Source organism: Fundulus heteroclitus, unplaced genomic scaffold (genome assembly GCF_011125445.2).
Source record: "Fundulus heteroclitus isolate FHET01 unplaced genomic scaffold, MU-UCD_Fhet_4.1 scaffold_47, whole genome shotgun sequence".
Classification (NCBI taxonomy): domain Eukaryota; kingdom Metazoa; phylum Chordata; class Actinopteri; order Cyprinodontiformes; family Fundulidae; genus Fundulus; species Fundulus heteroclitus.
In genome coordinates this window covers 1,136,905-1,281,083 of record NW_023396890.1, presented here as the reverse complement: position 1 = coordinate 1,281,083, position 144,179 = coordinate 1,136,905, and the positions used below count along the sequence as shown (strand labels likewise).

Sequence of the window (144,179 nt, the reverse complement as noted above, 5' to 3'; positions counted from 1 at the left end):
CAGAACCTCATGCCTGGTGGTGGTAGTGTGATGGTCTGGGCTTGATGTGCCGCTTCAGGACCGTGATGACCCGCTATGGTAGAAAATCCCATCAGAATGTGATTTCAGGACAGAGGCTCTCAAATATTTTTTGTTGCGCCTCCCTTTGAGTAAGGACCCCCCCCCATCCCAACAAAAAAAATGCAACTTTCATCATTTTCTGTTTTAAAGCATCAAAGCTCTGGTTCTGCCGATTACCCAGAATCTCTTTTAAAATGTATAACCTGTATATGGGTTCATTTATAACACATAACAATGGTTTCTAACAACTAGAATAATTCAACATTGCCATACTTTTTAAACTATATAATATATTAACAACAGTATAAAAGACTTTTGGCTGGACTCGTACCTGCAGTCAACCTTTAACTAGCAAAAAACCTCATATGGGAAAAATCACATCAATCCATTAAACATTAAAGACAAACTTCAGATGCATTAAGTTTTGTACATTTTTAGTAGTTTAGTAATAGTTTAATTATACTACTGAGACCAAACAGCAGGGGGCGCTGCTGTCACATTTAGAATGATTTAGAAGGCCTGTATTTCTGGACAAAAAAGGCCGAGGCTGTTCTTGTGACGATCCAAAGCTCTGCAGCAAGTCCACCTCTAAATAACTAAAAATAAAAGAACAAACTATGGGTTTGGATTGTCCTAGTCAAAGTCTTGACTTATATGTGATTGAGATGCTGAAGTATGGGCCTAAACCAGTGGTCCATGAGGACCAGTGTCCTGCAAGTCTATGTTTGAGACCACTAACTTAAAGAATTAAACCAATTCTGCAACAAAGAATGCTTCAAAATTCCTCCAAAGTGACTTTAAAGAGAATGTTGAGGAAGATGGAACTACTTTTTCACACAGGACCAGGTTGGTTTTGAGAGATTTATTTGTCCTTAATGGATAAATGCATCATTTGACTTTTTATTTTGTATTTACCCAGGTTATCGTCGTCTGATATTGGAACTGGTTGGATGATCAGAAACAATTAAATAAGCAGAAAGCGAGGCATGCATGCACACGTGCTTGTCTCTGTAGAGCGGCGGAATGAAAAGGTTTTCTGCTCTTCCTGAAGCAGACCGACAGTCCCAGGCTGATCTGAGAGCTCAGCGGTTCTCTCGTCATCTTTAATTTAGGCCCCGTTAGATGCATATTTGATGCTTGTCAGAGAGGAGGCAGACTAAGGTCAGAGCTTCACAGGAAAAACCAGGAAGGAGAGAAGCTGTTGGTCTACACTGCAAAAACATAACCAAAAATAAGTAAAGATTTCTTGAAATTAGTGCATTTGTCCTTGATTTGAGCAGGTAAATCAAATTATCTGCCAATAGGATGAGTATTTTCACCCCTAAAAAAAGATAATTAGATATAATGCACTTGAAATAAGATGATGGAGATGAATTGCTCCTGTTTTAAGTGCAAAAATCTTATTCCATTGGCAAAGCATCTTATTTACCTGCTCAAATCAAGGAAAAATACACTCATTTTAAGAACATTTTAGTTATTTTTATTTCCGTTTTTGCAGTGTAGTCTCTCCTGCAGTAGCCACACCTTTCCCATTGCGTTCTGCAGGTCTATCAGGAGATAAACGTTCACAACGCAAAACCCCAAAATATACTAACAAACAAGGTAAAGCCTGTTGTGCAGGCGCCAGTAAGACCCAGGTGAGGGAGGCTAACACCTGAGCTGATCCTGTCACGTTAAGGCTTGAAATCGCCACTCAAACTGTCAGCAAACGTCTGGCATCTAGATCCAGACGCCTCTTTTTTCCACAAACACTTCAGAACAAAATTCGGGAAAAATCGTGAGAGCTTGCCTATCGTTAAAGCAGAGGTCTTTCATTTAAAGTTGTTGAGCTGAAATGGAAAATGATGTGTGGCAGTCATGATCACAGGTGGGAATTCTCTCTTCGGACTCTTTCCTGCAGAGCTCTAGAGAAGAAACAGGAAAATGGTGAAACCATCGAGCTGTCGGCCGAGGGCCGGCCCGAGCTGGTGCAGGAGAAGGAGATGCCGGTGGTGGACTGCACGTGCTTCGGCCTGCCCAGGCGCTACATCATCGCCATCCTCTCCGGTATCGGCTTCTGCATCTCCTTCGGCATCAGGTGTAACCTGGGCGTGGCCATCGTCAGCATGGTCAACAGCCACACCGTCTTCAGGGACAACAAGGAGGTCATAGTGGTGAGTGAGAAGAATAGCTCACTGATGGGTCCCCCCACGGCTCCTCTGTGCTCCTTTTTCTGTGCTACTTCCTGCTTTTCCTCAAAACATTCAGGATTAGCTTTTGTTGTTGTTTTGTCTTTTATTAGCAGAGTGTTCCTGAGAGCTGGCTAAAGACAAACCTTCAGGATCAGAGCACGTCTGCTATAAACTAAAGCGCACCCCTCCTGTTAAATATCTGCCAAAACCATCCTGATCAGCAAAAATCAGGAAATACATAAAAAACCTGCAAACATCACCAGGTCCTGCATCTGCATGCTGCGCCGCGGTGCTAGTGCTAACTCTTACATACAGAGCAGAGATTCAGTTCCTGCTGTTTTACTTTTATATTTCTCCTTCCTTCATTCACACTGAGCCTAAACGGTCAGCATAGATAATTCTTAGTAAATGTCATTTTTATTATATTATGTTTCAAGTTTCAAGTGATAATTTGGATTTTTTTTAAATAGAGGATCTGTGACGTTCTCAGTAATTTCACTTTAGCTGAAGTAGAAATGGCAAAACGACCCGCAGAGCAGGAGGCTAACAGCTACCCTGTTTCAGCTGCTTTTAGCAATATAACACAACACAAAGAAAAAATGTTCACGTTCAGGTGGGGCACAATGCTCTATAAAAGAAGATTGTGGCTTAATTGGAAAACTTTCTGGAAGAGGGCAGCTAACATCTCTGCAGACCCCACACATCCTGGACACAAACTGTTCAGACTTTTACCACCAGGGCGGCGCTACAGAGCGCTGTCTGCTGAAACCAGTCACCACAGAGTGAGTCTTTCCCAGATTGTTTCTCCGATGAACCCAACAAACTCCAGCATGAGCACTCAGCTACACGGCTGTGAAACAAAATCAGTATGATACGTTCACAATTCACAGCCTTTCCGTTTATTTCTTTTCTTTACACATTAAAAAGGAGAAATTAACATACCGTGTTTAAATATCTATAGCTAATATCTGCAGGCTGTGAGCGCTGTAACCAAATCCCTTCCTCTGATTTTGCTCAATCATGGCCGAATAAATATGATTCTGACTTGCAGCTGTTAGCCTCGGCTAACGTAGCTTCAGCGCAGAAACACAGATGGTGTTTGGCTGAAAATACAGCAGCAAAGTTAACAAGAATCTTTTAAAAGTTTGCAGGTTTAATATCTTAGACTAGATGTAATGATTTTCAGTTTAAGTTGCTTTAAAAAACAAAAATCAGCTACAATAGACCTGTGCGACCAGCTGTTAGCCTTTATTCCACTTTTCCACAAACTCCCTGCAGTGTGACGTTTGCCTCCAAGAGGTAAGAGAGCTAATACTGATAATAAATAAACACTTCAAATATCTAAACTATCCCTTTAAACCGCTTGTGTCCAAAGACTTTGTAACACGGCTCACAATCAGCAAACATTATACATTTTTCAAATATATAATGTGCAAAAATCATTTTATTGTAAATTGTTTTCTTTTAAACTGTTTTTTAATGCACCCAAAGTATATACATTACTTAGATCCCAAACGGGCTCAGACATTTGTAATAATAAAAAAAGATGTTACTGCTTAGAAAATATATGAGTCAAAGGTTTTCTATTATTTATTATCATCCATCCATCCGTCCGTCCGTCCGTCCGTCCGTCCATCCATCCATCTGTCCATACATCCATCCGTCCATCCATCCGTCCATCCATCCACCCATCATTCTTCCATCCATCCATCCATCCATTATTTCTTCCTTCCATCCATCCATCCATCCATCCATCCATCCATCCATCCATCCATCCATCCATCCATTATTCCTTCCTTCCATCCATCCATCCATCCATCCATCCATCCATCCATCCATCCATCCATTATTCCTTCCTTCCATCCATCCGTCCATCCATCCATCCATCCATCCATCCATCCATCCATCCATCCATTATTCCTTCCATCTGTTCATCCATCCATCCATCCATCCATCCATCCATCCATCCATCCATCCATCCATTATTCCTTCCATCCATCCGTCCATCCATCCATCTGTTCATCCATCCATCCATCTGTTCATCCATCCATCCATCCATCCATCCATCCATCCATCATCCATCCATTATTCCTTCCATCCATCCATCCATCCATCCATTATTCATTCCATCCATTATTCCTTCCATCCATCGATCCATCCATCCATCCATCCATCCATCCATCCATCCATCCATCCATCCATCCATCCATCCATCCATCTGTTCATCCATCCATCCATCCATCCATCTGTTCATCCATCCATCCATCCATCCATCCATCCATCCATCCATCCATCCATCCATCCATCCATCCATCCATCCATCCATCCATCCATCCATCCATTCATTCAATACCGGTATGTTACAAACAGACCAGTAGATGAAGAGCTTAGTTGTTTTGGCTCAACTGTTTCACCACAGACCGGAGTAGTGCCTGGGTTACTGCAGACTAACCCCAGATCTGTTTGTCCAGCATCACATCACCCATGAAATGAGCTAAAACAACATTTTCCATTTAATAAGATATCGTTTTTTAAATTAAATATCTAATCCTAAAAACCTTCATGAAGTGTCCATCTGTATCTGATCAGTAGTGACCGTCACAAGACAGAGACAAGATGGAGGAGAAAAAAAATGACCAAAAAAAAAAAGGAAAAGATAAGGAGGAGCATAACTTTTTCAATGAACTAATGATCAGCAGTAAAGTTTATGAATGTTTCAAGCAGTAAAACTAAGAGAATCCAGTGAAAAATAACTCAAGCATTGACGACGATAAAACAAAAGATATTCAACAGCAACATGCAGAAGATAAGATGCAGTACTGTTGAATTTACGGTAGGTGTCACTGTTGGCTGCTTTGTTTCTCTGAGCTGCTGCGGACTTCAGTCCCCTGGGATCCAGCTCTGTTAGTGGGGCGCTATGAGACATGAAATCATATCTTTCTGCATGACAGGGACAGTTAAATATAACAACATATGTGTTTCTGTCTCCACAGAACGCCCAGTTCAACTGGGATCCAGAAACAGTGGGAATGATCCACGGCTCCTTCTTCTGGGGGTACATAGTAACCCAGATCCCTGGAGGGTTCATCTGTCAAAAGTTTGCAGCAAACCGGTCAGTAAATCCTCCTTGATATTAAAGTTTTAAGAGGAACTCGGGTGTTTTTAAAATGACCGTCCTCTGCTCCGTGTCTCCTGCAGAGTGTTTGGCTTTGCAATAGTTGCCACATCATGCCTGAATATGCTCATCCCCACAGCAGCACGGATGCACTTTGGCTGCGTGATCATAGTCAGGATATGTCAAGGACTGGTGGAGGTATACAACTCTCTTACTAATTAAAGGAAAATGGCTGCACTTCTGCATTGCAAAAGTACTCACACCTCTTAAAATTCATTCACATTTTGTGACATTACACGATCAAACTTTAATGCAATTTATTAGGATTTTCCACGATAGACGTAAACATAGTAAGGCATGACTGCTGGACCACCACCATGAAAATCCAACTAGTGATATCACTGGATGGTTTAGATCAGGGGTCTGCAACGTTTACAGTCTAAAGAGCCGTTTTGTCTACAGTCCACTTGAATTAAACTCGTTCAGAGCCGCAAATGTTGTGTAATTTGTGATAAAGATCTACTGTAGGAAATATGTTGTCATCGTTAAAGAAACGCCATTTTATGTCTGTTTTGAGGTTTGAAAAAATAGGATGGGTGGGATGTTGATGTTTGTGGATGATGATGTAAAAAAATAAAAATAAATAAAATCATAGTTTCCAACATAATGAAAAAAATATTGATTTAAAATTAAATATTACTCGCACTTTTAGCATCATTCTGTTGTGAAAATTAAAAGCAATTAGTCCAAGAAAAAGTTGCTAAATCCTGTATTTATTATAATTACTACATTTAAATACCATAATGAAAATATAATTTGTAGCCAAAGTTATTAAGAGCCACTGTGGAAGGTCCAAAGAGCCACAGGTTGCAGACCCCTGGTTTAGATCAAAGCAGATTCATGGGTTAGAATGGCCTAGTCAAAGTTCAGACCTGAAACCAATCAACATTCTGTGGAAAAACATGAACTGATGAGTTTAAATTTAAAGATTAGGCTAAAACCAGAAAAGACTTGAGGTCAGTTTATGATTTATTTATGTTCATCGAAAAACTTGCAGCTGTAGTTTTGGCAAAACTTGTAAATTCAGCAAGTTTGAATATCAACGCATGCCAAATTAACTATTTATTCATAAAACAAAAAATTCTCAGCCGTGTTTACTTGTCCTTCCACTGGACGGTTCTGTGAAGCTTCGTTTTTCCGTCTCTCACAGAACATCACAGTTATGATCAGCAAAATGTAAAAACATTTAAGAGGTATGAATACTTTCACACGGTTCTGCGTGTAGTTCAGGTGGTCTGTCCAGCTGACAGCACCCGTCTTATCTGGCAGGGGGTTTCATATCCGGCCTGTCACGGTATCTGGGCAAAATGGGCGCCTCCTCTGGAGAGAAGTCGCTTGGCCACAACAGCCTTCTGTGGTGAGTTCAGGGCCGCTGCCTAATGAGGCCACGGACCAGACCGCCTGCTGGCACCAAGTGACCCAGGAAGTGCTACATTACCCAGAATGCAACGCAGCTGATTGACATTTTATGGGTTAAAAATGATGTACGATTGAATTGTGCACTAAGCTGAAGGTTTCTTCTTTCCCAGGCTCCTATGCAGGTGCTGTGATCGCCATGCCTTTAGCTGGAATCCTTGTCCAGTACTCAGGATGGTCCTCGGTCTTCTACGTGTACGGTAAAAGAGCTTTGCATCCTTGCGTGTTCTCAGAAAACCAACCGTGGAGGGGTCACAGTCTGATCCCCTGCAGGCTGCAAAGTCAGAAAGTGGAAGCTGATGCGTTATGAAACTCTGTGGACAGGAAAACCCCGGCCAGTCATGTCTCTAGATGTAGCCGTCCACATAATGAGACGTTAATATGCAGTATGCGATGCAGGAAGTTATTAACGTGTAATAAAACGCGTGGTGTTCATGCATAAATATGACCCAGAATCCTAAATCTAAATTTCTGGGCATGCGGGTCTGAGCTGACTGAAGGCTTTCTTTTCTTTTTTTTCCCTCTCTCCTAACAGGAAGCTTTGGCGTTATGTGGTACTGCTTCTGGATCCTGGTTTCCTACGAGAGTCCGGCGGCTCACCCCACCATCACAGAGGAGGAGAGGATCTATATAGAGGAGAGCATCGGCGAGTCGGCCCAGTTTACAGTGACGGTCAGTGCGGGTGCAGCGCCAGCGGCTCTCAGGCCTGTAGCTGAGGCCTTTCTGATAAATATCCAAACACATTCATGCACCATGACATCGTGCAGATGAAAGCAGGTCCAAACTACACAATCAGACAATGAGTCACTTCAAACCACAGCAGCCATCTACAGATTTAGAAACTCTTTGGTCATCTCTGGTGTCTGCATTCGGCCAGAAAGTTTCCACTTCCTCACTCTCTAACGGATCGCCCTCCTCTAGTTACTCTTGGTCCATTTCCCGCCTTGTTATAACATTTGAATATGTCAATAGTTAAAAGTATTAGGAATGCAATGTGAAAGCACTAAAAGCCTTTTTGCGTTGCAGAAGTTCAACACGCCGTGGAGAGCCTTCTTCACCTCCATGCCGGTGTACGCCATCATTGTGGCTAATTTCTGCAGGAGCTGGACTTTCTATCTGCTCCTCATCAGCCAGCCTGCGTACTTCGAGGAGGTGTTTGGGTTTGAAATCAGCAAGGTGATCCAACTCAAACGCACAGTGCATCGCTATAGTATTCACACCACAGATTTCATGAGAAAAATCAACACAAAGTGGTGGAGAGAAACGCTTTTCTTCCTGCGTTTCTGACAAATGGAACCAGAATAAAACGCCTTTTATCGCAGTTACAGACACAGACACGTTCGCTCGTTCTTTGCAGAACAACTCAAGCTCAGTCAGGCTGGATGGAGAACATCTATAAACATCAATCTTCAAGTCTGACCAGTTTCCCAATTGGATTTAGGTGTGGACTTTGACTACGCCATTTCAAACTAAACCAGCTCTGATGCTCATCATTCAGTTTTTATCTTTTATCTGTACAGCACTTTGGTCAACCCCGGTTGTTTTCAATGTGCTTTATAAATAAAGTTTGAGTTGAGTTGAGTTTATAACGCCCTGACACGTACATAGTGCAGCATACAGGAACAGAGAGGATAAAAGTAGAACCACCTTTAAAAGCAACAGATGACTTGCATTTCCTTTAATGTTGGTTGAACTGTATTTACACCATGGCTTCAGTTTATTAGCTGTAAGCATTAATTTATGCACAGATCCACACTTTTGTTGCGGTTGTTGCATCTTCTTTAGTATTTTTGCTGCTCTGCTTGTTTTCCGTTTTGAACTCTGGAGTTTCAGTCAAGCTTCGGCTGTTGGACAGATGGCCTCATATTTAACTTAACGCTTAGATCTGCTCTGATCTAAACCATCCCATAATATCTCAGGCTGGATGTTCAGGCTGGTTCTCCTGATGGAAGGAGAACCTCCACCTCAGTCTCAGGTTCTCCTGCAGCCTCTAACAGGTTCTCCTGCAGGATGCTCCTGATTTATCTCCATCAGCTCTGATCTGCTTCCCACAGCATGATGCTGCCTCCACCGTGCTTCAGTGAATGGTGTGTTCAGGGTGAGGAGAAGAGTTAGTTTGTCTCATCTCACCAGAACATCTTCTTCTACATGTTTGCTGTCTCTAAATGGTTTGTGGTAAAATGCAAACAGGACTCCTCATGGCTTTCTTTTTTCACTGAGCTAAATTTGTGTGGTCCATCCTCTCTCCAGGTTCAGATGCTGATCAGAGCTCTGGATGTTGTTGTAGAACCTGACCCTGCTGTAACTGGATCAGAACCATCCCTGGTCTCCATGGTCCTGGTTGTTCTGATGTTCTCTATGAAGAACGCCTGAGGGCTTTGCAGAAAACAAATAAATAAAGCAGCAACTCCAAAACAAAACAACAAAAGAAAAGAAAGAAATCAGTCCACCGCATTTCTTCCGCTGCACATTTATGCATAATTTTAGGTTTGGTCTGTCAAACAAAACCACAATTAAACTTAACAAAGCATTTGGTTGTAATGTGACACAATGTGAAAAAGTTTTGAAGGCAACAGAGCTGCAAAAACTCGTTCACCGCACACAGATGGCAGTTTTCAGTCGACTGGCTGTTGTTCCTCGCTGATGATGCATTTACTTTCTCACATTCAGGTGGGCATAGTGTCTGCTCTTCCTCACCTGGTGATGACCATCATCGTGCCCATCGGTGGACAGATCGCTGACTATCTGCGCTCCAACCAGATCATGACCACCACGAATGTCAGAAAGATAATGAACTGCGGAGGTAAGAGAGAACGAAACCAAGAAGCTCCATCAGAGAGTTTAACCTGTCAGGAGATCAGTGCACACACACACAATGAAAATGATTTTGGAGATTTTTATTCATTTACGCTGACGGATTTCCTCTGTGTTTTTTCTTGGTAAGAGAATTTGGTTTCACCGAGTGCTGATCAGGAAGTTTTCTGTTGATCCCCTGCTTTGACGCTGGCCTCAGATGACTTTTATCTTTTAGTGACTTTTCAGAGCACACACCCATCAGTCAGGAGATTCAGCCTAATTACAGAGCGGAGCCGCGTGAGCGCTGGTGTGAAAACACCAAGGCACACACGAGGCAAACGATGACTAAGTGTTGTGCCCAACAAGCTCTGCCTCCATCAGCTATTTCTGAGCTGCAGAACGAAGTTTGATGCTGGAGTGAAATGAGGAAGCAGACGTTCATATCATGATACACCATGAGATAACGGCCTAATTAAGACAGAGACAGCAGTTTTTGCTCGTTGCCTGACTCTGTCCTCTGCTCTGCTTCAGGCTTTGGGATGGAGGCCACCCTCCTGCTGGTGGTTGGCTTCTCGCACACGAAGGGCGTCGCCATCACCTTCCTGGTGCTGGCCGTGGGCTTCTCTGGTTTCGCCATTTCAGGTGAAACACAGCTTCCATGTGCAGATAACAGAGATGTGCATGGCTCTGACGCCGTGATGACGGTCGTTTTCTCCTCCCTCATAAGGTTTCAACGTCAACCACCTGGACATTGCACCACGGTATGCCAGCATCCTCATGGGCATATCCAACGGCGTGGGCACGCTGTCCGGCATGGTCTGCCCGCTGATAGTTGGCGCCATGACAAAGCATAAGGTGAGGGCTGATCCTGGATCTGTTTGAGTTCTGCTGAATGTCAGTGTGAAGTTGGAACGGAAATATGTCCAGTTATTAATTACCGCCATTCAACATGGGAACAAACTTCATGTTCATTTTGGGCCTTTAGTCAAACATTGGAATAAATCTTTTTCCAAGCTGAACTGATAATCCAACAAATAGCTACAGTTATTACAAAAAAAGAAAGACACAGTGCATAACCTTAATTTGTTATTCTTTAATCCTCACAGGGTCAGAATTATACCATCACCTCCTCTAATGTTAGCATGAATGTCCCCGGATGTTGCACCCTGACTTTTTGCAGCATTTCTGGCAACATTACTCAGCAAAGATGGTAGAGCTAATTTAAAATGGCACAAGTTTTTTTTTCTTTTTCAGATCTTAATCCTAACATTTGCAGAGTGTTGAGTTTGGGCCACTCAGCGGGCCAAATGTTTGCCCATTTGTCCGTCCCCAAACCCGTTCTGATGAAAGAAAGTACATCTTATTTATGTAGCACCTTTCACAGATAAAAATCTAGACGTACTTCACAGAGACATATGCAAAATAAAACATGATTAAAAAGGAAAACAGAAAATAAACCAAATGATTCATGCGACTAAAAACAAATGCAGAATAATATTTGGAAAGATCTTGAGTAAAAACTCACATGCTTTCAGGATCACTGTCCTGCTGAATTCCCCAGTTGTGTCAAGTTTCAAGCATCTAGCTGCTGATTGGAGTTCATGAATTGGTCAATTCCTCCATCCACTTTGTAAAATGCAGCAGCACCACAGCATGATGCTGCCCCCGCCGTGCTTAACAGTTCGTACAACATGCCTGTGCAAATTCTCAGTTATCCGGGTCATCACAACAGCAACCGGACTTTCGTTCAGTTCTTTCTGACGAAAGTCCAGTTGCCTCCGATTTAAGCCTGTTTGCTGTTGGTACAACATTCTTAGGTTTTAAGGCCTTTCCTTGGTTCCTCACTTCATAATGCGGTCTTTCCACCATCTGATCATAAAACCCGTCTCAGGATTTTCCATGTGAGGAGCTGCAGATGTTCGTGAAAAAACAGACTTACACTGAAAAGTCTCCAAATCTTGAGCCTATTTGAAAGTTATGGACAATATTTAGAATCAGTGTCTGAAATTAACTTCCTGATTCACCGGCCAAGTTGGCCGGTAGATCTAAGGATCAACTGGCCAAGCATATTTTTTACCGGCCAAAGTAATTCTGACTGACTCCTGCTAAATGTCTCCACATAATCCGGCTACGTAATTAGCCTGAGCTACATGCTAGCTGTTAGCAAACGGCTAACAGCTAGCGTGTAGGTCATATGAGCTGAAAGCAGAGGAACATAAAGACACATCCACCCAGATGACTGAAAAACACGACTTCTCTGGTGCAAACATGTACTCGCCATGTGGCAGCTAGCTCTCTGAAATTTACTCGCCAAACGGAAAAATTTACTCGCATTTGGCGTCTGGTGAGTGTTAATTACGGAATCCAGACGTGTTTCAGGAAAACAACCAGTTTCAATCAGCTCTACCAGTAGAACAAAGGACTGACCCTGAATTGGAGAAAAGTGATGCACAAGCAGGTGTGAGTGTGTGTGCATGGTCGTTTGTGCTGTGCTGCCCTGATAAATATATATTATATATATATATATATATATATATATATATATATATATATATATATATATATATATATATATATATATATATAATATGTGTAAGTCACACCCAGGCTCTAAAATCAGTGCATATGTATGGAAAAAGGTTAAAAGAAATGATTTTAAAACCCAAAGTGAGGAAAATCCAGGACCTCTGTAATTTTTTGTAAACTGGAACTGCTTTTCTCTCTGACATTTCCTGTCATTATCTTGTAGTAAAGATTAATGCAGCAGAAAGGCTTGTGTTTTTTCTATATAATTTATATAAGCTACGCAAGGTTGAAACTCAGAAGAACCTTCAGTTTATTCGGGAAGGAGAAAGTAGCGGATGTGCAACAAGGTGGACTTGTGTTCAGTTTTAAAACTAAATGTGCAAACGTCTGGTTTTATAACTGTGGCTTGTGTTAATTTTCTCCTCTCCTCATTCAGACGCGGGAGGAGTGGCAGGGTGTGTTTCTGATCGCCTCTCTCGTTCATTATGGAGGCGTTATTTTCTACGGTAGGTAAAGCTACTCAGCATTCAAGTTTTTTCTAAGTCCTCTTTTATTGGGATCAATTCAGGAAAACATTTTCTGTTTGTGTCAGCGCTGTTTCTGGCCGTAACTGAGCCTCATCATTGATTAACTGACTGAATGCGCCCTCCAGGTCTCTTCGCCTCGGGAGAGAAGCAGTCCTGGGCCGAGCCGGAGGAGCTCAGCACCGAGAAGTGTGGCATCCTGGACGAGGACGAGCTGGCGAACGAGACAGAGGAACTTTATCGAACGAGTGGCGGAGTTGGTTATGGAGCCACCAACCAGGCGTCAGACCCCAACGGAGGAGGCGGGGGCTGGGTCTCCGACTGGGACAAGACTGAGGAGTACGTCCAGCCGGCCGGGACCAACAATTACCTTTACGGAGGCGAGGGCGACCGAGAGTTTACATAAAACCAGCAGATGTTCTCGTCTAATCAGAGAAGCACAAACAGTTTATCACCAACGTGGATCTCACTGTGAAGGACGTTGGACAGCATGGAGTTGGACTCTTCAGGAAGTTCGACCACTGAACTTATTTCAAAAAAGACATTTAAAGCAGGACAGTAGTTAACATAAAACGTGTGTTTGTGTGAGAAAACGGCAGCCTTTTTGAAAAGTTTCCCTGGAAACAGGCTTTTCTTTAGGCCTGATGAGGCTTCCATCTTTAAACAGTAGACAGGTTTATATTTTATGACTCCGTGTTTACGGTTTGACTCTCATTCAAATTTGAATTCTCATAAATTAGATATTTTCATGTCATTTAATGTCACATTCTCACTTTATAAAAGTGCTCGTTTAGAAACAACACAATTTGCGTTATTCTGCTAACCCAGAGCTGCGTGAAAATGGACGGATCCAGATCTGGGTTGATTTTTATACAACAAGGCTGGATTATGGGTTTGACCCCATGTGAAGGATTAGGTTTTTAACCTTAAATATTGTTTTAGGCCCAGCAGTGAAGGGAAAATGCGTTGGTTATACTGTGGACGGTTTACCAGCCTATCACAGGGAGCAAATAATCATGCACAGGCAGACCTGGAGAGACTAATTCTCCTAACATTCAATTTATTTGGAGTGAAGCATACCTGTAAACAATCTATGTATGTTTGGGAGAAAATGGAAACTCTTTTTCAGAAAGACCCAGGCTGGGATTTTTAGTAAAAACAGACAACAACCTCCTAAGGTCAAATCTGGGCCAATTCTTCCCTTTTCTTTACCATATTTAATTTATACCTGTGTACCTTATTGAATATGAGTTTTTCAAGATGTAGGGAGATAAATGGCTCAATTCACGTTGTATTATTTCTCTCTATTCACCATAGCATTTGTCTTAAGTAGAAAATAGAAAATAAGGCAGGGGTTCCAAAACTTTCAGCCAGAGACCCCCAAGATAAGAGCGCCAGACTGGCGAGCCCTTGCAGGGGAAGGGAGTCTTTTTTTTTATTTTTATTACATAAATGAAGTTTTATTTTAATGAAAACTCTTGCAAAGTGCAGTCTACCCCCTTTGTTAAAAAGAGGAATGTAGAGCATCTTATAAAGTTATACTATGGTACCATATTCATAAATAGGGAAATGCTAAAACATTTTAGCACCTCCACATCAAATTATTAGTATCAGGACTTTCAAGCAATTGTCCAAAAAACTGTCTGGCTTTATTCTCCGAATATTACAGCTTTGTTTTGATAATATTATAACATTGTTATTTCCAAAAAGAAAATCGAAATGGGGCCATTATAGATTAAACAAAATAAATGATTGGCCACGGACAAGTACATTTCCACAAAAACCCAGAAATATTAGATACATTTCACATGTTTGTGAGGAAATAATTGGATTTTCCCTGGGAATTTTTGAGGACAAAATTATAATTTTCCACGATAAGGCATACTTTTGCTATATTAAAACTAGGATATTATCTCCCATTGCAAAGATAGAAATCTGAAGGGTATTCCACAAACTGAATCATCTCGCGACCCCCCCCCCCCCCCCACACTACGGCAACCCCAGGTCTAAGGGGTACAAAATGTGCCACTATAAACGGCACCATATTGCAAAAAAAGAAGCAACTAAAACCACAAAGCCAGTGAAGGAGTAAAATAACCAAAATTTCATAACGTATGATGAGACTTTTATTGACCAAACAATTCATTGTGGATGACATAAGTTAACAGAAACTTTTTGATCCATTCTTTGGTCAAATTCTTATCGTTGAACACAGCTAGCACTAGCTTGCTCTAACTAATTAGCAGGGAAAAGGCTAATTTTAGCGGAATTATCCAATGCAAACTAAACCGCTAACATCAACATGATTACACAGCAGTTTTACCATTTTACCACCTCCTACATCATCCTGCTGGAAGAGTTTAAGTGAATTTTCATGTTGGATGGTTCAAAGTGCTCTGTGAAGAATGACGGGAATCTTCCCACACCCTTTTAGGTTCTCATCATTTCACCCCTTTTCTGTTGTCTCTCTTTCCTTTTTGGTCATCAGGTTTCAGCGGTTTGGTCCACAGTAGGCGATGCATCAATTTTTATTCATCATGGGGGATTTGATTTTGTGGCCAGATAAATAATACAAAGCAACAGGAGGTCATAAAACAATTTTTGGTCTGATCAGGGGTCCAAACACCAATTTTTATGAGTCCACTGTCCCAGTGGTCATATGAAAATAGAGTAAAATGTAAAGTTTTCAGATAATAATGGCCAATTGAAATAAATTATACCTGAGATTTGAGTATTTTTAGGACCATTTATATCCTCAACACATGGAAATGATTTATAGCAAAGCAAACTAAATGCAACTGTTTAAGTACATAGGTACAAAATGGCTTGTCAATGGTACAGAATGCTAACACATATAGCCCACAACACCTAAAAAGACTTTTACTGACAACCAGCTAAATTTAGGCTGCAAAATTCATACTCACTGTATAAGACTGTATTAAATACAGCCTGTTTATACTGATTTCTGCCCAATTTATTGGTCAACGTGGGGATGTTGACTATAGCTAGCATTAGCTTATGCTAACCACTTAGCACCTAGAGGGTTAGCGTTAGCTTTGATGAATAAACCTGTTCTGTTGTGTATCATGAGCATGACCCACTGACATTATTATACAGCAAAGTCTTACTTTATTGTTCTTATTTCATCATGAAGAAAAGGTTAATCAAAGTCTGATCAGGTGATTGTAGGCCTGAAGTTCTAAATGGACGTCTTCTGGTCTCTTCTCCAACCCAAGAATTTGGGTTACAGTGTTTGACCCGGTGCCTGTTAATAAAAAAAAAAAAAGAAAAAAGAAAATTGTCCCAACAGCATAAATCCAATGGGTTAAAAATATAATCCAGCAGCTTTTATGTGTGCACATTTCTCCTGACGACTGATCTTTCAAAATCTGATGTTTTTGCAACATTCACAAGTTTAAGCAATTCCTCTGAAATTTTAGCAGACTATTTTTTTGCTAAATACAGTGTTAAACTGTTGTCCTATAAGAAAAAACATTGTGCCAATACAACAAAATTATGATATATTCTGTAGTATTGGTTTACGTATTCTGTAAGGAAGTGACCAGCGGTTTGTATGTTCTGTTTTCAGTGATATAGATTGAAATACAAAAAATATATGTAGATCTCTGGCCTTTTGCCTGCTAATAAAACAAAATTATAGGAAAATTATTATTAAGCAAAATAATATCATGTTGATGAACTAGTTTCTAAGTTTAGGAGTGTTGTTTTCCATAAAATACAGTATTTGAATTTGTTTCATTTGTTTTATATGTGGTATGTTGTTGTTTTTGATTATATTTTCAGCAGCTTTGTCCTGTGTTAGCATGAGCAGAACTACCCACCACCAAAGATCTGATCACAACCCACACTCCCCTTTGTCTTAGAGGAAAGTAACAAACAGCACTGAGCACATTCATTGTTAGAGCCATATTTGGTCCCTTTCATTTATTTAAACAAGCCAATAACAATTCAAATAACAGGGCGATTATATACTATTGTACATGAGCACATAGTTCTATTTCTATTAGCATGTACAGCAACACACTTATATTTAGATCCCAGAATGGGTTATTAAAATCCAAAATGTAATTCACTTAGGTCACAGGATGATACCGTTTCACTGAGTGGTATAAAAGAAAAAAAAAGATAGAATTTTAATTGTTTTTTTTTGTTTTTTCATTGATTTATCGCAACTGATTTAACTGTCAAATTGAACTGTTTAAAAAAATCCTGTACATGTGGAAATATTGTACAATAAAATGTAGAAGTGTTGACTTTTGCACAGCTATCACAATTTTTTTTGTTTGCTTATGCTGAATAATTGCTGTCAGCTGTTGGGGTTTTTGATAAAACTCGCTTCCATTAAATACGCCTTCATAGCCACTGTTACTAATTTAAAGAGGAAGTAAGTATTTCAAAGTAATAAAGTTAGTAAAAAGAGGAAGAAAACCAAAGAAATGACAAAAGAAATGACAAGGAAGAAGGAAAATGTGCACTGATTTAGAACCAGGGCTTTAAATACCTCTGACTACAGCATTCATCCAGAAGCAGCTAACTGGTCTAACTTCACCGTTCACGTGGTTTTAATACCTTTGAATGAGAAAGTACTAGAAACCACCTTTCTACCTGTATGGAGCACAGACCTGTGCTGTGCACTACTGGTCAGCTGCCTGAAAGAAGGCCCCTGAACCTTCTCTCATTTAAAAGCATTTTTGTTCCATGGAGCGCTAGAACAGCCTCCAGAGACATTTCTATTAAGCTGCTAGTTTTAAGCTGATGTTAACAGGTTAGCAGATAACCTGACTAACCTGTTAACATCAACTTTTTATAGCTGCAGTGGTGGCTTGCCAGTAGGGGCCGAAAACACACCAGTCCTATCAAAATTGCAGTGAAATGCATAGATACAGTAAACGTAAATTAGGAAATAAGAAATTATATTTGTCATTAAATGTGTAATTTTTTTTTATTTTTCATCATTCCTATTCAAATTTAGGTTTATGTTTTGTGTAAGTCGTATTCTTTATCAAGACTAGGCTTAAAACGTTCCTTTGTGACAAAGCTTCTAGTCAGAGTGGCTCATGTTACCCTGAGCTACCTCTATAGTTATGCTGCTATAGGCTTAGGCTGCTGGAGGACATCAGGGTCTATTTCTCTCACTCTGCTGAGTTCTCCTACTGCTCTCCAATCTGCATTGTTTGTTGTTTCAGCTTTTAACTTTTTGGTCATTTTTCTCTTCATAGAAGGTACACCTGGTCTGGCGTTCTGTTAGCTGAGACATCATAAGGGGATGCAGATCATCCTCTATTACCATCTAACATAGAAAGTACTCCTGGGTCAATGTGAGCTTCTGTGCTTTCTGTGTCTCTGCTCTGTCTTCTCTAAGCCCCAGTGGGTGGAGGCAGATGAGCGTTCACACTGAGCCTGGTTCTGGTTCTGCTGGAGGTTCTCCTCCCTGTTAAAGGGGAGTTTTCCTCTCCACTGTCGCTTCATGCATGCTCAGTATGAGGGATTGCTGCAAAGCCATCAACAATGCAGACGACTGTCCACTGTGGCTCTACGCTCTTTCAGGAGGAGTGAATGCTGCTTGGACAGACTTGATGCAACCTGCTGGGTTCTGTCATGATTTGTCTTTGGATGAACCCGGACACAGCACGCACACACAGAGCTAGTTCTTAGAAGTGAGTTTATTGAACAGAATGGAGGGTTATGACGAGAGGAACCAGAGTCTTTATGGACGGAGATGAAGGTTGCAGAAGCTGGCTGACAGGAGGAGTAATGGGTGACTTACTGGGAGGAAACTCTGGAGCGGAGGACTTGAAACCGTGGAAACAGCTGCAGAACTTGAGAACGTGGAACAGCAGCAGGAACTTGAGAACGTGGAAACAGCTGCAGAACTTGAGAACGTGGTGCAGTTGCGGACTTGACCGTCGAGCAGCTGCAGAACTTGAGACCGTGGAAACAGCTGCAGAACTTGAGAACGTGGAGCAGCTGTGGGAACCTGAGAACGTCCAATGGAGCAGAGCTGAGCAGAGTCTTAGGGAAATGACTTGAACAAAAAACCAGGTTGAAGCAACGTCTTCAGGCTGACTGCAACAAAAACTGAGCTGACACAGGATACTGGCAGAGACTGAGCAGGAGTGAACACTACAGAACGGCGACGAGAGCAGAATGAGGTGAGTTTATAAAGAAGAGAACACAGGTGGCAACCAGATCAGAGGTAATTGCAGCCTGACAGGTGGAACCAATCAGGCTGCGCAGGAAAGAGAGAGAGGGGAAGGGAGGCTCAGCATGCAGCCTACAAGCTGCATCCTGACAGGTTCCCTCAGAGAGGAAACTTTCTGACCAACCTGGAGGATCTGATGGAGTCTGACTTTGGAAAGAGCCTTGAGATGACATGTTGTTAATTGGAGTTATATAAATTTAATTGACTTGAATCATCAGCCGGGGTGCCAGACAGATGAGTGTGTATGTATCTTCATAAACTTTTGACTTCCATATGACTTCATACTGGTCTCTAATTGGTTACTTAAAGAATCTCATGGGGGCAATCAGCGCTTCTTTTTAATAATACATTTTATTTAAAAGCACCTTTCGGAGCATTTAAGGACACTGTACAGAAGAAGCAGCATAATAACAATAAAGATAAATCAACAAACCATAAAAGTTTGTCATTCTTCATCCAGTCAGATTATTGATACTTGCATTGGGAGTGAGCCAATAGATGTGTACAGATCCTCACATATGATAATCCAGAATAAAGGAAATAGATTCAGTTCAGTCTCTTGCTTCAACATGAGTTTATGGAAAAAAAAATCTGGGATATCTGAAAATGTTCACATGTTTGAGTCTGTAAACCTTTGTTAGCAAAACAAAACAAATTCATATGAGCTATTTTTTAACAACAAGTTTATGTTTTATTTACCCTTTAATTTAATATGTGGAAGTTTTAAGCTACTTACACATTTTTACCTTCGGTGCATTGAGAGTAGACACAAGATATGAGCTTTTTAGGCTAATAAAGGACCTCACTGAGGTGTGACACTATTATTTTGTCAAGTATACTTTCAGAAAAATTAAAAAACTACTTGCTGCCATTTAAAAATGATTAAATTCACATAAATGCTTGTACTTGATAAAACAAAGGTGGAGTTTTACCAGCACTGTCTTCTTCTGTAAACGAACCTTTAGTAAAAAGGGAATTAGTTTATAAAATACTGTGCACTTACATAAAACGATACTGAAATGAAAATACAATGAGACGAAGCAGCTATTGAACTGGCCTAGAAACAGGAAGAAAACAGCAGCGTTTTCATGTCTTGTTTTTGCGTTGAGGTCTAATCTTGGGGGTGTTTCACAGAACGCAAATACTAAATAAAATCAAAGGACTTTTCAGACCTTATCAACGTGTCAGGGCAGAAACTTTCCTGCATTTCTTTTGCACAACGTTGCTTGTAAATTATAATAAACTTAATCTCTCACTCTGAGAGGTGACCTGAAGATTTTAAATATTAGTATGAACCTAGAAGTGTTTAGATAAATGGTGTGTGTCATGGTTTTTAAGGCTTTCGCCCACATGCAGAGCACACTCAGGAGGGTTAGGGTTAGGGTTTTCAGGGAGGAGGCAGAGAGTGGATCCAGCAGATTAGCGAACGGGAGAGAGAAAGCTTTTATCTGACAGTGGCCAACTGAGGTGTACCACACTAGGTTAACACTCCGGTGTCTTTCTGCTGGCAGCCTTCCACTTAAATGCCTCCCATCATCAGCATGCAACGAGAATCAGCTGCGTGCCCCGGCCCTCCTGCCAATTACTGACCACCTGTAAGAGAGGAGAGAAAGAGGCCGCAGCGGCCTGACAGGTGCCACTCACTGGACATGTTTCTACTTTTATTTTGATGATTTGTCTATGAAGGTGGAAGGCCCCCATGTCATCACCCTAATTTATGGCTTCCATCACAGATTCTCCATGAGATTAAACTCAGGACTGTGGCTGGGTTGCTCCAAAACATCCATTTTACTTCCAGTAAAAATAACCACATTGGTCTAATTCAAAGACCACTTTAAACATAGATATTCTAGGCGCATGAATAATATTTTAGGATAAGCATAAAATTGAGCACATGTGCTAATTTTCTTGAAACAAAGTTATGCTTGGGATTGGAGGTTCTGGATACTTTAACCAAAACACAAACTGAGCTTTTCCCCTCTGGTGATTTAAACGTGATCCTGTTTTCCAGTAATTAGGCAATAAACCTAAGTTTACAGCATTTTACAGGCAACAGCAGTTTACAGGACACTATGATAGTAACTCGAGGGAGGCTCTAGAGTGGTTTAAATACTATCTCTTTGGAAGATCTTTTAGTGTTTTTGGAAACCAGTTCATGTCTGACTTAAAATACCTGCTAGGTCAGGTACTACAGGGCTCTGTCTTGGGATCTATTATTTTTCTTCTATGTGTTTTCACTCTTGGCCAGATAATCAGACAGTTCCCTGTTGTGTCATATCATTTCTATGCTGATGACATTGAGCTCTATTGTTCTTTCAAGCCTACTGAATATTTTAAGTTGTTCTGCTTGATAAGCTGTGTAAATGATATTAAACAATGGCTCTGTGACAACTACTTGCAGATAAACTCTGATAAGACGGAAACGCTCATCATTGCCCCTGAGAACCAAATAACGTCATTTAAGAAATTTCTGGCCTCCTCTGTCAAACTAAGGTCAGAAACCTTGGCATAATTTTGGATTCTGTCGTGTCACTAGAGCATCATTCCTGCAGATTATTCAAAAACTGCTTCTTTGAGCTAAGAAATATTTCCAAGCTTCAAACCTTAGTGTCAAAGCCTGAATTAGAGATGATTATTCATGCTTTTATTTAATCTCGTTTTGACTATTGTAACAGCCTTTTTATACATTTGACTAAGAAAGACCTTGGCCGTCTGCAGTTAGTGCAGAATGCTGCTGCAAGACTTTTAACCAACACAAGAAAGAGACAGGAAATTACGTCAGTTTTAACCTCTTTACATCGCCTACTGGTACATTTTAGAGTTCATTTTAACATTTTAGTCTTTACTTTCAGTGGCCAGGCTCCAGTTTATATCACCAACTTTTTACAACCATATTCTGCTCCTTGTAGTTTGAGATCCTGGAGCCAAAGTTAAAGGTTCCAGGAACTAATTTCAGGACCAGAGGGGTTCGGTCTGTTAAAGCTGAGGCTCCCAGACAGAGGAAGGCGTTGCCTTCATCTTTACGCTGTTTGGACTCTGTTTGTTATTTTAAGAAGCAACTGAAGACCCACTTGTTCCGACTGGCTTTTAACTAGTTTTATGCTATTATGTTGTATTTAAGCTGTTTTGTCTTTTTTTATTTTGTTTTGTTTTATGGTTGTTTTTGTTCTTAAGCACTTTGTGTTTTTTATCCAGTGAAAGGTGCTACATAAAAAGGTTTACTTACTTACTAAACTCCACAACATTTAAATAACGGTTAAACTGTTTATGATAATGTAAAAATAAATAATAAAATAACCCAAAAGTCGGAAATATAGGGGTTCAGTCTATTTTATTGTTTTTTTTATCAACAACTTATTTTAAACTTGTACCATCTCATTTGTGCTGAAATATTTATTGTGTTTGTGATACATCCTCAAAATGACTGGTGGTTTTAGCTGGATGGACATAAAAAAACATCTAATGACTTGTTACCATCATCATTTATTATCACTCTAAAATAAAACACCAAGAAGGTAAAACAAAACAGATTTATTCAATTTTTATTACATCAGACTTGTGTATGAAGATGTACATCTGCATTAAGAAATGTGAAGTTTTCTGTTTCCAAAATGCTAAAACAGCAGAAATCTGCAACAATGATACCAAACCATGTAATAATGCATTCTGACTGCTAAATCTGAATGTTTTACTCATAAATGTTATTTTCTTACTTTGAAGCTGTGTATAAGTCTTGAAACATGATACCGAAGTTATCATCAGAAGTAAAAGTATTACATATTTGCATCTGGTTTATCTATTTTAGCAAGCTGAACAAATAACATGTAATGCAATGATTTATGGAATATGAAAGTAAGCAATGAAAACAAATGTTATTTAGCTTGATGCAAAATTACTTTAACAGGAAGAAAAGTGGAGAGCCTGCTTCCACGTATGTTAACATTCTGTTAACATTCTTAAATGTCTATCTCCTAAAATGTATATTTTACTACTTTTGTAACTTGTAATTGATGTTTGTCATTTTTTAAATAATTCAATTAATCAAATTAATAAATATAAATACTAGAAGTGAATTTCTCTCCTTAATTACAAAAAAACCCATAAAAATGTTTGATCTTCCTATGTTTTATATTATTATTATGTTTAATTACACACTGACATTAACAAAATTTTCTCTTAACTCTGAATTCCCTTTGAATCAGACAGCTGATTGAGGAAGAGGTTGATAGTATAGTTACGTTTACTTTTGAAAAAAAAAAAAAAAAACAGCAGTAGTTTAACTGCACTGTAAAATAATTTTGCATATTTAAAATTCCAATGACATTCAAAAATATTTTGTTAATACCAAAGGAAAACTGAAGTAAAATTTCCGGGTTTCTCCACTGACTTGGAGTTCCTTCACTCAATGATGAACAAGAATATTTTAACCCAAAATGCATCAGATGCACCGAAATCAGTAATTTATGCTAAAGTGAGACCTGTTTTTGTATTTTCTATCTGCTCAGTCTGCTGTGTCATTTGAAAGGTCAAAGAAATAGACGATAAACAGCATGTATTGTCAGTGGAAGTACTCTGTTCAATAAAAAATTGACAGGAAAATGTATGTTTCTTCTGTCTAAATTTGTTATTTCATTGTAATGTTATCAATTTTACACATTTTTATTTTTCAAAATACCAGAATTTGAAGATAACTTTATGTTTTTCTCTGTCTGATTCCATAATTCTGTACAAATTAAATCAGCTGTTTGAATTGTTATTTGGTAGCTGAGTAGCTAAAAAAAAAAAAAAAAAAAAAATGCATTCTGACTGCTAAATCTGAATGTTTTACTCATAAATGTTATTTTCTTACTTTGAAGCTGTGCATAAGTCTTGAAACATGATACCGAAGTTATCATCAGAACTAAAAGTATTACATATTTGCATCTGGTTTATCTGTTTTAGCAAGCTGAATAAATAATGTGTAATGCAGAGATTTATGGAATATGAAAGTAAGCAATGAAAACAAATGTTATTTAGCTTGATGCAAAATTACTTTAACTGTAAGAAAAGTGGAGAGCCTGCTTCCACGTATGTTTTGTCTGTTAACATTCTTGAATGTCTATTTCCTAAAATGTATATTTTACTACTTTTGTAACTCGTAATTGATGTTTGTCAATTTTTTAAATAATTAAATTAATCAAATTAATAAATATAAATATTAGAAGTGAATTTTTCTCCTTAATGACAAAATATACATAAAAATGTTTGATCTTCCTATGTTTCATATTATTATTATTATTATTATTATTATTATTATTATTATTATTATTATTATTATAAATAATAATCATATTATTATGTTTAATTACACACTGGCACTGAATTCCTTTTTAATTAGTCAGCTAATTGAGGAAGAAGTGGATGGTATAGTTACATTTACCTTTGAAAAAAAACTTACTTTTATTTGTTTATTTATATTTGTTTTTTTCTTTTTTCTTTATTGTTTTATTTAAAAAATATTTAATAAAAAAAAACAACAACAACTCACTTTTAACAATAGTTTAACTGCACTGTAAAATTATCGATCAAAACTATTTTATTAATACCAAAGAAAAAGGGAAGAAAATATTTCTGGTTTCTCCACTGACTTGGAGTTCCTGCACTGAATGATGAACAAGAATATTTTAACCCAAAATGCATCAGATGCACCGAAATCAGTAATTTATGCTGAAGTGAGACCTGTTTTTGTATTTTCTGTCTGCTCAGCCTGCTGTGTCATTTGGAAGGTCAAAGAAATAAGACGATAAACAGCATGTATTGTCAGTGGAAGTACTCAAAAAAAAAAGAACAAGAAATGTGTGTTTCTTCTGTCTAAATTTGTTATTTCATTATAATTTTATCAATTCTACACATTCTACAGAATTTGCAGATGACTTTGTGTTTTTCTCTGTCTGATTACATAATGTTGTCCAAATTAAATCAGCTGTTTGAATTGTTACTTGGCAGCTGAGTAGCCTTCATGCTAAATCCTGTTTTTTTTTCATTGACATTGAAATTACTTTTTACTTGTAATTGAGTAAATGTGTTGAAGTAATGCTACTCTTACTTGAATAAAGTATTTGGCTAATCTGCCCGCCTCTGGGTGGAATTAAACCCGCCATTCTTTGTCTTGGAGCCTCGCTCTTGTTTATCTCAATTATCTCCTCCACTTTCTCCAACTAACTTTCTGCGCCTGGTTTCTTCTCTGCTTCCTTGGTTTTAAGGGTGTCATATTCGTCCTTTTGCATTCCTTCTCTCTTCAGGGCCTCGTATCCTCCCTCACTTTTTGCACCTGCATTGTCCTCCGCTTGCTTGGTTTTAAGGGTGTCGTATTCATCCTTTTGCATTCCTTCTCTCTTCAGGGCTTCATAACCCCCATCACCTCCCTCACTTTCTGCATCTGGTTTCTTCTCCGCTTCCTTGGTTTTAAGGGTGTCGTATTCATCCTTTTGCATTCCTTCTCTCTTTAGAGCTTCATAACCTCCTTCTCCTGATCCCGACGGCGCGTTATCTCCCAGAGTGTGGTAAACCTCCTCCTTGGTGCCTTGTTTCTTCAGCGGTTGGTATTCGCCACCTGTCTTCTCTCTGCCCTCTGCTCCAGACTGAAGCGTGTCGTATTCGCCCTCTTTCACTTGCGCCACATTCAGAGCATCATAATGTCGTTCCTCTGGTGACCTCATTGGCACTTCCTGGTAAATGTCCGCTAAAATGGAGAGAGATGTGATGGAGAGGGTGAGCTGAATGCAGTCAAAAAGTGCGAAACTAGAGGATTGGTACTGACCTTGAGCTTTTCTCTTGTTATTCCACTTCAAAAAGCACAACAAAAAGCAGATGAGTAGGAGAGCAACCAAGATCCCCATCACTATACCCAACACCGGAGATGGACCGGGGCCACTTGAACCTGAAACATGGAACATAAAACAGTGAAATAATAGAAACTGGTGGTGGTGTAGCACGATCTCATGAAGTCAGGATATTCATGCTCTAACTCTAAGATTTTGCCAAAAAACTGGGAATCCGATATTCGAGCCAGGCACGGGGTTAAACTTGAAAGGTTTATTGTTAAAAGAGATATGATGACAGGCAAAATGGTAAATGGCTTGTACAGCGCTTTAACTAGTCATGTCGACCTCCAAAGCGCTTCACACTACAGTTCAGTCATTCACTGATTCACACCCTGACGGTGGTGAGCTATTACCTGACTCCGCCTGATAGATTTGCTCCGCATATCCATCTGGAAACCTTCCGTTGAAGTAATTTTGGGAAGGGGCGAAAATACTGGTTAGCTGATTGGCCTATGTTGGTGATAGACGGGCCAAATAAACCAATCAGATCAACGAAGCATATGACGTACTCGTCAACATGCTTCGTCGTCGCTCGTAACAGAGCGACGACGAAAACACAACCACAAGCCAAGCTACTCTTGCTGCTGCAGGTAAAGGCTCGTTAGCTCAGCAAAGAAATACTCTGTAATTCCGATAAAACTTGCTCGATAGCCACGCTAACGCTAGTTTCATCTGCTGAAGCCGCCATGTTCTTTAGACTGAACTGTCGCGCTTCCCGTTGCGTCACACCTCAACCCGCCTCAAAGCCAACGCTGATTGGACGTTCGTTTGGTGAACGGCTCCAAATTTTCTTTAACGGAGAGTAGCCACACTGATCTGCGAGTGAAACCTTGAAGGCTCGCGAGATCAGGATGGTCTCACGAGGCTAGGTGAGCTATGCTAGTAGCTACAGCTGCCCTGGGGTAAGCTGACAGAGGCGAGGCTGCCATGCACCGGCGCCACCAGCAGGCAATGCGGGTGAAGCGTCTTACCCAAAGACACAACGGAGACAGTCAGAGTGGGGGATTGAACCGGCAACCCGCCAATTGCAGGAAGAACTCCCTAACCTCTGCGCCTCTGATGGCAAGTGATGATGACTAAGAATCCAAAACCAGACACAAAACAACCCAGAAAGGGCAAACCAAGAGTTCAGGGGAGTGGACTGGACGTGGCAGGATGTCTGGAGGTCATCCTGTGTAAAACAGGACCCCTGGCGGGTGGCTCAGAGGACCTCCTGGTATAGCAGGAACTCTGGAGGTCATCCTCAGCGAAGCAGGATTTCTGGTAGGCATCCCTGAGACCGTCAAAGGTGATGTGGGACTCTACACCACAGACAGAGCAAAGCTCTTGGAGGCCATTGATGATGGAGCAAGACTCCGGGAGGCCATCAGTGATGGACCAGGACTCTTAGCATGCATTGGCCACGGTGCAGGGCTCTTGGAGGCCATCTCGAGCTTGGTGCACATGAATTCCGGTAGCAACCCTCGCAGCAGCTCTGGAAACAGGATCTCATTAAACAGTTCAGGAAATGGGATCCCTTGACGTAGTTCAGGCAATTAGATCCCACTCAACGACTCTGGCAGTAGGACCATTGGGTCCTTGTAATAACTGTGGGGCCCTGGATGATTGCCGTTTTGACGAGGCCCCTGATGACAAGGTTGTTGGGTAAGCTCTCGGCGAACATCATCAACAGCCGGCAAGCCCACCTGGGCGGTCTTGTAGACCATCTTGGAAATGAAGACTGAGAACGGAACCACCTGGAACCCCCCCAACCTCTTTCTTGACCATGTCTGGTGTACAGGCTGGAGACGGATCTACCTGAAACACCTCATCGATTAACTGAGAAACGGGAAAAAGCTCTGAGGCGTCCTCTACACCCTCCATCTCAGACACAAAAAGCCTGATTTAATAAAAAATACAGCTTTCAAATGATGATTTAATTTATTAAGTGAATATCCTGCACTTGTACGGTGCTTTAAATAGTCCAATGACTAGCGCTTCACACTACAGTCATTCACACCCTGATGGTGGTGAGCTATGTTAGCAGCTACAGCAGCTATTCGGGTGAAATGCCTTGCCCAAGGACACAACGACTGAGCCGGTTGGAGCAGAGGATTGAACCTGCAACTCATTGGTTACAGGATGAACTCCTTAGTTCTTGCAACACTGAGTAAAAAGTCCCCCAAAAAGCTTTTCAAACCAAGCTGGGCAAATGTGAATGCTAGTTCCTACTATGTTTGCTAGGATTGTCCACGTTTCATGGTCCAGTGCTGCTTATTACTAAAATCAAGTGTAAGTAGTGAGTAGTTGTCGAAGTAGGAACCCCTTCCCAGACTGGACTGACAGATGTTGGTGACTTTCTGTCCAATCTGCTTTTGGATTTCATTTGGGACTTGATGTGTTGCTTTTCAAGATCTTCTGGTCTACTTCATTGGGTCAGACAGGTTCTATTTAATGACATTCTTGATTCTAGAGAGGTGGCAGTAAAACAGGTCTGGTTGTGGTGAGTAAAACTGAACTCAACTTTTTAAAAAAAAATAAAGTTTTTTTTTTAGTGAAGACATCTTTTTGTTAACAAAACAAGGAAATTATGATGAGGGTAAATATTTCTCTCACATCACTGCCTCAAACTAAAAATGGGAAGTTTCAATTTCAACTTCAGATGAAAACTTCACAACTTTTTTGTGGATGTTTTGATCAATAAGACATTGTCCTGAATTGCACCAATTATAATATTCTCTAATGAACCCTTTGTAATTTACTTTAAAATGCTAAGTTATTGCTCATGTGGCTACAGTCAACACCACTGTGTTTAGAAGGAAAGGTCACAGACTGCAGGGTGGAAAGACTTGCTTTACTTTGAGTGCAATCTTTTAGTTGGAGTGAGACAGAAAGAGTGAGGAACAGATTTAGTCTCACCCCGTCAGAGTGAGAGTTGGGAACCCTGAGCAGAAGCTGAGGATAAACATCTGGTGGAGCAATATAAAGATCCACAGCTACACATTTTGAATTGAACCCGCTCAGTTCATGGCTACATCCTTTAAAATTCAAAGTACTTTTAGAAAGAAATGCATCCAAAGCTGTAACTTTTGCTGCAGAGCTGAAAGACCGTGGCTGTTAAAGGAAGATGGTTTAGAAACAGGTACTCACGCTCAGAGTTGCTGGGCAAAGTCCTCATGTAGTCCAGAACAAATCTGCAGTGGTAGATGCCGTAGCTGCTGGGTTTCTCATTCAGGGGGAGTGGTCTCCAGAAACGATCGGTTTGCTCATAAAACCTGTATGACATGTTGCCGTAACATGACGGACAGGAGCACTCCATGTCATTGGAGAGTTGAGGTCTGACAGGACGAGCTGAAACAAGAATGAAGCAAGACACATAATTACTGCTGCGGCAAAATTATCCAGCTTTTGCAAAACTTAAATGGCGCTTGAATATTTTTTTGGGGGGCCTCCAACTCCAATCCTCAGGTGCCGCTGTTTTGCAACTGTTGGATGCATTTCTGCTCCAACACACCTGAACCTAAAAGCTAAATTACCTGACTGGCATGTCAGCAGGTTTAGCAAAGACCTAATTATTAACTGATTTATATGGTTCAGGTGTGTTGGAGCAGGGTTGCTTTTTAAAAGGTTGCAGGACGGTGACACCGGAGGACTGGAGTTGCAGACCTCTGGTATAAATAGTTATATTACATTTATTTGACAAGGCTTTTATCCGAATTCAACATAAAGTCCTATTTTTAATGCAACCACTGCAGTGTCAAAATTATTTTGAATTTGTTAATAAGGTTCCATGTTTGCAAACCCAGGTGTGACATAAGGTACAGCTGATGAACTGAGGTTTTAGTTTCCACAGTGAGGCAAATAGTGAACGCTGATGGGCTCCATGCCAGAAAAACATCTACACCACTACTGATCCGAAAACACAAGAAAGTCAGCTTGGATTTGTTTATTGTGTTAGGGAAATATATAATCAGTTTTTTGTATTAATCATGTATTTTATAAAGCAGTAAGAGTTACATAAGTTGTAACTACTATTGTTAAACTATTGTTAAAATTATTAAACGTGGCCTAGAGTGCACATAGTATGGAATTTGGGTCACTAACAGGCTATAAATTCACCCAACCTTCTCATGGGATAGCAGGGAGAGTAAGGCTCACATGATGTTTTATGATTGGTAAGCTTCACGAAGGTTTACGGTTTAAAGGTGTTACATTGTTTTGGAATGTTTATCTTGGTAGACTCCTAGAAACATCTGGCAAATTTATCAAGAAGCCAACTCCTTATTTGACACTGGAATGCGGATCTGTTTGTGGGCAGACTCTGTGTTTTACTACACGAGGCTTTAGGATAGGGTTGTAAGTGCGTGTCTCCCCTTGAAATTCCAACTGTAATAAATATATATATATTCCAAGTGTTTTGTCTCTGATAATTGTTGTCTTCCTTTGCTGTCGAAATTTACGAACCATGTGAGGCGGACCTTAGTGAATGAGACAGGAAGATCGAGAGGCAAACAGCTGCTAGCTTGCTGCCAGTAGTAGTTTATTCAGTCTGCATAATACGCAGCAAAATATAAACAGGATCATAGACCTTGTAATGACTGAAAGGGTGCAGTAAACAGATGCTTATAATGCCTAATCCTATTACACAATTTTAAACATAATTCCAAGAAAAGCAAACCAAATCTACAACAGTTATCTTACAGTGTCACAGTATATAACTGGACAGGACAGAAATCTAACGAAAAGTGCATAGAGCTTTGTTACTAGCGTTGTAACTTTCATTGAATAAAGATTCATTGAATATACCTTCTTTTAAAGGCTTCTACCATTTTGGGTATTTTAAAATTCCTCATCAAACCTATTCCATATACTAACCCCTCTAACAGAAACTTAAAACCTTTTTTTATTTGTTCTAGTTTTATTTTTTTATATATATACCCGTTCCTCTAAGGTTATACTAACTTTCTCTCCTCAAAGAGTTCCTGGACACAGGAGGGGGGCATAATATGATTATATGATTATATGCCTTGTACATCACCACAGCTGTGTTCAATTCTACAAGATCAAGACATTTCACTTCTTTTTGCTTGATAAAAAGAGGATTTGATGATGCAATATCATTTCATTTATTTGCTACTCTGATGGCCGTTTTTTGTTGCAAGTAGATATATTTAATGTTGGATTTATAAGTGTTTCCCCATATTACTACACAGTAGTTTAAATATGGAAGTAAAACTAATTAGCAGAGGTGGTGAACAGTAAATTGTAAATGGGCGATAGCATTGTAAATGCATTATAGTAGAAGTCAGAGTGCGTTCTTACCGTGGAACAACATGTCCTGGACATCAGAGTCGTATGTATGAGAAGTTCTGATGGTCTGGGCCTTGTGTCTGTAGGTGGCTTCACACTTATATCTTCCCACATCAGATTCAGTAACGCTTCTGATTTTATACGTCGGTCCGCTAACATCCTGATACATTCGGTTGTCTTTGTAGAAAACAGACTTGCTAATTTCATCCGTTCCCCACACAAGACATTTCAGGGTCAGGCCCTCTCCTGCGATTGCTGGGAACGGATACATTTCCAGAGTCACTTCGTTTTCTGAAAGACATTAAAAACCAAATTTATGGAATGGTTTCAATTATTTAAACTTTATTATGATTGCAAATTAATTTCTTTTAAAATGCATGAATTAAGCTATTTATTCTCAAACTAGAAGATTTGATTAATCCGTTTTTGTTACAAAATATAACATGGAGTCAGTCAGAATGAACCATCTTGTTTCTAAACCTAGTAAAGTAAAGCATAGGTGTTGATGCAAAAAGGGTTTAAAATGAATAATAGCCTACCAGTGGTCCTGAGTATGACCTGGTTACTTCTGTAGTTTTCATCCTGCTCACACCAATAAATGGTCTCAGGGACTCTGAGTGCAGTGGTTTCGAAGACGAACGATGTTAGATTTCTATTCTTCATCCGTAACTGGAACGTCCGGGTTTCCTCTCCCCGGTTGACCTTGCAGAACCATCCGTGCAGTCCATTGTCATGCATAAGCCGCAACAGAACTTTGTCATTCTTGCGCATCACCGGCTGGCCTGTTCTGATGCTGAGCGATGCGATGGGAACGTATTCTGTGTCGGACACAAGCGCATTAATAATAACAACAAAAAGGGAACATTTCTTTGTACCTTTAGGAGTTTTAGCTTTTACCATAAACTTTGATGGAGAGCTCATCGCTCATTTGGCCGCTGATCTCACATCTGTAGCGTCCTGAGTCCTTGGAGGTGGCGACTATCTTCAGGGTTTTATTCTTGCCTTTATCCTGCCTTTTATCATTAAAATACCAAGTTGCATCGCCACCGCTCTGACCATCCTTACAGTGCAAGTGCAACAAGTCTCCGGTGAAGATCTGCGTCAGGTTGGGGGACATGGACACTGAGGATGCAGAAGAACGAACAAACGAGGCATTAGTGTGCATTTCTGACTGGAAGCATGAGAAAATCCTGGAGAAAACTTCCAGGATCAGTCGGCAACAAGAGAGGCGGGTTCTGATTACCTGTTGGTTTCTGCTGACATCTCACCAGGAGAGGGATCACTGCCACGTTGTTGATAAAAAATAAAGTAACAGATTTATTATTTGTTCTCAGTGAAAGAACACAGTTATGATCAATTTAGAAACACTTACTCAAACTTAATTGTTCAAATGTCCGATAAACAGACCAACGGTGAAAAAACGTTTTATTCTGCATGTCATCTAATTATCATAATTGAAAATAATTTGTGTTAGAAATGTGAACAAGTGGTACATTTTAAAATATTTTAAAAACCTCTATTACTTTTCGTTTTTCTATGTAGAGATCATGCTCTCCCTCAGAAACAATCAGCAAAATGTAAAAATCTGGCATTCTGGCCGGACCGATGCAGCAGCAAGACCCGCCGGTTACCCGGTGGAAGGGGCTCGACTCAGAGTTGAACCGGCAGCCAATGGATGCACATGATGAACACAAATAAGCTGCATTTAAACGCAGCGCTCCCGGGGGCTGTGTTCTGCTCTCTAATCTGCATTGTTTGTTGTTATTTTATTCTTCATACAGGTACACCTGGTCTGGCTTCTTGTTAGCTGTGCCTCATCAGGGAGGCAAGATCTGTCACTATTACCTCTAAGCATAGAAAAGTACTCCTAGGGTCAATGTGAGCTTCTGAGCTTTCGGTGGCTCTGCTCTGTCGTCTCTACCATAGAAAGTACTCCTGGGTCAATGTGAGCTTCTGAGCTTTCTGTGTCTCTGCTCTGTCTTCTCTAAGCCCCAGTGGGTGGAGGCAGATGAGCGTTCACACTGAGCCTGGTTCTGGTTCTGCTGGAGGTTCTCCTCCCTGTTAAAGGGGAGTTTTCCTCTCCACTGTCGCTTCATGCATGCTCAGTATGAGGGATTGCTGCAAAGCCATCAACAATGCAGACGACTGTCCACTGTGGCTCTACGCTCTTTCAGGAGGAGTGAATGCTGCTTGGAGAGACTTGATGCAACCTGCTGGGTTTCCTTAGAGAGGAAACTTTCTCACCAACCTGGAGGATCTGATGGGAAAGCGCTTTACACATTACACTTTTTAATCTCAGACACAAAAAGCCTGATTTAATGAAAAAAAAAAAAAGTTTTCAAATGACGATTTGATATATTAAGTGAATGTCCTGTACTTGTACAGTGCTTAAATAGTCCAGTGACTAGCGCTTCACACTACAGTCATTCACACCCTGACGGTGGTGAGCTATGCTTGCAGCCACAGCTGCCCTGGAGCAGACTGACGGAGGCCAGGCTGTCATACATCGGCGCCACCGGGCCCTCTGACCACCGCCAGCAGGCCATGCAGGTGAAGTGTCCAAGCACACAACGACTGAGGCGGCCGGAGCGAGGGATCCAACCAGCAACCAGATCCCTAATGCCACTGCTGCTCATTGGAAACGTTGTATTTAATTAATGATGAACGCAGCTCCTGTGTGCTCAGCACCTGGGCCTGACACACCTGGTGATGCTGGAAATATCTGTTGTCTTAATCTGGGAGAGACTTATAGATGTTTATAGTTCAGTGCAACAAAATCAATGTGAAGTTTAAAAAGTTATTATTTCTCTATGCAGGGGAGAATTTGTTCTTCGGAGAAACAAAATGCAAGGTAAGCCTCTACTTCCCTCTACTAGATGCATCTATTAATGACATTTGCTGTCTTAAACTGTTAACTACCTTTTTACATGAAGCTTTCCATGCAGCTCGACCGTTTGGGCTTTCTCAAAAAAGTCCTCTCTGAATGAAGTTGATGTTAATTGTTAAAATTTTAATTAACATTTGACCTAACTTGCCTCTCTTTTCTATCCACCCATCATCTATAACCCGCTTATTGGGGCAGGGTCATGGGTGTCGGCCCTGGACAGGTCACCAGTCCATCCAGGACAAACAACCATGCACACACACACCTAAGAGCGGTTTAGAGAGATCAATTAACCAAACAGTCGTGTTTTTGGATTGTTTTTGGAGTACCCAGAGAGAATCCATGCATGCTCAGGGAGAACATGCAAAATGCATCCAGAAAGGCTGCATGATTTATTTCTGTATTTTCTTTCTAAATAGGTGAAAAATTTGAAATAATGTAGAAAGAGAGAACAATCAGACAGAACTAATAGGGTGGAGCCAGATTCCTATCACTAAATGGGAAAGATCACAAATTTCTGCTTAAATAATTTTCTTTTTAAACTTTCTATTCCTTATTTTATTTTTCTGTAAATACCTGCTTTATTATTATAAAACTCTTTTAGTGCAGCCTCTGTTTTATCTGCCCTAACAGATGTCAGGGCAATGATCAAACATAGTTACATCTTTATTTCAGACACACAAGTATACAATAAATTACAATTGTAACATTAAAAAAAAGTCTAAAAAAGGGTGTATTCGCAGACGCAATAAGCTCCAAACCAATTTACATTGACCTAGAAGAGAAAAAAGAGATGGCTTCCTTTTATAATAAATACCAAAATACGATTTTAGAAAAGAAAAAAAATTATTCTACAATAACAACATCTAGAAAAAAAGTTAATACACCCAATATCTTACTGCTATTAATTACATTCACATGATTCATATTGTTTAATCACATTATTCTTAAATGTTTTTAAACCTTATTAATGTTGTACGGTCTTTTAGCTCCTCATCTAGTTTGTTCCATATATCGACCCCAACATAAGAAATACAATGTTTTATATTTGTTCTTGCTTTTGGTTTTCTGAACATTTTATACCCGCTAAGATCATAAGCACTGTCCCTGATCGAAAACAGACCCTGAATGTGTGCTGACAGCAAATTATTCTTTACTTTGTACATGAATTGAGCAGTTTTAAAGTCAACCAAATCTTAAAATTATAATGTTTTTAAGTTAACAAAAAAAGTTGGTTTGTAGGCTCTCTATAATCTGCTTTATTTACAATGCAAATAGCTCTCTTTTGAATTATGAGCGTTGGTCTTAAATTAGTTTTATAGGCGTTTCCCCACACTTCATTACAGTACATCAGGTAATGCAAAACTGTTTATTGATTTAAAATGTCTTTAAATTTTTATAACACTGACAATATTTTAGACAACTTTGATCTGATATATTCAATATGTGGTTTCCAACTTAACTTTTTTTCTATTGTTACCCCAAGAGAAAATAAATTAAGTTGGAAACCACATATTGACCCATTAAACTATAATTTATCTATGTAGTCATTGCTTTATTTTTCTTTCATTTTCATTATGTTTAATCTGGGCCAGACCATAAGGCAAAAGTTGGTGATGGAGTTCGATCTGGTGTGTGGCGTGAGATAAGGAAGGTAGGAGCCGTGTTTATTTACTTTAGAAGAGATTTTAATCTGTCAACCCGTCCATTTAAACTTGACAGAAATTATATTTCACCATAGCTCTCAGTTGAACATCACAAAAGACCAAAGAGTTATGCTGTGAGGGCAGAGATACAGGTGGCAGGTAATCTCTCTTTTAGCCAATCAGCATCCAGGGCCAGCAGGTGGAGTCTACCTTGGGACAGAAATTGACACCCAGCTATATTTTAAAGAGCTCACAAAACATTTCCACCTGCCGAGAAAACTTTTAACTTTAATATTTTTTAATATTAAGAACCACATCTGTCATCACCTTCAAGATTTTATCCTGGCACAACTTTCTCGCCATGAAACACAAAATTAAACGTTCCTGGATCGTAAACCAGGGCAGCAAACTAACCGCTTCACCTCAAACTAAGACGCACAACTGCTCTGTGATCAGGAAGGCCTCCTTCATCACAGATCCTTCCCCTCCATCACTCCTTCCAGCTGCTCCCCTGGTGCAGAAAGCTATTTACAAAAAGTATTTTAATCTGCACATTAATCTGAACATTTTAAAATAAGCCGCATTTTTAACAGTCCGCTGTTATGTGCTTCTATATCTGCATCTTGAAGTGATTGCTTAGACTCAGATTCATCTGTACAGTCATTCAGATTTCACCAAACACATATCTGGATGAGATTTTGTTGCAATTGCTCAAGAAAGTCGCAGAAACACAAACAGCAGTATGACTTTGAGTAGAAAATTAGCAGAATTGCAATTAAAATAACCCTAAAAAAAAACAGTAGAAGGAAAAATGTGGGAAAAGTGCAGGAAAGTTGTTGTTGGAGTGTGGTTAAAGCAACATTTCTGCCATATCTGGGAAAAACCATGAAGTTTTTCTATTCTATGCCGCCACCACACCCAGAAATTAACATGATAACGAGGACCGTATCGCACCCAAACAGCGTTTCCAGGGCGGTTCCTCCTTCTAAGCAAGCCAGAAGACTTTAATAAATATTTAAATGTTTTTTTCTAAAACATTAAATTCTTTAATTATCTCTGTGAAAAGTTGTTTTTATTAAACACATAATGACTTCAATTTAAACCATCTACTTATTTCTTATGATTTTAATCCATCAGGTTAGCTTAATTATATATTTTTTTACATATTTGACTAATGTTTACTCGGTTTTCTTAGCTCTCTGTGTTTTTATTGAAAGTTTATCCTGAGCTGTGGCTCCTCCCAGTTTTCCACTCATTCGACCCATCAGCAAAAACCATCTGTTTCTTTATTACGTCTGATTTCTGTGCAGCCTCCTGCTTATCTCTGACATTATTTTGTATTTTTTAAACTTTCTGTTTCATATTAAAATGTATACAAGCCAGCCTCCTACATGTGAAAGACCCTGCATTTTAGTCCCTACATCTCAATCTATGAAACAAAAAAAACTTAAACTAAACTGAAATTAGAAATTAAGAAGCTTCTAAATGAAGAAATAATATCTTGATCTTCAATGACTTTGGGGTGATTAAAAAATATTTATCTAATCTTCTTCCTATGTCCGTCAATTGTTCTTTGTTCTGCTGCGGCTGTTCCTGCAATTATCATTTAGGAAATGTTTTTAAGGGAAACATTGAGTCACTAAATTACTAAAAATGAAAGTGAAGACTTTAATCAGCTTCATTCTCAGGTCATGCCAAATTCATTCTGAAAGGAAACCAGTAAAGTGCTTTAAATAAAACACTTACTTATCTGGTAAATTCCTCACAGATAAACTTTTATCTATCTGACAGTAAACGAGCTCAGGCCTCACTGGAGCTTCCTTACCTGCCAGGAGCAGCAGCTCTCGTCCACCTGTCATCGTTGCGAGTGATTGAGATGAGAAGACGACGCATCAGCTGGCCACTGACTGGTGACCGCCGGCGAAGCTGGTGAGTCAAATATTCATTCCTGTTGAGGAAGTTGCGTGGTATAAAGTCGGTTGGGGAGGGTTGGAACAAACACAGAAATGCTGCAGAAGGGAAAGACTTTCTGCGAACCCAACTTCCCTTATTAAAAAGCTTTTCACGTTGAATTTGTGCCAAGAAATTCAACCTGCAGCCTGAATATTCAGCTCATAATACTAAGGAAGGAACAATTTAAGGATCCTATAATCCTATAATAATAATAATAATAATAATAATAATAATAATAAATGTGCCTAAGAGTCTGCACCCTCCAAAATTATCTGCATCCTTATAAAGATGTTTAAACCTCAAAACACCCCAGTAATGAGTTCCTGGCGTTTTAATATGGCATGTCAGAGTCAATTCGCTCTTCAAAATGGGAAAGGTAAGAGTACATCCTGTTTAAGTAACCCTAGCCATGTTCCCATGCACAAAATGTCACAATATGATTAAAACTATTAAATGCAAAATATTCCGATTGGCTCGTTTACTTGACACATTTTTACTCTGATGACTTTTGTCCGTGTAAACGTAGCTACTGCTCCATAAGGCGCTGTAACACTCAGAAGTGAATGTTTCTGTGTTCATTTGTTAAGGTGGCTCAGGTGTTCAGATTCTTCCTACAACTCAGGTTGATTACATATCGTGGGTTTGCACCTGTTAATAATGGAGTTATTAAAAGTTGAGCTGTTAAAATCAGCTCTTATCTATCTTCTTCAAAACATGTAAGCAGCTGTAGTCCGGGAGAGGAAGGTTTCTCTCTACCGGGTTAATGAAGGTCAATGCTGGCCTGTTTTCTGTGTGAGACTGTAAATGTTTGGCTCCGGTCAGCCGATATTAGCTCTGCTCTGGTTTTTAATAAAGTGATGGAACTTGATGTAATCACCCTTTCCTTTTATTAAATAAGTAACTGAGGAATCATTTATCTTTATTTCCCACAGCATTTGGTTAGCCAGGCCTGATTCTCCGATCCAGAGTGGCTTGGCCGGCCTGGGAAGAAAGTCTTCCAGCTTAAAGGGACGAGAGGAGGGCTTCTGGTCTGGGAAGCTTCTGGAACGTCGGAGCGAGATCCGAACCAAACTTCTTTCCTGAGACGGTGAGAAAATCTTTTTTCAGCGCGGTGAAATTAAACAGGGTTAAGGTTACGACAAATGACAGAAATAGTAATAAGTACAGGCAATGAGAATTGTGAATTGCATTTTAAAATCATAATATTACACATTAAAATTGAACTACATGGGAAAACAGGAGTAATAATCCAAATTAGGCTCAGACAGCTTGGGTTTTATATCCAGTACTTAAGGCAAAATAAAATAGGATATACAACCACAAAATAATGAGTAAGACATTAAGTTGGAATTTATTTCCAGCTGAAATCTGACAAGACGAGGGGCGGTCCAGTATTTGGTGCTGGAAGAAAAAATAAAAGAACAAGAGAATAAATTGGAAGCAAAGAAGGAAGACGGGTCTGAGGAAAATATTACATTATATTTATAAGTGACTGGATGCTAACAAGAGAAAAAAACAGGGAATGAAGGGTTGAAGAGAATCAAAGTTGTTTGAGTTTCATCAGAAGAAAATTGTCTAATGAGAAAGAAAACCAGACCTTAAAGTAACCTTTGGGTTTTGCCTAACAGTAACAAGAGTTTTTAAATACCTGACCACTGCTTTGAATTATATAAATATTATAATACTGAATAATATTGGGGAATATTAATGCAACTGAACTCTCTCTCTCTCTCTTTCTCTCTCTCTCTCTCTCTCTCCTATCTTGAAAGGTGAGGCCTAATACACACCTGTATGCAGGCGGAGCAAAAATACACATTAGTTTATTTTCTGGGTGAGGGGAAGAAGTGTGGCAGTGACTGCATGAAGTGATGCTTCTGGATAAAAGAAGGAACAGCAACTACAGAATTAATGGTTCATTCTCTCATTTTGTATTTCTACTGTTTTCTGAGAACCTCGCTCCCGGTGGCCTGACTTCATGCCCGGCTGTTTGCCTCCATAACAGCAGCAGCGAGAACGATCCCAGTGCGATTTTCTGCTGACATCATCATCAGTGGCCCGGGAACCGAGACAGAACTGTTTGAACTGATGATGAGGAGGAGGAGGAAGACGGGACAGGAAGGGAGGGAGATGGGACCAGGACCACTTCCAGGCGACAAAATAAGATATGTCTTACAAACGCAGCATATTTTAACATAATGGAAAGAAAAGCTTGTAAAGTTTTTCTAAACCTCTTTGATCTTTTTGCAGCAGAACTGACAGCTGGACCTGACAGACATGAAATCGGGTCACGACTGATGAAGCAGCCGTGGTTTCACTGGGCGGTAACAAACGATCTGAAGAAAACTTTATTTATTCTCTGGGTGTTTGGTTTGGGCCGGCAGAATCTTTCACAGTAAACTTAGGAGCAATTTTAAAATCAATTCATTAAAAATGTATTATTAAAGCACATTCATTTTAACATCTAAAACTAAAAGCCTAAGAGTGTAAGCTTAAAATTAAACTGAGAATAAATCTAAGCAAAACAATTTCAATGATAAATGCATAACTGCTTTTATCATTGCTGGAAAAAAAGTTAGAAAAAAGTTGAATACAAACAAGTTAGCTCTGCATTAATTATAAATACGGACATAATTTCAAATTACCGGTATTAGTAAACAGGTTAAATGACAGAAGGGGTCTGGGGAATAATCTACCCTAAATAAACTTTAATAAACCTGACTTAAATAATGCTGTCTAAGTATAAAACAAGTGTGCATGCGTGCAGAATCCAGGAAGCTGCTCAATGGGAATAAAACTTTTAATTTGGTCATAAAATCCCCGTTTGAACATGAGTGTGGTGGAGTGAATCTGATCAGTGTGGATGAAGCGTGTGAGATGAAAGCTGAATAAATGTGCTGTTAAATGCTGAACCAGACACCACAAAGTTCTGTGTTTACTGGTTGCCTATAACACCAGCTTGTCTGCGTGAATTAATTATGTTCTATTATTGTTGTTAGAATGATCGACGCCACAAACTTAAACTTTTCAAGGTCATCTTGCAGAGCATCTGAGAGATTTAGATAAAGTTTTAAACTAGGCAGCGCCAGAACAATTTAACATCTTAAAAAGAGGAGACTTGATTAACTCACAATTCCTCAGATTTGCAAAAGTACCGAGGATAATAATAGAGTGGATTTAAATTAGTTATTAGACAGAGAGCATTTGGTTCTTGAAGGTTTTTAACCCAGTCTGTTTAAAATAAGACAAATGAAGGTTTTGGCAGCCAATACATGGATAAAAAAAACAGCTTTATGGGTTTCACCGGTAAACCTATTTCTTTTTAATGTTTGTCAACAACACAAGTAAATTAAAGAATTACTGTACCTTTAATGTAGATTGTTTGAAATTGTTTTATTTACATTTTGTTTGGATAATGAAAAGATGGACAATATTTAATTAGACAATGTGACATCTTTGTTTTGGCAAAGATACTTGGAGACAGAAAAGAGACGGAGAAGACGGAGAGATGGAGCATCAGCCATCACCGCACTCCTTCCCTTTTGCCACCAAAGATGAGTGCAGCAAACACACTCCAGCGGTCATTTCAGGAGAACAATAATGTCTTACATGTGAGACTATGTTGTGGAGACGACTTGTTGGGTTCTGAACAATGGACTGTGGGTCATCGGCGCCATGACACCCCCGAACAGAACCGCCCAGGAGTACATCTAGACCAAAGAGACTGTTAAAGGCATACTATGCAACATTTTTCAGTTAATTAATGTGCTCCATACCGTTTTGGATGATTAAATGAGTCATTTCAGGTGGAACAAAGGTTTTCTCGGCCGCCCTGGTGGTCTGTGGGGGAAATACCGTTCTTGCAATTGCAGGAGCCCTCGGCCCGCACCCACAGGCTCAGAAGTCTGTGCATCGTGAGAGTCGGTCTTGCTTTACGGTGAGAACTGCTACACGCCCCCAGTGAAAGGTGTGCTCGTTGCTAGCGCAGTGGCGATATTTGTGCAGTTATCATGGCGGAACCAGCGAGAAAACAGCGAAAGCCCATGTTGGAGCAGGCAAGAAAGAGGAAAAGGGCTCTGGACAGAGAGAGGAGTCGTACACGGGTGAACATCGGGCAAGCTTTTTCCAAATGGCGAGAGCTAAAAGAAAAAGAAGGCTGCAAGGCTGACGCGGACCTCACGTTTCTACTGATGAGATTGTAAGTAACATTGGAATGGTTTCTCTCTCTCTCTGTGTGCATGTTCATATTTTCACTGTGTTAATCATTGTTTGTACTGCCGTTTTTTCCACTTTTCGTTGCGTTCGCCTGTCTGCTAAGCTCAAAACAACCGCGCCTGGCTTGACGGAGAAACCAGAACAGCTGAGCATCTTTATGACAGTGCACTTTTAATTTCGCCCTCTGGGGGGAGCCTCGCTGGAAAATCAACCCCGGTTGCATAGTATACCTTTAATTAATTCAATTCAATTCAATTCAATTTTATTTATATAGCGCCAAATCATGAAACATGTCATCTCAAGGCACTTTACAAAGTCAAGTTCAATCATATTATACAGATTGGGTAAGATTATACAGATTGGTCAAAAATGTCCTATATAAGGAAACCAGTTGATTGCATCAAAGTCCCGACAAGCAGCATTCACTCCTGGGGAACCGTAGAGCCACAGGAAGAGTCGTCTGCATTGTACATGGCTTTGCTGCAATCCCTCATACTGAGCAAGCATGAAGCATGAAATTAATCTGATTAATTTACAAACATGATTAATCTGATTCAGAGTAGAGACACTAGGAGAATCCAGAGCCAGCTACCTGATGTCCATTATTTGCCATTTGCTGTGACTACGGCTAAAAGGTTTATGTTGCATCCTTGACCTATTACCATGTTGTTAAATTAACTATTGCGTTATTTCATTTTAACTTTTCCAATTGATTTACATCTGACCCAGACCGGGCCTAGGAGGATGGGGTCCATGTCCTTAAACTACAGGCTGCTATATGAGAGCCTCCAGAACTGACTAAGGCTCCTGGATAGGTGTGGAAACGTTTCCAGAAAGAACTGAAGGAAAGTCCGTTTGCTGTTGCGACGACCCAGATAACTGAGAATTTGCACAGGCATGTAATGAACATGTTTGTTACAGCCCACAGACCTATTCTAAATGTTTAAAGGGAAGCATAATGGGTCACTTTTAATGTTGCAAACTCCATCTGTTGTGTTTGGTTAGGAAATGAGTCAAATGCAGACCAGAACTAGAGTCAGGCTGAGTGTTTAACTGGTAAACAACAACATTCGCATATTTGCACATTTTGCATCATTGCATCTCCGTCTAGCATTACAAATGCTGCCGAACTCTTAGTTTTTAAATGCATTCTTGCACAAATGCCCTTTGCACAATCAAATTCTGTACACATAAATGGTTTTAAAAATACTCACCTGTACACTGTGACTTCTCCTGCATTGTCTACATTTAAATTGTTTACTTCAAATCACTGCTGCACCTTATACTGTAATTTAATTTTTACTGCAATTTACAAGCGGTATGCAACAAACTTTGATTCTGTACGCACTCTGTGCATACAAAATGAAAAATTAAGTTGTCTAAGTCTAAGTCTAAAAATGAAGACAGCTTATAAGACATGTACTGCTCAAGGAACTAAAACAGGATGCACAAGAACTTGACTGGACAAAAATAAAATAGTTGCCAAACAGACAAACAAAGAACAAAGACCGGAAACAGTGGAGCAATGAGGAACGTGACGTCAACAGAAGCAAGCAGCAAAGACCTCAGGAAACCAGAGAGCTTAATGCCATGGACTGCAGGTGTGTCTGCAGGCCGTACCTGGAGAAGTGAGAAGGAAGGGCACTGTTGGGTATTATTAGAGACATGACCTTTGATATTAACTGAGGCAGTGACTCCTGGGCTCCTCAGGGTGAGTCCATAGCTCTCTTTTTGTAGGCTCTCCTGAGAAGGTTCTCCTGCTCCAGGACCTCTCTGTGTGTGGATCATGATTCTCTCTCTGGTTTTCTGGAGTCCTAGATCCTTAGAAATGGAGCTACAACCCTTCCCAGACTGATAGATGTTAAAAACTCACCTGCTCTTGAATTTCTTCACTGCAAAAAGGCAACTACACTGTGTCTGTCCTTGATTTGAGCAGCAAGTTTAAATGATCTGCCAATGGAGTAATATTTTTTCCCTTTAAAATAAGAACAACTCATCTCCATCATCTTATTTCAAGCTCATTATATTTAATTATATTAATTAAGGGGTCAAATACTCATTCCATTGGGAGATAATCTTCTTTACCTGCTCAAATTAAGGACAAATAAACCAAATTCAAGAAAATATTCCTTTTTACACATTAAGATCAAAGCATCTTCATGTGTAAGACTGGCCTAGTCAAAGTCCAGACCTGAATGCAATTGAAAATGTGCGGCAATCTTTCACTGTTTTGTGTTGGTCCAGCAAATATTAACCTTTCTGAAGGTTGAGGTTGTAGTGAGTAAAACGGTTCAAGGTGCAGGAATGAAATCCTGAAGGATTGAGCAGCAAAGATGAGAGTGGGAGCGACTGAGTGAGGGAATATTTCAAACATTACACGTGTTATTTAAATTGTTTTACTCTGTCTCCAGGTTCCTGGCAGCATTAATGTCTGGTGGCTTCACATTTCTCACATCAGATTCAGTAACCCTGCTGATTTTATACGTAGGTCCTGATGGATTGAATTTGACTTTGGAGAGAGCCTTGAGATGACGTGTGTTGTGATTTGGCGCTATATAAATAAATATATATATATATATGTATATATATGAGCCTGGACTTGCTATTCACTGCATGAAAAGACGGACGATCTCTCCCAGTTTACGATGGCAGATATTTCCAGCGTCACCAGGTGTGTCAGGCCAGGTGCTGAGCACACAGGAGCTGCTCTCATTATTTATAGAATATAAAGTTTCCACGGAGGAACATGCCTGCATATGAACACCTGCCCTGCTCTCCTGTAGCCTCTTACTGCTGTTAGTACACAATAATTGTTTTAGTTTATTGGATTTGACTATAAACCTTTGGTACATGATCCAGCTATTTAAAGTACTGTAACTAATTAGTGTTTTCTGTCTTGATGGCAAAGGCTGGGAGAGCTTTATCAGCAGTAATACGGATTATCTTTTGTTCTGCAGTTGGCCCTTAGGGGGGAAATTAAATTTGGTTTCATATTTCTCTGCCTATATAGTTTTAAAGAGTTGACTTAGGCCTAAATCCTACAAGCAGCTTTCAGCTAGAAGACCTGGGACAGAACAACGGGTTCTGTTATAAAAAGGACTAATAGTTCAGAATCTGGGTTTGTTATGAATTAAATCTAAAATAACTATTATTGAAGTTTTGACTGAAACAAACTTTAGGGTCTGCTTAGTTGTAAGCAGTCATTTGTTGCACAAGATAACATTAGGAGCATTTTTGCTGGTTTAGTTGATCATTCTCTGAGGTAGACGTTGTAAAATGACTAATTACTGTGTTAATAACTCTGTTAGACCTCACAACCTTATCTTTATTTTCAGAGAAAGCTTGACATTTTTTTTTACCTTTGCAAAAAACCTATTTCAGTAGAATGGTTAAAGCACATATTGAAGTTTCTACTATTTATACCAGGACTTTTGTTCTTGCAAGAAATCTTAGTTTTTAAAAAAAATAAATAAAATACTTTGTGGGAAAGTAAACTGCAGATTAATCCCTTTAAAGCTTCTCCTCATCTTCAAATTTCCTTGATCCTCAGCGAGTTCTGAGCAACAACAGCTAACCTTTTTATTTTAGCATCAAATGTTGTAGGAAAGAAAGCAGCCTAAAACCTGCAAAGTTCAAAAAGAAAGTCAACCTCCACAGAACCACAAATCTTTCCTTTAGACCTTTTTTACAAAGTATTTTCAAGCTGTAAGAAATATTGCAAAAATAAGTTTACCAGGATCCTAACGAGAACGTGACAAGATTTCATTTTTATGCGTTAGAGGACATAACAAGCAGCAGCTTTGCCTCTTTTTTCATCACTTGAGCATTTTTACTGGTTGGCATCTGTAAACTTAGAGGACTACTTTCCAAATGTTGGTCTGTTTTCTATTCTGCTTTGTTTTATGAGTATTTATGACCAGTGTGGTGTCTGAAGTTTACATACATGATGCAACAGACTCAATTAGTGTTTACAACACGATAATAGTTGCACTGGATTGGATCTGATCAGGAATCGTCTCTCAGATGCTAAGGTACACCTGCACACCCTTTAGCTACGCCAAGATGCTGCTGTAATATTATGCATATTGTATATTTTATTATACCATTGTGTAAATAGTCTAATTAACTTGAATATTTTAACTTTTTTTTTTACCTGGGTATGCTGTATTATCAATAATTGTGAACTAATTACAATGGTATTTACTTTTTTTCTTACATTTATTTTGAATTTTGGTTATTTTGGCCTTTCTGATAAGCTTTAGAAATAACTTTAGATCAGACCAGCTTATTTTGTTATTACTATAAATTGTGTGCAACTCTGTCTATGTCATTCCCCCATTGTGGGACAATAAAGGCATTTCTTATCTTATTGTACTGACACATATTTCCTCCCCTTTTCTATTCATTCTAAGTTTAGCCCAGTTGGTAGATGTGTAGTTTGTGCTTGTAGAAAAACTGCAGGTGCTGCGACTGGGAGAGAGATATCTCTCTGTTTTCTTTGAGGTAACATCCTGGAAATAAGGTTGAGCATGAGCTTCTTGGGTCAGAACGTTCTTCTGAAGAATATCAGGAACCACACAAAGTCCACTTTTCATTGTTTGTGTGTGTTGTCTTTAAGTATTGACAGAGCTGTTGATAATTCTGTATTGGGCAAGACTTTTCCCGGATCTACGCATTTATCTGTGATGTTGATATGAGCCAGGCTGAAATAAAAGCTGGGTAGGATGGTCTGCACATGTGCAGTTCATTCATAAAGTGACTCGGGCGCTTCTTGCCTTTATTTATTGAGAAATCGTTCACTATAACTTTAAGTTCTAATCTGACAGAAATAGTTTTATTTCTGGGTTTTTACAGCACTAGTGGCTCATTTTTCTAAGGTAGGGAGACAGGAAAGGGGGTTAGAGAGAGGGGTAAGACATGAACTCAGGAATTTAACCAGTGTTAGCCGCATCAAGGACTAAGGCTTCTGAATATGCTCCCTGTGCCAGTGGAGCTTTATGCAGCGACCACATGCAATGCAGCTGTTAATCAGTAATTTGTAAAGTAAAACTTCCCCTGCAAATTAATTACTATATTTCGCTGAACTGTGGGGTTCTGTGATAATATCACTGATTCCACGAGAATAGACAATTATCTCTAGCTTTGTCAAAAGTTGTTTTTTTCCAGCACATAGTGACTTAAATTTAAATTGTCTACTTATTTCTTGTGATTTTATTCCATCCGGTTAGCTTTAATTGTATTTTTTTTTACATGTTTGACTGAAGTTTACGTGGTTTTCTTAGCTCTCTGTGTTTTTATTGAAAGTTTATCCTGAGCTGTGGCTCCTCCCAGTTTTCCACTCATTCGACCCATCAGCAAAAACCATCTGTTTTCTTTATTACGTCTGATTTCTGTGCAGCCTCCTGCTTATCTCTGACATAATTTTGTATTTTTCAAACTTTCTGTTTCATATTAAAATGTATACAAGCCAGCCTCCTACATGTGAAGGACCCTGCATTTGAGTCCCTACATCTCAATCTATCAAACAAAAAAAAAAAAATTACTAACCTGAAATTGGAGATTAAGAAGCTTCTAAATTAAGAAATGGTATCTTGATCTTCAATGACTTTGGCTGGTTCAAAAATATTTATTCAATTCAATTCAATAAAATGTTATTTATATAGCGCCAATTCATGAAACATGTCATCTCAAGGCTCTTTACAAAGTCAAATTAAATCATATTATACAAATTGGTCAAAAATGTCCTTTATAAGGAAACCAGTTGATTGCTTCAAAGTCCCGACAAGCAGCATTCACTCCTGGAGAAGCGTAGAGCCACAGGGAGAGTCTAATCTAATTTCTAATCTATCTAATTTACTTCCTATGCCCCTCAATTAGGACTCTCGATGAGGCCCTGGGACACAGACCGGAGGTGGATCCACCTGGACCTCCTCCTCACAGGACTCCGGAGTGAAGACTAGAGCAGAGGCAGCCGGACCCTTGGTGGCAGGAACAGGTTCTGAGGCGTCCTCTTTGACACTGTCAATAGGTGGAGCAGTAGCAGAACACGAGCTTGATTCTGCACCAGACCTGCAGGAAAAGAATCTGGATCCGGGACCAAAACGCTGCGAGGAGCAGGTGCTGGAGTCCTCAGGTGAGTCACTGACATGGTTGTGAGCACTGAGCGAGGCACTGGCTTCACAAATTATGGCTCTTCCCAAATGTAAACACTGTGTCGACCACAGGTTTGAGTCTCGGCCAAAACGTTATGTTATGAATTACTGCAGGTGAACCCGATAATCAGCTGGACACAGAGGAACGTTTAAAAGGTTTATTGAAAGGATGAATAATGGAGGATGAGGCAGGCAAGTCGTAACTGTCTTGGCGGATGAGTCTTGGGTGAATGAGCAGGCAGGCAGGGATGAGCAGGAGACCAGAACAGGCGGTGTATGCCAGGAAAGACCAGAACCAGCAGAGCAAGCGGCGGGAACTCATGGGGAAAAAGGCAGAACTGCAACATGCCACACAGGCGACCTTTGCAGACGAGTCCAGCTGGCTGAGCACACATAAGCTGGTAGAACAAGGGACCATCACACTAAGGTGATTCAAGGAGAGAGTGAGACGTTCTGGCAAGGATGACTAAGCAGAGGCAGGTATAGTCCATGCATTTGTTACTTCAAGGCTGGACTATTGTAATTCTTTACTATCAGGAAGTCCACAAAATGCAGTTCAAAGCCTTCAGCTGATCCAAAATGCTGCAGCAAGAGTTCTGATGAAAATCAACCAGAGGGATCATATTTCTCCAATTTTAGCTTCCCTTCATTGGCTTCCTGTTAAATCAAGAATAGAATTTAAAATTCTCCTTCTAACGTATAAAGCCCTTAATAATCAAGCTCCATCATATATCAGAGCTCTGATTACCCCGTATGTTCCTAACAGAGCACTTCGCTCTCAGACTGCAGGTCTGCTGGTGGTTCCTAGAGTCTCTAAAAGTAGAATGGGAGGCAGATCCTTTAGCTATCAGGCTCCTCTCCTGTGGAACCAACTCCCAGTTTTGGTCCGTGAGGCAGACACCCCGTCTACTTTTAAGACTAATGTTAAAACTGTCCTTTGTGACAAAGCTTCTAGTCAGAGTGGCTCATGTTACCCTGAGCTATCTCTATAGTTATGCTGCTATAGGCTTAGGCTGCTGGAGGACATCAGGGTCTATTTCTCTCTCTCTGCTGAGTTCTCCTACTGCTCTCCAATCTGCATTGTTTGTTGTTATTTCAGCTTTTAACTTTTTGTTCTCTGTCATTTATCTCTTCATAGAAGGTACACCTGGTCTGGTGTTCTGTTAGCTGTGACATCATCAGGGGAGGCAGATCATCCTCTATTACCATCTAGCATAGAAAGTACTCCTGGGTCAATGTGAGCTTCTGAGCTTTCTGTGTCTCTGCTCTGTCTTCTCTAACATAGAAAGTACTCCTGGGTCAATGTGAGCTTCTCTCTTTCTGTGTCTCTGCTCTGTCTTCTCTAACATAGAAAGTACTCCTGGGTCAATGTGAGCTTCTGTGCTTTCTGTGTCTCTGCTCTGTCTTCTCTAATATAGAAAGTACTCCTGGGTCATTGTGAGCTTCTCTGCTTTCTGTGTCTCTGCTCTGTCTTCTCTAACATAGAAAGTACTCCTGGGTCAATGTGAGCTTCTGAGCTTTCTGTGTCTCTGCTCTGTCTTCTCTAAGCCCCAGTGGGTGGAGGCAGATGAGCGTTCACACTGAGCCTGGTTCTGGTTCTGCTGGAGGTTCTCCTCCCTGTTAAAGGGGAGTTTTCCTCTCCACTGTCGCTTCATGCATGCTCAGTATGAGGGATTGCTGCAAAGCCATCAACAATGCAGACGACTGTCCACTGTGGCTCTACGCTCTTTCAGGAGGAGTGAATGCTGCTTGGAGAGACTTGATGCAACCTGCTGGGTTTCTTTAGAGAGGAAATTTTTGACCAATCTGTATAATATGATTGAATTTGACTTTATAAAGTGCCTTGAGATGACATGTTTCATGAATTGGCGCTATATAAATAAAATTGAATTGAAAATTGAATGCAGTGAGCTAAACTGTGAAGTTCAGTCCTGCGTAGTAACAGAGTAATCCTGCTGTTTATTTAAGATATCCTGTTTTAAATGGGAAGTTCTTCTCCTGTTTAGCGGCATTGGATTGTCATTTTTTTTAGATAATTGATTTTGATTTTTAGCCGGAGGGGTGTATTCATAGCCACGTGAGACCATCCTGATCTCGCGAGCTTTCAAGGTTTCACTCGCAGATCAGTCTGGCTACTTTCCGTTAAAGAAAATTTGGAGCAGTTCACCAAACGAACGTCCAATCAGCGTTGGCTTTGAGGCGGGTTGAGGTGTGACGCAACCAGAAGCAGACAACAAAAATCTCAGCGTAGATGTCCGTCACGGGATAGGCAAGGCAGGTAAGTTGCTGAAGATGTGGTCAGAATGTGAGATCAGGCAGGAGAAACTGCTGGACATCTGCTGATGGTGGAGAATCAGTACAGAGAGGCAGGAGAACAGGAGAGGGGAATGGACTTGATTGGGTTTCTTTGGGAAGCGGCTCACAGGTGCATCAGATGATCCTGATTGCAGGGTTGCAGGATGAATGTGGGCGAGTTTGCAGACAGCCGGACCAGAACCTGACAGCTACGACCAGTTTAGTCTGCAGGTCAGCAACCTTTACAGTCCAAAGAGCCTTTTACCCTGCTTCCTGCTAAATAAAACTTATTTAGAGCCACTAATGTTACATGGATCTTTCACAAAAAGACAACTTGCATGTCGTTTATGATTAATATCTGTTGTATTTTTAGGTTTTAAAATAAAAAATACATTTTATTCAGTGGGATGTTTAATTTATTTAAAACAGAATATCTGGTTTCCAACCTGATGACAAGAAAAAGAGTTGTACAATAAATATTACTGGTACTTTTAGCATCGTTCTGTTGTCGGAATTTAATGCAATCTTTTCCTGAAAATACAGAAAAAAAATTGCTAAAACAAGCATTTAAAAAAAAAAAATTGTATCTATATTTAAAAGCATCCGTTGGTTCTTTTAACCTTTGCGGTCAAAGTCCAGAGTCACTGTGGCTCTGGAGCTGCCGGCTGCAGACCATGTTATCATGAGGTACAGAAAACATGAGTAAATACACATTTCCAGCAATATTAAGAGATAAGTGCCATGCTGACACACTGGCCATCTTATTAAATCATGAATTTGTTTTGGGTCAGGTTTTTAGCCACACCTACAGCCTTACTGGAACTTGAGCTTCAATCTTCCTCATTCATGGTCTCACGCTTCATGAGTGCCTGCTTGGCCGCATTTTAGCCAGCAACATCAAGAAGGACCGAAAATTTAACCATAAAAGGAAGTTCTATATTCTGTGAAAAAATTGTGTGCCAACTTCTTCATTTAAGCATGGGAGCTCATGCTAAAGAGAACCACAGATAATATCGGGTCCCTCGCTGCACATCAAACCTCCTGCTGCTTTCTAAGCCGTGGTTTGATTTCTCTGATGTATTATTTATACGGGCTTTCTATTTAATACTTCTCATGTATTCTTTCTGAAGGGAAATGAAAGCCTAAATCTACCGAGGTTGTGGCCTCAATGTGATATTCTAAGGATATACGAGATAAAATCAGTTAGAAATGGTCTGAAGGTCCCTGTTTCAGAAACAAAGCTGAGAAACATCCCATATCTGAGCTGCACAGATGCAACCTGCAGCCGGAGCCACTTTATTTCTAAAGCACAAAACAGCTAGAGGTTACCACAGAGGAGCTCCAGAACATTGAAAAGCTCAGCTGCACACAAAAGGTAAAAGATTGAGACACAGAGACCAGCTTACTCTGGGTTAAAAGCAACAGAGGAAAAACTGTGTTTTTTAAATGAGTTTAAAAAGCAGCAAACGATGTAGCCGTCCTGACCTGCAGTGGCAGCTCATTCCACCTGCAAAACAAAAAAAAACAAACCTGCAACTTCTCTCCTCCGGATTTATACAATGTCTGCAGGAAGCCTCTGGTCAGCCCAGAGCCCACAGTGGCATGTAAGGGTGAAGCAGTTTGGACAAATGAGAAGGGGCCGGACCGTTAAGAGACTTAAAAGCAAAGAAAGTAGTTTTAAAATGGATCTGAACAGGAAGCCAGTGAAGAGACAGTAAAACTATGTGCTTTCTTTTGCTTAAGATCCTGGATCAGGGTCTCTAGGTGTCATCCAGACAGGAGAGAGATAATTCTTCACTGCTGACAGAAGGAGGAGTTAAACACAGCCATTTATCCAGGGTTCACACCTAAATCAGTGATGCTGGGTTTTTAATGAGGAGCCGAAGAGGAAAAGGAAGCGACAGAGCAGCAGCCATTGGTTTAAACATGACCTCAGTCTTTACTTCAGTGGATGCCCCTCAGTACCTCATCATGCAATGAGCAGTCACAGATAACACTGTTAAGAAGTGATAATATTTCAATATGCAAACACTTTGGGGACTTCTTTTTAGTAATTTTCCCCTCTTTTTCACAGTTTTGCCCACCTGACAGGCCTTTCACAAACATCTACTAGCCCTCAGTCTTACCCTCATGTTTGCTCTTGATCGTTTTTACCACTGGGGTCAGTGTTTAACATTTAGCTATACTGTAATCTCACAATATGTTAAAACTGGCCAGAGCTGAGATTAGCAACTGCAGAAAGTTCCCCCGGAGTCTCTGGTTGGCTCTCTGTGATGCATTCGATCTGTTGATTCTTTGGAGAAACTTTGTTGCGTCTAAGAAAAGCCTCCCATGTTTAATGTTTTATTAACCATCTTAGTCATCACAACCAAGAGGGGGGGTGAATCACTGGAACATGTGTTTCAATGAGCAAAATATTTTAGACATTTTCCATTCTGGTTTTAAAACTTTACACAGCACCGCATCGGCTCTTTTAAGGATTTTAACAATATTTTTCTAGCTACAGATTCTGGAACTTGTGTGATTCTTGTTCTTGTTCTGAAAGCAGGCTCTCACTGACAAAGTGGGGGGCGGGGGGGCGCTCAACACAGCAGCTCAACAAGTACACCCTGGTCTCCTTAAAATCTCCTTATAGACAAATAAAAGTTTTCATGCACTTTTCCTCAAATATGACAAATTTTACCCTTACTTCAGACAATGCGAATTTTAAGAGAAGAACAAAGATACAGCAAACAAACTCAGTTCCATACATGCGTTTTAGTCAAACAGAGCTCTCATATTGACTCACAAATAGACGTCTCATGCACACGCATCTCAAACACTCTCTCCTGATCGCTCATTTCTGAATCATTTCTCTCACCTCACTTCCTTGGGAAACTAGTGACTTTCCTGATGGTCCAGATGTCCAATTCTCTTATTTTATATGTGTGCGCACAGTGAATTTTGGCTTGTAATTTTAATGGACCCATAATACAAGGATAAAAACAATAGTAAAAAAAAAAAAAAAAAGTTCATACTGCACGTGCTTCAGAACAGGCCTGCTTTTTCAAATTTTAGGAGGTTTTCACCTCGTTACCTAAACCAGAGTACTCAAAACCAGACTGCAGTTAAGGCCACACAGATGATCTAAGAGAAACCTCATTTCTCTTTCTCCAAGCGCTTACAACTACTCGCCCAACAAAATCTGCATGCATTTCTACGTCAAATTTGATAGGAGGTTTTTCTCACCTCAAAGCCTAAACCGGAGATCTCAGCTTCACAAAACAACTGCAGTTCACTAATGGCCCGATCTTTCCAATACTCGCACGTACAAACGGGTGCGAGCTAGAGAGAACGGCTCTACGCTTAAGACTCCGACCAGCCCATGTTTCTAAAATCACCCTCTCACGATGATTTTTTGATTCTAAAAAGTTATATATGTTAGAAAAACTTCAGCATGACCCGCATGGCCCGATCCATTTTCTATACGTCGTCGCTTCTAACGTCATCATTTGACGGGACATCCGATAAAAGCGGCTGGGAGTACACAAATCACTTCCTTAAGATTGTCGGTTTATCAATTGTGTTGGAATCCACGCGTTCCTCATCTTTTGTATTTTGTGACAATCCATTTTCCGCGGAAAATTACAACTGGTGGTCACAAAAAGAAGCAGCAATGCCTGACTTGTCTCGCCTTTAAAATCAATACACTTTTTCCAAAGCAGAACCTCTGTGTGGCAAATCTTATGTTAAAAAAGGAAAAAGAGAGAGAGGTATGCTTAACTTACCTCCTCTTTTCTGTTTCTCAATGGGCCCCGTTTTGCCACTGGAGGTACGTGCTGTGGAAAGCCTTTTTTCCTCTCCCTTGTCCTGTCCCATCTGGGGTGCCAATTATGTGGGAGAGGATTTAACTTTAAAAAACAGTCAGACGAGACCAGACACCACAACTTCTCTTCAGTGACCAGCAGGGGGATTCGTTTATTCTGGACTTGCAATCATCTTCATTTCACAGCAGTCCCAACAATCCCAACAATATGGGGTAACTTTCAGCCTTTATAGGGATACAGTATGACGTAAATAGGAACATGATATCTTACTGTGTACAGGCATTGCTCTGGACCAAAAGCCCTCCCTCCCTAGTTGGAGGGGTGTGTGTGTAAAAAATGGTGTGTGTGCTGCTCTTCCATTTCTAGGAAGTCTTATAAACAGATCTTTGGAAAAAGATAGTAGGAGCCAAGAGTAGTTCAACTAAAGTTCCTTTGGCCTTACTTTACCTTGTTGTGATTCAGTGAAACATTCTAGAACTAATCATTCTTTGGGCAGTGATTGCAGTTATTAAGACAAACAGGGTTCCACCTTGACAATATTAAAAGATGAAATCCTCCATAACGTAACTGCTGCTTTTGATACAGTAGACCATCAAATTTTAGTCTCGCATTTGGCACAGTGGTTTGGCATCATGCATACTCTGATGGTTTATTTTAGATCGTACGTAGAAAACCGAACTTTCTGTGTTCCCCTTGGCGATCATATGTCATCCTCTGCTTCTTTGTCATGGGGGGGGGGGGGGCACAGGGCTCAGTTTTAGGGCCTCTTCTTTTTTCCCTTTATCTGTTTCTGCTTGGCTCCACAAAGAGGAAGCATTGAGTTTGTTTTTGCTGTTATGCTGATGACAGCCAAATTTATATTCCACTCCAGAAGAAAGATGGTAAATCTACTTACTTGCTAAAATGTAAGGCTTGGATGGCCCTCAGTTCCTTAAAGTTCAATGAGAGTAAGACTGAGGTTATGGTCTTTAGTGGCTGAGACCCCCCCCTCATTGAGCTAGGTTAACCAGCCCAGTACAAGAGCTCTAGTTGTAAAGACAAGCATTTTTCATTTAAGGCAGTCGGCCAGAAAAAGCCCATTCTTTCCTAAGAACATCTAGAGACAGTAATCCATGCCTTTATCACTACTCAGCTGGATTACTATAATGCACTTTATCTGGGTGTTAGTGGTTCCTGTGTTGCCCAACTCCAGAGGTTGCAAAAATGCTGCGGCACGTCTTTTGTCGGACACTCGCAGACATGAGCACATTAACCCTATGTTAGCCTCACTCCACAGGCTCCCTGCACATTTTAGGATTCATTTTGAAGATCTTTTATTTGTTTTTAAGTCTCTTCGTGGTTGTCAGGTCTAAATACATAAAACATCATACAACACAGGGAAAGAAAGACACAAAGACAATTACTTTGGTTTGGCTCACGAGGAGAGTAGGAAGAGACCGTACAGTTACAATCTCCAACCCACTCAGCCGGTCTCAGCGTTCTCCTCGGTTTTATTAAGTTTGGGGCGTTTCCCTAGTTACAGTACTGAGGCTGTACTGAAGGGTGGGGGAACAGATAGTTTACAGCCTCAGCTGTCAACAAAGATACACAGCTGAGCAATCACGTTCAGTCAGCACATAATCTCGTAGCTGAGTCTTCTTGTTTCAGAAAGCAAAGAAACAGAGTGTCTTCTGTTTCTTTGCACTGACATGATTAAGCTATCATCTGAGTAATATGATTATATCAGAAGCTTACATTACTACATCATAACAAGATAAATGAAGTATAAACATTAATCCCAAAAGTGGTCTTGTTTCTTCTTATCTTTCCATGCTGCTGCACCGTTATGCACCCTCCCGTTCTCTCAGGTCAGCTCACCAAGTTTCTCCCAAAACTAAACGTAAGCTCGGAGAGATTGAGTTTTTTCTGTGGCTGCTAAAAAACGTGGAACAACCTTCTATTGTGCATTAAAGAGGCTACGTCTCTCTCTGATTTTAAATCGCTTCTTAAAATTAACTTCATGGCTTTGGCTTTTGACACTATGTGAGATGTTGATTTTAGTCTGTGAGGTTAAGTTATTTTTATTACAGTCTCTTGAAGTTCATATTCTTGTTGTTTTATCTATGAGTCTGCGTGTGTTTGTTTTTCATTATTTTTACCGTGTTGTTTATTGTGCAGCACTTTGGTTCCTGGGGAATTTTAAAGTGCTTTATAAATAAATATGGATTGGATTGGAATGACAAATAAAGATAACTATGATGTTCATGTTTTTCATTGCAGCATAAAAGACGTGAATAGAATAGAAAGCTCTTCATTGTCCCACATTGGGGACATTTAGGAGTATCAGCAGCAAAGTGAAAGGAAAATGAAAACATGGGGAGTCCTAAAAAAAAAAAAAGCATATACAGCATAAAATAAATACTGTGCAGGTATTAAAAATAGCATTCTCAGATTCAAAGAAATGTGCAACCGATTTAACAACCGATTAAATATATGTGCAAAGAATTAAAAAAAACCTGCAAGAATGTAAAAAACTGCAATGGCAGCCTTGATGTAAACACTTGAGTGTATGCTGGGGTCTACCAGCTGCTGGGAGGAAGGATCTGTGATAACGCTCCTCTGTGCAACGAGGATGCAGCAGTTTGACGTTGAAGGAGCTCTGCAACAGCTTCATGCATGGGGGGGGGGGGGGGGGGGGGGGGGTTATAACATTGATCTTATTGTTTCCAGAGTCCTCCTGTCTCCCACCACCTGCTCTGGGTCCAGGGGGCATTCAAGGTCACAGCCAGCCTCCTTAACTTCGTGATTTGCTGTTTATGCGTTTCTCACTTAAAGGCACTGTTGGGTTTTTGGTGTCAGTTAAAGTTTTTATTTATATGACTAAGCATGAATCCATCTGGTCAGCAGCTTCTGCTTTTTCATGTAATAAAGCAGAACTGTTATTCTAAGAATACCAGGCAGAAATGATTGTGAAGAAACACGCTTGAGTTTCAGTTTCTCTATTTTGTTTCTACGAATCTGAACAAACAGACAAGGAGCAAAAAAACGACAGAAAACTGTTTAAAATTGAGAAACAAGAACTTTTATTTTGTTTTACGCAGAATTTCTGAGAAATGTCTGGGTCAATTTAGGTGAGTTGGAACATCCCCAAGAGTCCAACGCACGCACGCACGCACACACACACACACACACACACGTCCAATTGAGGACCATGTCTTGACTTCCGTTAATTTTCAACCCTTTCTACGGTCTTACCCTAACCCTAAACCAAACCATTACCAGTAAATATCTAACCCTAATTCACACCTTAGTCACCTAAGCATAGCCCACAAAGAGAGGAATAACAAAAAGATTCTCACTCTACATCAAAGTCCTCACTTTTCTAGAAGAATTACCCAAAAGTTCCCCCTCAGCTGTAATTACAAGCACACACAAACACACTCATTTATATAGTGCCTTGCAAAAGTTATCACCCCCTTGGCATTTTTCATGTTTTGTTACCTCACAACCTTGAATTAAATGGATTGTCTGACAGTTTGCACCATACAGCACCTGCTGACAAATTTAAAGACAGATTTAATTCTTTAAATTTAATTGAATTTAATTAAATTTTAATTATTTTAATGGTGAAGCAAGCCACAAAAGGACAAACTTTAGCATGCATATATATATATATATATATATATATATATATATATATATATATATATATATATATATATATATATATATATATTTATATTCACATTAATTAAGAATAAAACAACATGTAACTCGGGTATTTATAGACCCCCTGTTCAGGAGGTGAGAAGATGCTCAAAGGAAGCTGAAGAAGCTGTGAAGGATCATTCTGAGGCCACAGACTGGGACGCCCTCTAGCGGCCACACGGATATTACATCAGTGTCCTGAATACCACCAGCCCTGTATCAGCAGTGACCTGAAGGACCTTTACTCTCTACTATGCACCCATGAGAGGGTATTATAAGAGGTATAACCCACAATGTGGGTTACCTTTCAGTACATTATACACTACACAGCCCCTTTTAAAGGCTTTCCACTGTGGATACCTGACAGAGTGACCAGCTGGTAATACAATATTCTACATGAGAATAAATCTGACCTAGCTGCATTCTCTAATGAGCAATTTCTGATATGCATGATGTTTTTTTCTTGAGAAACCCTTATCAATGTTAGCTAATGTTTTTATCAATAATCTTGCAGAACTTGGTATTTCTTGACGTAGCACTCGTTAGAAAAAAGTTCCAGAACCACTCATTCCAATTGCTTCACTGCAAAAAGAAACTAAAAGTAAGTAATTTTTTCTTGAAATGAGTGTATTTTGACCTTGATTTGAGGAACTTTGATTATTTGTCAATGGAATGGTAATTTGACCTCTAATGTAAGATATTTAGATATACTGCACTTGAAATAACATGAAAAATCTTATTCCATTGGCAGAGAATCTTATATACCTGCTCAAATCAAGGACAAATACATTTATTTTAAGAAGATTTTACTTACTTTTAGTTCCCCTTTTGCAGTGTTATCAGGGATTTGTTGCTTCAGGTTCATAAGTCAAATCTTCTTTTTTTTTGGGCTCTGCTTTAACTGCAGCAAAGCAGTCAGACTCACTGAAACATCATTTAACAGAAAGTAAATAAAAACCCTGCCGATTCTTTCTGCTGCGTGCACCCCGGCTGCTCGTGACCCAGTTTTCTCTCCTTGCGTTCGGCACAATGTGGGTTAACAAGGCGAGGCGGGATGGGAGCACATTTCCCCTGGAAAAAGGGACAGCGGGCCGTGAACCCACAGCAAGAACAGAAATGGGATGACAGCAAGTCAAACACGCACCAAGCTAGCGGCGCAACCATTAAAGAAGAGCAGCTACAAGAGCTCCCGTCAAGTGTTGGAGTGCAGGTTTCATGGCGTCCTTAAGAGGCTGGATGTGGTAGGACTCATCTGCACCTCCTCTCAAAGGGCAGCAGAGTGCTCTGCTCTGCACATTAATGTGTTTAAGCCAGCTTTTTACCTCCTAAACGCAAGGATAAGAGCATAAACGCTGTTCACTGCAGTGGAGTTATTACATAAACCGTAGCAGTGAGGTCACATGGATTCATAACTTCGCTAAACGCTTAAAGACATAAATGGTTTGTTGATTATCTCACTGTTGACGCACTTAACTTTTAGCTTCGAGGTTTTAAATGGTGAAGGTGAGAAGCGTTAATGTGGGGCGATGCTGGTACGTATGCATGTGCCACTCATAGAGACTAAAGCCGAAGTTTTACCCAGGGGGCCACAGATGGTGAAGCAGTGAGACGTTGAGCTTGTCACAAACAAACAGGAATTATCAGGATCCGTGCAGACGCGACTGCCAAGGCTTTCAGCTGCAGCCCAAACTCTGTAAACCTCTCTAAAATTTGGTCTGAATTCAACATTTGTTAGAAAAAAAATTTATTTATCATCGTTACATATAAAAATGAACCACTTTAAAAAAAAAAGAAGAGGAAATTAATATTAATTCAATAGCAGCAGGAGACTGTCTGTTCTATGATTTTCCTTTCAATGACTGAAAAAAGTCAGAGAAGGATCTATTTTTTATTTTTCTTATTCTCAGCAGGAAACAATCAGTTTGATCCTGAGTGACCAGCCGGGTAGGTTAACTGTACTTCGGTCAGATCTGCAAGTTTCAATTTACTTTTTTGTGCAAAAAGATCATTTGCTGCACATTTGGCTACACAACATTTTATTTAGAGCAAACAGAGCAGAATACAAAGGCCTGCCCACTTTTCAGCATTTTAATGCATGAAGTTTAGAAAAAAACACATTGTTTGTGTTGGTTTCTGAGGCACCAACCTCACTAATGTTTAACCAATCAGCAGTGGTCCTTTGAGAGATGGAGAGGCTGCAGCATTGCAGCAGAGATGTTACACTTATTATACTTGATGCCTTATTTCCTGCAGATCCAAAGGAATGCTCCTGGTATTCATCTGCACGGTCCAATTTCTCTAATACTTGTTTTGTTTCTAGATATTTTTATGAAATTAATTATTTCCTAGTATTGAACCATATTCCCATGGCACTAAATATTGTGCTTCCTATTTACATTTTGCAGCAAACAGCTTTAGTTTATTTCTAGGACTCCCAGCAACCCAAGCCTGCAGAGACAGCTGCTGTGCTTCCAGCTCTTGAGGATCCATCTTTGTTTTAATACTGCAAAACAAGCACCCGTGAAATATGGAAATTAAACATAGTCAGTGGTTTACATGTAATTCACAAGGTTTAGATTTAAGTTGTTTTGTTTTTTTACAGTATTATAGAAAGTCAGTGAACATCACTGCTTCAAGCTGACATGAGAAACGACTAAAATTGAACAAACTCAACAGTTTTAATGTTGGTTTTAAGATATTTTTAAAAACTAATAAATCAAGTAATCACTACTAAAATAAAAAAATATGACATAACACTTATTGTTTAATGTTTACAAAGAAACTAACAAGAACTTCTCTATGATGTCTTAATTGTTTTTTTCCCTGTGGACCCAACTGGATCAAGGGGGAAACAGTTTAGCCTTTGGCAAAAACAAACACCTTTTTCTGTTTAATTATTTTTATTATTGGTTACAGAATAAATGTAATATCACAAAAAATAAATACTGCTTCACAATCACCTTTTATTTCTTGTTAATGTAGAAACCTTTGAAGGTTGGCTCCCTGTGGTGAACTGGATCAAGTTCACCTCCAACCACCCCTAAATGGGGTAATTGTGCCTGTTGTTGCATTTTCGACACGTACCAGTGATTGCTCTGGAAGCACCAGAGCAATCACTGCCGCCATCTAGTGATCCAAAATAGCCCAGTTCTCCCCAATTTGGCTATTTTGCAGACTAAAGACCTATAGAGCTTTTGTAAATGCAATAAGAATGAAATACTTGCTTTAGGTTCTACTGATGACAAAAAGTAAATAAATAAACAACCAGCTACAATGGATGAATAATAATTCCTGGGGTGTCCTTTTAAGGTTCACTCATTACAAAATCGTTACTCTTCGGATCATACAGAGCATTTCATTAATTTGTCCCTTTAAAAATAAAAGCATATTTAGCCCCACCGTGCAGCAGATTTGGACATCATGATGGGCTGCATGTTTCTCAACAGCTCAAGCAAATGGCAAGAAAAACACCTGACAGATTCTTCAACACAAAAACATTTTTTTTTTATTTAATCTTAATGCTGGGAATCTGCTGCTGGGAAAGAATTTGGGTTGAATTTGGTCAAAAATGAAAGAAGAGACCAGATGTTGAGGTTGGCAACCATCTGATGAGACGTCACTGAACCTCACCCAAAGGATGACATAAACATATTTTGATGTTGAAACTATGCTTCATAATCTTAAAATCCATTGACTGTATTAATGACTTTAGTTCAGCCTAGAGAACCAGTTTGTTCAAGTTAAGGTTAACTTTTTACCTGCTGAGTAGTTAGCACTAGCGAGTGCTAGCCTTGTTTAGCGTTCAGTCTTTGAGACAGAATATCAATATATAATATAGATAGATAGATAGATAGATAGATAGATAGATAGATAGATAGCTAGATAGATAGATAGATAGATAGATAGATAGATAGATAGATAGATAGATAGATAGATAGATAGATAGATAGATAGATAGATAGATAGATAGATAGATAGATAGAGAACAGTAGTATGTAAAAACAAATACCTCTAATCGTTTAGATGCCGTACGGCACTATATTTAGTGTTAGTCAGTATCATAATGATCTTGTTGTTGGATGTATGCAATCGGCAGCCACAGAAGACTGGGATCTGGTGAAATTGTTGAGCCAAAAGTTGTGTTTAACTTCCAAAATTAGTTGAAACTTAAAGACTAATCATATGTGCTCCCTCATGAAAGATACATTTACAGTAAATGTAAAATTTGTCTGCTATACTGACGACAAGGGAAAATTGATTCCTTCTTCTGCTGGATAAGATTCTCACTACATAACCTGTATTTTCTTTCTCTGTAATGTTTGCTTTGTGTGTGCTGAAACATTGGAATTCTATATGCTACTTTATATATTATTCTGTGTGTTTATTCACAGCTTTTGCTGTGGGGCAGCTCTATGTGGGAGCCATTGGGTGTATAACTTCTGCACTGTGGAAAAACATGGACACCTTTAGTTGAGAAGATTTCTGTTTATTTATGGACTATTTTTCAATAAAAAAATGAAAAGTATCATTGTGTGAATGGTCTTGTATTCAGAATAAATTACTGTTATTCATTGTATTGACGGGTCTACACCCTGCAGCTTAGGGTCCTTGTATGACCGGTTATATCAGGAAAAACCTACTGGTCAGGAAGGATACCTGGCTAGTACCTCTAAATGTATATATATATATATATATATATATATATATATATATATATATATATATATATATATATATATATATATATATATACACTCAAAAATAAACGTAGAAACCTTTGTAAAACCGTCACAAGATGTTGTGGAGCTGTATTTGTATTGTATTTTTGTGGAGTTTGCATAGCCATGCACGTTCTCCCACCCTACAAAATCAGGTGGGTTAGGTTCTGGTCCGTCTAAATTACCCTCAGGTCCTGAGTGTCTGCATGTTAATCTGGCATGCACTGGTGTTTGCTTCTTCTGCCAAGTGATTGCATCAGAATGGCCAACTCCTGCATAAAGAAAGTAGCTATTAGCAGTCCTAACAGAAGTCCCTAAATGATGTCATTGTCTAATTTTCATGTAATTGCAGAATAAAGTTGGTCTGAAGCCCTGTGGTCCACTGAGGTGCCTGTGGTAGCCCAAACCCAGCCCTGCTTCATTCCTGCTCAGTTCACTTTATGCCTGGGCATGAAGGGTGAACATCTGCTGCTGTGACTGCAGCTGGGAGGGACTGCTGATTCTGTGAGTGTCTGTGGATGGGAATGAAGGCCCAGGGCACCCGGTTCTCATGCAGAAGATTAAAAACGGTGAATGTTTTTACGCAGCAGGTTGCATCAAGTCTCTCCAAGCAGCATTCACTCCTCCTGAAAGAGCGTAGAGCCACAGTGGACAGTCGTCTGCATTGTTGATGGCTTTGCAGCAATCCCTCATACTGAGCATGCATGAAGCAACAGTGGAGAGGAAAACTCCCCTTTAACAGGGAGGAGAACCTCCAGCAGAACCAGAACCAGGCTCAGTGTGAACGCTCATCTGCCTCCACCCACTGGGGCTTAGAGAAGATAGAGCAGAGACACAGAAAGCAGAGAAGCTCACATTGACCCAGGAGTACTTTCTATGTTAGAGAAGACAGAGCAGAGACACAGAAAGCTCAGAAGCTCACATTGACCCAGGAGTACTTTCTATGGTAGAGAAGACAGAGCAGAGACACAGAAAGCACAGAAGCTCACATTGACCCAGGAGTACTTTCTATGGTAGAGAAGACAGAGCAGAGACACAGAAAGCACAGAGGCTCACATTGACCCAGGAGTACTTTCTATGGTAGAGAAGACAGAGCAGAGACACAGAAAGCACAGAAGCTCACATTGACCTAGGAGTACTTTCTATGTTAGATGGTAATAGAGGATGATCTGCCTCCCCTGATGATGTCACAGCTAACAGAACGCCAGACCAGGTGTACCTTCTATTAAGAGAGAAATGACAGAGAATAAATAGTTAAAAGATGAAATAACAAGGAGGACACAAAAGGTAAGCAAGAACAGCAAAAAGAGCGCAACAAATAACAGACGCTTGATCACCACCCTGAGAGAAAGAGAATCTGCCATCTGCCTCCGAGGATCCACTCCTCTTTGTGCTCCCCCTGATTGGTTACAACGAGCTCCAGCTGCGAGGTCACCTGTCTCACCCTGCAATCAGACACGTGAGACATCCACACAGAAACAAACCTGCGTACAGCCACCGTGGAAATCACAGTGACCTGAACGCCTCAGAAAACCCCAAAGTGGTCAGTTCTTTGACTCGAATGAACAGGAAGCAGGAAACACATGACAGGACAAGAGTAACTGATTGATGGAGTGGCTCAATTAACGAGCGAGGGAATGTGGCGGGAGGACGGACAGAAAGAACGAGGCAGAGTGACGGGGAGAAGGGGAGACGAGGAGATCATGGGGGCAAGAAACAGAAACGCAGGATGGAAACTGATGGAGAGCCCATAAACGAAGAGCAGAAAGAGTGACGGAGAGGGATGAATCCTGCTGGAGGATGGAGAGAGAGAGAGAGAGAGAGAGAGAGAGAGAGAGAGAGAGAGAGAGAGAGAGAGAGAGAGAGCAGCTCCAGCAGAGCAGAGAGGAGTTGAAAGAGTGTGTGAAGGAAACAGTACAGTAGCTCAGGACGGCTCACTAGGACAGGAGAAAATGTGATTTTTGAACCAGTTTGTTGTTTTTTGTTTCAATTTTCTCCATCTCTGAAATTCTGGTCGTGTTTTTTTATTTATTTTTTTACTCTTTTTTTTTATGGTTCATCAAGACAAACACTGAGGATACAAGAAGGAGCACCACAACCAGACTGAAAGGTATTTCACTTTATTTCTGCTCGCTTGCAACCTCTGTAACACAAACAGACTGATGCAAACCAAAAGATTAAAGAAAATTCACTTTAAAGAAAGCAGAGAGCCATGAAATGAGCAGAAGCAGGAGAACGAGCAACAAGAAGAAGCGGGAGCGGCTGAAACTGTGCAGGGAGTGGGGGGTTGCACGCGTCCTGCGGGGGTCTCCTTCACATGTTTAATGTAGGTGTGGGGGAAGAACAATGTGGGGCAGAAGGGGCGTCAGAAATCTGCCTTATTGTTGCGTTTTACTCCACAGCAGCCTGACCGCTGAGCAAAACTAACAGGATGTTCTACTGGAGCTGGTGGGCGGCGTCACTGGGGGGGGGGGGGTAACCAACAAAGAAACAAGCCTTTAATGCTGGATTTAACTTAATATTCATAATATATTCCCTTGTGACTAGTTAGAAGTTCACATCCTGTAGGTCCATGTTCACTACGAATCATAATTGAACCTTTTTTACTAATTGCCGACACAAAGTGGGTTATGACCTGACACGGATGCGAGGAAAGTGGGAAAAAGGAATATGGAAGCTAGTCCTCTCTATTCTTTCACTTAGACGCTCCTCTGATGCTTCGGCCATCTTCACTTCTTGCTTTCAGCAAAAAAAGGCCAAAGACGAAGTTGTTGGAAAATGTTTAAAAGTCCCTTTATTTTATGTGGAAGTTCATGTTGGCCAAAGCGTTCCTGCTCTAGTTGCATCTAATCACAACACTTACAAGCCTTCAACAACATCACGTTTTGAAATAATGAGAAACATACTTGTGAAAAATAGGAGAAAATATTTATCTAGGTAAATAAATAAACCTGGGGGCGTTTCTAGCCAAAAGGCCTGACGGCTGAGCCAGAGAACCACATGTTTGACTCTGTTTGGGAGTTTATGCACAGGACAAAAAGCTGATATAATCCTCGTTTTCATATTTGCACCAAAGCGGCGTTGCTGTGCAGGAAAAGGTGAGAGGAACCAAACAGGCAGCTCATCAACACTCACATTTCGCACGCTGAAATTGTTGCCTGCATGCAGTTTGCAGGATGTCAGCTGGTGGAAAGGTGGAAACGTCTCTCACGTCCCCAGAGACCAGTCTCGTGCACATTCAGCTGCACACAACAATCCGGTTTATCCCAGGCCCGGCAGAACCGGGAGGGTTACGGCTTTACCCGGAGCTGAGCAGCAGCTTCTCTGCACTCGTTCATCCTGTTATACATAATTGACTGCGCTTCTTAGGAGCCACCGCACACGTTTTAACGCAACACCAGCAACGCTCGACTTTAAAAGCCTATTCTCTGCTGGAGAATTGGACCGCGGGGAATTAATTTGGAAAAAGTGGCCAATTTGGAGCAGAGTGAGCAGAGAAAGATTAATGACTTCCTCACAACACAGAACAATTGATCATAACGGAGCAAACAGAGCCAGCGTCATCTATGGAGGAGGGGCTGGCTGATTATACGTGATGTTGACCAGAACTCCCAGCATAAATCTGGGTTGTTTGCACCACAGCTGCCTTCTTCTGTGCCCTGCAGTCGGCTGCGTCTCCCGCTGAGCGCTCTGGCCGCCCGGGCCTGTTCTGTCCTCTGCAATCGCTGCAGGAAGCCTGGGAGTCAATAATCAGGCCGGGCAGGAGCAGCAGATGTGACGGCGCCGTGTGCTCCTGCAGTCCTCCGGGGGTTTGGTGGAGATATTACAGTTGGACACAACCCCATCAAACCGATGGATTATTTCCTGTGACAGCTCAGTGCTGTAGGTCTATCAGCTGCACACTGCAACTGTATTTCTACAGAAAACCTGCAAAAATAATCCTAAATCAGGTCCACCTAGGAAGCTGTACCCAAAACCAGATCATTAAGCATAAAATATGTTATGCATTAGGTTGTGATTTATGGAAAAACACCACAAAATATACACAAAGGGGAAAAAAACACATTTTTCATGTGATTGAACACTGCAGTGTAAATAAAAGTAAATGTTTTCTTGTTTTAATGAGCTTCGTTGTTTGTAAAGGTGCTTCTTTATGAGCGAGGACGCGTTTCTCCTGACTCTGCACGCTTTACGTTATTATGGAAAGGGTTTCCCCCGGAGGGCAGAGCTGAAGCAACGCTGGAAGCCGTTAAAACAGAAGTCAGCAAACTGTGAAGAAGCCGGTTAAACGTGAACGTAACCTCAGATTAATAAATCTGGCTGAGCGCTTCACCAGGAAACACACCTGGAAGGCGGTCGATCGTGTTTCAGCTCGGCAGACTCCATTTTCTCAGCTTCCTGCTTCAAGCTGTCTTAGAAAAGTATTAGCACCCCTAAAACCTTTTGACATTTTGACACGATTATTGGGATTTTATGTGACGGACCCAGACAACGGCGTGCATCTCTCTTCACGCCCTTTACTCTGATGCATTTAAATCGGTTAGTGAACATCCAGCATCATGGAGGCCCAGCAGACGGATCAGGGAGGAAGTTCTGGTCCAGTTTCATTAAAACAACAACATCCCAGAGCTCTGATCAATTTACAGCAACCAACAGACTCATGGTAACACTGGAGGAGCTGCAGAGATCCACAGCTCGGGTAGGAGGATGTGCAGACAGGATAACAGCTGGCTGCACTCTCCACACATCTGGCCTTTATAGAGTGACAAAAATCAGAATCAGAAACACTTTATTTGCCAAGTCTAGGCCATATTAGGACATTTCTGTGGTAAATGCCGCAAAAAAAAACAAAATCAAAAGGTGAAAAGAGGTATTTATATAGTTTACAGGCTATTTGCATATGTAAACTTATAAATAAATAAATGTTTAGGTAGTGGGGTGAGGGTGTCATTTGGGAGAGTTCGGGCTATTTTTCAGCAGACTGGCTTCCCTGCAGCAGCCCTCTTGGCAACTGAACCTATTAGCCTAGCATGCACAATGCTACGAAAGCTAACACTGAATATCACCAGCAACACCCTGCAGTGAAGCATGGTGGTGGCAACATCATGCTGAGGGACACGTTTCTGCAGGGAAGCAGGTCAGAGTTTAGTAGGAGGATGGATGGAGCTAAATCTGTTATTATTGTAGAATAATACCTTTCCTAAAATCATACGTTGGTATGTATTATAAACGGTAGACATCTTTTTATCTTTTTTCCTTTTTTCTTTTGCTTTCTAGTCCAAAGTAAATTGGCTTTGGAGGGTGGGCATTATAAGCTTATTGCTTCTGCCAATACACCCTTTTTCAGACTGTTTTAATGAATGTTATATGGACATATACTGTCTTTTTTATATACTTGTGTGTCTGAAATAAATAAATAAATTCAAATCTAGGACAGGAGAACCTGAGACCAGGGTGGAGGTTCTCCTTCCACTCTGAGCACTGCAAAAACAGATCTAAAAATAAGTAAAATGTTCTTAAAATTTGTGTATTTGTCCTTGATTTGAGCAGGTGAATAAGATTATTTGCAAATGGAATGAGTATTTTGACCCCTAATATAAGATAATTAGATATAATGCACTTGAAATAAGATGATGGAGATGAGTTGTTCCTATTTTAAGTGCAAAAATCTTATTCCATTGGCAAATCATCTTATTTACCTGCTCAAATCAAGGACAAATACACAAATTTTAAGAACATTTTACTTATTTTAAGTTCTGTTTTTGCAGTGAGATATGATGGGATGGTTCAGATCAGAGCAGATTCGTGCATTAGAACGGCCTAGTCAAAGTCCAGAACTGAATCCAGCTGAGAATCTGAGGCAGGACTTAAAAGCTGATGTTCCCAGATGTTCTCCTGCCAGTTTATTAGTAGAATGAACTCTAGACATGCAGAGCAGAGTTACACCCTTAAAGACTCGTATCTGTAATATTAATACAACATCATTCTAAAGTATTGACTCAGGGGAGCTTTCACTTTTCACCATGGTGCTCTACTTCCTGTGGGTCCGTCGCATAAAATCCCAGCCAATACGTGGCGGCCTGTGTCTGTGAACGGGCTGAAAGTACTTTCCTGATTCTCTGAATCTGGGAACACTTTGAAAATCTCAGGTTTGAAAAAGCCGAGAAGTTTGAAGACGTTTTCTTTCCTGCGAAGATTATCCTCGTTCTTCTGTCAGGAGAAGACTAGTTTAAAGTGAAAGTGGACGTGTTTTTTCCCGATGCTTGATCTGATTAAGCTCCTTTACATGGAGGGTGGATGAAGCATAATTGGGCCTGACAGGCGCTGACACGGCCCCCGCTTTGTTAGCCATGTCTAACAGCATTTATTAGCCACTTGTTGCCTTCTGTCCCTCAGCGTTGCCTGTAGGCCTCTGGACGCGGCAGGTAAGTGAAACTGTCACTGATGGACAGCCTGTTTACGTCGGCACTGGTGTGTGTTTGTCTGACCGCTCTGTGAGCTGCTTTGTTCGTACGTCAGGTCCGATGTTCTGCGGCGAGCCGTGGGATGAGTAAAAATATCCCCCTGAAACACGGCGAGTAAATCTGGTCGAAAAACTGAAGGTTGACCTTTTAACTCCCTTTGATGATGTTTGAATTACGTTTAATGCGCATAACGTGACTTACATGTCTCTCTTTTAAATGAGTGTCTCAACGATATTCCCTTTTTTGAATAAAGGTTTAACAACCAAAGAAAACATTAGTGTTCAGTTGACTGATATAAACTAAAGAGCAGCCATCGTTGCTGATTAATCCTCCAGATGAACAAATCTGCAGTTTAAGTGTTTCAAAAGTATTCCTACCCTTTAAACTTTTAAATATTTGTCACATTACAACCACAAACAGCAATGTTGTGAACAGGATTCTGTGCTATTGCACCACCTAATGAAGTGGAAGAGGAAAGATAAATAATGTTAAATCTGAAAGGGGAGCCATGCAGTTGGATTTAATCGGATAAAGCAAGATTCTGTCTGTGAGCGTCAGTTTTTACGTTCAGTCACAGATTCTGTTGGATTTAGGTCTAGTCAGGACCGTCCCTGCTGCGTGACGCTGCCGCCGTTTTCTACGGTTAACATAAATGCACATAAATGCTCAGGGAGTTAAATGTTGGTCTCGTGTGACCAGAGCATCTTCTTCCACATGTTTGTTGTTTTCCCAACACGGTTGATGGGAAACCTGGACTTGTGACAACATGAATTTCTTTCCCGTCCAAAGCTTCTCCCACCTGAGCTGTGGTTCTATGCAGCTCCTCCAGAGCCACCATGGTCCTCCTGCTTCTCTGATCAATGCTCTCCTGGTCCAGCCTGTCAGTCCAGGTGGACGTCCATGTCCTGGTAGGTCTGCAGGTGGTCCATCCTCTCTCCAGGTCCACATGATGATCAGAGCTCTGGATGTTGTAGAACCTGACCTGCTGTAAACTGGACCAGAACCTCCTCCCTGACCCGTATGCTGGATTCTCTGAAGAACCTTTGAGACTGGAACCAGAACAGTGGATTGTATTTAGGGGTATGAGAGTAAAGGCGGTAGTTCAATTCACGGCACATTTTTGGGGTTTTTATTAGTAAAAAATAACAACGGCCTTGTTATTTTTCTCATTCATGCACTACTTTCTGTTGTTCCATCTCATAGAAACCTGATAAAATTAATTGACGTTTGAGGCTGTAACGTGACAACATGCTCAATGATGCTGGATGTTCTCTAAAGAACCTCAGAGGACAGAAACAGAACAGCTGCAGGTTAAATTAATCCCGCCTGGACTCTGGTTACTGATTTTTAGTGAATTGGTTGGGCTTGATTTTATTTCGGGGATCTGACTAAAAGGAGCTGAATCCAAAGGCCTCTTTTCAGTTTGGCTCAGCTTTCTGTCACTTTTCACACCTAAAACAGGAATATGTTGGGGTGTGAAAGGGTTCAGGGTGTCTGAATACTTTTAAACAAAGGATCAGAAAGCTGAAAGCGATCCAGACTTTTAGTCAGCACACAGAGAAAAGCCGTTTAGCCTGCTTTACAGCATTTAGCAGAACATGTGGATCGTTCATTTTGTGCAGAGTTGCTCCCTCTCTGCATTGATTTGGTACATCTCTATGAAGCTGTAGCGTTTTAAGATGAATTCATAGAAAACTTGCATCCATTTCCCTCTGTCGATACGAAAGCAAACAATGAAACGAGGTTCTGAGCAAGAAAGCGTGAAAGTGAGATCGATGCTGATTTAGGGTTTTCTGTTTTGTGGGTGAAAACGAAGCTTCGGGCTCAGTAGGCCTATCTATGTTTACGTGCAGCAGGGGCACTTTAAAATAGAGCGGGGGACGTTCGCTCATAAATCTGTGTTGCTCTCAGGTCTCTCGGCCCATCCAGCCTAGTTTAGCCCGAGCAAGGCCATCAGTGCACATTCAGCCTGACCCAATTAAATCCAAAGTAAGGAGGAAAGATAGCCCACTTTGATCAGATCCACGCAGCAAGCCACGCTCGGGATAACGGTTCCAGACCAACTACAGAGGCTGAATCCATATGACAAACATGAAAAAAGCCCCAAAGCTGCGTTAAGAGTCAGAGTTTCCAGGACGATGGCTGCATAATTGCCTGGACCCTCGACGAGCGGAGCGCCTCTGAAGCTTCCTGGAGGAGTGGAGCTGGAGCTCAGATGAAAGCTGCAGGATGCTAATTGGTGAAAAAGGTGGAGAGGGCTAATTATTTTATTTATCCACTTAACGGCTGATTACCAGGGTATCATGTCTGTGTTTGATGAGCGGCGCATTCGCAGCTGATTAAAAGACATTGGATTTCGTTCCTCCTCCCCGCTGAGCAAGCTGACTCAGTATCTGGCTGAATAGAGAGTAAATGCACTGGTTATGATTGCAATATTGTTAATTTTACCCGATTTTAACCAGTATTGATTTCAATTATAGCTCAGAAATGCAAAAAAAACTCACCTTGGGACAATAAACCATGAGTGAAACGTCATTTCCTAATAGGATTGTCAGTGTTGTATAAAGTACTGAAATCTCAGAGTCAAGTAAAAGTATAGGTACCTCTCCAAAATATGACTTTGGTAAAAGTCCAAGTCACTGACTGAAATTTTACTTGAGTAAAAGTCTTAAAGTATCTAAAATGTCTTGTACTTAAGTATGAAAATTACTGTAAAAATAGATGTACTCAAGTAATGTAATGAAAAGTATAAGTAAAAGTAAAACAAAGCAAATGCAGGTTGAATGACATTTTTTAGATGTTGGTAAACTTTGAAAGTCAAATTCACTTGAAATAATATAAACGGCCAAGTGCAGGAGAAATTTAGACCAAGTTTAGAAAGAAAATACAACCTTTTTGTAAGCTTTCAGTTTTCCTTCTTCAAGTAAGGTCAGTACTATGCACTTTAACATTGTACACAACCAAATGCAGACAAAATTTAGACCAGGGGGTGTATACTAAGAACATGGTTAAGTAATAAAGTGATAGTTAACCTACAGGAAGTGGTAAACTTGCTAATAGATACACCTGTGGTTGCAGGTATCATTTAGTTAAGAAAATTAGGACTCTCTGCTATTAGATGCTTTACCTATATCACAAGGTTAATTTAACCTGCTTTACCACTGAACCAGCTTCTTATCCTGTTGGTGGTGATGAACAAACCCAGGAAAGTCCCGACTTTGTAGCAGTTAATTAGTAGGTGGGGTCAAAATACTTGCGTGCTTGAGTCTCTCTCTCTTTCTTTTTGTAACGAGTAACTAAACCAAACATTGAAAATGTATTGGAGTAAAAGTATGCAATTAAGTTCAGAAATATAGTGAAGTAAAAGTAAAAGTTATCAAAAAATGTTATACTCGAGAAAAGTATAAAGTACTCTAAAATATACTTAAGTACAGTAGTGAAGTATTTTTACTTCATTACTATACAACACTGAGGATTGTGGACATGGGAGAACTTTTACAAGAACCTTCTGGGCCTTTAAAATGATTCATATCCCTTGAACCTTGTCATATTTAGTCACATTACAATCTTAACCTTCAAAGAAAGAGCGATGCAGAACAGTGCATACTTTATACTTGAGTCTACTTTAACAGGACGCTGCATGTTAACTTTCCAAAGTGCTCTCTGCACTTTATTGATGATAAAATCCTACGTCAGAGCACCCCCCCCCCCCCCCAGACCCCACGGCTCGTCTAGCACCATTCATATAAAAACCGAGCACCGTTCTCCCTTCATGGCGGTGACTCACTCCATCCGTCCATCCCGTGTTGGAGTGCGGATCGAGTGTCCTCGTTCTCCGCCACAGGCGCTACAAACGAGGCTGAAGGGTGCAGAACCAGTCAAAGAGAGGGATATAGAGGACAGATCTTGGCCGCTCCACTTTTGCAGGATGTAAAAGTGGGACAATCTGTTCCTTGGATGATCTCCAATTCTACTTTCCGGGGACCGATACACTGAAAATATATCTATACACAAGCTCTGTCCTACATTGGAGGAGAGTGAGCGAGCGAGACAGACCGACAAAACGAAATAGGAAGAGCATAAGTTAAACTGACACCCTGGAAGGCCTGCATGGCGCATTGTGCTGGGACTGCGCCTCTGAAGGAGGGGGAAGCACATAAAGTCACAGCGTAATGTTTTAGAAGCACATGCCGCATGATTTAATGAAAGGAAAGCCTGCATTGTTTTCTATTGCATTACGTTTTAGTGCGGAAAGCCTCGGTGAGTCTCATCCTCTCTATGGGGGAAAATAAAGAACAACACTGTGCAAAATAAAACCTTTCAGGAAAGACGGAAAGGCAAAAGATGAGCAGGAAGTCACTGTTGACCTTCACAGGCTCTTAATTCATTCCTGCTGTCCGGTTCCTCAAGGAGAGCATCCATCTCTGTCCTCATTATAATGATCAGTCAGTTTCTGAGTCTTTATGGGTTTCTCTCCATCTCCCCGCCGTCTGTCTCATCATCTGAAGACCCGCGGCTCTCTGAATCTACCTAAACACTCTCATTATGGCTTCAAGTGATGAGAAGTCAACAGGAGCTATTGACCTCCTTTAGTTAAAGGCGTTTTCTCGTTTCTGCTTCATGTCTGTCTCCTTTCAGTGGCTCATTAATGCAAAAAAAAAAAAAAAAAAAAAAAGAAATATTTGCCACTGATAAATTCTGGTAGGAATCAGAGTTTAAAGCAAATGTTTGACATGAAAGAGGAGAAATAAAACTATATATATATATATATATATATATATATATATATATATATATATATATATATATATATATATATATATATATATATATATATATGCTGTTTATTAACTAATGTCTAAAGCTCTGATGCCTTCACAGAGCAGATGCAATTTTGGAGAGACTAAGTCACAAAAACTTGGACTCTGTTCATAGTATCCATGTGTAGACCTGCATCTCTCTACCTAATATTAGAAAAATCCCATTCTAATCAAAAATGTAAACAATATCTGTTCATCTTACGTGTGAAAAGTTGTCCCTTGAGCCCTGACGTCAATAGTCGATTTAAACAAAAATAAGCCGCACAGCGCTGAGGCATCATTAGTGTGTTCAGCTTGAATCAGTAGGATAGGGTAGCAGGTTGACCGCCCCAAGATGGCAGCCGTAATTCCTGCACCGCGATATTCAATGCGGGGTCTACTCTTATATGTTGTCTGTGGTCCTCTCTGTTTAGTTCTGGTGTTGCTTTTTAAAGTTTCCCCACAGAACATTGCCCTGATCTCTTAGTTCCACATCCTCCATGGGTTTAGGTAGAAAACAACGCTGGGTTCAGTACGCGTGCTGTATGGGATATTTTCAGTGCAAATATACGGATCATTAAACCCCTAGCACATACTCAAATATTCTGCGGAGACGTGCGTACTGGCAAATACCATGTATACTAAAAAGGTGTTAACAGTGGTAATAAACACAAACAAAAGCACCGGAAAACATGTTTTGGGTGCAACTTTTGGATAACTTGTGCTGCCCCCTGATGGGATGACGCCCAGGGCAGAGAACCACGACACACAGCCATACTCAATAAATTAGAATATGCATTTCTTGTTTGTCAGATTACAAGTACTTACTGAAAAAACAACCTTTAAGCAGGTATTAAACATACTTTTCATCAAGCCCCCATTTCTGCTTGAAAAAAAGTTAAAAAGTTAAGTTAAAAAGTAAATTTAATATTTTTTTATTAGCTGGAGGTGGAAAAATCATATTAGCATAAATAAAGGCTTTAAAATATCACCATTCTGTTTTAATCTATATAATGTGCTTCCCTTAATGAATTGAGTTACTAAAATAAATGAACTTTTCAATAATAGCCTAATGTATTGTATATGGCTGTATACTAAATATTCTTCTCTGCATTAACTTTGTTTATTTTGCACACCAGATTAAGTTGTATATGATTTTATTTTGAAAGGTGTGTCTCGATGATGATATTCATCATTAGGAGTAAAAGGCTGAGGCTGAGAGGAGCCCATTCCAACAAAGCAGCTTCTTTTTGTCAACACATGCAAGAGAAAATCAATAAAGTGTATAAAATTGATGTTTCAGGAAAACAGATTGATAGTGCAGTCTAATGCAATGATTAAAGTGATATGAAGGCTTTTTAGTGCATGAAAACAGGGAGAAAAGCCTGAGCTGGAACTTCATAGTGTCTTAGAGCACTGATACAAAACATACAGAGGCAGCACCATCGCTCACATTTTACTGGGAACTGCAGTGATGAGCTAGTATAAAACCTCCGTCTGTGAAAAAAAACAAAGACAGAAAACAAATCAAATGTATTGTTATAAATACAGAAGCATCACCAATTTTCAATAATACGTTAAGACCAACATACCAACTCAGACCCATTAGTAAAGTCTCTTATTGAGTTTCAGTTTAATCAAGTTAAGTCTTTTCTCCATGCAACTCATTCCTCATAACAGAAAATAAAACGAGTAAAGATTCTTTTTAATGGAAGCTGCAAAACATCCACACTTATCTGCACCCGTAAAGATGTGAAAATAGTGTAAAATGAATGCAGCTGTTTTTGCAGTGATATAATCTCCATCCCATGCATGCGTATATTCTCTATATTAGCTGTCATTGCAGGATCATGAGCTCAGGCGCTGGACAGGAGGCGGGGTCCATCACAGGACAACCACTGCACACACTCCTGTCTAAGAGCAATTTAGTTTGTCGGACTCTGTGGGAGGAAGCTGTAGTACCCAGGGAGAACCTGTGCATGCACAAGGAGAATGCAGAAACTCTGTGCAGAGAGACACCAGGGTGGGATTTGAACCCACAACTCACATAATCCCACATTAAAAAAAATTAAGAAAGATCCACTCTGTGAACCTGAGGTCTTTGACTCAGTTGTCTCCAAATTAAGAAATGTTTTTTAAAAAAATACAAGAGCCAGACTTAATGACACCCCAAACAGTTCAAAATCCAAATCTAACTTATTTATAAAGCACGTTTAAAAACAGCAAGTTTTCCAAAGTGCTGTACATACTAAGATAAATAAATAAAATATAAAAAGCAAGACATCCAACAGATATACGAAACGCTCATAAAACAAAGACAATACGAGAGCATGCCAACACACAACTGGTCAAAAGATATGAAAATAAAAATAAAAAAGAGACTTAAAAACAGAAAGTGAAGATGTCCGTCTAATGTTTAAAGGCAGTGGGAGCCATAACAGAAAAGGCTTGATCTGTAAATTTCCAGTTAGTTTAGACAACTAAAAGCAGCTGATTGGCTGATCTAAGGCCCTGCAAGGGAAGATATGACCGCAGTAGATCTGAGAGGTAAGAAGGAATAAGATCATTTAAGCATTTTAAAATTAACTCTTTGGTATATTGGAAACCAAGGAAGAGAAGCCAAGACAGGTGAGATGTGTTCATGTCTCTTTGTGCCAGTAGGAAGACGGGCAGCAGCATTTTGAACAAGCTGAAGACGTGATGGAGATGCTTGAGTGACACCAGCATAAAGTGCATTATAGTCGTGAGATAAGCTGAGATAAAGGCGTGTTATTCTCTAGTAAAGTTTTGCTACTTACCTTAATTGAAAGAAACTTTTTTGCAAATAAGAGCTGATCTGTAGATGAAATTTAAAATCTGAGTCAATAATTACTCTCAAATTAGTTACATTTTGTCTAACTCACAACTTGAGAGAAGAAAATTTAAAAAATGGACCCTAAAGGGAGGAAAGCAGAAGAGGACCAAGAACTGAGCCCTGATGAACCCCACAGGAAAGAGAGACAGGAAACTTTACTTTCTGTCACTAAAATAGGAACAAAGCCAATCCAGTTCTTCCTTTTTATTTCCACCCACTGCTACAAATGAGAGATTAGAAAGATGGGCTCCTCATCATCAAAGTCTAACCACATCTTTGGAAACGCAAATAAAGCCGGCGTAAACTGATTTAAGAAAAGCTCAGCAGGGTCATGAGTAAACAGCCGACCTGGTGGACTCAACTGTGTTCACAAATAAAGGAAATCTCTTATATGATATATTTTAAAGCAGCTACTTTTAATAAATAACCCGTGAATTCCTATTTCTGTCACTGTTGGGTCTCTCTGAATGTGTGTGCATGGTTGCTTGTTCTGTGTCTCTGCGGTGGACCCCACCTTTCGCCCGATGGCTGCAGGAGGAGCAGAGACAGAGCTGCTATTGTTGCAGAGCAAAGCAGCTGAATTAAGACAAAATCAGGTCCTGCATCTATAATTAGTGAGGGGAGTATTTCAGGAGGTGTGGTTGGAGTTAATTACCCCAGTTAAATATAACACTTTCCTTTTCTTGTTATTCTCCTGTTGTGTTCAGCCTCGGCGCTCCTACTATAATCCTGTTTCTTCCTAAATCTGACTACTCTGCTTTATGCAAACTATAACTCCATCTTTCTCTCCTGTGTGCCCCCCCCCCCCCCCGCCCTCGTCGCTCTTACATCCCAATTAGTCGACTCTTGTCTACTCTCTGCCTCTCCCCCCAGTTCCCTATCTTGACTTGTGAATGCTCGACTCCGTTCAATATTTAATGAGACTTTGTTCATAAATCAGCCGCCTCTATTCCCTCACGGCGCACGTGAACGATAGCATTAACAACTTCAGGGTGTTAACAAGCCGTTCTTTGTCAGCTTTTAATTACAGAAGCTTTTGGCCTGAAATGGGAACCATGTGAAGCATCCAAACCACTCGCAAAAGTCCAAAGGTGATCTTCAATACAAGATATTTCCTTTTCACTGCGAACCGTCCACCAGAAAATGCTCCACTTGCAGATACACACTGACCAGGAAGACATGAGCTGACCAGGCTTGGATCAGGGATAATCTTCAATGTCCATAAAGCCACAATTTATACATTAAGGGATTTGGAAATTTGTCCTGAAAACATTTTTATTATTACTTTTTATTTTTCCATCCATCCATCCATCCATTGTCCAGGGTACAACCTGAGCAGGTATATTACAGTATTATGTGTAATAGAGCTACCTATGTATGTCGATTGATTGATATATTACCAACTAGATTTTTAAAGAAGAGAAATTCTATATTTTTATAGGTTTAATGCATGTTCTTCAATTGGACATTTAATTTTTTGTCAGAAATTATGTCAAAAAAGTTTGCAACAAAAAATTATTTCATAAAAAAACAGTTCCTTACACTGTTGGTGTCATTTGTTGTGGAAGATTTATGCACATTTTGCATGAAAACGGCTAAGAAAAGCTGCTGAAGGTAACAACTTTAGCCCGGTTATTAAGGCAGATATACCATCACTGCAGTATTACTGGGAGGAAGAAAAAAAGTAAAAATAGGTTCTGTAAGCTAAAGTAGGATGAGCTCAGACTGCATGAAATGCCACTATACCTGAAGATCGCCTCGTCTACACGCAGAAAACAGCATTTAGACGCCATTTTAAAATACGCACAGAAACCAGGCAGATGGAACAAATTTAAGCACCAATGTAAGCAGATTCATCCCAGAGGAAGATCTGAAGATGAACCTTGTCTTCGTCACTTCAGCATCGCCGTCTGCAGCAGCATCCATCACGGCTTTGAGGTCTTCAGAGTCAAACACCTCAAAATCCGTCGAATTCTTCGAAAGACGGCGTAATGTTTGCAAACAGCGGCTGATCAACTCGTTCCTCTGCCTCCTGTGATGTGAAGCAGAATGAGCAGATTTTGATCTTTATCGCACGCACTTTTTTAAAACTGTTGTGAAATCCCGCTCTGATAATCCATATTTAATTTCTCTGCTGTGTTTCATGACACAAAAACCCACCGAATTATGTTCTACCAAAAACTATTTTAGCTTTTTCCTCTAATCTTTGCTTCATTCATGACAAGTGAACAGATGTCAGCTAAGCAATAGAAAGACAGGATAAAGGTCGGCTGGAGTAAATTAGATGGGGGCATCAAAGACTGGAAACTGACAGCCAAGGTGACATATTAAAGTTATTAAAGTGGTTATATCCTGCAACTAATATGGAGAAATAACCCTCACATACCTGACAGGAGATTTTCTCACATCTATATAATATGGAGATATTCACAATCTGAAGGGTTATAGTACGCATTTCTGTGTTGGGCCACTTTGACATCATGAAGTCATTAAAGGGGCCGGTTGCTCGTGTATAGATGATACTTTTGATTTCCTAATTTCATTCCAGTTCACATAAAATATGTATAAAAAATGCACGGTAACATAAAAGTAACACCTTAAGCCCATTTTATACAGTTTACCTGCAAAAAAAGTTGATATTGTGGTGAGTTACACTTTAAACTCATGATTCTGCATCACTTTTTCTCTTTTTTAGGCATTTCTGGGTTGTTTTAATGTGTTGTTGAAAAACTGGCCGGATGCTGTTACTACACAGTTAAAAATTCAACATTCACTACAGGAGGCTCAGTTTTAGCCACTTTATACACTTTAAAAGGAGATATGCCTCTACTTTATGACATTATATGCCTTTGTTGGCTTATGAGGGCCAGAGAAATAGCCTTGATGGACCGGATTCGGCCCGCGGACCTTGAATTTGACACGTGCTTCACATGGACCCTACATCAGGGGTGTAACCGTATAAGAACCATGATTTGGGACAAATTAGGTTTGCTTCAATCAGGAGCAACAAATAAAACAAACCTGACTGAAGATGTGGTTGGATTTATTAGTTACTAAAGGAAAAGCTGGTAAAGCTACTGACTGGATGGATGGAAAAATATCTGCTGAGTTTCTTTTGCTGGGTCGTTCTCTCCTGTCTTGTCGTCGTTGTTGTCGGACTCGTGTTTTAGGACGAGCATGAAGTCACATGGAAGTCAAAAGTTTACAAGCATACACATTCATCAGTTGTGATGAATCAATGAAACATTAAAATTAAGCCTACACACAAAAAATAAATGGTAATTAATTTAAAAAAGGACTGGAAATGCAAAAAAATGAAACGTCAGAGACATTGTATGAGAACATAAACAATAACTACTTTTTATTTTGTCATCTATGTTTACTTTGTATTTTTTTTTTCATGCAATTTTAAAGGGGTGGTGCTCTAGCGCCCCCTGTTGACAAGCCACCACTGAGTGAAAGGTTGAAATGGAGTAAATGTCAGGAGGATTAAAACATTAACTCTGGTCAGTCTATTACTGATGTTAGGCGTGCAGCCAATAGGGTCGAATGTTAAAAATAAATCAAAAGGTGTCTCAAAAATGTTTTAGAACCAACTTTTTGCAGATTTTTATATACAGTTTATCAGATTTGCTGTTAATTAAGTTGAATTTGACAGGCCAGGTGTCACTATGAAGATTTAAAGTAATCTATCATAGTCAAAGACCTTTTATTCCAACACAGGTTTTTACACGTCGGGGAGCTGCTGACGGTCATTTGTCCTTCACAGCATTGTTAGAGGAGAAAAAACTGAGAGCAGAGATTATGCAGAAAGTCACTTGTGACTGAGTCAACCTCGCATCTCGACTGCTTCACTATTCCTCAAACACAACTCGTCACCAACGGCAGCGCCTGCATGGCGGGGATCTGTGTCTGGATGAGTCTGGATGTGTCCTGATTCCAGCCGCGTCTCTGCGGATCCATCTGATCCATCTGTCCATCCTGATACACCCCGACTTCAACTGCCAACTCATCGGATATTCAGAGCATCATCTGCCAGTCACATACTGGGAGATCCCCATGCGTCATTCTGCACCAGTAAGGCGACCGTGGGCACCGAGCCGGCCAGATCTGGATCAATGGGGAAAAAAACAGGACATAAAGGAGGTACCGGTGAAATGGGACGTCCAACGAAGCGATAAAAATACATTTCTGCAAGAGGAACTGAAAGTTGCTTGTTTGTTGCTGCTAATCAGTTTTTCTCCAAGAACATGGTTCATTCAGGCCAAGTTAAAAACAAGAAGTCCAAAGAAGACATCCGAGGCAGCAATTCTGCTTAGATGTCAATTCATAAGGATGAAGGGAAATATTTATTTTAAATCAGAGTCCTAGATCCTCCCTAACAAAAAAAAAAACATACATGTCAGGACAGAGTTTCCCCTTCTGAAATACTGATGCCTTCGGGTTTTGTGTCCTGATTGTGCAGAGTTGATGGAGCACAAGCAGGACTTGCATCAGCTGAAAGTTGGAGCACGACCAAAGCTGAATTCAGCGTTTACTTTTCCTAAAACTGCAATCTAAGCAAATTCGCAGGATAAACAGAATATGCATATAATACGTGTAGCATGCATTAACAAAGCAGCTTTGATTTAGTAGATGTCAAGGCCTCCAGATCACCGCTCTCCCAGAAAGATCCAGCAATTCCTCCTAATGCTTGTTCAGACTTACTGTTCTAAACAAGTAATACGTTATTTAAAGTCATCGCATGTATTTAAAAAAAAAAAAATAAATCAATGATTTTCTCTTGTCTGGAGGATGTGGGGAAAAGTTTTGTCTTCCATCAGATGTTGGGAGATTAAACGGCACCTTGGAGAGGAGCAGCATCAGTCGTATAATCCTAAAACCAAGATGGATCCATTGACTCGGTGCTCAACAGTAATGTCTGGCCACCAGTCAGCGTCAATCTTCATGGCAACCAAATGTTTTACCGGCTGGTTGCCATTAAAATAGAATCAAATTACCATCACCTGCCCTGGTTTTACCTGAGGTGTCTCAGAAAGTTGAGTTGCTCCGAGATTCCGGTCCACAACAAACAACTTTTAAGCAAAACGTCTGCAGTTATGTGCATTTTGCTGACATCTATAGCGAAACTTATGCGTCATATATTTATATTCTTTGTTCAGGGAAGGGAGACAACTTTTCCTTTATTAGTTTCACTGAGGATTTTTCCGTAGGTTCTCAGGCAGACGTGAGACGGCTATGCCAGCCACAGACATCATATACGTAGACGCGTCATAGGGCGCAGGTTCGCACGTCATCGTCACCGCCATATTGTATGTGGCAGAAAAAAGTTGAGTTCTGTTATTGTGAACGTGGATCAGAGAAGATGCCTCATTCCTGAGCTGCAATAAATACACACACACACACACACACACACACATATATATATATATATATATATATATGTGTGTGTGTGTGTGTGTGTGTTTGTGTGTGTGTGTGTGTGTGTGTGTGTGTGTGTGTGTGTGTGTATGTGTTATGAATATAAGGATCAATTTGTTAAATCTAAACATTATGGTCTTCATTAATTCATTAAACCGCGTCACACATGAACCTTTAGGAACAGACTTTTTGGGTGAGTATTAAAGAGGTAAAATTAATAATATGAGGAAAAAAAGTCCTAGGTCAATAAAGTAAAAATAAACAAACAAACAAACACAAAAGTGATAATGTTATGATAAAAACATCATATTATGAGAATTAAGGGGGAACATTTCCAGAATATTCATAGTTTGGAGAATTATTTCACTCCTGGAGTAACGGGGCGAGGTTAGATTATGTTAAATATTTTTATTCTTTAGGATAATAAATTCAGGAGAATGAAGCTAAAGGGATACAAAAATAAACTTGTAATATTACAAAAACATACCACGAATACAAAGTATATTCAGAGATTAAAGTCCCTCTGATACTGTTTAAGTGACTGAGTAACTGCAGATTTGCCACATTTAAGATGGCGGACGCTCTGACGCATCCCAGCATAGGCAGAACCCGCCCAATGACGCGTCTACTCTTATATTATGTCTATGATGCCAGCGACGCAGCCACATACGTCACAGATGTGCACCGACGTCTGCGTTTGTAAAAAAAAAACAACATTTAACGAAAACATTGCAGTTGTGACGCTGAGGGAACCTGAGAGTGAGAATATGTGGTGGCCAGCTTCCATGCTCTTGCTGCAGAAAAGTGTTCCCATAGCATGATGCTTCCACCACCATGTTTCACCATGAGATGGTGTGTTCAAGGCCATCGTCTCGTTTCCACCTCATTCAGCATTTTGCATCTCTGTCAAAAAGTTCAGTTCTAGGCAAAGTGCCCTGCTGTACATACTGGCTGTGTCCTTCACACCATCAAACTGCAGACAGGATTTAATATGGCTTCCTCTTAAATGTGGCTTTCCTCTTTCCACACAGACCAGATTCATGGAGCGCATTACTAATAACCATCTTACTGGTAGATTCTCCCACCTGAGCTGCTGGTCTCTGCAGCTCCTCCAGAGCCACCATGGTCCTCCTGCTTCTCTGATCAATGCTCTCCTGGTCCAGCCTGTCAGTCCAGGTGGACGTCCATGTCCTGGTAGGTCTGCAGGTGGTCCATCCTCTCTCCAGGTCCAGATGAGGATCAGAACTCTGGGAGGTTCTGTAGAACCTGACCTGCTGGAAACTGGACCAGAACCTCCTCCCTGACCAGTCTGCTGGGTTCCTGGGTCTCCATGATGCTGGAGGTTCTCTTAGGAACCTCTGAGGCTAAAAGCAGAACAGTGGATTGTATTTAGGGGTATGAGAGTAAAGGCGGTAGTTTAATTCACGCCACATTTTTTGGGTTTTTATTTGTAAAAAACATCAACCACAGCCTTTCTCTTCATGCATTACTTTCTGTTGTTCCATCTCATAAAAACCTGATAAAATTCATTGACGTTTGAGGCTGTAACGTGACAACATGTGACAATGTTCAAGTATAAATGCTTTTAGCAAAGCGTTGTTTCAAATCAGACGCTGGGAAAATACAACAAAATCAAATAAATTGATGCAGGTTCAAATGTAACAAAATCTGTAAAAAAACAAAAAAAAAACAAAGGGGGTGAACACTTTTGTAAGGCTCTGTATGTTTGCTTTTATTTGTGTTTTTATCTGTCAGATTGTGTCGAATCTTGTGTTTCATTCTTAGCCTGGAGCCTTTTGTAAAGGAGATTTTTAGTGAGTTGATCCCTGGTTAGATGCATGAAGGTGAAAATGAAAATAAAAATCCTTTAACTTGGTTAAAAACCTTGATTATTCCCCATTCTGAGAAGGAGCAGACGCACCGTTATTCGTCTCCTCTGTGCTGTTGTGTAAATGTTAACATCAGCTCTGAGCTGATTTTACTGCTAAAACACAGCAGCCTCTTAAATCAGCTCCATCTTCTTATTATCTCTAATCTAAAACAATGTTCTCATGTTTCTATGTTAAAAAATGTGATATATCAGTGATCAGAGAAACATTTTCACATAAAGAATGAACGTGATAACCAGACCAGTCCAGACTGGTGTGTTCTGATTAATGATAAACCCTGATAGACTCTTTATGTCTTCATTACACCCACAAGCCTGGAAGTCAAACAATAAACCCGAGCAGTGTAGCGCTGCAGTTAAAACATGTTCAGTTCACACCATTTATTGCATTAAGGCATGATTGCATTCCCAAATTGCTTTAAAAAGTACACTGAATCACTGTTATTGTCATCATTATTGTGTAATTACCGGAAGTTTGACTGTTTCCCCTCAGGAAACTCACAGATATTGTTACCTCTGGGTTTAAACCAGCCAATAGTGAGTCTGGGAAAGCCAACAGCTGGAGGGAAACGTGGAGAGGAAACTCCTCACCTTCATATCACTGCAGAAATGAATCAAAACAGAATTTTGCATCATTTCAGGGACAGAACGACCTCCGCTGAAGCTGGATATGAACAGCTTCAGATCACCTCATCTCTGTTTCCCATCCGTCTTCTCCGTTAGCTGCGGGCAGAAATGGTCCTGACCTGGTGTGACGCCACCATGCACATCCACCTCGCTCTGTTCTGCGAGGAACCTGTGATGTAAATTCACGGCGTTTATATTTAGCCTGTCTTCCATCAGCCTGCTGCTCCCTGGTGCATTCCTGCCGGCTAAATGGGAAATGTGGACCAGCTCTGTGCTACTTCACACATGTGGACCTATTAACATTGCCGCTGGCTAGTTCTGCTACTGTTGCACTCGTCTTTTATCTGTTTGAATCGCAGCCTTCCTGATGTTTAATGACTTCATGCTGGTTGCAGGCGAAGGCCTGAGTGACCGACGTTTTCCTTCTCTGCCCGTTTTCCCACAGCATGTTCCCGAGGACCGAGCCGCTCTCATGGGACAGCCGCGCTTTGTCTCCATGACGGCTAGATCCCTCGGCCCTCTCTGCGGTGACCACCTGCGCAGCAAGGGATGCTGGGAAATAACGAGCATTTCTATTCCAGTCAGGAAGACAAAGATGGGGAGGACGAGGAGGAGGAAGAAGAGCAAGAGGCAAGAAACGACGAAGGCCGCCGCGGCAGAGAGAACGGAGGCCTAGAGGATCTGGGGGAGGAGGAGATGATCGGAGGACGGCAGTCCTGGGAGGCGAAGGGCGGAGAGGCCATAGTGGCGGGTAGACAGAGGGTGGACCGAGCGTTAAGGCCGGGAGTTCTGGAGAACCGGGGCGTCCCCCACATGTCCAGTCAGGCCCAACAACATCATCCCGGCCAGAACAAGCTGCAGCAGCAACACCTGATGGCGGCGAAGAGACGAGCCCTGATGGAGCGCAGCATGACCACCATGGCTCCTCAGGAGGACACCTTCATGACCATGATGGTGTTCCGCATCGGCATCCCTGACATCAAGCAGACAGTAGGTGCAGCAGGAACTCACCCCCCCCCCCCCCCCCCCCCCCCCCCCCCCGTTAGGCCCCAGAACCATTAAGTGTTAATAAATGAAAGCACAGGGCCAAGTCTGGTCCCCTCGACAAGCAGCGCACTGACTGGAGGTGTTTCCAAATGAGGAAGTAGTTCAAGTCAAGTCTCTCTGGTATTACTGCCTCAGAGAAAGATTTAGTTTTAATTTGACACAAATTATTACGGCTGATATTCATTAGACGTTTGCCGCTAACTTTCCCTCATTCACCATTTTTACCACACGAGGAAAAATTAAACCTGCAGTTTGACAACTTTTATTTTCCCTTGGGGGGTGATTCCTACGTTCCTAACAGTTTTTAACAGAATAACCAGCGCCAATGTATTAGCACCCTGCACATATTTCCTTAAATCTAAACAGGATCAGCTCAGGAACTTTTATTGGTGTAAATATTTCACTGTGATTTGCTAGAGTTGCTGTTAAAGCTGGATCCTGAACACGTCTTCTGCACGGCCTTAACTGCTGAACCCAATTCAGCAGTTCTGCAGCTTAAAGGCCACTCAACGTAAAAAAAAAAAAAACTATACAAACCGTTTAGGTGAATATTAGAATCACTTCAAGGATTGTTTCATCAAGTAAAAGTAAAAGGGAGTAACCGTTCGATCAAAACATTTAATTTATTATTTAAAAAAATGATGTAATCGGACAAAAATATGAAGTTTTGTGCAAATTCTGGTATTTTAAAGACTAAAATAAAATAAATCACCCCAACAAATAGCATAATTACGAGATAACAAAGAAAGACTTTTCCAAATCCCATTTTTTTTAACCTAAAACATCAAAAACTTACTCAAGTAAATTTCCCTGAGCAAAGTTAAACACATTTACTTTTATGTCTCACTGAGAATAAATCAGGATTATCAACATTATCAATAACTACTACCTGCCAGACAAAACAGAGGGAGCTGTTGTTTTTTAATCACTGATACAGGAAAAAAAGATTTGTGTGTGAGCAAATCAGCAAAAATGTGCTTTAAATGACCCCAAAATAAAGAAAATGAGAGCGAGACTCGCCAGCAGCAGACACAATCAGTCAACATCATGATGCCGGCATCTGCCTGGGGTCAAGCGGGGGCATAATTAGGCTCCAAATCTGAAGTCAGCATCATTTCACACTTCCTGCAGCTGCCAGGCTTCCGGTGGCAGCAGGTGAGAACTGGCGAGCCCACACATGAACCGCATCAAGGTGAGAAAGCCCCACCGTTCCCACCCTCCCCCATCTCCCAACTCCCTGAACATGCCAAGTGTTCCACATGTCAGCTAATCTGCCCTCAATATAACGGCGCTCGCTAATTATCTAATAGGTTTTTAATGAGTTTGGGGAAGGCTGAGGAGAGAGCGACTCTGGATGGCAGGGAGAGACGCGGAGAGGTCTTCTTCTGTGTTGTTCTTAAGCCTCCAGCAGCCACCGGCGCCACATTCAGCTCTGCACACACACACACACACAAAAACACACAAAAACACACACACGCCCTGAAACCTGTCCGCACAAACGTCACTCACACGGATAAAAGGCACATAAAGGAACGGCACCGATATCATGAGGCGCCCAGAGGAGCAGAGAGCCAGAAGAGGTTTTTTTTCCAATTATGCTGCGAGGCTGCAGAGAGCATGTGCAGAAAGAGCTGGAGACAACAGAGTGTCATGGTGACACACAGTCTGCATTATATAGGTCTACGCTCTCTGTGCCAGAGATTAGCCGCCCGGTCTCTGCCGCTCACACAGCGGAGCGGCGAGGTAAACACAGCAATCCCTCGCCCATAAGAGCACACAGACACAGCGAGCCTCGCTTACACGTCTGCCTCCTGCACATCATGAGGGATACCTCCAAGGGACCGGGAAGACATCGCTACGGCAACGGCAGCCTGCCTCCAGTAATGAACCCGTTGCCATGCCAATACAGTTGGCTATACTATCAAATAATGCAACCTATGGGGGCCGGGGGGGAAAGGGGGGGGGGGGATGCTGAGCTGTGCAGTTTGGCTTACAGTTCTCAGAAATGCCCTCTGCTGTTTACAGCCCAGCTTTCTGGGAGCCGTCAGAGCTTCGTCCTCTGGAGCGGCAAGAAAAGAGAATAATGAGGGTCGTGGCCGAGTGGTTAGAGCAGCGCGCTCTGAGAAGGACGCAAGTACCCGGTTCGATTCCCAGCCACTGCACTCTGGGTCCCTGAGCAAGACCCTTAACCCCAGATTGTTCCCCAGGCGCCGTACATGGCAGCCCACTGCTCCCCAAGGGTGATGGGTTAAGATGCAGAAGTGAATTTCTCCATTGTGAGATCAATAAAGTTCTGTTATTATTATTATTATTATTATTATTATTATTATTATTATTATTATTATTATTATTATTATTATGTGAAGGCAGAGCAAAAAGACTCCCACGCAGATTACATCGGAGGCCGGGGAGGAGCTGCGGCTTTAAAACGTGCAGAGACACCAGCAGCTTGCTGTTCCTGTGACACACGATTAAACATCCAGGCTGTGTCTGCTCCTCCTGGTTCTGACCACTGAGCTATATTATACACTGGAGTGCTAATCACCGTCTGTTAGAACGAGTCGCTTTGAAGCCACCAGCCGCCATATTGGTACTCCCTATTTCCCCCCAGTAACTAGGGAATATGTGCGCTACAGCATCGAACAACGAGGATTTTCTCATGTTCAGGGGGGGCTTAAAACTTTTAAAATGTCAAATGCCATATACTTTTATGTTATGTTCTAAAAATATCAAGTACTGAGAAAGTCATGTGCTGAAATATTTTGCATTTTATTCATTTAAATATATATGTTTAATATTTATAAATATATAAATAACAATATACAAAAACATATATTTACATATGTGTATACATATATATACATATATACATATACACATACTTATATATATATTTAATATGAATAACATGTAAAATATTTCAGCACCTAATTTCCTAGTAGTTGATAGTGTTAGTACATCCACTGACTGTAGAATTACCTGTGAAACATTTTCACACAGCCAGAAAACTGCTTGTTGTTGCAACCAAATCCTGTGGGATTCTGTGAGAGTAGGGAGTAGCAAGATGGCGGCCAGTGACTTCAGTGTATAATATAGCTCAGTGGTTCTGACACAACAGAAACAAATACGGCTCGTTTCCACACTGGGGCCACTTTGGCATCAGGGAGTCACTAAAAGGGCCGATTGCATCTGTACAGATGTTACTTTTTTATTTCATAATTTCATTTCAGTTAGTCCCAGTTTATACAGTTCATCTGCAAAAAATAGTTGATATTGAGGTGAGTTACACTTTAAACTCGTCATTCTGCATCACTTCTTCTCTTTTTGGACATTTCTGAGTTGTGTGAGAACTGACCTCTAGTGGCAGGATGCTGTTACTACACCATTTAAAAAAATCAACATTCGCTACAGGGAGGCACAGTTTTAGCCACTTTATACACTTTAAAGGGGTATATGCCTCTACTTTATGACATGATCTGCCTTTTTTGGCTCTTTAGGGTCAGATAAATTGCCTCGACGGGCCAGATTCGGCCCACGGACCTTGAGTTTGACACATGGGTGAAAATAAATACCCTGATAGCACCCATGGGAGGATGACACCAGTTACTTTCTAAAAAATATGTTCTGCTTGCATAATACTGCCTTACATTCATCACTCAAAGACACATTTTTAAGACTTAATGTGTTATTTACACATTTATCCCTCAGTAACACCAGACATAACAACTGTGGACACAATCACAATAAACTGATAAATAATTTAAAAAAAAGAACAAAGAATGAAATAAATGGCAAAATTAAACAAAATAGTGTGCAAAACATATATGAATTTAAATAAATTAAAGCTGAGCAGTTGGTAGCACTGTTGGCTTTTAGCAACAGGCAGGACACAGCTAAACACAGAAGCCCTGAGTCAGGGGTACTTTCTATGGACAGAAAAAAGCAGACACAAACCCCAAAGTTAAGAATAACACATGAATCACAAGAACGATGATTCTATGCCTGCTAATAATGCAGTAGCACTACTGCATTATGTCAGAGAAGATGTGTAAATGGAAGAAGAGTGATGACAGGACCTCTAAGGGTCTCCCTGCCGTGTCTTTGCATGTTAGCGGTGCCTCCAGTTTGACCAGGACTGCACCGTGTGGAGCGCCAAGCAGCAGATCGTCTGCTCGCTCGGCGAGTCCTTGTGGGACGTCTACAACTACGGACTTTTCCAGCCGGCTGGAGAAGGACGGGACGCCAAATTCCTGGAGGAGGAGCGGCTCCTGCGAGACTACGCCCGCACCTTTGAGAAAGGGGTTCCCTACCTTGAGGTATTGCTGAGGAATGAGTGGATAGCCTGTAGATTCTGTTCACCCCACTTAAATGTATGCTCTGATTTGGCTTTTTTGTGACACTTTTATGTTTCAAATTGTCGAACAAATTCAAACATCAGACAAAGATAAACCGAGTTTATCAGACAAGGATAAACTGCATCTGGATACCGTGAATAGCACACTGTTTATTTCCCTGCTGCATCTTTATCCTGAAAATTAGTGCAATCTACTGTGATTTTTACAGTGATTTCTAGAGTGATTTTCCAAGCTGTATGCAAACGAAATTTCGTTCTGAACGCACTTTGTGCATACAAAATGACAAATAAAGCTATCTATCTATCTAAAACTTTAAGTGGTCTCATTGCAATGAGCCTCTTCCATTGCTGCGGAGGGATTTTGGCCCAGCAGAACTGCTTTTCTTCAGCCATATTGGAGGATTTTCAATCACGAAGGGCCAGTTTCAGGTCATAGTGACGCATCTACAATGTACTTAAGTCAGGGTTTTGACTAGGACACTACAGAACCTTTGTTGTGGTTCTTTTGGACCAGAATGAGAACATACCTGCTGCTTTGGATCATTGCTCTGCTGCATAACTAGAGCGTGATTTTGTTTCAGGTCCGGAAGCGAGACCGGACATCTTCCTTCAGAGTGTTATAGAAAGCAGAATTCATGGCTCCATTAGTTATGGGAAGTTCTGCAGGTTCTCTGGAGTCCCAAAGCCTCAGAAATGGACCTGTGAGCCTTTTCCAGACTGATGGATGTCAGTGACTTTGTTTCTCATCCTTTCTGTTGCTTTTTGAGACATTTCTGCCAACTTCATGTCATCAAACAGGTTCTGTTCTATATCTACTGTGAGTTCTTTGCTCAACATGTCGGGCTAATCAGGCCTGGATGCTGCAGGGGAAACTGAACGCAGATTTAAAAAAAAAAAAAACATATTTTTAAATGTTGTTTTTCACTGTCTGCTCATGAGTTAACAAGACAGCTTTTTGCTCTTGATAATTGAAATCTTTTTGCATTTACTTTGGTCAATTTTGCGTTATAATAAAAACAAGCGTAACAGAAACAGTAGAAGTCTGCAGATTTCCACGTATAAATGTCTCCCAGTCAGGTCGGCCTCTCCAGTTGGGTCATACTTTACCATAAAAAGCCACAAAAGCTTTAAAATCCTTTTGTTGTAATCTGCAAATGGAAAATCACACATCGGGTCTGGCTCGTTTGTTTTTTAAGGCAAGCCGCAGCTGTTATGCATCAGATTCTGCTCATAAATGTGACATAAATTATAGAAATGGTTTCCAAAGCAGCAAGGAAACAGATTTAAGATTAGTTTCAGAGTTTCTGTGCAAAGCAATGAGGTCTATTAGTTGTTTATAAGGTTGCATAATTTTAATTATATTCTCCCAGAATGCAGAATATTACATTTCTTAGTATCTGTCAGTAAAGTATCAGTGTTTGGTTTCCACAGCCCACAGTGCCCTCTAGTGGTTCTGGTGCTCTGGGTTTGGTGTTCCTCTAAGAGAAGAGCCTCAGGAGCCAGATGAGCTCACATTAGGATTAAAACCTTCTTACTTCTAATGTTCTGAAGAGTTTGGAGCAAACTTCATGGCAGCACTCTGCGATAGAAACTAAATTCTGTTGGGAGGTTTCATATTTTTCAGTTTGCATGGACCTTAATGTCTAAGAGGTAAATGTGATTGGGGCTGATTCAGAATTACGGACCGACCCAGGTTCCTGTTACCTTTAGAAGGCGCTGCTCTGCGATCCTTTCAGCCCGTTCCTTTCTAACCGGGTTCTAGATACAGTGGTCCATATGCTACATTACTGTCTACTCACCTGGTGGACCTGGAACTCATTTACCCATAAAACACCTTATTTCATCTGCCAGCTCCTACAAAAAAAATGACGCTAAATCAAATTCCTGATGTGGGGAATAAATAGGAAATATGTTCAGGGGGAATTTGCACAATAGAAATGTCATGTTATATCAAGAATTTCATGCCTGCCCATAAATAAATCCACACCGGACTTGTGGAGAAATGATTCACAGTCGTGTTCTGGCAGGTCTGAGTGGGAGCGAGACTTTCTGGGAACAGTGAGAGATTCACTGCAGAACACGAGAATAGCAGCCATTTGGGTTTTCTACACATGTTGCCTCTGAGCGAGTCACGTTTTCACACACATCCTGTTTTCTGTCCTCAGTTTAGGTACAAAACCCGAGTTTATAAGCAAATCAACCTGGATGAAAAGGCTCTGGCTAAGCTCAGCACCAAGGTATTCCTTCGTCGTTGCTTCACGGCGTCTGATAGCAGCCGGACGGCCTTCACAGCCTTTCTCTGACATGCTCTCACATTCAGGCCAGCCAGAAGAAGTTTCTGGAATACGTTCAGACTGGAGCGATGGAGAAAATGGCAAAGGTTCTGGAGAAAGGCCTTGACCCAAACTTTCACGACCCGGACAGTGGGGGTGAGTTTCTCATGCCATCACAAACCCTGAAAGATTTTTAGGGTTTTGTCTTCTAACCCTGAACGGTGCTCCCTGTGCGCCTCAGAGACGCCGCTCTCCGTGGCCGTGCAGTCCGGACTGTCGGTGGACGGCGTCCGGTTGCTGGTTCTGGGCGGCGCTCACCTGGACTTCAGGAGCAGAGATGGGATGACGGCGCTGCACAAAGCTGTCAGAGCTCATAATCACGCTGGACTGCTGGTAGGAGCTTCATTACTTCACATACATGCTCACTCAGACGGGACGAAATAAAATAAAATACAGTAAACTTTCAGCTAAATGAACAACAACTGGTGTTTATGATATTATACTGGATTAAATGTCACTATTGATGAATATCAACGTAGATCGGCATTTCAAATCAGACCAAACATGCTTTTAAACTCAAGATAAAGAAAAGTTGTAAAACCAAGAACTTAACTAGGATTTGCCAATCGACTGTTTCCAGTTTATTGTTTTGGCCGTATAAAATTTCCAAGGTGAAAGGCTTTATTTTGTTAAATAAAGACACAAAGTGTTGAAAGTAAGGCGGCATTAAAGAAAAGTAAAAGTGGAAACAGACGACAGGATGAAGATAATGAGATCAACTTTTTTATTTGAGTGTGTCAAATTAGATTACATTTAATATATTAGCCCTGCCAACTTTGAAACGTGTTCTGTTTTTGTATTTTGCATGAAATCTACCAGGTTTATGAAATGATGTATCAAATTCAGCCTCTTAGTTTTGGTAATGAGTCAAATTAACACTTATATTTAGAGCTGAGCCATTCAATGTTTTAATTAAATATATATATATATATATATATATATATATATATATATATATATATATATATATGTGTGTGTGTGTGTGTGTGTGTATACCTTCTGTCATGAGAATTAATTCCTTATATAATTTCCTTCAAACATCTCACACGCACGTACATGTGAAAGTACTCATCTGTTATAAGATAATAATAAACAATAATAATAATAATATAATTAATAATATTAAACAATAATATTATTAATAATAATAATAAAACTCAGGAACTCAGACCAAATAAAAGTCACCCATCACCAGCTATCCTCTGAATAAAAAAATGAAATAAATCACACAAAGGGATATAATGAATTCACTTGTTTATTTTAAAACACAATTCTAATGACGCTTCCTCAAAATATCGGATTGAGGATGCAGCTCTGAGGAATGGTGCATTCACTGATCTGAAAAAGATTGGAGGTTTGAGTGTCCTATTGGCTGGACCATATCACTGTAATATATTTATTAATGTATGTATCGATGGGCTGGTCTCTAGTCAGTGAGGATAAAGCTGAATTGTGGTCACCAGTGGATTTTTATGGTGCATCTCTTAGGATTTTTCCTGAAAAGCCAAATAACAACATTTGATCTTTTGCTTTTGTTTTGATTTTTCTAATATCATGAAAAAGTAAAAAGATTTTGCGCACACCTTAATTTACTACTCAGGCACCCATTCATCAGCCAGTGATCAAGTTTCCTGTGCACTGGCAGCCAGTGTTGCCAGATCTTGTGAGAGAAACAAGCAACCTAGCAGGCAACCCACCACACTGTAAAACAGCGGCTGCTTGTAAACGGTATAGGTGCGTGAATTTAAAATGGCGTTATACATAGGCAACAGCAAAATTATGCTAAACACTTTTACCATAATTATTTTGAATAACTCAGATTATTTCAATAAATTCTACCAAAATAAAAGTGAATTTTAAGCAAGATAATAAAGGGATTTCCCTCAGAAAGAAAGCCAAGCCCAAAAATACGAAAACCACGACTTCCACATGACTTCAGGGGAAATCGAGCCCAAAGCCGTGTTGCCAGATTTTTTGAAACAAACAAGCAATAAAAACATCATTCCATGATGTTTACACAATGTGTAAATAAATACGTGTTTTCCAGCCAAAATACCTTTTTATTTCTTATCTTAAACAAAGATAGACATAATGTTACGAATTAATTATTGTTCATTATTTACTGTTCTGTTCTGTTTGTTATTAACTTTCTCTCACTCATCCATCTACTCCCCTTTCTGTACACACTAACAGCAATAATTTCTTCATATTTTTTGCGTGCTTTTTATAGCCACATGCATAAACAGTTTTTTAAACGCCTGTAAAAAGGTTTAAATTTCCATTCATGTCTTACACTTTGCTTGCAACTGGGAAAGGAGCTTAATGAAGGAGAATCTTTTGGCACAGCTGCCTTCTTGCATGTGCTGACACTGTAACTCCAGGTACTTCGTTTGGCAACGTGTTTAAGCCTTAGTTTGTCAAATACAGAGACAACAAATTAATAAGCATTAAAATACGGTTTATGGGTTTCTGCAACGCTATCAGGGCGTAAAAACTCATCTTCAGAACCAATCTCTGCTCAAAATGGTGATCTGCAACTTTCAGCAGTTATCGCCGCTTATTGCAACCATAAACTGCCGTAAACTGCATAAAATACGAGGAATGTTGCTCCCTCTGCAATATGGCGTCGCCGCCATATCGGCTGAAATATCTTCCCAGGAGACATTTCAGCCGGTTATACTCATAATAAGCAGGCCTCTTTATAAGTTGTTTATCATCGTTAATTTTAGAGCCCAAATAAGAGATTCCACTTTCAGAAAAAAGCCCAAAAAACCTCGATCCACGACTCACAGAATTTACAAGTGACTTTAGGATAAAAGAAGCCCAAAGTCTCATATAAGCAGTATTGCTGGCTGGTCAAGCATTAAAAGGTCAAAAGTACTAACTGTTCATTGAAGTGTCAAAGATAAAAATTCCAACATTGTTTCTGGTCTGCAAATGCATCGTCAAACAATACTTAGTTTGATTATCTTTGTTTTAAGTTAAAACCGGGGCAACGTAGTGCGGGATAACACAGGATCACTCTCTCAAACACCTGCAGGTGATCCAGGTACTACAGACTCACTTCTATCCATAAACCCATGTTATTATCTCCAGCTGTCACTTTCTACATTTTATATTAATTAATCCTGTATATTTTTCAGTGATGGTATCAAGGTGTTGTTTGTACCTGTAATACTTTATCAGCTGGTTCTGCTGTTTTTTATATCTCTCTGCAGGTGTAGAAGCAGACTCAGAGGATGTTATATCGCTCTCTTTCACCTTTTCTCCCTTTAAGCATTTTGTCTGTTTCTCTCCTTTTTTCCCTCTTCTCCCTGTTTCTGTCCATTGAACACGAAATAGTCCCAGCATAAAATCTAACAAAGCTTCTTGCATGTATAAATGAAGCGGAGCTCTATGGTGAAAGCAGTAAGTCTCCAGTGGTGAAAGTAAAATCTGTTGGACTCTTTTTGGCATTAAGACAATAATTATTAATGCTACACTGATAGACAGGAAATGTTAAAAAAAACTGGGGCTACGTGCTTTGATGAATAAATGGTGATTGTAATAAACTTTTGTGTTGGACTCTCACCTCCATCTAGAAACCTGCAGCACGTTTTCCTCTCGTGATCAAACCGTGTTTAGATTATTTGTTACGTCAAAGCATAAAGTTTACACCTTTTTTTTGGCGTTAAGTATTCAGAGAGAAAGCTGGAACGGGTACGGGACGGTGAAAGCTCGGTCGGTGCCTCCCAGACAGAGAAACGCCGCCTTCTGATTCGTCCCTCTGTCCCGTCAGGCTCTTCTGTCTCTGGGAGCGTCTCCGGACTACAAGGACCGCTGTGGCCTGACCCCGCTGTACCACACCGTGCTGACAGGGGGCGAAACGTCCTGCTGCGAGACCCTGCTCTACTACAGGGCCAAGCTGGGCACCAGGGACGAGAATGGCTGGGATGAGAGTCACCAGGTAGCCACAGATTAGCCAGGAACCAGCCGTTCCTCTGGGGCTTCATCCTCTCACCTGCGTTCAGCGTTTTCTGTTAACGATGCTCCGTCATGTCTCTGTGGAGGCGGCCAGGCTGGGGCTCCTGCAACCTTTTCTCCTCCATCCTCACTCTCTCCTCTCCCTCCTCTCCTTCTCTCTTCCCATAGCACAGGGATGAAGAGGAATTTGGAATGGAAGAAATACACAAGGTACCTTCATTCCAGCGTCTCAGCATCCCTCCCAGCTCGCTCACACTGTGCCGATCATCCAGATCAGCGGATGTGAATGAAGCGGTTCCTTTGCTGCTGCTTGGGTCTGGCTCATCTCCACACGTGTCCCGCGGGAGAAATATCGCAGCGAAATTGTTCACAACCCTTGAATTTTTCTCACATTTTGTTGCGTTGCAGCCACAAACTTGCGTGTTTTGTGCAGGGATTTTAGGTGCTACACAACACAAATGATTTAATGGCTGTCAAGTGGGAGGAAGTGCAGCATAGGTTTCACATTTTATTACAAATAAAAAGCTAAAAGGTGTGTTTTATGTTTATGACAGCACACCTGAGTTGGACCTTTACCTGTAATTGCAGCTTTGCACCTCTACAGACTGGAGTCTTTGCAAAGTCAGCTGCAAACTGCTTATTTCAAGTCTTTCCACAGATTTCTGCTTGTCTGGACTTTGACTAGGCCGTTCTAACCCCTGAATCTACTCTGATCTGATCCATCCCATAATATATCAGGCTGCATGTTCAGACTGGTTCTCCTGCTGGAAGGAGAACCTCCACCTCAGTCTCAGGTTCTCCTCCATGATGGTCCTGGTTTATCTCCATCAGCTCTGACCTGCTTCCCTCAGCATGATGCTGCCTCCACCGTGCTTCACTGTGGAGAGGGTGTTAGATTTTTATTCTTATGGCTGCCCTGGATGGAGTGCAGAGCTAAGAGTCTTGTTGACAGGAGTGGGTCTGTGCAGCTCCTCCAGAGCCACCACGGTCCTCCTGCTTCTCTGATCAAGGCTCTCCTGGTCTCCTGATGCTGGAGAACCAGAATCAGAACCGCTGCAGTTAGAGTCTGGTTCCTGATTTTTTTGGTCCGACTTGAAATTGAGACTTATCATAATTTGGAAATCATCACTTTACAAAAATGTATCACTTTGTTTTGGACCATCACATAAACGCCACATAGAGTTCAGGGGGTGTAAATACTTTTGCGAGGCGCTGCATTTCTCTCCCTCCTGCATGTGAAGGTGCATTGCTGCCAGCTCTCTGTCACTGTGACGTTCTGGTAAGTTTGTCCTGCGAACCAGTTGTCATGGTATTTTATTTTGGTTCGGCTGCTCCGTGTTTTCCTTCCTTACTTTGAACAAACTGTGTCTTCTGACATTTTAAGCTTCTGCAGAAAAATATGAGGAAAGCTTCCAGACAGCAGAAGCCCATTTTCTGCTGTTGCATGTTTGCTTTGCACCGCAGCTCGGCACAATAACGGCTCACTTGCAATTTAAATATAGATGAGGATGCCAGATGTATTATTTACCGTTCTTTGTATCTGATTTGTCTCCTCTACAGCCGTTTTTTTTTATCCTATCATTAGTCTGTACATGACTGCAGTCTTTATTTGTGTTGCACTGATAACAGTAACGATTTGTGTTATTTCTGTTATACTCTTGACATTACAAGGCTTGCCAGAATGGCTTTGCACAACACTTGGAGCATCTGCTGTTTTATGGAGCAGACACTGCTTCTCAAAACGCCTCAGGGAACACGGCACTTCACATTTCAGCCCTGTACAATAAGGTAAGCAGACACTAAAGGATGCCGGGGATGAAAAACACCATCCGCATAGAGTCGCAGAACTTTACAGGTTCTGACCCGTCTGCTTCTGTCTGTTAATGTGCAGGAAAGCTGCGTCCGGGTTCTTCTGTACAGGGGGGCAAACAGGGAGGCGAAGAACAAACATGGTCAGACCCCGTTTCAGGTAAATGCCCACTCAGCAGCCAGTTTATTAGGTACGCTTTGCTACACTATTCTTCACGGCACGGATCCAACAAGGTGTCAGAAACGTCCCTCAGAGATATTCCTGCAGACCCTACGGGCCCGCCGACCCGCTGATGGGCTCAGACCTGGTGGGTTGGAGTTCTGTGGACTCAGTGAAATGTTTGAGATGATCTGAGCCTCGTGACATGGGGCGTTATATTCCTGGAAGGAACCGTCAGGAGATGGATCCACGGTGGTCATAAAGGGATGGAGGCGGCCAGCAGCAATGCCCAGGTGGGCTGAGGGTTAGAGATGTTGCTCCGGTGGGTCTGATGGGTCCCAAAGTGTGTCAAGAAGCCAGAAGCTGCCGCCTGAACTGTTGATGCGAGGCGGGGTGGATTCAAGCTTCCACGACGTTTTCACCACATTCTGACCCGACCCACTGAATGTTGCTGCTGTAGTCAAGATTTATCGGATCCTGTTTTCCAATCTGTTTCTGTCTAACTGAATTTTAGCCTCGGTTTCCTGCTCTTCGCTGGCATGAGGGGCGCCAGGTGTGTCTTTCTCCTGCTTCAGAGTTCGACCTGTTCATGAATGGTTTCCTGCGTACCACAGTTGTAATTTAATTCAATTCAATTAAGTTTTATTTACATAGTGCCAATTCATGAAACGTCATCTCAAGTCTCTTTCCAAAGTCAGACTCCATCAGATCCTCCAGGTTGGTGAGAAAGTTTCCTCTCTAAGGAAACCCAGCAGGTTGCATCAAGTCTCTCCAAGCAGCATTCACTCCTCCTGAAGGAGCGTAGAGCCACAGTGGACAGTCGTCTGCATTGTTGATGGCTTTGCAGCAATCCCTCATACTGAGCATGCATGAAGCGACAGTGGAGAGGAAAACTCCCCTTTAACAGGGAGGAGAACCTCCAGCAGAACCAGAACCAGGCTCAGTGTGAACGCTCATCTGTCTCCACCCACTGGAGGTTAATGCATGAGCCTCACCCATTGTTCCTGCTTTTATCACCACAAACCAGTCAAGGACATTTTTTTTGGTTCATTCTCAATGGACCCTAAGTGATGGCTCCCCATAGAAAATCCCAGTAGCTCAGTAGGTTCTGAAGCACTCGGACCTCGCCTATTCAACACCAACAACCCTGCTGCTATTAAACCAAACTAAGTCTCCTTTCTTCTCCATTCTAAGATAAAATAAGATAGGCTTTATTGATCACACAATGGAGAAATTTACTTGCCACATCGGCTCATACAAGAAGGTGCAGAGTAGGAAAGGTGCATTCAGTTATATACAATGGATCAAAAAAAAAAAAAAAAAATACAAAAAGAAATAGGAATGGGCATATGATGTCTTATTTACATTCATAGTGATCTATATATATACAAACATATATACATATATATATACATAGGTATATGTATATATATATATATACATATATATATATATATATATATATATATATATATATATATATATATATATATATACATATGTACCAACACGTATTTATGTGCATATACATACGTGCATACATTTGTACTGACATATGATCAGATGGTGACAGCAGCAGAAGTCACTACTTCAGGATTATTGCACGGGTTGTAGCCCAGTGTATTAAATAGATTATTGCACATTAGTCATTGCACATTATTTATTACAGTTGTGGTTACAGTTACAGTGCAGCATTGTAAAATCTTGTAGCAGCAGGAATGAATGACCTGCGCTTCTGATGCTTGGTTTAAACTTCATCAAGTCATCGTCACCACGTCTGCATGCCTACAGGCAGTTAGGTGCTGCCCTGAGGCCGGATTAACTGATGAGCAATCGCACAGGTGTACCTAATAAAGTGGCCAGCGAGTGTGTGCCCGAACTGTTGTAATGACGTAGATTTAAACGACCAGTGACGCAGAAACAGGTGTGTTGATTGGCTCTCCGTGTGATTACAGGTAGCTGTGATGTCAGGCCACTTTGAGCTCGGGGAGATCATCAAAAACCACAAAGACACCGACATCGGTAAGCTCTCCTGCCTGAACAGGCTGGTCTCCTCGCTGCGTTGGTCAGTTTCCAACACCAACCCGCCTTCTTACCTTCTTACCTGTGCTTTAACTATGCCCCCTTTTTCCTCCTCCTCTCACAGTCAGCCTAATCTGTCCTCCCCTCGTGTTTCACATCATCAGTTCCCTTTTTAGAATCGCCAAAGTTTGTGCCCAGGCGAAGAGAGAGCGTCCACACGCTGCCTCTTCCTTCGCTCCATTCCCACCCCCTGCTGCGCGCTAACAGCGATAACACCATGACCCAGTCCGACCCCTTGATCCTCCCCAGCAAGGCTGCCACCAACCCTGGACAGGTACTGAGGACGTTCGGGGACGCGTGCGTCGGCTGATCTTTGTGCTAACACACGCAGCGGACACTAATGGGACTCTGTGCGTCTGTGCAGGGCCAGCGCCGGGCCTCCATAGGCGTCAGGAGCTCCAGCAGCCCCAGAAACCGCACACGTTCCCCCTCCAGAGGCAGAGGAGGCCAAAGTGACACAGAGGAAAGACACCGGCAGCCCAGAGGCAGGCAGGGGTAAGGATCTGTGTGCATTTAAAACAACAAGGCTCAGTGGGGCACAACGTTTTGGTTAGATAAGCTCAACGGTCTGCAGCTGCTTGGAGAAGGCCGCTGTTGCACTAAGCTGATGGAGCTCAGCGGCTCAAACGCCATCTGCAGACACATTAACCACCAGATCTGCTGTTAAGCTGCTGGTGAACAATTAGTAGGAAGGAGGTTTTCTGATTAAAAAATGATTGTGAATGTAAAAAAAAATGCAAGGCTCAAAAAAGACCACTACTCTGAGATCTTCCTGTTTTCTTGACTAACAAGGTGTCATCCTGGATGGGTCAACGTCAGCATGTTTGGTTTGATGTGACTCGTTGACGTGGTTCCAGTCAGCCATGTGCAGACAGACAAACCTCACAGTCCATATCTGTACACGCTTAGTGTTTTTGCTCTCAGCATCATTGCACTGATTTACTGATGCTGTCCTTGCTCCTCCCCAGATAGCTGAATATATCGGGTCACAGACCTGGAGCTGCAGCAGCCAAACCAGTTCCTCTGTCTCTGAGCGCCTTTGCAAAGGGAACATTTCTCTCCTGCCTCATTGGATCAATAAAATAATGCGCACACATTGAGAGTTTTGCTGCCTATGCACACAAAAAGAGGTTGAGGTTTATTTTTATGTGCAGCTCAAAACAGCGTTGGAACTCGTCAGAAATTTGACACCAACTATTTAAAAAGCCTCAATATTATTGTTGTGATCAGATCAGATCATCCCTTATTAGGAGGTAATGATTCAGTAGTTTATGGCTAATTTAAAGGTAGAGTCTGGGATTTTTCAGGAAGTTTCCCCAAGTCCCTTTTTGAATAACTGCGCATGCACAAGACCGTGTTACCTTGCTCTTCAACTCTTCAGGGGTAGTGCGTGAAAAAAAATCTCCCAAATCCACTCTGGTCTTATTTCTTTCTACTGAGGCTGTCCTCTTCTTCTCATAAACATGAACGTGGTTCGCTTCTTGCGACTCTCAGCCATGTTCAAAGTCTACGGTGGGAGCAGCGGAGCTACAATGAACGGCTAACTGCTAAGCTAGCCACTAAGCTAACCGCCCAGCTAACTGCTAAGCTAACTGCTAAGCTAACCGCCCAGCTAACTGCTAAGCTAACTGGTAAGCTAAAAGCTAAGCTAACAGCAAAATTAAACCGAAAACACCACATATTGTATGAAATATAAAGCCACTTGACCAAAGTTTTAATGTTGTTCCTCTCTTTTTTACAACCAAAGCTTCTAGTACTGATACTGTTTAAAAGTACAGATGTTTCACCTAAGAACCCAACTTTGGAACTTGACGCACAGTCAAATGAAACTTTGTTGTGACGTCTGAAATATCTGCAAACTTTTATTTTTACCTATTAGAATTACACAAACTAATGTTTTTGACCGGGAGGCCAAAGATTTTTCTCTTTATTAATATTAAGAGAAAAAAACATTACATTAATACTGTCAATTAGTTTATATCAGAATTACAGGCCAGGCCCTTCAGGTGCATCAACATCTGCAGGATGCATCTTTACCGTTGCAGTGGTTGTTATAAATCTGACACTAACTGTTGGCTGTGTGGCTCAACAAGCTGTCATCGACCTCGTTGTTTCTGTAGTGCACCACTGATGTCACGCTTTGTAAAAGCTGTGCTGTCCTCCCTCCTTCAGCAGCGCGCCATCGGCCGGCAGTGGGGGAGGCCAGATGAAGCGAATGTACAGTGCAGTGCCGGGGCGGGTGTATGTCGCCATCCGCTCCCACTCTGCAAGTGGAGACAGAGAGCTCTCACTTAACAAAGGCGACAAAGTAAAAGGTGAGGAAAACAGAGATTCACGCAGAGGAATAAGAGAGAGACTCCTCTGACTGTCGGCGGATGATTCATGTGACTTAGATAATTAGTTCACTGTTTGTCACTGCATGTAATTAGCAGATTTACAGCACTTACAGTAGGAGTCATCTTCCAACATTAAAAGCAAAGACGGTATAAAAAAGTGAAGCTTACAGTGAAAGCACGCGACAGTTGGGTGACTAGGCGTCTCTGTGTAGTAAAGGGTTGTTATCATTTATATTCGTCACTGCAGGACAATTCATTTCACTTAAAGTGCCTTGAGAAGTTTTCGCACCCGTTGGGCATTTTTCCACATTTGGTCACATTGAAGCCTCGAATGTCTCTGCATTTTATTGGGATTTTATGGAATCGATCCACAAATTGATGCAGATCTGTGGACAGAAAATTAGACAAAAACTCATTTTACCTTGTTTTTTGTTTTTACAAAGCCATTCAGGTTAAATCAGAATTATGAATTACGAATTATGTCTTGTCACAGATTCTCAGTTGGATTGTGGTCTGGACTTTGACTAGGCCGTTCTAACCCATAAACCTAAATCCTAACATCTCAGGCTGCATGTTTACCTCCACCTCAGTTTCAGGTCTCCTGCAGCCTCTGACAGGCTTTCTGTCCTGATTTAGCTCCATTCATCTTCCATGTTTCAGCATGTTGTGTGTTTTCTGGGTGATGTGTAGTGTTCGTTCATTCTTCCACATGCTTTCATCCCCACAGCATGATGCTGCCATTCCTGTGTTTCAGTGTGGGCCTGGTGAATTGAGGTCGAAGCGCTCTGCTAGTTTTCTGCCACATTTCATGTAGGCAAGAAATTGACCAGAGCAGCTTCCTACATTATGATTTTTTTCTTCCACTCCTTTATTAACAGTTTTCTGCAGCTGCTTTACTAGCAGTTGTCCTGTCCACAGATTATCGTAGCTGAGCAGTGGAGCCATGCAGCTCCTCCAAAGATACCACGAGCGTCCTGATTAGGTGGACGGCCAGTTCTGGTTAGGCTTACTGTTTTATTTGAGGGTATCAGAGTAAAAGGGGCTGACTTTCTAGAAAACCCTCCCCTTCCACATCACGGTTTGAACAACTTTGTGTTAAAAGAAATCGAATAAAATGCTTAATATTTGCAGTTGTAGCTTGACAAAATGTGAAAAAAAATTCAAATGGTCTGAATTCTCCTGCAGAAGAAAAGACAACCAAACAAAACGAGTGCAGTCAGGAAATTTAACTAAAAACATATTTTTGCTGATGACGTTAATCGGAATAATTGACTGCTTATGTTTACGCCGTTTTTTTTTTTAAATGAACAGCGAATTAATAGATTCCTTCAGAGTATTGATGAAATTTTCCATATTGTCCAAACATACAATTATTGCTAAATTCAGCGGTTGGGATCTGACTGAGCATTTGGAGAGCATCACCATGACATGATCTCACTGCCAATATGTTTGTCCATGCATGTAAACACCTTTACCTGTTTCCTTCTCAGTGCTGAGCGTGGGAGAGGGGGGGTACTGGGAGGGAACGGCGAGAGGACGCACCGGCTGGTTTCCTTCTGACTGTGTGCAGGAGGTAGCCCCGCCCAGCAAGGAAAAAGGTAAAGTTAACCACGCTGGACTTAAACGATCGCTCATTCTGGGGCCAGAGGTGTAAAGTAACTAAGTAAAAATACTTTATCTTACTTAAGTAGACATTTTAGCTATTTATACTTCAGCGGAGTAATTATTTGTCGCCTACTTTTTACTTCTACTCCTTACATTTCTAAAATAGTCTTATGACTTCCATTTTATTTCAGCTTGTTTTGGTTCTGCCTTGTCAATAATAAATACATAAATATTCAGATAAATAGCGCTACCCAGACAGATGTTGTTAATAAAACTTGAGAACAAAATGTAGAATAAGAACATTGCATTTTTAGGATTATTAGTTATTTTCCTTCTTTTTTAAATCTTTTGATTAACCGCTAGGATTAATCATTCATTTTGACAACGCTGTCCATACAAGGATAATTGTTATAAGAGGATAATGAACTAATTTTCAGATCCAGTTATTATCTTACATCTGTTGCCCTCATTAATTCCTGTAGCTACGCTTGGATGTTTTTTTTTATATTCTTGTAATAACAAGTAAAAGATTATTGACTTTTTGCACCAATACTTAAAAACAACCAGACATCAGATTTTCAGCTCCATGAAACCATGTTGATGCTCAGAATTGCACCTTTATGGACCTTTAAAATATTTACATCATACTACATTTTTTAAATGGACATATATGTGGTGAATACTTTAAGTAGTTTTACATCCAGTACTTTTATAGTTTTTGTTGAAAAAGGTTTGAGTTGATACTTCTACTTCTACAGAAGTATTTCTAAACCACAGTATTTATACTTCTGCTTTCAGTAATAGACGTGAATACTTCTCACACCTCTGTCTGCGGCACGGCTGACCCAGAAGGACACCAAATGTGTTTGATTTGTTTCCCACTAATGAAAGAATAAAGAATAATTTACTATTTATCTGCAATTTCGTCCATTTAAATGTTACACCAGAAGCTGAAGTCTTTTTCTAATTTTTTTGTTATATAAGAATCACCAAACGGCAAATAGAAATTGACCAGAAAACCTCTGTTGGCCTATTTCCAGTCCAGAAACATATTTTTTCAACAGGTTTGCTTAAAGAAAAACGCCCATGCCGTGCTTTTATGTCCTTTACCTTCATGTCAGCTTTGTGTTGGCAGACAAGCAGAAGCTCTGAGAGGGTCTCATGAGGGCCGTAGCTTTAATCAGTCATTATGTTCTGCCTGGATTTGTGTTTCAGAGACGCGAAGTGAAAAGGCCAAGAGGAAGCTTTTCCGCAACGTCACAGTGGGAGCATACGACGGTACCGACGGCCCGAGGTAAAGCAGGTTCGGTTCTAATTTCCTCAGCTAAGATAGACGAGCATGAAACAACGGCCCTCCTCAGCTTTAGACGTATCTCTGCTGCATCACACCTGAATGACTCCAGTGATGAGGCCACCTGACAACGCTGCGGAGGTTCTTCAGGTGTGTTGGACCAGAGGTTCTGGGCTTCTGCAGCCAGCGGTGGTTCTACGTCGTGACAGAGAAACGACGTCAACACAAATGCTGCATTCTTCAGATTTCTGTCTATGAAAGAGTTTGGTAACCGTACAAAACCATTCAATAAATCAAAATATAGTCAAAAAGTTCATTTATTCCAGTAACTCAGTGAAACAAATATCATATATAGTAGATTAATTACACGCAGACTCAGCTTTTCAAGCCTTTATTTCTGTTAATTATCATGATTCTCTGCTTACAGCCGATGGAAACACGACATGCAAGATGAGAATAAATAAATAAAAATAGGTCTTAAAAAAGCATTTTAATACACAAATGTGATCTGAATGAAAAAAAATACCTGCTTAAAAGTTATTTTAGGACAAACAAGCCTCATCAGAACAGATATTATAATGTATTGAATTCATTATATCACTTGCTACTTTGTGTTGGTCAATAACATTTAAATCACAGTAAAATCAATTGAAGTTTGATTTGGCAGTAAAAATCTCAGGGGATGTGATTAATATATTATAATATACATATGCTGTATATATATATATATATATATATATATATATATATATATATATATATATATATATATATATATATACATAGATATACATATATACAACCTTTTTAATATAGAAATACTTAATGCAGAAAGTCTGTTTAATACATACTTAAAGGTTATTGTTTGCAAAAGGTCCTTTTAAGCTTAGCCTCTTCAGAATGCACATTATTATTATTGAACTTGATTGTATATATAAAAGCAGAAAATCATCATATTATGAGAAATAAAGGCTTGGAAACATCAATCTTTGTGTAATTAATCTTCTGTATGTAATGTGTTTTACTTAGCGAACTGAGTTACTGCAATAAACTGTTCTATAATATTCTGATTTATTGAATATGGCCGTATATTATATGACCTTTTCATCAAGCAGAAAAGCAGTGATCAGTCAGGAAGTCAAAAACAAGGATGCAATATGTTATAAAAACGTTTTTGTTTTTTATTTTTGAGCCGATTTTCACGTGAAACGCTGATCATTTTCTCACTCTGCAAAAAAGGGAACCGAAAGTAAGTAGAATATTCTTGAAATGAGTGTATTTGTCCTTGATTTGAGCTGCAAGTTTAAATTATCTGCCGATGGAATAAGATTTTTGCGCTTAAAGTAGGAACAACTCATCTCCATCATCTTATTTCCAGTGCAGTTTATCTAATTATCTCATTTTAGGGGTGAAAATACTCATTCCATTGGCAGATAATCTTATTTACCTGCTCAAATCAAGGACAAATACATGCATTTGAAGATAAGTTTACTTATTTTTAGTTCCCTTTTCACAATGTTTGGAAAGATTAGAGTGATTTCAGCGTTTGTCCTTTGCAGCAGGACGGGACAAACTGTCCAACACGTCCACCATATTGTTGATTTTTGGGTTGTTCTCGTTAAATCCTCACGTCTCCGTTGTGCCGTGTTTGCTTTCCGCTGAACGTCTCACCTGGCCGCCTCACGCCTTCATCTCCTCGCTGCCTTTCCCCCTCTTCCTGCTGCCTGAACTTAATAAAATTACGTGAAAGGGATTTTTTTTTTCCTCCTCCCCCCCTGCTCTGCTGGAAGCTCTCGGCAGCTGCGACCGCTTGTTATGAAGCCATGCATCTTGTTCAGAATGAGGATGAATGCGAACGTGAAGGCGGCAGGGCTTCATACATCATCCTGCTGATGAGTCACGAGGAGGCCGAGACGTTGCCTGGATCCTCGGGGCTTAGGGAGAAGGTCCTAGCCGTTAGCTGACACGTTGTCCTTGTGCTGAGCAGCGGCCACATGTGTTCAGTTTCCCTTCAGTGCATCTGTGCCTTTTGCTCCAGTGCAACATGCAGTCACCTGCGCTAAGGTGGCCGCGCTATGATGGCGTCCTGGTTGTGAGGGGGAGCCAGGTGGTGTTCCACTGCTGCCTGGCATTTTGGAGAATGTCAATTGCTCTTTCAGAGGGAGATGCAGAGAGGAAGAGTGTTTTGTGTTGAACGCAGCAACAATGGCTCTATAGTTGAAAGGGGGGGGATTGGCAAATGTGCATGTAAGTAAATTCAGGGGGCTGGAATCAGCTGTGGCATAATTGGTCAAACCGGTGTGTGGATGAGGAAATGCGGGCGCTTCATCCCCAGCCCTCAAATCCAGCTCTCCATCAGTCGTCCACCAGCATCCCCCCCTTCCTCTCTCCATCTTTCCCTCACGTTGTCTTCCTCCCGTCTGAAGTGCGCGGGTTCGCAGACTCTCACACTCTCTCGCGCTTTCACCGGACGACGGGGAGGGAGAGGAGGAAGAGGAGGAGGAGGAGAGCGAAAGAGAGAGAGGGAGGGAGAGAGTGAGAGAGAGAGAGGAGGGGGGGTACATGGCGATGGGGGGATGCGGAGAGAGAGATTTCTCTCTCTCCCTCTCTTCTTCGTGGCCATCACTGGGCCCCAGAAACAGGAGCGTGTGGTTCATTTACAGGTAGCGGCTGTTTCCTCATTCATTGGCTGGCTATGGATGTGAGGAGAGGACAATGGAGAGAGGGGAGAGGTAGATGATGCTACTGAGAGGCCGTGCCTTTTTTTTTTCAAAGCCAGACTAACGAGCTATGTGTGTGCGTCTGTGAGCGTGTGAATCCATGCGTGGGTCTGAAACGGCATTTTTGTTATTTCTGTCCACATGCATGTGCACGTCTGTGGCGCGGAGCGGCTGCTGATGGAGCCTCTGCAGCGTGTTCGTTCCCGTCTCCTCCTGCCGTGTGTCTTCTCAGGGCTCTGCGTGTCTCTGTGTGTGTAGAGGAGGCACATATTGATGCATTTCAGTCAGACAGTGTGGGTGTTTTTCATTGTCTTTGACTCATTTTTCGTTTTAATTCACCTGGACTTCCCGTCTCTCTCTCTCTTCTCTCTCTGTTCCAGAGAACATCAGCTTTTGTTTTCCGCATCTCGTTGCTTCCCTATAAATGTGTGGTTTAAACGTCAGAATGATAAAACCGAAGTCTGTCTGCGTCTCTGTGGATTCATTTCAAACACCGGTCGCCTTTTTTTTCTTTTTTTTTGCCTCCCTAATGCCTGCATGCGTTAATCTCTGCGTATTTATACGTGTGTGGTAAATGAAAGGTGTTTTTCATGGGGAGGTCATAATGCTTTGCTTGTAGGAGTGTCTCTCCTGCTCTTATGTGTCAGTGATTGATTCACAGAATGTGGCCCTAACATCTGTCAACTGCTTTACTTATTGTGCTGCCCCCCCCCCCCTCCCTGCACACCCACCCACGGTCTGTGTGTGTGTGTGTCAGCAGGTGAATGGTTAAAAAGCCGCCTTTTTTTGTGAATAGCAGAGAGGATGACTCAGGAGGGGACATAATAACTCCAGCCTCCAGCAGAGCTTCATGGCAGCCGGTTCCCAGAGACCCCAACCTGACGGCCAACAGCGCTCAACCAGAGACGGCTGCGCTTTTTTACGGCCCTGCCTGTCAGATGATGATTGCCGCTGCACTGATAGATGAGTGGAACGGCTTAAAGTACAGGAAAGAAATGCGTTTTCTTCACCTAAGCTGGCTTTGGACCCGCCAAGCCCGCCCAGGGGGGAACCGGCACAGGCCACGTTCTCCCCTCCCGTACCGACGGATGGATTAAAAACCCGGTGGATCCATCCACCCACTCTGCGTTACTTTGATCCTCGAAGAGGGAAAGCATGATGGAGGACAGGGTGAGAGAAAAAGGACCGAGGTGTGAGGAGCAGATGGCTGGAAGGCGGCTGAGCGTTGGCGAAAACAGTAACATTGATGGAGAACAGACGAGAAACGGACCTCAGTAGGGGGAAACCGCTGATCGTCTGTTCAGTGCTAAAGTTACGCCGTCGATGTCGACGTCTGGACCCTCTGGGGCTGCGGGCTCGTGACTCCGTGGTTTAACGGCCAAACTTTGTTCGTCTGGCCAGATTAGCCGCAGCAGACCCCGCCGGTGTGTGCACGGCGCGTCGGTTCTAGTTTTGCTGCGTTGCTTTGAAACCCGTGGGCGTTTCAGATGTGGATCCACAAGGAGACGATGGAGATCCCTGCCAGATATTTAAAAATACTACATGTGTAAAAATGAATGAAGCGTTTGCATTGTCAGGGAAATGCGATTATCTTGTGGTTAATGCTGTTTTCCATGCCACCCTGCAGGCCTCGGGCCTTTTGACGCGAGCAAACCTATCAGTAAACTGAGCTCTGAATAGTTCAGATCCACGACCTCCTGTAGTTCCAGATGTTTCACATGTGAAGGTTTTCTGCAGCGGGTCTCTCTCTACTGCCGCTTAAAATCCAGTCTCAAAAACATTAATGTTAATGTTGTTTTATGAACCTTTAAACTGTCATCAGGCCTGCGTCGGCTGGTCATTAATAAAAAGGCAGATCATTATTTTTTAGGGTTGAACGATGATGAACGAAGAACTGAAAACAGGAACTGGCCAACAGAAAATAAGTGAAAAATATCAGTAAAGCAGAATTAACTTAAACTTTTCTACACTGATTTAATTTTGTATCAGAAAGTTAATCAGACCACTGATGCTTTAGACGTCTAAGTAGATGTTTGACACAGGAGAATATTGAATTTAATTCAGTTTAATACATAAAAGTTAACAATAAGTTCACTTTATTCTCCAGGTTGGTTCAGTTTTCTCTCTAAGGAAACCCAGCAGGTTGCATCCAGTCATTGATTTGCTGCATTCACTCCTGGATGAGCGTAGAGCCACAGTGGACAGTCGTCTGCATATAATCATCTGCATCAGGTGTGCTGAAGCAGAGAAACATGTAAAGCATGCAGGGCAGCGAGCCTTCAGCCTGCAACCTGCATAGTAACAGGGCCAGAGACTGGGGACCTGCTTTTGGCACGGCAGGGGGTAGTTTTTAATATTTCTTTATGGAAATCATGAGAATAAAGTCATAAAATTGGGAGAATACAGGAGTAATTTTATGAGAACTCAGTCTGACTCCCTGCGTTCATTCTCATAATGTTCTTTATACTTGTACGCCTATGATATAGCTTAATTCTCGTAATTTCCCCCAAAAAAATGTATTATGGCCATTATTGATTAAAGAACATAAATTTCTGGGACCAGAGCAAATTTCCACAAAAAAACAAAAACATCATTGCAGGAAAACAGAACGCCAGACCAGATGTGGCAACGATGAAGAGAAAAAAACATAAAGTTAAATGCTGAAACATCTGCAAAATTAGCAACATTGGAGAGTAGTAGGAGAATGTAACACAGTAAGGAAAGGTGGTTTATGTCTCCTTTTTCTGTGTAACTAATAATTGGCTTTGTGGAACTAGCCGCCCAATGAAAATGGATTCCCGTAAAGGGAAATAAGTTTACAACAACCCAGCCAGTGCACGGACTTAAAAGTTTATAAATCAGCATTCCCCTAAGCCGTTCTGACGTCATTTAGACGTTTCTCTCCCAGAGTAGCCGCCAGCTTCAGCCTCCGTGAAACAATCTGATCTACATGCTATGGATACAAACGTTTTTAAATGGCTAAAATCAGCTAAATGGGAAGTCTGACTAACAGGCTTTTAGCCCTCCACCACTCTCAGCCTCCTTCATTTTTCTACAGGCTAAATGCATTATGACCTAATTCTGCTGAAGGCAAAATTACGAATAATATTCTCACAGAACCACGGAAGAGCCGTGCTTCAGCACATCCACACAAGCTTAGCTGCTTTGTTTCGGCTTCTTCCCAGTTCAGGTCGTCTATGAAACCAATCTGGGTTCATTTTGACTGAGTTGAACTGAGAAGCACAAACCAACAGATACGAGCTGCCGGTGAAACAAATATCTGTAATTCCTCTCAGATCACCGAGCCCCGGAGCTCTCTAACCGAGGCAGAGCGAACTGACGTCGTTGGCAAGTCAAGTCCAGCAGTGAGTCATGGCATGAGGCTTTGTGTGGCTGTGTGGAGTCCATTTAACCTGTGCTAGCTCAGAGGAAAGGCCTGCAAAGCAGAGGATGAGCTAATGGAGCAACGCAGGAGGCTCCAAACTTCTCCTAATCAGGTTGCATCACTCTCTGCTGCGCCGGCTGCTGTCTGTCCTGCGAGGCTGGAGTTTGTTTGTGCGGGCCGGGCCGCCGATTACAGGCACGTCCGATCTCATCTCGTACATAATTTGACCAGCAGTCAGCGGAGCAGCATCCAGCCAAAAGCTGCCAGGGGCAAGGAAAGCGGCTGCAACAATTTAGGTGCGTTATCGGCGTATGAGCCCGTTTTCAGGACTCGGCAGCGGCAGCCGGATCCGTCTATGGCTGGAAACTCATTATGGGACTAACTGTACCCGCTGCCATCAACCTCTTTGAGAACGAACGCCTCTTTTATGGCCTCTTTAAGCCAAGCGATCCTTTGCTGCAGGGTGATATCATAATACGATGCAGCATAGCTGTGTTCAAAATGAGAAAACCCATTATTTGCCCCTGTGGACATTGTTTTTTCAAATAGCTTTCTTTTTATTTGAGTTTTTTTAAACCTTTCTCTCCTCATCCTGCTCTTTATGCGCTCCAGCGACTACATCATTAAGGAGAAGACAGTGCTCCTACAGAAGAAGGACAATGAAGGCTTTGGCTTTGTCCTCAGAGGAGCCAAAGGTAAAAATGTGTCCTATCCAGCATTATCTCCACATTTCCCGAGCTCGTATCGTCTTTCTCTGATTTCTCTGTCTGTGTTTTCGTTTCTGCCCTGCAGCTCAGACTCCCATAGAGGAGTTCACCCCAACGCCAGCCTTCCCTGCGCTGCAGTACCTGGAGTCTGTCGATGAGGGGGGCGTGGCGTGGAGAGCGGGCCTGAGGATGGGCGACTTCCTCATCGAGGTAGGGCTGGTGATTAAAAATGCTCTAATAAGGACTTCTTGCAAAACACTTATGAAATAATCCAAATCTAAATCTTGGAAAATAAAACAAGCTCTGACTGGTGGCAACTTCCTCCGCTGCCCACACGCTCGGTGCAACAAGTATGGTCGGGTCCAGCGAGCCCATCCAAGGAAAATTTGGAGCATGAGCAAAACATAAATCCAACTTTAGTGAATAACAACTAGAATTGATGGTAAGCTCCTCTAAAGTAAATATAAGTGTTTCATTTTGATTTGTACAGCAGGATTTTCAGATTCCCTGCGGTATAAATATGGTTTGACACAAGGACCCATTTCTCTGATTGGCGTTCTTCCCAAAATGGGAAAAGCAATTTACCATTTATGTAAAGCAAATAAAGAACATCGCTAACTACCTATAAGCTGACGAGGCGGCCTCTAGTTCTTCCTGTTTCATTCACTAAGGTCCGACTGACACGGTTCGTAAATTCGGCAGCAGAGGAAGGAAACAATTATCAAGTAAGGAGTTGGCTTCTTGATACAATTTACCAGATGTTTTTAGGAGTGTACCAAGATAAACATTGAAGAACAATATAAAGCTTTTGAACCATAAACCTTCATGGAGGTTACCCACCATAAAACATCATGTGACCCTTACTCTCCCTGCTATCTCACAAGAAGGTTGGGTGAATTTATAACCTGTTAGTGACCCTACAAACTCCATCCTCGTTACACTACAGGCCACAAAGTTTAACGGTAGTTTTTAAAACTTAAGTAACTCTTACTGCTTTAAGAAAAATACATGATTAATACAAAAACTAATTATATATTTCCATAACAAAGTCCAAAGCTGATTAGACGGCGTCTGCAGGCTGAAGGCTCTAAGGAAAAACTCTGTTTTGTGGAAATTATCTGAACCACGGTGGAGGATCTGTGATGCTGAGGGCCCGGAGCTCTTCCAAAAGCAGTGGCAACCTAGTCAGAGCGCATGGGTCCATCGCCATCCTGCTCCACTCATAAGCTACGTTTACATGGACAAAAGTAATCGGAATAAAAATGCATCACGTAAACAAGCCAATCGGAGTTAACTTGTATCCTGAATGAGAGAGGTGGTTTACGCCGATTGATAATCTGATGAACATTCATATAAACGCTGGTCAGGATCAAGTTATTCTGAATGTGGCAAACTGACCTAAGTGCGGCCGATGTAAACGTAACACATTTCCGCGTTGGTGAGTGGCGGAAGCCAAATTGTCAGGGCTCCTGATAAAATCTTTCTGTACTAAGAAATAGAAGAGCTCAAAGTTGTTTTTTATTCAGTAACATTTCAACTATATTAGTCCAGCCTGGGCGCTCAGAAGACAATTTTTTGTTGTTCAGCAAAGACGGAAGTTCTTCTTCTTCTGTGTGTTTTTTTTTTTAGGGAAATTTGATGACTGCAAATGTCAGAGTGCTTCTATTCTGAATAAAGCCATGGTGCATATCCACACACATTATGATCAGATTAATTGTGTTCACATACAGTCCGATTACTTTTTGATTTTTAATCTGAATAAATTTAAATCTGATCATGAAATCTTTTGCACGTAAACATAGCTAACGTGACTAAAGCAAACAAGTCTCTGGGTCAGTTCTTATTGGCACCCCAGAAACAGGAAGTCATGGATTACTGACTAGGATCCACTTTAAAATTACTATTAAAAATGTTACTTGTGCCACAGCAGATTTAGTTAGCAACTATTGTTTCTAAACATCAGATTTGTTTTTTTTATTAGGTTAATGTATTCACATTAAACAGTGATTATTTTTATTTATTTACAGTGTGAAACAATGTTACTGTAATAAAATATACCGTATTTCCCGGACCATAAGGCACACCAGATTATAAGGAGGACCCATCAATTTTTGAGAAGATTTAAGGATTTTAAGTGTCTTTTAGTCCAAAAATATGGTATTTATTTATTTTTTGCAATGTAGTTTTACACGTTAACCAGTGTTCCCAGTAAATATGTCCTCGTTCGTATGTAGAGGCGTTGTCGTTTATGTTTTAAGATGCGACTCTACCTATAACCGTTGTTCTTCATCAGCATAGCGACAGCAGAAGAAATAGCAGTTCTCTGTATGTCACATTAAAAAAGGCACTTCTGAAATGCCAATTTTCAAACCTCTGTCAAATCTGACACTTATTTCTAATTGGTATTCAGGATAATGAGTCACTAAAGTAGCTGCAAAGCTTTAAGACAAGCCTTTTACTGCAGTTTATGTCTGAATTGCAAGCGCTTCTGTCCAAAACCTAAAAATTATGTTTAAAAAAAACTGTAATTTAGCATATTTTAGACAGAAGAAAGCATTTTAATCCAAATTGGAGCCAAAATGGAGCCAAATGAAGCGCGCTAGTTCGTTTATTTTTTTTCATTTAACTCCTTTTGATGATGTTTTATTTTACGTAAAGGTCTAAATTAACTCAGAGCATGAGCTAATTTGGGGTTCTGTGGGTCTGTCAGGTGAACGGGCAGAACGTGGTGAAGGTGGGTCATCGGCAGGTGGTGAACATGATCCGACAGGGCGGCAACAGCCTGATGGTGAAGGTGGTGATGGTGGCCCGAAACCCCGAGCTGGAGGACACGGCACGAAAGAAAGGTCGGAGACACATTTTCCCTGGTATCAACTTTCCGTGTTATGTTTTGCTCATGGCGATGACGGCGGCGGCATGTTTACTTCAGCCCTAACAGCCTGCTGAAATGTGGCTGCAGCGTGTGTTTGCGTTTGCTCTAAACATTACGTTTTGCATTTGGCCGGTTTCCCTTGGCAGCTCCTCAGCAGACGAAAAGACTGACCCCTCCTGCCATCGCCCTGCGCTCAAAGTCCATGACGTCGGAGCTGGAGGACATGGGTAAGATTATGTGGACGACAAATACTAGAAAACAAAATGCAAACTGTTAATTTAACACACCTAGTTTTTAGTAAGATGATGAGTTATCACAGTTCCATCAGGGTATCTCACCATTTAGCTTTAAAAACTGCAATGCCTAGCATCCGTATTTGCTCCTATAAACTTTAGGACATTTAGTCACATTACATAAAAGCAAAAAAGAGCTGTGAAGCGTTGGAAAAAAATATTTTTCAACATTTATTTCAATATTACATCTGCACTATAGTTCAGCCCTGCCTTCATAAATAACCCACTTAGAAACAAAAGATCTACCTTCATAAATGCTAATGCTAATGCTAATCATGGTAAAACATGGGGTGGCAGTGTCGTGCTCTGGGAGGCTTGGGTTGTGGTGTAGGTTCGCCTTCCAGCAGTAAAAGCCTACAGTAGACGTAGAGCCAGAGCTCCAATGGGCTTTTAGAATGGCCTAGTCAAAGTTCAGAACTTTGAGAATGTGTGGCCAGACTTAAAACGGACGTTTGAAGACGCTCTCCATCCATTGAACTGAGTTTGAGGCAGTTTGCAAAGAAAACTGTGCCAAACGTTCAGCGTCTGGACGTGTAAAGCTGGTGGAGACAAACGTACGGCTGCAGCAGCGAGGATTTTTTAACATGTCAGTTTTAACATGTTATTAACACATTAACGCAAAATTTTTTTAAATGCACCTTAATGCTTTTTTTCCCTGCAGCGCTCTCCGGGCTGTGTGTTTATTTTTTTTACCCTCGGCACTTTCCCTTGTTTCCAGAATGCTAGACACTTTAGCAAAACAGACACGCGCTCACTGTTGCCAATTCCGCTTATTTAATGCGACTTTGGGCTTCTTTTTTCTAAAGTTGCTTGTAAATGTCATAAGTTGTGGGTTGCAGTTTTTTGAGCTTATTTGGGCTCTAAAATAAGTAACGCTGCCGCACTACAGACACAGTGAGTAAATATTCCTCCGCCTCATTATGCGCTGCAGCGCATCCTCCTCTAGACTGATTCTGCCAGTGTTGTATAAAGTACTGAAATCTCGGAGTCAAGTAAAAGTATAGTTACCTCTCCTAAATATGACTTTGGTAAAAGTCCAAGTCACTGACTGAAATGTTACTTGAGTAAAAGTCTTAAAGTATCTGAAATGTCTTGTACTTAAGTATGAAAATTATTGTAAAAATAGATGTACTCAGGTAATGTAATAAAAAGTATAAGTAAAAAGTAAAACAAAGCAAATGCAGTTTGAATGACATTTTTTAGATTTTGGTAAACTTTGAAAGTAAAATTCACTTGAAATACTATAAACAACCAAGTGCAGGAGAAATTTAGACCAAGTTTAGACAGAAAATACAACCTTTTTGTAAGCTTTCAGTTTTCCTTCTTCAAATAAGGTCAGTGCTATGCACTTTAAAATTATACACAACCAAGTGTAGGCAAAGGGGGTGTATACTAAGAACATGGTTAAGTGATAAACCAGGTCTAGTTAACCTACAGGAAGTGGTAAACCTGCTAATAGATACACCTGCAGGTTATCATTTAGTTAAGAAAATTAGGACTCTCTGCTATTAGATGCTTTACCTATACCACAAGTTTAACTTAACCTGCTTTACCACTGAACCAGCTTCTTATCCTGTTGGTGGTGAACAAGCCCAGGCAAGTCCCGACTTTGTCACAGTAAATCAGTAGGTGGGGTCAAAACACTTGTGTGCGTGACTCTTTTTGTAACGAGTAACTAAACCAAACATTACAAATGTATTGGAGTAAAAGTATGCAATTAAGTTCAGAAATATAGTGAAGTAAAAGTAAAAGTTATCAAAAAAAATTATACTCGAGAAAAGTATAAAGTACTCCAAAATATACTTAAGTACAGTAGTGAAGTATTTTTACTTCGTTACTATACAACACTGGATTCTGCCAATATTTTCTGCTGTTTACGGTTGCAATAACTGATGATAACTGCTTAATGTAGATCACTCGGTGCAGATCACCATTTTGAGCAGAGATTGGTTGAAAAAGAGTTTTTACACCCTGGTAACATTGCAGAATCCCAACCCACAAACCGTACTTTAATGTTTATTACTTTGTTGTCTTTTTTGTCTCTAAAATGTAAAATTAGTATTACTTTATATGTAAATGCTTAAGAGGCAAAAAAATATTTCGGCATGAAATGTTTATTTATTTACACATTTGTTTACACATTGTGTAAACATCAGGGCGTAATAATTAACAATTTAGCCATTATTGGCCAGAGTTTAACATTTTATGGCACCAAGATGTTTTTATTCCAATTCTGAAACGTGCTTGAAAATAAAAAATTAAAATATTTTTTGTACAAGCATATTTTTACTAGTGTCATTTATTGCAAAGTTGCATATTAAAATGCCCAAATAGGCTTTTACACTTTCAGAAATAAAAAGATAAAATATGCGATTAATTTGCGATTAATCTCGAGTTAACTATTGAAATTATGCGATTAATCGCGATCAAAATCTTTTAATCGTTTGACAGCACTAGTTTTTACAAAGTATTGACTCAGGATAGCAGAATCCAACTACACACCGCACTTTTCAGATTTTTTTTTTTTTTTTTTTAAAAGGATGAAGGCCGTGTACCTTTTCTCTCCCATTTCACATTTGCGCCCTTACTGTCTCATTAAATCCAAACCAATTACCTTAAAGTTTAAGGTTGTAACAGGAAAGAAAAACGTGAAAAGGTTCCTGAGGTAGAAATCCTTTGGTGAGTCGCTGTAAACGAGCTGATGCAGACGGACAGGACAATTATTTAGTAAAGTGCGTCTGATCTTTTTTTTTTTTTTATCACAGCAGCTAGAAAGAGCACGAGTCTTTAGAGTCATTTGCATTTTTGATGCAACCCGTGAAGAAGAAAGGTGATAATTAAACAGTGAGGTTAAAAGATATAAAAGCAGTTGGATGCTGTGTGATGATGCTTCTCTGATCCCATTTGTCACAATGATACCTTGTTTTTTTCTGTTCCCTCTTCACCACAACGTGCTGCACACAGTGGAGAAAGGTGGGAGAATGGATCTGTGTACTCTCATGATCATTATCTGTGCCCATCACCATCCCTGTCATAACATCAGCATTCACACCATCACACATGTCTAAGTATGTATTTCACCTGCTTATTTGATGTGATCGTATGGCGGTTCTGGTCGTACCTAATCTCTGTTTCCCAAATCACGCCTGCAGCAGCTGCCTCTCCGTGGAAGAAGAAAGCAGGTGAATATCAGATTTTATCGTTAACCAGATCAGCCCCTGAGCTTTAATTAAAAGTTGATCTGCTTGATCCTCTCATTTTTCCTCCATATGTTACAGAATATGAGCCTTCCCAGGGTCCTGATAAGAAGAGAACAGTTTATCAGATGGCGTTAAGTAAGAATCCTCTCCCACCGCTCTTGTCTTTCCATAAGAGGGTGTTTTTTAAACTGGAAAGGGTCAAGAGGGTCCTCCCTTTCCCTCGTCTTCCTTCGCTGTGCCCCTTTCCGCTCTCTCTCTCTCTCTGATTCGTCTGTGCTCGCTCTGCTTCTGCTCCAGATAAACTGGATGAAATATTGGCTGCAGCCCAACACACCATTACATCAGACAACCAGGGCCAGAGGGGTCACGGAGGCAAGAGGGACCGAAGCAAGAGTATTGTTCCCAATGAGGTACCGTCAGGGAAAAAAGGCCCCGTCTGCAGCCACCGCTACAAAAAAAGTCCACTTTCTGAATGATTTTAAACACGTTGCGAAACAGGTTAACATAAACAGCCCCCACACCCTCTTCTGTATCAGCTAGTTCAGGGTGAAGCTCATTCACATGGAATGAGTAATGCTGGGGAGAAGGACGTCTTTCTGGACTGGAACGCCGCTCTAGCTGCCCTTGCTCTACATTAGAGGGATGACTGACAACAGGCCACCCACATAAAAATACAGCGTTTGAGTCAGGAGGTGTCTGTTCATTTACAGGCAAGGACAAATTGATGGGCATCCACTTAAAGATGCAAAAATAAGCCTTAAAACAAATTCATTTTTTATTGAATAAAAACTATTTTACTGTGAAAAATGTACAAAAGAGCTAACCTTTAAATTGAGTACATCTGTTTGGTGAAATAACCCCCCACCACAAAACACACCAATTGTTCAATCCTCTTAATACAAATGTACCTAACACTTTTATAGTACATAGATAGATAGATAGATAGATAGATAGATAGATAGATAGATAGATAGATAGATAGATAGATAGATAGATAGATAGATAGATAGATAGATAGATAGATAGATAGATAGATAGATATAGAGATAGATAGAGATAGATAGATAGATAGATAGATAGATAGATAGAAATAGAGATAGATAGAAATAGAAAGATAGATAGATAGATAGATAGATAGATAGATAGATAGATAGATAGATAGATAGATAGATAGATAGATAGATAGATAGATAGATAGATAGATAGATAGATAGATAGATAGATAGATAGATAGATAGAAATAAAAATACAAATAGATAGATAGATAGATAGATAGATAGATAGATAGATAGATAGATAGATAGATAGATAGATAGATAGATAGATAGATAGATAGATAGATAGATAGATAGATAGATAGATAGATAGATAGATAGATAGATAGATAGATATGTATCTATGTATGTATAAGCTGTGCATCGTTGTATTTTAAAACATAGAGCCTCTAAACAGCTAATTTTCCCAGCTGCCGTGAGGAAACAAATAGTAGAAACATGCAACAGAAACTGTGCTAAAAACAATAAAAACCCAATGCGAACATACAGAACAAAAACATGCAATAAAAGCTTTGCATCATGACAAAAACGCCACAAGATTGCATGGCATAATGAACTCCTGGAAATACCAGGACATTCATGTAAATAAATAAAACGATTGGACTAAAAATGCTCGCTTATTTGCTGAAGATGGCTGCACAAAAAGAATTGACAACAGGGGTCCCAGTAAGTCTACCACCAACAATTGTATAAAAAACTGTTTTTTAGACTACTCTAGATAAATGTACTGAGGTTTAAGGCTGGCTTTTTCTAAATTTATGAAGGGTAGATTGAGCTACTGCACTAAAGGATTCATTTATGTGAAGGGATTTACGCGTTTATCGGGGCTGCCAGCTAATGTGTCCACATCTGTTTCTCTAGAAATGACAATTACTGGTTGTTGTGGTAAAATCCTGCAGGACATGTGTTCAGGATCAGGCTTTTATATTTCATTACATCCAAACACATTTTTATGCTGTTTTTTTGTTTGCTTTTCTTTGTGAAATGTGCTCAAACCCACTGAAGCAACCATATGAGCAGCAGTCGTCCGTGAGCATGATGCAGACCGGGCAAGGATTTGGCTTCAACCAGGCCCATTTTCAACCAGGCCACGGACAACAGCATGCAGTCATGATGCGTCAAAAATCTATTGGTAACTAGACCTGTCATTAACAGATTTCTGTGCCACTGAGTTTCTTCTTCTGGGGGTAACTTTGTGTCTTGGACTTTAGGTGTAACAGAAGAAGAAAGGCAGTACCTCCACCCGCCCGCTATGAAACTGGCTCGCAGCCTTTCAGTCCCAGGACCTGAAGAAATCCCACCACCCCCCAACACGTCTGCCCCAGAGCCGCCTTTATCTGCAGGCCCTTATCCTGGCAGAGGCCCTGCTATGCCCATACCCCCAGTATCTCAAGCCCACTACCAGCTCCACTCACAGCCAGCGTATCCTCAGCAAGCTGCCTGGGAGATGGGAGGACCCGGAGCAATGAACCAGCAGGTCATGGTTCCCACCCTCCGCCGGCAGTCAGATGGACTGTGCATACGAGAGCCAGAGGCGCCTCGGAGAGGAGGTGGCAAAATGGGAGGGCTGAGGAGAGGATACAGCAGTGCCACACCACCAACAAGTGCAAAGCCAAAGGTCCAACAGGTCCAACATCCTGCACAACCCCCCAACAGAGAGCAAGGTGGACGGGACGGAAGGGGAGCGGCGAAGCGCGGCGGTCGGGGAGCTTTGATCAAGCAGTCCAAGGTGGAAGATGGGCTGAGACAGCATCGGGGTAAAGGAGGTGCAACCAAGGAGAAGAGCTCCATCCCCATCCCCACAATCATTGTCAAAGCGCCCTCCACCAGTAGTAGTGGACGAAGCAGCCAGGGCAGCAGCATGGAAGCGGAGCCCACCCAGGAAGCGGAGGACCAAACCTCTGGAAACGCAGCCCCAGACAGCGCCAGCACAAGCCTACCCTCGCCGCTGACCCCCACACCGCCGCAGCAGACTACGCCCAACTCCTTGCCTTCATCAACCGTGGCGCCTGCTGCATCTTCGCAGCAAAACCTGGAGAAGGTGGACTATACGTCAACATTTGGCACGGCGTTTAGTGGAGGAGGAACGCGGAGGGACAGAGAACGCTTAAGAGACATGAGGAGAAAGAGCGCTTCGTTCTTTCAGTCATCAGAGGAAGACATCCAAGGAGAGGCGGGTGGCGGAGCAGGAGGAGAAGGAGGAGGAGGAGGAGGACATGAGGCACAAGTTCAGCCTTTGCAAAGCTCAAAAATGGAGGTGCCAACTCCTCGACTTCGGCCTTCCAAGTCTATAGATGAGGGCATGTTTTCTGGGGAAAACTACATAAACTATTCCAGTAGCATGCCCCCAGCTTTTGGCCTTCCAGAGTACTCTTCACCGATCCTTGGCCAGGATGGTCAGCCCAAGTCAGCTCCCTCGGTGTATGGCACCCAGCCTGCTACGACCTTCATCCACCCACTAACGGGGAAAGTGCTTGATCCCTCGTCCCCACTTGGTCTGGCGCTGGCTGCAAGAGAACGCGCTTTGAAAGACGACCGGAGGACACGCCGAGACGACAGGCACTTTGGCCGGCAGCTGTCCACGGTCGGATCGTACCCGACGCCCGTTCAGACCCCAACACCTTCACTATTTACAACCCCAACACAGTCTGCGTACACCTCTCCGGTGTCCCTCCACCTCGGATCCCCCTCGGTCACCACCTCACCTGCCTCTTTAAGCCGGCCACAGTCACCGAGGATTTTACGTTTAGGAGGAGGAGGAGGAGGAGGCGGCGGGGAAAGGATGGAGAGAGAGAAAGAGGGCGGACCTAAGGAGGGTCTTAGGGTTCGTTTCTCTGAGGACAGAAACAGCCAGTTTCCAACCCAGTACTACCCACAGAGCAGCAGAGAGAGAGAAAAGGAGCTGTACGAAAGCAAACATGCTCAGCCTGTTCAGCCTCCTCCCCCGCCAGCTCAACCTGCCCCCCGTAGACCTTCCTATCTGCAGATGGAAAACGTTCCCAACACGAGCTATATTCCACAGTACACTGTCCCCACAGCTCCGTCACAGACTAACGACGCAATGGGAGAAGCGAGAGGTGGGGCGGGTGGCCTGGGACTGATGGTCCTACCTCCTCCAACTCCCTCGATAGATGTAGACGAAGAGTTTGTTTTTGCAGACCCGTTGCCCCCTCCTCTACAGTTTGCTAATGGGAAGAATGAGAGAGCGCTGGAGTTCTCCCAGCATCATCAGCACCAGAGTCAACACGCTGCTTCTGTTGCCCCACCTCCGCCGCCCCCTCCTCCATCGCCGAAGCCCTCAAATGCTCCCCAACCCTCGTCACAAGGGGGCGACTCCGCCACCTCTAGCCTCACTTCCTATGACAGCGAAGTGGCCAATCTCACGCAGTCTGCACTCTCCCCGTCGTATCCGTCCCCGCAAATATTCGCACCGTCGTCCAGCACTAACACCTCAGCAGCCGCGGCGCCTGCCACATCGCTACACAGACCCCAACCCATGTCCCATTCGTACTCTTACTACGGCGGCACTAACGACCCATCGACTGGTGTTCAGACCCCAGCCCAGGACAGAGGCACAGCTGCCCTGACCACCACCATGACCTATGCTACTACTACCACGACAGCAACCGCTGCCGCCACAACTACCACAACCTCTCCAGCGTCCTCTGACTACAGCATGGCCGGGGTCAAAGTGGGCCTTAGCACGGGAGGTAAAGGAACCGATCCCTCCCATTCCAGCACAGTCATCTCGAAGAGCGGAGACTGGCAAGACGCAGTGGTTGATTCTGGAATCGAGGAGCTGGACAGCCACAGCAGTAGTGACCATCATCTGGAAATGCTGGGACTGAGCGGCCTGAGAGGAGAAAAAATGGGACTTGGAGGCGACGGGCGAGGAGGAGAGGCGGAAAAAGTCAGTGACCATCAGGATCAATGCACAACCTACAGGGGAGGGCAAACATTCGAGTTGCACGCCTCCAAAATGGCAAACCCCGTCTTTCCAAAAATGACTCATTACAAAGAAGTGGAAGGGCGGGGTCCGCCGATAGCTTTACGCAGGCAGAACAGCACCAACCCGGCTCCCTTGCAGCTGCAGAGGCAAAGCCACCCCGAAGACGCCGGTCTAGACAGAAGTCTCGTCGATGACAGAAAGCACAAGCAGAGTCGGTCCAGAATGGAAGATGGCTTCGGCTCCGCCCTGACGGCCTGTTTAGAGAGGCCCGTGGAGCCTCGGTCGGTGCTCTGGGGGGATATTGCTGAAAATGAGCAAGCAGCTCTCCAGCATGGGGGTGTGGTTTTGGAGGGTCGCAGACTTCACTCGCCTTTCTCTGGTGTGAAAGCCAGCATCATCAATGAGCTGAGCTCCAAGCTGCAACAGATGAGTAGCATGAAGAGCATGGATGACTGGAGCCACGCTCCAAAGTCCCCCAACGTGCATAGGTTAGTTGGTTTTGATCAACCTCTCCTGGTGACTCTCTGCTAGCATTTTATTAGGGATGGTTCAAAACGTTCTGTTGCGATGTTATAAACATCCACCGTCTCATAAGCTGTAGAAAAAGTGTCTTACTCTTGATGGAACAGATTATTTGTCCAGCTGGGGTAACACGACAATTCTGCAATGCTAATCTCACTCTTAGATCAAAAGTCATGCTAACACTATATTGTAAGCCAAATAAATCACTTTTAGAAGGATATTTATAGAAATTGTGTTGCAGATTTCTGACTGCAACACAAGGTTTTTTTTTACAGTTTTGACCTAATGATTATTTAGTCAATCCTAATTTCTGATTAGGTACTAAAGTATAAAGAAATAGAAGAATATATTCAATACATTTTCTTCTCACTTTTCTTCCCTGTATTCATATTAGACGCAGATGTGAAGTCATACTGTTTGTGTGAGAGCGTTTCTGTAAAACATTGTTTTACTAATCTCTCAAAACAAGGTCCAAATTAGTTTGCTCACAACGACGTTAGCATCATATGTTAGCAATTAGCATGATTAGCATGATTAGCATAACTGAAGCAGCAGTCTGCTTTTATTCCTCGAAAAGGCAGCTCCTTATTTTGACTCTGAGGCTTTCAGAAAGGTGCCAACATTTTCTAATCCAGCATATTTAATTTTCTGAAGGAAAAAACAGCAAATTTGATTTATTTTGTTCAGCCTGACTGTTGTCTCTCACGGCCTGAATGCACCACAGATATATCTCAACATGTAGACAATTCACTTTCTTTTTAAATAACAGTTCAAAACTAGGTGTGTTTCCTCAACAACTGCTTCTTGTTTGATATTGTGGGTTACCGTTTCAACACTTTACATACGGTGAGCAAACTCAGCATCACCCACCTTCACTTGAAAACTAGTTAAGTTTTTCTGATTAACCAATCTGTGAATTAGTGTTAAATTTGTCCCTGTAAGGTCAATATTCTATTAAAAATTTAAAAAGATAACTTATATGAGATTTTTTTTTATTTAATGATAAATATTAATTTTAAAAATAATGTTTAACTAAATGTCTTTTTTGAATCAAGGCAGAATGTCAGTGTCTGTTTTTAGGCTCAACGGTATAATTAACAGTGAGAAAGAGGACTTTTGTATGAAAATGCAGAACAATCAGCAAACATTGTATACTAAAGGTTTGCTGATAGAAACTCACCATTTTTTCTATTTTAGGTCATCACTTCTTACAGTTTTCAATATGAATAACTGAACTTTAAAACACTGAAGACAGTGACAAATTCTGATGTAATCAAGACGACACGTTCATTCAGGGCGACGCTGTGTCAGAGGACCGAACAAGAGCTTTAACACTAAATAAATCACTGAGTCCCATTTCAAACAGGTTTTCTATTGTTTGCTAGCATGTCCAGTCAGGTAATGGGGAGAGTAGCAAGTTTGCATATAAAGCACTAAATCAGGATGAGGCTCCACTGATCACCAGCAGTTCTAACTATGTTACTGAAATGAGGATCATAAATGTAAAACAAAAAATATTCCTGATCTTTCCGTTACCAAGACAACCTCAGATTGAGACAATTAAGAAAGTAATAATATTTATAATCTGGACTAAGTGGTTCTGAAATGATCTTCAAAACAGCGTTTCTGTTTGTGAAACCTTTGACAAACTTTAGTTCTTTCTCCAAAAAATGTTTATGTAAACACAACAACAAGAGTTAAGTCCTTATTACTTTGCAGGTTTCCCCCAGAAAACTGACAAAGCGTGGTGGTAGTTTCTGTTAATGTGTCAGAACGGAGCTTTGCAGCACTGCGCTACATGCTAGTGCAAGCTTAGCATGTAGCTAAGCTAGCTACATGCTAAGCCAGCACTAGCATGTAGCGCTGCCTGGCTCTGCATTGGCACCCACTCTGAGGAATATCACATTTTTCAGTTTTCATCCAGCCGACTGGCCAATTCCAGTTAACCGCAGTTTTCTCTTTGCATCTCTCAATATTTCCATAAACCATTAAAGTTTTTTAGAATGAAGACGCTGACAGGTCGGGGTTTGTAAAGTAGTCTTTGCATTGCAAAGGTCTTGAGCAAAAAGGAAGCTGTTCAATCAAGAATAACTATCAGATGGGAAAGTAAGGAGGTAAAAGAAATTATATTTTTTTTATCTGACAAAGCGTGGCAGTAGTTTCTGTTAATGAGGGGGTTATGTGTCAGAGCGAAGCTTTGCAGCACTGCGCTACATGCTAGCCCTAGCTTAGCATGTAGCACTGCATGGCTCTGTATTGGCGCCCACACTGAGGAATATCACATTTTACAGTTTTCATCCAGCCGACTGGCCAATTCCAGTCAACCTTAGTTTTCTCTTTGCATCTCTCAATATTTCCATAAACCATTAAACTTTTTTAGAATGAAGACGCTAACAGGTCTTCAGCAAAAAGGAAGCTGTTCAATCCAGAATAACTATCAGATGGGAAAGTAAGAAGGTAAAAGAAATTATATTTTTCTGTAAACCCACCAGAATATTTTTGATTTCTACACTGCTTAAGTTTTAAAACAGATCAATGCAGGTTGTGTCGGGTAAACAGCACTCTGACCCTACACGGTAGCCTACTTTTATTAAATAGCCGGGATCATTTGAGGACAGGTAGATGGAACCTAGCTTCTTGTCACCAGATGTAATGACATCGTATTCTATGTTAATCTTAATTATTTTACCAATATTAAAGTTTTACGCTGTGTCTTTCAGGTATTCAGCAGATTTTACGGATGCCTTCCACAGCCCACCGACTGGTCGCTCCACCTCGCCGCTACCGACCTCCTCCCCGCAGCATCGACAGATCCTGACTCCCAACCTCTCGGCCTCCCCTTCTGTCTCTCCGTCTCCTCAAGTCCCAGTTCAGCGCAACTGGACCCGATCCCCTTCTCCTCAGATGCCGACTTCCCCGGTACATTCCCATCCTCCCCATTCTCCAACCTACTGCCCATACCCAACATCACCTAAGCACAGATCTAAGTTGCGCAGGCAGACGTTTGATTTTCAGTGTAGTCCCTCTAAAGAGATGCGGTCCTCGGTCTCCAGGCGCCGGGCTCCCAGCCCGCTCATCTACAGCACCGAACAGCCGAACCCCGCCCCACCCAGACCGTCCTCCCTCCCCATCCTCCCCTCCACACCTATCTACAGTAACCCCTTTGACTTTCCTGGCCCCCTCACTCCTCCGTCTCCTGGACACTCTCTTGGAGATCCCTACCATGCTTCGACTCCCCCGCTGTTCTCTCCATCTGGCGTGCCGAGTCCAAACCCTCTTCTTGTCTCACGCTCTCTCTCCCCGACTCATTTCTTCTCCGGAGCCTCCTCCCCTATGCACCTACCACCCAGCCCTTCATGCCTCAACTATCCCCACCTCAGTCCCCTCCCCCCGGCCAAACCCTTCGCCATCAAACCTCTGCCCTACTGGACCAAGTACGACGTTGCCGACTGGTTGACTTACTTAAATTTGGGTGAACACAGGGAGCGTTTTATAGACAACGAGATAGACGGATCTCATCTCCCCTCGCTTACTAAGGACGACTTCTTGGACCTGGGAGTGACACGTGTGGGGCATCGAATGAACATCGAGAGGGCCCTGAAGAAACTCACTGACAGGTGAGGGAGGACCAAAACAAGCTCAGGGAGATGTAGAGACGACTCAAACGGTCCGAAAAGAAGTACTGGAAGGCGAAGGAAAGCCAAAGTGTCTCGCTAGCTTCATTTAAGTTATTTTAACCATACCTTACCTTTCAACCTTCTTTATCCTTACAGTCTGATTAGTCCTCCAATCATTTCTCCATCTATTTCTCCTTAAAGTTGCATTTTATCAACCCTATTTAGTTTGTTTGGTTAAAACTCCACCCATTCTTGTTCTTTGATTTGGCCTCCTTTTCTCCCCAGGCGTCTCTCCTCTCCTTTGCATGTCCCCACATCTCCTCGAGACACAGACTGAGAAAGTGAAGGGATGATTCAGAGGTGAAAGAAAAGGGAGAGAAACTAATTGACAAAGATGATGAATATCAGAAGATGTGCAAGAGAAGAACAGTGGACATCAACAGGCTGCGGTTTAGCAAAGCCTAAAGGGGTGGATGTCTGCGCCAAGGTGTTTGCTTTGCTCCTCATACATTTGTGGAACGAGTATAAAAAGTCAGAATGTCCTAAGTTGGTGGTTTTTAAGTGGAAATATGTTTCTAAACTTTTGATGGACAGGCTTTTAATTAACGCACTATTTTGTGGTGTAAAAGAATTAAAAAAAACACACTCACACGGTTTTTTTTCCCAGGCACAGTGACAGATGGATTCTCGCACCATCTGCTGCTCAGAGCTGCTGCTGAGAAAACTTAAGTTGGAGTTTAAAGACAAGCAGACAAGTCGCCCGAGAAAATGTTATTTACTGTGACTGAACCGGAGGCTCTATTAAAAGCAGAGACGTTCTGACGTCTGCTTTGTGCTTTTCAGCAGATCCAGTGACGACATTACAGGAGAAAGTTATTTTTTGTTTGTTTGTAAATGGTAGGAAAAAAATAGACAAACATAGGATTTTATATGAATAAATGAATATATATATATATATAGATATATATATATAAACACACATATATTTGCAGATCTCCCTGAAAGGATGCCCCAATAAGCTTTGTTTGTTTGTACTTTGAGAGCGCTAATTATATATTACATGTTTAACAGGATTCACTATTAGTAAAAAACAAAAAAAAAACATTTGTTTTGTACTCAGTGCTGATAGCAATCGTTCATATAAAACTGGTCAGGGTGTTTTTAAATGTTCAAATTACACTGTAAAAAAAAAAATACAAGGAAGAGATCTTCATCCATAATTCTCCCAGATCCAGCCAGAATATCGAGTTTTTTTCTCTGGTTTGGGGTGAAAGTAAAGTTAAAAGTTGCTTCGTTTCCTCTTTGACGCCATGAGGTCGACCAAAAAGGGCTTTTTTTCTGCTTCTCTGTTTGCCTGAATTTCTCGACCTTATGCCTCTGTGAGTCAGCGTGTCTGATTATGTGGGCGTGTTTGTCGCTCTGCGTCGCTCCTCAAATGCTTCCCCCCGACTTTCACCTTCTCTTCCTGATGCCTTCTCCATAAAAACGAACGCTCGTACCGCTCCTCAACTCTTTGTTTTTCCTTCTGAACGGACAATCCCGTGGTTTCACTGTTCCACAGTGCAGCTAGAACAAAGGCTCAGACCATCTTCTCACGGGTTTTTCGCTGTAATAAACTTAAAATCACAGGATGTGTTACGCGTTGAGCATCCCAATCCAGGACGGCCAGTTAACTGTGGGGCAAAAAACAAAAAACAAACATCACTTATATCTCTGTATGTAATGACAATAATGGCAGCAAAGAGAATAAAAATATAGTATGAAGATTATAATATTAGGTATGTAAACATTTTTAAGAACCTCTGTCTTCCAGATGGTGTGGACAAATTCTTTGACGTTTTTTTCTGTAAATGCTTTCTATCCTGCGGTGAACCCAGTGAAGCTCATTTTAAGGCCTATTTACTGCAATTCGCAGAGGCCAACGCGGGACTGAGCAGTAGAGTAGAAAGCATCACACGTTATGAATAACAGAGTATTTTTAGGCCTAGTGAAATGCATCATGACTACGTACAGTACGAGCATAAGTATGCAGAGATAAAAAGGTATATGAATATTTATAAATTTTGTTTGGAATAAAATACAGTATATCATATGATAGAGATACAACTAAGATGTTGAAATAAATACTGAAATAAAGCCTTGCTCTGTCGTCATTTTATCAGTTTATCTCCGACACGTTCACATAATGAAGCCGTTTTTTTTTTTTTCAGCTCCAAGGTTGTTTTCCTTCCACTTTTGAAGAGTTTTATTGTGTAAATGTTTAGAGCTGGTGGGCAGAGAGACGAGGAGACGGCTTGTTTGAGAGCGTGCATGGAGCCGGCTGAAACTTGCCTGTGAGGCATTAAGTAGGTGAATGACTGTCTGCAACCATGAAGAACAGTTTCATTTTGCTGCAACATGTTTTTTTTAATTAGTTTCCTTTCTTGTCAAAAGTGAAGAAGCCCTTCCAGGAAACAACAAACCGACACAGTGGCTTTGTTAAAATTACCCTGTTTGGCTCACGTCATGTGACCTGACTCATCTTTGAGGTCATTTTTGTTTTCTTTAACAGAAAAATCCCACGTTTCATCAGTAAAGGGATCAGCGTGCAGCTCTACCTTATAAAAATATTCACAATTTAACACATTTTACCACAACTAAAGACTTTGGAGCGTCTTATCAGGACTGTGTGCAGCAGACCAACACAAAGGGCTGAGCGCAGCAGGAAAACTGCAAATCACCCAGCTACACCTAAATAAAACCCAGCGCAACCAATTACCTTCAGAAATCAGTTAGTTGGTAGATAGAGTCTAGCTATGCATAATTAAATCTCATGTTATGAAGACTTTCCAAAGCATTGCATCCTGCATCAAAGCTGAAGTGTTCTCTTCATGCTTCTGATTTAATAGAATTTTACTTTATCTAATTGCCTTTAATCCTAGTCTGGTTGCGCTCATCTGTACTGGGTTCGACTTTCTTTTTAGCAACCAAAGAATGCAGAGATAAACATATCTTACAAATACTTCTTATATAAAATCTGTTGTAGAAATGAAGGGATCCATGTGAATGTTTCCTGCAGCGTTGACCGGTGATGGTGAAGGGAGTTAAAGTTAAAACCTTTGGCCTATATGCAAAAACCCTGGGTGGCAGAAAACAAACTGTGCACATCAAAGTGAGCGCAGCATCATCAAGGTGAAGCACGGTGGAGGCAGCATCATGCTGTGGGAAGCAGGTCAGAGCTGATGGAGATAAATCAGGAGCATCCTGGAGGAAAACCAGCCTGAACCTGCAGCCTGAGATACTATGGGATGGATTAGATCAGATTCAGGGATTAAAATGGCCTAGTCAAAGTCCAGACCTGAATCTAGTGGAGAATCTATAGCTGGATCCAGTCTGGGTGAATTTGAGCTCAGTCTGCAGATGTCCGGTAGACATGAACCCCCAAAGACCTGCAGCTGCAGCAGCAGGAAAACACGGTTCTGCAAAGTTCTGACTCAGGTGGGCCGACCAGAAATGTGAAGCAGCCTGTAAGCATCTCTCACCTCCTGATTAGCCACGGCTGTTCTGCTGCCTTTCAAAACTCTTTGCCAGGTTGATTCCCTGCGCTGCAGTTCTGTGATTCCTCTGGATCAGACCCAGGGGGTTCTTGTCCTTCTGCCCCAGTATTCTCTCTTCACTGGGATCTGACCTTCTTTAGATGTTTCATCCTCGCTCTTACCTAGACTTTAGTCTTTTGGATCAGGGACCTCTGGACTTTATTTTTGGAAAAGGAGAGGAATTAGATTTTTGGAGCCATCTGCACGTCTCGCCATCCTGGATATTCTCCAAGCTGCCTCACCCACTCGTCTGTTCTCCTTTCCCCTGATGTTTGACCCTCAGGCCGTCTTCTGATCATCTGGAGGAGTAAAACTTTAATTCAATTTTTATATCTGGAGACATTTTGACCCGGTTTGGGTCCAATCATCTCCCTCCCAGAGCAGGAAACATCAGCTGAAGGCGTCATTCCTAAAACTTCACCCACCAGTCGTGTCATCTTAGGACCATTAGGTCTATGTATTCAGAACCGTGACACAAATACAAGCCGCACTTTTCAGGTATTTAATGCTGAAATCTTTATTTTTCTTTTCTGCTCAACTTTTGTCCAAATAATCACGTGAAAGTTTGTGTCACAAATACAGCAAAACCAGACTATCTGAAACAATTTGCCACATGCATGAAAAATGACATGGTGGCAGCGACGGAGGAGGGGGGGGGGGCAGCGTTTAATAGACCGTGACTCTGGATGACAGCACTGTACTCTGCAGGTCACAGCGTGGCCCTGCAGGGGAACCCCGGGCCTCGGCTCACACACACTCCTACCAGGGAGCGCTGTGACCGTGGGCCTCGCTGACACCACCATGTGAGCGGCGGACGGTCAAAATAAAAGCCTGGCATCTCATTAGCACCATATTGAGAGGGACAGAGGGAGGGACGGCCGGTGATGGGGAAGGAGGGGGCATTTTTCCAGCTGTTGTTTCTGATGAAAGCGTGGAGTGAGAGCCAGAGGGTCTCCAGAACCTGCAGTCAGTTAAATTATGACCAAACAAAGATGAAAACGGTCGACAGGTCGATGTTTGTGTGAGTCTGAGCCGGAAAAAACGAAGCTGACGGAGGAGGAGGAGAGCAGGCGAGGTGAGTTTCTTCATTAAACAATTAAGACGCTTTAGTTTCTTCCATGGAGCCGTGCATGTGTGCGACTTTAAGCGCGGAGGGAAAAGTGGGCCAGGGAGAGGGGGGGGGGGGGGGGACATGGAGCAGCCACTGAACTACAGCAACAAGTGGTCACTTGAGTAATCACTGGTGATTCAGGGAGACATGTAAGTGATGGTTGCTTCCAGGCATGAGCGCTCAGCTGTCACTTTGAGCTTTTTCTCTCTTACTCGGCTTGTGAGGGATTTTTCTAGAAATGAAATCTTAGACGATGAGGAATCTGAGTGCAAACGGCAAAAGTTCTGTTTTTAGGCTCCTTCTTTTTTTTTTTTTTACGCTCCCTTGCATCTGCATGGACGGCTGAATCAGGATAATACCGAAACCAGACTGTAGATTGAGGCGGTGCAGGAAAAAACCGATGAGAGATTGCTTAATGTAGATGAGGCAGACTTACAGTCAAGCTTGCTGAGTGTTCTGGTGCTGTTAGTCACTTTCCTGTTAGTGAGCCAGCCATGTGTCAACGCAGACAGAAATAGGCCTTTGCATGTTTGTGCGTGCATCTCCCTCCCCGTTCCTCATGTTTTCAGTTTCTCTTCAGCTGTGGGGGGGGGGAAAAAAGCATAAAAGGTTTTTCCGTGCTGCTTCGATCCGGCTGAAGGTGCGGCGTTGTTGTGGTGGCGGCCCGCGTCTTGAATGGCAGGGATGGGTCTCAGCTGGAGCCGTGGGGGTGGGGGGGGGGGGGGTGGGGGGGGGGGGGGGGAGCTAGTGTGAGTCAGAGCGATGGGAAAGATGACCTTTCCCTGCCGTTTATTTTGGGAAGGCTCAGGGAAGACATGCTGGAGCAGCTGTTCTGTTCCTGCAGGCTGATCCCACCCCTGTGAATTCCTGCCGTCCCCTGAAACGACGCTTCCCCGTGGCTCAGTCTGAGCAAGCCTGGAGGGGGGGGGGGCTGGTACAGTGTAAATAAGACTGTTGGACCAGAGCAGTAATGGAAAAAGAGGTTTAGACGGGCTCACTGGAGGAGCAACTGGCCGGTTGTTTCAACCTGTTTTACAACATTAGGCTCCATCTGCCTGCCAGTAAAAAATATATATATATATATATATATATATATATATATATATATATATATATATATATATATATATATATATATATATATTTCTTTGCTTGTTTTTTCTCCTAAACTGTCTTACGGGTACTTTTTTCAAATTGCCCCGTCGGCATTTTTAACACTTGCCCCCCACCAACACATCCAGTACATGGGAGACACGTGGGTTGTTTCTGGGTTAGCAGTGTTGTTCATCCTCATCTAGGCATAAAATGAGTAATTAATTATAAAATGTAATGTTATTTACCCGTTATGTGTCACATACGAGGAATTTGACTGAGGATCATACAATGCTTACGATGTGCTCACTTATACGTCAATGCAATATCAGTAATGAGGTAATAAAACTCAATCTGCAGTATGGAGAACACATATGAACAAGTGTGCAAAGGATGCAGAAGGAAATATTATTTCCGTTGTAATTATTACTGTGTTCATGTGAAAGCGATGTATAGGTGCACATACACATATAAACATGCGTGTCTACAGTGTGATGAGTTCAGAGATTTGGTCAGTTTTTCTTTGTTGTTGGAACAACGCTTCTTATTCCATTTAAAGGCCTGTTTATCTCTTTATTAAAGGAAAATGCATTTGTGGGTTGCACCTATGAGAAATTGTGCTCACTTTTTATGCAATGTGTAGCTCTAAGTCCAGTTCACATAATCTGCTCTCCTTCTTCTATGGTTTTTCCCTTTTTCAGTTCACAGAGGCAAAAGTATGGCCTGAAAGGCAAGTGAGGGAAAAAAATCTAGATTAAAATAATATTATAAGTTTTCTTTATTTTTGTACTGCCCTGAAAGGCAAGTGATTTTTTTTATGAAAGGCTAATTTTCCAATTCTTCATTTGAAGAATTCAGCTGTCAGTGAAGGTCTGTGGTTTTACTGCAGCGCCTCTAGTGGCAAAACAAAGTATTACAAGAACAAACTCTGCCTTTAACTGAGTTAAGTCTTGTTGTTGTTTAGTTTTTTCAGTATCCTGGACTAAGTCTATTGCCTCAATACTAACCAGCTGTCATGCATTTATCAGTTATAAATTGAGATAGATAGATAGACAGACAGACAGACAGACAGACAGACAGACAGACAGATCCAATAACAGCCGCTCATAAACAAGTTCAGACACAACACTGCGTGTAGGAAGAGGAATCAATGTGGGACAGAATTATTATCCATCCATTCATCCTCTGTACCGGCTCATCCTCTCCAGCAGGTCATCAGGATAGAGGCGGGGTTCACCTGGACAGGTCGCCAGTCCATCACAGGACAAGTGAGGCAGGCCATGAATTAACAAGGGAAATAACAAAATAACAAAACTCTCTCCAACAGAGGCATTCCTAGAGATGGCGAGTTTACCGAAAGAACCCCTCGAGGATCCAAAGAAGCAGAGCTTCTGGATGGTGAAGAGTATTCAGCTTTCTTGATCTAACACATTTATTTCTGAGTGTTTCTCAGCGGGGACTGAAATCCGTAAAATCACTGGGTTCCTTGTTTTCCACGCAGCCGGGGAATTATGTGCGCACCGTACGCAGAACGGACCAGTCCTTCCAGGCCTGCAATGACATCATGGCCTGCTTCATGGAGAGAGCGAAGGTGGAGAAACAGTACGCCCAGCAGCTCAGCCAGTGGAGCAGCAAGTGGAAGTCCATCATGGATTCCCGTGAGTTTGGGGTGAAAACTGCCCTAAAAAAAACACCTACACCTGATCAAACCAATATAACGCCTCTTTAATCCGCTTCACCTTCTCTGTTTATTCTGAAAGTTCATCTAAATCCATTTTCTGCCTCTTTTTTTTTGTCTAAGACAAACAGGATCGGGCAAAGCGTGGCGTCCATCACTTTTTACGATTTTCATCAACGTCTGAAGCAGAGTTCAATTAAACACGTTTTCAGTTAGTTTTAATCATAACCTATGACTCAAATTTAACTTCGTTTTTGAGAGAATTATTTAATCCAACAGGAATTAAGGTTTTTAAACCTGGGTGAAAAGTAGTTAGTCAGATCTGGCAATTTACAGTCGATATATTCAAAGTTTCAAAAACAAAACCTTCTGAATAAGAAATGTCCTCCTTACGTTCTTCGGTAAAATGTGAAAACAAGCATTTACCTTAATTTCCAAAACGAAAATTATCAAACATTCAAAATCCATCAGGGCTGCAGGACTTGTAAAAAATAAATATATTAAATAAGAACTTTGCTACTGGATATTTCAGATGTAATGTTGAGTTAAAACACGTTGAATTATATCAGGGATTCAAACAGATCAAATAAGCATTAAATGTTTGGAGTTTGCCACGTGTGACTAAAATTTTGCATTGTTAAGAAAAAATGAAATCTGATTTTTCAAGTATTTCTTACAGAAAAATGTCTTAAAACTGTGGCTCATCTTTAGCCTCCTTCATTCTGACCTCCCCAAATAAAACCCAGTGCAAGAACTCGCCTTCAGAAATCCCCAAACCACTAAATAGAGTCTTTGCTTGATTTGATCTCGGTATATATGTTGCTGTTCTGCGAAGACCTCAGAAGCTTGTTGGAGAACATCAGAGAACAAACAGCAAACATGTGGAAGAAGGTGTTCTGATCAGATGGAGCCTAATCCAAACTTTACCCCGAGCACCACTGCTCCACAGTGAAGCACGGTGGAGGCAGCATCATGCTGTGGGAAGCAGGTCAGAGCTGATGGATTTAAACCAGGATCATCCAGGAGGAGAACCTGAGACTGAGGTGGAGGTTCTCCTTCCTGCAGGAGAACCAGCCTGAACCTGCAGCCTGAGATGTTAGAATGGCCTAGTCAAAGTCCAGGCCTAATTCAAGCTGAGAATCTGTGGAAATTGTAGCTGTTTGCTGCCAGTTGTTCATATTTGTGTGTAGTTTTATAAAGCTAATGGAGGCGTGAAGAGTCGCAGCTGCAGTTGCTGCTTAAGGTTCTTCAACGAGGGACTGATTATGAAAAACACACACATTAAAAAAAAGTTTCTGTAGGTGTGTGCATTAAATCATGTTTGTCTCTTAAAAGCCCAACAACTTAAGCTGAAGTTTGCTCCTGAGGTGTGAATACTTTCCCAAGGCACCGCGGAGGCTGCTGTACTCCTGCAACAAGGCTCAACTCAGAAACCGAGATAAAATGAAGATATTTGATCAAATACGAAGGCGCATCGGTTGGTTTATCCGACACACGTGCAGGCAGAGGCGGAGTAGAGCAGACAGTAAAGGAAATTATGTGTTTTCTGTACTAATTATGCTTTAATCTCAGCTGCAGGCTCAGCCATCACTTCTGGTTTATCTGCTTTTAAAGACCCACCGGCATTTTTTCTGCTCTCTAACCGGATAAAGTTGTGAATCAGTGAGATAAACTCTTCCTGCTGACTCTAGTTTTCTAAACACCACCAACCTTCTTTAAAACCTGTATGTGAGATTTTGTCTGGAGGTCTGCAGAACGAACATTTCCCCCCGTCAGAAACGCTCCTGCCACTCCTCACCTCCACCAGATGCTCCTCATTCTTTGCTATTTTCTGCTCCCCCAGGGCCTCTTTATGGCTCCCTCATGAGGGCGTGGCAGTGTTTCTTCACCTCCACCGAGCGTCTCTCAGCCCTCCACTCCTCCATCTCGCAGTCGCTCGCCGCGGAGGAAGGAGAGCGGGTGAAGACGTGGCAGAAGGAGACCTTCCCCAAGAAACTCTTCTGTGGGTTCAAGGAGAGCTACGACAACAGAACCAGTTTCTCACGCGCACAGAAGCCCTGGTCCAAAAAGCTGAAGAAGGTCGTCTGTCTTTGCTCGTTTGTGTCATTTGACTAAATTTATTACTTTTTTACAGTCAAACGCTGGATGGCAAAGGTTCCCAAGCACAGTTAGTATTATTTATCGCAAACTCTGATAAAAACAAGAAAGTTGCTGCAAAAAAATTAGCAAAAACTATCTTACTTACAGCTCATGTTTAACACTAAAGTTGATATAAGACTTCATGCTGTGGTCATAAAAAGTGCACTGAATGTTGCAGCAAATACTATAAGCATGAAATCCAAATCAAGATTTAGATTTAAAAACAAATGGGAAATAAAATAACATCTTCTAGGCCAGTGATTCCCATCCTGGGGGAGTTCCTGTAAAATGCGGCCACTGATGCTTCATTTGGGCTCGAGCCCAAAGACACCAGGCGGCTTCGCCTCTTTTTCGTGCTCCTTGAGTCTTTTCTGGATATGCGGCTGATACCTGCTGAAGATTATATGCAGAATATCCCTGATTTTATATTATTGATGTCAACAAAACCATAATCTAGAAGTGGCGTCCAAACTTTTTTTCATGTGGGCCTAAAAATATGTATAAAACAAGCTGAAATAAAATAGAAGCAATGAGACTATTTTGAAAATGTGAGGACTAGAAGTAAAAAGTAGGCTAAAAAATAATTACTTAGAAATAGCTAAAATTTCTACTTAAGGTAACAAAGTATCTGTACTTAGGTACTTGACACCAATGAACAAGATACTTAAAGGTATACTATGCAACCGGGGTTGATTTTCCAGCGAGGCTCCCCCCAGAGGGTGAAAGTAAAAGTGCACTGTCATAAAGATGCTCAGCTGTTCTGGTTTCTCCGTCAAGCCAGGCGCGGTTGTTTTGAGCTTAGCAGACAGGAGAACGCAACGAAAAGTGGAAAAAACGGCAGTACAAACAATGACTAACACAGTGAAGGTATGAACATCAGGGTTTCCCGCAGCGCTATCTTGTGCTATGTATTAAAGGTGTAAACTCACGCTAAACCAAACTCACGCTACCGCCTCGCCAACATTCAAAAAAAATAAATAACTAAATAAATAATAATAATAATAATAATAATAATAATAATAAAAACTCAATATGCTTGCATGTTTATTCGACGTTAACACGCGGTTCTTTGTTGCTTTCGCGCGTGCATATAGTGAATAGCATGGCAAAAACACATGGAGTTCTCGCTGTAAAGCGAGACTTCTGTGGGATGCGGGCCGGAGGCTCTTAGCAATTGCAAGTGCGGTATTTCCCCCACAGACCACCAGGGCGGCCGAGAAAACCTTTGTTCGACCTGAAATGACTCATTTAATCATCCAAAACGGTATGGAACACATTAATTAACTGAAAAATGTTGCATAGTATGCCTTTAAACTCTTTCCTTACATGATAAGGAGGCTCAGCCTACTCCTGCTCCTGCAGTCACAGTAAAGTCTTCTGCCCCAGACCAGCTCTAACTATCATATAGAAATGATATTTAGTCTTTGCTATGAGAGGCTTGCATGTAGAGTGTGTATAATACTGGAAAACAACCTTGTTGCATCTGTCTTTGTTTGCGTTGGACAGCTGGAGAAGGTCCGTGTCGCGTACCACAAGTCCTGCCAGAGGGAGCTGGCGGCTCTGGATAAGGAGAAGCAAGCAAACGAGAACCCTGAGCTGAGCGAGGAGAAGAAGCTGAAGCTGGCCGAGGCCAAGGAGAAAGCTGCGGAGGAAAAAGAAAAAGTGAGCACAGACATCAGCAGCGCTCCTGCCTGGGTGGAAGAAAAAGGAGTTTATTTTTATTGTGCCTGATTGAAAACATAGATGTGAGCGAATCACAGCTGCATGCGGTCAGATCCAGCCTCCTGAGAAAGTCTGAGCGTGAGGCCCAGCCGGGAGTTTCTGCCCCGAGCATTTCCCTTCCTCTGAAGAGCTGTTATTGTTTCTGTGTGCAGAGTTTATGGAGACCAGCGTAGGAACGTTAGACGATCCAAACAAATCCAGAATGCTCTGCTGTTCCTCATAAAGAGATTTATTCTTTTGTTCCTGGACCGGCTGCAGGCTAGAGAGCGGTATGAGAAGGTCCTGGAGGATCTGACGTCCTACACGCCGCGCTACATGGAGGAGATGGAGGCCATTTTTGAGCAGTCGCAGGAGGAGGAGAGGAAGAGGATCAGCTTCCTGAAGCAAGTGTTCCTCTCCATCCACAGACACCTGGACATCACCAACAACGAGAGGTGAGTCTGCGCTCTGCTGCGTCTCCAGGTTCATGTGAGCCGGTCTGCCGTGGAAACTCCTCCTCCTCTTTGTGTCAGTGTGAAGGCGGTTTACAGCGAGCTCCACCAGACGTTGATGTCCATCGACGAGCAGGACGACCTGAAGTGGTGGAAGAACAACGAAGGTCCGGCCATGCCGACTGACTGGCCAAAGATTCAGGTAGGAGAAGCCAACAACAGACACAATCACTTTTATTCACTGATTTTATTACATTTATATTGTCGGGTTTTTATATGCTTAGGCTACTGGAGGACATCAGGGTCTATTTCTCTCTCTCTGCTGAGTTCTCCTACTGCTCTCCAATCTGCATTGTTTGTTGTTATTTCAGCTTTTAACTTTTTGTTCTCTGTCATTTTTCTCTTCATAGAAGGTACACCTGGTCTGGCGTTCTGTTAGCTGTGACATCATCAGGGGAGGCAGATCATCCTCTATTACCATCTAACATAGAAAGTACTCCTGGGTCAATGTGAGCTTCTGTGCTTTCTGTGTCTCTGCTCTGTCTTCTCTAACATAGAAAGTGAATTGGTGTAACTGCTCATCTGCCTCGACCCACTGGGGCTTAGAGAAGACAGAGCAGAGACACAGAAAGCACAGAAGCTCACATTGAACCAGGAGTACTTTCTATGGTAGAGAAGACAGAGCAGAGACACAGAAAGCTCAGAAGCTCACATTGACCCAGGAGTACTTTCTATGGTAGATGGTAATAGAGGATGATCTGCCTCCCCTGATGATGTCACAGTTAACAGAACACCAGACCAGGTGTACCTTTTATGAAGAGAAACATGACAGAGAACTAAAAGTTGAAATAATAGTAAACAATGCAGATTGGAGAGCAGTAGGAGAACTCAGCAGAGTGAGAGAAATAGACCCTGATGTCCTCCAGCAGCCTAAGCCTATAGCAGCATAACTATAGAGGTAGCTCAAGGTAACATGAGCCACTCTGACTAGAAGCTTTGTCAAAAAGGAAAGTTTTAAGATTAGTCTTAAAAGTAGACGGGGTGTCTGCCTCACGGACCAAAACTGGGAGTTGGTTCCACAGGAGAGGAGCCTGATAGCTAAAGGATCTGCCTCCCATTCTACTTTTAGAGACTCTAGGAACCACCAGCAGACCTGCAGTCTGAGAGCGACGTGCTCTGTTAGGAACATACGGGGTAATCAGAGCTCTGATATATGATGGAGCTATATGATGAAGATATGGTGTGATATATGATGAAGGGGTGAACGATATGATGACGATATGATATTAACAGCTGTTAGATATCCGACATCTAGAGCGTCCTTTTAAAAGCAGAGACCTTCAATAAATTGTCTGCAGATCAGATGATCTTTTCATGCTTCTGCAACAAGATACAATTTTATAATGTGGCCTTATTGAAAGTTCTCACCAGGAGGGGAAATAATTGGACCCTGCGCCAGTAGAGCAAATTCTCACATTTATGACTGGATTGGCGTAAAGTTTCTTATTTCCCTTCATCCAGGAATGGGCCCCACCAGTGAAAAAGCTGAAGAGGAAAAAAAGAAACCAGAAAGGAAAAGAAAGTCGACCGTAAGTCATTATAAACTCATCGGCCTTCAAAGGTTTTCACTCTACGTGTGATCAAACCTCCGAGGTGATGTGTTCTGTATGTATTTCCCGGCTGCAGTGTGATGATTGGCGGTGTGAAGGTGAGAGCTCTGTATGACTACGTGGGAGAGGAGGGTGATGAGCTGTCCTTTAAAGCAGGTGAACGATCACGAGTACAGCAGTGATGTCGCTCCTGTGTTAAAGTAAACTTTCTAAACATAATAATATTAGCAGCAGAACAGCCGAGGCTGAGTGCTGTGTTTGTACCTCATGGTGCAGAACTGACAGAAACGGTAAAGACAGGCCAATGTCAGACGTAGCCTATAGGATTTTACAGTATTTGCAGGCTGGACTTTGCATCATGGTGCATGCAGACCAGAGGAATTAAAGGTGTCTCTGTTCACCTTATCTACAACCAGTACAATTCACAGTATTGCATACAAAGAAATTAAAGTGTTAGATTGTTGCAGCAGAACAGCTGAAACTTGGCACCTTGTTGCACTGCAAAAACAGAACTAAAATAAGTTAAAATCTTCTTGAAATTAGTGTATCTGTCCTTGATTAGAGCAGGTAAATAAGATCATCTGCCAATGGAATAAGATTTTTGCACTTAAAATAGGAAGAATTCATCTCCATCAACTTATTTCAAGTGCATTATATCTAATTATCTTATTTTAGGGGTAAAATTACTCTTTCCATTGGCAGATAATCTTATTTGCCTGCTCAAATCAAGGACAAATACACTAATTTCAAGTGTATTTTACTTATTTTTAGTTCTGTTTTTGCAGTGTGTTTTCTACATGCATGTGCTGTACTTTTTTTTTTTTTTTACATTTTCCCTTTTCATCGTACCTTTCTTTGAATTTGAGTATGCTAATTTTAATAAGGGTACAGTTAATTTTCTTGTGCTGTAGATTTGCCCTTGCTCTACCATCTCTTATTCTTACAGTTTTAATGATTTCACCGTTTCTGTGATTCTGCTAGACCAGAAGTTCTCCACTGAGGGACATTGAAGAATATTTCTACACTGCAAAAACAGAACTAAAAATAAGTCACATTTTCTTGAAATGAGTGTATTTGGCCTTGATTTGAGCACATGAATAAGATGATCTGCCAATGGAATGAGATAAAATAAGATAATTAGATATGCGGCCCCTTTAAATAAGATGATGGTGATGAGTTGTTTCTATTTTAAGTGCAAAAATCTAATTCCATTGGCAAATAATCTTATTTACCTGCTCAAATCAAGGACAAATACTCTCAATTGAAGAAAATTTAACTTATTTTCAGTGTCGTTTTAGCAGTGTATTCTATTCTATTCTATTCTATGAGATACTTCCTTTTTGGAGGCGTCTGATTAGGAGTGAATGTAACTCGTTAAAGACGGGGCGTGTTGAGAAAATGCTGTGAGCCTTTCTGACCTATCAGGTGAGTTTTCCGGTTGTGATCTGCGTGTTTTTCCCCTGCAGGTGAGATCTTCCTGAAGGTGGAGGAGGAAGACGATCAAGGATGGTGCCGAGGCGTGCTGAGCGGGGGAAAGGAGGGCTTCTACCCGGCAAATTTTGTTGAAGTTGTTGAGTGATGGGGTTACTTTCTAAACCTTTTTTTTAATGCTTTTAAAAGCAACACATTTATTAATGTTTCTGTTGGAAGATGTTCACATGAGGATCCACGACCAGCTGATTTTAACGTCAACGCCTTAATATTTCTATATTTACTTTTGCAGTTTTTCACTTATCCAAATGTAGAGTGTTCTAATTGAGCTGGATGTGTACGTGTATGAGTCTGTATCTGCATGTTGGTGTGCTTGAACAGAGAAAATATTTATTTGCTGCCACCATATATGAGTCACTGGGTGATAAAGATAGAGCTGACAATGTGAACTAAGACGCAGGTTTACAGCGCTCTGTGCATGCAGTGTGAATGTTTACTTCTCAGCACACACATGATGTGATCTTTAATAAGTTCAATTACACAATAAGACCATTGTTTTGCCTCTCATCGTGTCTGTGTCCCTTTTAGAGACCATCTATAAAATAAAATAAAATAATTAATTAAATAAATAATTAATAAATAATTAAATCTTGAGCGGCGTGTCCCCTTGTTTCGGCGTTTAGGATTGGGATTAATACGATTCATTTTCCTCACAAAGATTTAAAACAAATCTGATTTCTGTGGTGTGCATATGTATTCACACCCCCTGAGTTAATCAGAAACAGCTTCATTGTCCAAGTTTGTGCACGCAAACAAGAAATTTTCCTGTGATTTCAGGAGCTCACATTTACAGAAAATAAGCATAAGTGTGTAAACTTTAAAGGGAACTAGAAAAGGCTGTTCCTGCGTAACAGCGAGTGAGAATGCCAATCTGCAGAATGATTGAGCAGAAGATGCAGAAAACATTGAAATCAGATTTGAAGAATTTGGAAAAAATTAAGAATTTGAAGGGATTTGAAGAATTTAAAGAATTGGAAGAAATAGATGAATTTGAAGAATTTGAAAAAAGTTTAAGGAATTTGAAAATTTTAAGAATTTGAAGAAATTTGAAAATTTTGAAAATTTTCGCAAAAATTGAAGGAATTTGAAAAAATTTAAAAAATTTGAAGAAAATAGTAAAATTTTAAGAATTTGAAAAATTTGAAGAAATTTTAAGAATTTGAAGAAATTTGAAAAATTTGAAGAATTTCGAAAAAATTGAAGGAATTTGAAAAAATTTAAAAAATTTGAAGAAAATAGTAAAATTTGAAGAATTTGAAAAAATTTGAAGGAATTTGAAAAATTGGAAGAATTTGAAGAAATTTGAAAAATGTTTACATTTTCAAATAATTTGAAGGAATTTGAAAAATTTGAAGATTAAGAGCAATTAGAAGAATTGGAAGTATAGGAAGAATGTGAAGAATTTGAAGGAATTTGAAGGAATTTGCATTGATTTCAATAAGAACAGCCAAATAAATTGCACAAAAAGTGAAATATTTTAAAAAGTGTAAAAGTTAGCATAACCATGAGTCATAGCAGACATGCCGGGAACGAGCCGAACGTTTTGACACCAAAATTGTTGAAATTGGTTGAAGTATGCGG

At 41.2% G+C, this 144,179-nt stretch overlaps 4 protein-coding genes and 2 long non-coding RNA genes across 14 annotated transcripts in view; 3 read left to right on the top strand and 3 right to left on the bottom strand.

The window, feature by feature from the left end:
* The window catches only part of LOC105926700 (vesicular glutamate transporter 1), a 20,696-nt gene extending 6,855 nt beyond the window's left edge, over nt 1-13,841 (top strand). The window contains exons 2-13 of the mRNA XM_012863117.3: nt 1,961-2,213; nt 5,225-5,343; nt 5,430-5,544; nt 6,676-6,763; nt 6,936-7,022; nt 7,358-7,494; nt 7,849-7,998; nt 9,493-9,625; nt 10,150-10,260; nt 10,346-10,473; nt 12,581-12,650; nt 12,797-13,841. Of these exons, the coding sequence (XP_012718571.2) occupies nt 1,961-2,213; nt 5,225-5,343; nt 5,430-5,544; nt 6,676-6,763; nt 6,936-7,022; nt 7,358-7,494; nt 7,849-7,998; nt 9,493-9,625; nt 10,150-10,260; nt 10,346-10,473; nt 12,581-12,650; nt 12,797-13,074 (1,669 nt within the window). The 3' untranslated portion in view covers nt 13,075-13,841. The remainder of the gene's footprint in view (nt 1-1,960; nt 2,214-5,224; nt 5,344-5,429; nt 5,545-6,675; nt 6,764-6,935; nt 7,023-7,357; nt 7,495-7,848; nt 7,999-9,492; nt 9,626-10,149; nt 10,261-10,345; nt 10,474-12,580; nt 12,651-12,796) is intronic.
* Nucleotides 13,842-24,223: 10,382 nt separating this feature from the next.
* LOC105926701 lies at nt 24,224-37,490 on the bottom strand. The gene is made up of 8 exons (XM_012863118.3): nt 37,399-37,490; nt 32,287-32,325; nt 31,941-32,165; nt 31,583-31,861; nt 31,056-31,334; nt 28,884-29,084; nt 25,691-25,810; nt 24,224-25,612 (listed from the first exon to the last, which is right to left on the bottom strand). Exons 1-8 carry the CDS (start codon nt 37,430-37,432, stop codon nt 25,089-25,091), a joined length of 1,701 nt encoding a protein of 566 aa, XP_012718572.2. The 5' UTR covers nt 37,433-37,490; the 3' UTR covers nt 24,224-25,088.
* Nucleotides 37,491-64,282: 26,792 nt separating this feature from the next.
* Nucleotides 64,283-128,505, top strand: LOC105926725 (SH3 and multiple ankyrin repeat domains protein 1). 7 transcript variants are annotated; one of them, XR_004929546.1, is made up of 28 exons: nt 64,283-64,506; nt 84,895-85,439; nt 89,609-89,812; nt 92,016-92,087; nt 92,171-92,279; nt 92,365-92,516; nt 95,962-96,129; nt 96,315-96,356; nt 97,818-97,934; nt 98,038-98,115; nt 100,071-100,137; nt 100,302-100,471; nt 100,562-100,692; nt 102,370-102,512; nt 104,024-104,131; nt 105,354-105,432; nt 112,147-112,229; nt 112,327-112,451; nt 114,952-115,087; nt 115,260-115,340; nt 118,371-118,379; nt 118,559-118,588; nt 118,685-118,741; nt 118,904-119,016; nt 120,667-120,793; nt 120,873-124,098; nt 126,853-127,859; nt 128,035-128,505. XR_004929546.1 is itself a non-coding variant. In XM_036132013.1 (28 exons), the coding sequence occupies exons 2-28, from the start codon at nt 85,146-85,148 to the stop codon at nt 128,084-128,086; spliced, it is 6,870 nt and encodes a 2,289-aa protein (XP_035987906.1). In that variant the 5' UTR covers nt 64,283-64,506; nt 85,031-85,145; the 3' UTR covers nt 128,087-128,505. The 7 variants fall into 7 exon arrangements, 6 of the variants coding, with proteins under 6 accessions (XP_035987906.1, XP_035987905.1, XP_021172415.2 ...); XM_036132013.1 differs by having other exon boundaries at nt 85,031-85,439; nt 126,853-127,749; XM_036132012.1 differs by having other exon boundaries at nt 102,373-102,512; nt 118,562-118,588; nt 126,853-127,749.
* Nucleotides 108,190-108,657, bottom strand: LOC118560719. Its single transcript, XR_004929549.1, has 2 exons — nt 108,489-108,657; nt 108,190-108,395 (listed from the first exon to the last, which is right to left on the bottom strand). It is a non-coding gene; the product is annotated as an uncharacterized LOC118560719 (long non-coding RNA).
* Nucleotides 128,506-129,354: 849 nt separating the features above from the next.
* LOC118560718 lies at nt 129,355-133,135 on the bottom strand. The gene is made up of 2 exons (XR_004929548.1): nt 132,872-133,135; nt 129,355-129,422 (listed from the first exon to the last, which is right to left on the bottom strand). It is a non-coding gene; the product is annotated as an uncharacterized LOC118560718 (long non-coding RNA).
* On the top strand, nt 132,262-143,158 carry LOC105926653 (protein kinase C and casein kinase substrate in neurons protein 2). Of its 3 annotated transcripts, none has more exons than XM_012863047.3 (10): nt 132,262-132,399; nt 134,855-134,925; nt 135,029-135,185; nt 137,049-137,284; nt 138,851-139,006; nt 139,325-139,500; nt 139,579-139,699; nt 141,019-141,086; nt 141,184-141,263; nt 142,574-143,158. In XM_012863047.3, exons 2-10 carry the CDS (start codon nt 134,869-134,871, stop codon nt 142,684-142,686), a joined length of 1,164 nt encoding a protein of 387 aa, XP_012718501.1. In that variant the 5' UTR covers nt 132,262-132,399; nt 134,855-134,868; the 3' UTR covers nt 142,687-143,158. The 3 variants fall into 3 exon arrangements, with proteins under 3 accessions (XP_012718501.1, XP_035987924.1, XP_021172419.1); XM_021316744.2 differs by lacking the exon at nt 132,262-132,399 and adding an exon at nt 132,556-132,584; XM_036132031.1 differs by lacking the exon at nt 141,184-141,263 and having other exon boundaries at nt 142,574-142,600.
* Nucleotides 143,159-144,179: the final 1,021 nt, after the last annotated feature.

Coding starts and splice junctions, on each gene's coding strand:
- LOC105926653 (XM_012863047.3), top strand. CDS start 134,869: ATGGCGAGTTTACCGAAAGAACCCCTCGAGGATCCAAAGAAGCAGAGC. Junction 135,186..137,048: donor GAAGTCCATCATGGATTCCC/GTGAGTTTGGGG, acceptor CTGCTCCCCCAG/GGCCTCTTTATGGCTCCCTC. Junction 139,700..141,018: donor CTGACTGGCCAAAGATTCAG/GTAGGAGAAGCC, acceptor CCCTTCATCCAG/GAATGGGCCCCACCAGTGAA.
- LOC105926701 (XM_012863118.3), bottom strand. CDS start 37,432: ATGACAGGTGGACGAGAGCTGCTGCTCCTGGCAG. Junction 32,326..37,398: donor AGAGCTGCTGCTCCTGGCAG/GTAAGGAAGCTC, acceptor ACAACGTGGCAG/TGATCCCTCTCCTGGTGAGA. Junction 25,613..25,690: donor TAACAAGAGAAAAGCTCAAG/GTCAGTACCAAT, acceptor TCTCCATTTTAG/CGGACATTTACCAGGAAGTG.
- LOC105926725 (XM_012863152.3), top strand. CDS start 84,999: ATGCTGGGAAATAACGAGCATTTCTATTCCAGTCAGGAAGACAAAGAT. Junction 92,517..95,961: donor ATAATCACGCTGGACTGCTG/GTAGGAGCTTCA, acceptor CTGTCCCGTCAG/GCTCTTCTGTCTCTGGGAGC. Junction 96,130..96,314: donor GCTGGGATGAGAGTCACCAG/GTAGCCACAGAT, acceptor CTCTTCCCATAG/CACAGGGATGAAGAGGAATT.